Here is a 144179-nt window from a genome sequence, read left to right on the forward strand (position 1 = left end):
CCATGTGGGAAATATCAGATCTTGGATTAAAACTTCATTCATTCATTCATTTATCTTCTGTGTGGAGTCATGTGGTTCAAATGATCAGCCCTATGTACTCTAAGACAGTGCAAGAGTAAAAAAGTTATCCTAGCACTGGCCTGAGTTGAGTTGTCAAGCCAGGCACTAGGGCTGGGGTGAGGAACCCTAGGCCTGAGGGTCAAATGTGACCTTCCAGACCTCTCTATCTACTCCTTGACATTGTCCCTAGGTCACAACACCTCCCCAGCCACATCTATCACTGGCCTTACTTCACACCTTCCTGGAGTGTTTTTCCTGGCTGGAATTGTATCCTTGAACTCCTTGTAACATGTCGCTGAAGCTCAGTTCGTTAGAGCATGGTGAGGACAACACCAAGGTTGCAGGTTCAATCCCCATATGCGACAGTTGCACATTCCTGCATTGCAGAGGGTTGGACTAGATGATCCTCAGGGCCCCTTTCAGTTCTACAATTATATGATTCTATGATGATTCTTGTTTGCCTGGGTGGAGAATAGAGGTGCATGTGTATAAACAAGCCTACTGTACCAAGGTAAAATTTACATTTGTTGCCCCACCCACCTTTGCCTTTGGCCCCACCTGCCACTGTCGTGTGCTTGCCTTGAAGAGAATGTCACTCGAGATAAAAAGGTCTTGCACTAACCTGTGTTGCTCCCGACTCTGTAATGAAGCAATAGAATGCCATTTCCCCACCATTTTCTATGGTGGGACAGTAAACTATATCCCCAGATTGTTTGGAAGGGGGAGGCAGAGCTTTTCCCAACTATCAAATAATGGATGGCAATTTCACAGCAGTTTGCATCAAAATGAGCAAATCTATTCCACAGGACTGAGCTATTAAGATTAAGGCACAGGTTGGCTATGTAGAACTGGAGAAGCTGAGACCAGTCTTTTTACTGCTAAAGCAGAGAAGTATAGTTCTAATAATGAACATGAATTTTACAAAGCCACTTTATTTTGCATTACAGTGAGAGTAGCAACTTTATGATAAACTTGACAGAAGTCTGACCAAATTGTTTTGGAAAATATATTCTATATTAGATTTATTTTGGAAGATATATTACATTGTGAATATACTGTGTATAAAATTATTTTAAAACATTTGATAATTTATATAAACACAAATATATATACCATTTACAATGTTTGGAAAATGTAAACAAATGAAATTAACATTTCTCTTCATAATCTTTAATATTTGATTGGTAAAATTCCTTCACTTAAGAGCTAAATATCATTTATCATATCTTTATGAGATCAGTTATTGGAGAATTAGACACACAGGCTGGATTTATTTGATTATACAACTTCCTACCCTGTTTTTATTACAGTGAATCTGTTACACTGCTCTAGTCTTGCTGAATTAGTCTAGTTGACTTCACTAAGTGCATTGCCTTCTTAATCATTAATTCGGGAAGGCAGAGCCTTTTGGACAATTGCACTGAAAACAGTTTCTACAAAGCCACAGAACAGAAAATGTTCCAACAGTACAATTTAGGTCTGTCCAAGGGCTCTTGGATATTGATAACCGTAAACAAGTTTAAAAAATCTTTTTCTTCTCATTCAAATGAGGCATAGTAGTTGCCCCATATCCAAGGTACAGAGTTAGTATTAAGATAATTTAGCCTAGTCTAGATGGTACATGAAGTTCTGACTGCCTACAGGGAGAGATCAGATCTCCTGTTTAAATTAACAGGAGTTAGGATTTTGGTGTGTGTGGTTGATACTTCAAGTGTTTGAATGTAGGGTGCTAAATATACTACAACTTCATCACTGCCTGCAATAAACTTTTTGTATAGCACAACAGAAGGTGAACCAAGTCTTAAATCTTGGTATTACTGCTCCAATCATCATCAGCCCAAATTTAACAAGGTTTGATTTATGAAGCGTATCTGTTCATTACCAACTGAAAGCTCAATCCTTCATTTTTTCTTTTCTATCAAAGCTATGAAAATGACTTTTAAAGAAGTCAAAATATGAAGTGTTGTTGTAAGGCAAATAGTTGATAATAAATTAGTGATCTGAATAGTGTAAAAGTGTCTATAACATTTTTACAGAAATGTTAAGCCTGCATAATCCTGAGCAATGTACTTCATATCTAAAGTATTGTACTTTAACAGTGATGAAAATGTCCTTAAAATAAATAGTATTCATTTGAAAAAACTTTCTATAGTACACTTAGAATTATTTGACTTGGCTTTTTTAGATGTCGACTGGGGAACCACTGTTCCAGACCTAAAATGAAAGAAAAACACATACCATTAAATACATACCATTAAATTAATTAAAGTCTCACCATGCTCCCCCTTTAAACCTCTGAGTTCAGGAGTTTAAAGGGAGAGATTGGGGAGACTTGCAAAGTTGTGCAAGAGTTTTTGACAACCCACCAGTCAAGCATGCGACACCATGGAGATGTAATGCAACTGGCAGGTAAACATCTCAGCTCACCTGCCAAATTTGGTCTCTGAAGCCAAACCTGATAAGGATTTGGTCAGCGGCATCAAAAAGGGTCCCCACCCCTGTTCTAAATACTTTAAGAAATGTTTACACAGAGCTTACCGTTTTTTTCCTACTGTGAAATTTGTACTATTCTGTCCTCTGTCCAAGATTCCTGAAGGAAAATGAGGAACATTCACAATGTTTTAATTGAAAACAATAATAGATTCTGCAGGAGGTTTGTATGATAAGTGGGAACCCGGAGTTTGGGGACGGGAACTACCATACTAGGTAGTTAAGGGTTATTCATAATGAATGGGAAGCAAACTTCCCATTCTAGGTGGTCCTCACCCTAGGTAGGATTGATGTATCACATAACTTCCAGAGAACATGGGCAAATCAATAACCTGGCATAATTTATTTTATATCTTTATATATCCTAAGTTCATCAGAGTTCATAAAGCAGCTTTTATTTTTTCTGATGAAAAATAAGCCTGTTTCTTCATAAAACAGGTTATGGCCAACTCCTTTGCAAACACCAATGTGAATTAATTTGCTGCACCATATTTATGGTACTAATGTGTTCAAAATATATTTTGCATTTAAAAAAATGAGTGATAAACAGAATACTCACCGAGGCTTTTTGACTCTTCTGTCAGCTGCTTGATAATTCCTTTGTTCAAACAAACATCCACATGCCTGTTAAAGAGAGCAAGGTCTGCTGTTTTTTGTTCTAAATTGCAGACTGGGCAAACTAAAACCTTGTTTTCAGTAGCATCAGGAAAAGATGGCAACTTAATTTCCGAAGAACTGGGCTCTTCAAAATGTTCTTCTTTTTCCACAGATAAGACATTAGAGGAAAAATCCTTTTTTGCACCTGTATCAAATCCAAAGTTACTAGAATGGCTACACTCACTCTCCCTACTGTGTTCATCATCTTGCAGCTTAGGGAAAATGTCTGTGCTTCTGTTTGTAGCATTATCAACTATATCTGCTGACTGTACTTCAATCTGTGGCTTACTTGTTTTATCTTTCTGACATTCTTTCTTTTCCCTGTTTACAGACAACTCAGTTGTATTCTCCCATGATTTGCTGTTATCTGTAATATCTTCTTCCAACGTTCCACTAAGGCACCTGTCAATATGCCTGTTAAATGCCTCTAACGTGCTATCTTGATGTTCTTCAAAGCAAACAGGACAAATGAAGATCTGATGTTCACCATTATTCTCTGCTGGTTCAACTGACATCACTAATGACTTCATATCTTGCAGGTTCTGCTTGTTTGGAGACATGTTTAAAGAAGCTGCTTGATTAGTTTGCTGTCTTGTAGCTCGCTTTTTATTGAAAAAACTCTCCTTCTCAGAAGCATTTGGGAAAATTTCCTCTTCCGATTTCCTAGGAAAGAGCCTGGTAGTACTGATATGTTTTCCAGGCTCTAGGAAATTAACAATGCTCTTTTGTTGATATTTCTTTTCTTCTTCATTTAGAAAACCCGATACCCGTATACCTGAATATGATAAATATGCAGCATATAGTTTAATGGCAACAAAGTTTAAAATCTCATCAAAATGAATAGAACTTAAGTACAGTGGTACCTTGGTTTACAAACTTAATCTGTTCTGGAAGTTCGTTCTTAAACCAAAGCGTGCTTTCCCATAGCAGCGGAGGACTCAATTTACAAATGGAGCACACTCAACAGGAAGTGGAACATGTTCTGCTTCCAAGGCAAAGTTCACAAACCAAAATACCTACTTCCGGGTTTGCAGCGTTCTTAATCCAAGTTGTTAATAAACTAAGCTGTTCTTAAACCAAGGTACCACTGTATATGCAATTTGGACCAGAATTACAGTCTTGATACGCTATATAAATTGGAAAAAACTATTGCAAATAGATCATTTTAATAACCCTCACCATGAAAGCCTAAAATCTACATGCTATTCAAAATCATGGATTTTAGAGTTTTTGAAACATTGCTGCACTTCAACATATATGATGCCAAAGGAACATTTCTTATAAAGTAAGAAGGTTCTCTTGGTATCTTTGATTTTTATATATTAATATTTACGAAAGAAAGATTAAAACTCAAAGTGTTCCTGGTGCTCACAATTAGGAAAGTCTTATGCAGCAAAAATTAATAGAGTCTGGTAAGTTAGCATGCCTTATTTGGAAATCCAGTATTTGCATTTATGTGTTATTGGGAAATTTTGGCAAGTAACAGCAGAACAAGTTACATGGTAAAAGGAAGAAGAAAAGTATTATAACAAAGGCCATGAACAATAGACACGAACCTATACAATTTCCTGATCTCTTGAATTCTGTAGCCTTTTTCTGACACTGCCTGAAGGTTTTCAGTGGCATCTCCTTAAACATGATGGTATACTTTCTATTTTTTTTAAGTGAAAGCTGAGGTTCAGGGAAATCAAATTCTGCATAAAAATTCCCTTGCATACATTGGTAGATTCAGTTCATACACATTGTAGCACCACACTTCTCCTTTTTAGAAAACCAAGTAAATCTGTTGCCAATGTTGTTTGAAAGGAAGATGATGTATATTTTAAGAAAATATGCAATGTTATATTTTAAGAAAACATTCTAACAATTCATTTTACTACAATATCAATACTTGATGTTTTCCAACAACATTAAGAAGAGAGGTGCAATAAGCAGCACAGCCTTTTCCATCCAATACCTGTGTTGCACATAGAATTCTAACCATCAGTAAAAAAATTAAAATGATACTTACCCATCAGTCGCAGGCGTAAAGGTTGTGGGGCCACAGCCTCCGTTTCTGACCGAAGCAAGTCTTTAGCAACAGCAAATATTTCTTCTTCAGTAGAAACTGCCGACATTACTGTAGTAGCTCTTGTTTTTACTTCAAAGTTTACATTCTTCAACTTTAAAGTTACTGTTCTAGCCTATTAAAACCAACAAGATTTTAGGACTTTTTTTCTGAAATGGACATACCCTGAAATTATAGATCTAGCTTAACAATAAGGCAATCAAAGCCGTTGCACTTTTCACAATTATATATAATTAACTTTACACAGACATTTCTTTTTCATCTTATTTGGGGCTGCCAAGCAACTGATCATTCAACTGTCTTAATTTTGTTCAATCATAGAAATAAAAAGAACTATCTGCATTCCTCTATTTGTCGCATTCTAATATGACCAAGGAATAGAAACGGGAAGGGCTGTACAAACAGGAGTAGGCTCAATTCCTAGTGGGCTCAAGTAGGGTTTTCATTCCTATAAGCATATAGTACCACTACGACAATTCACTTTTACTAGACGCCTCTGAATGTTTCTCCTTGTGGTGCCATAAATGTCAAGATTAGGCAGGGTAACTGAAGTTCATACAGTATACCAGTCTCTTCAACGACAATGTTTGCCTTGGGCGGCATCTATTATGAATTAGATGAGGAGGAATAATGGTATACCCTTCAAATGTTTGAACATTATATGCTTGGCCAGAGCAAAACCACAGGCAATCCATTACTGTTCCTTCTTCTGCTAATTAACAGCTTTTACTATAATATCTGTTCTATGCAAAATTACTTGGTGAATTGATTTTAAGAGACACAAAATTACTTTAGGCTAAACAAATTCTTGCATAAATAATTCATATTACCAGAAAAAGCTAAAACAAAAATACATCCCATGTAAATACTGTAACAAGGGATGCAGAAGATCTGAGTGCTGACATTTTATAGAAATTTACCCACTTTAAGTCCTTCCTTTTTCAAATCCTGAGCAAGGTCACTGCAAAGTTCTTGACACAAGCTGTATTGTTCTTCAGCACTTATTTCATTAAATGTCCTGTGTGCCAAAAGAAAAGTAATCATAATCATAGCAATGACTAGTAATAGTCTATCCCCAAATAGCATAGAGAAACTTGGCCTTTTTTTTACTGATCCATGTAATAAAAATATTAAGGTTTAAGCTAAGCTGCAGAAATTTGCACAAACAAACATATAAACACCTACTAAATAATAAAGGCTTAAGAACGAATGGAGTGTCAGAAATGATGTTGGGTTGGATCCTGACTAAGGGTTGCATCCGGGGACTGCCATACTGCTCATGCAACAGACTTCTGTTTTTTTGCAGTGGAACTTCCCCACTTTTTCTCCCCTGCACCCACAATATCTGCTCCAAAGGTTTGGAGGACCCCCTGGAGCAGATGTTGGCACTGTGCAGGGAAAGGAGAGGAAGGGGTATGCTGTTGTATGAACAGAACATTGCTTCTGCAGCACTGAAGACAACCCTAGGTTGCTCTCAGTCTCCTCTGAAATTAGTGGGAATCAAGTTAATAATGACTAAACAGTTTACAATGATTTCAGTGGGACCCAAGTACAACTCCACTGGCCTGGATCCAACCCATTATGGTAATTTTCTCTTGATTTTTTTTTTAATCTTAGAGATTTTGCACCATTATTCTCACAAGGCCTTATGAATCTTGTTTTACAAATGCTTGAACAGCTTAAGGAAAACTAAACTTCTGAGAGTTTTTTATTATTATTAAAATGTGATTCTAACATAATTGAGCATTTAACTATTGGAGACCTAGGCATTCTTCTGGAAGACTGTTCTTTCTACCAGATTAGAACTGCAAACCAAATGCTCGTTACTGTTTCAATAAAATAGAGGGAAAACAGCTCAATAAGTTTTCTTGGAACAGTAATGAGCATTTTATATGGCATTACTAATCTTCAAAAGAAGATAGCTTTCAGTACAGTTCTCAGATTCCCTAATTGAAAAAGACTTGTTTATGCTAGAATCACATTTTTATCACCAAATAAACCGAAAATTATTTTTCCTCAAGCAGAAGAAGCTCCACATTTTGTGTGGTAAGCATGTTAGTTCTATATACCCTAGTGGGTTTTTAATCCTGCTCTTCCTCCCAAAAGGAGCTTGGCATGGCAAACAACAAAACAGTGAAATCAATACAAAGGTTCTAAAAGCCAATTGAGCACATACCTTTCAGTGCTCATGCTTTTTCTTTCTCCATCCCTTTAAAAAGAAAAAAAGAAGTGTGAGTGTCCAGGTGTGTTTATTTAACATTTATATATAATGATTTATCACCATTATTACAAATACAAATATACAGAACCCCACGTCGCCCCTCCCCCCCCAAATTCTAATCACTATAGCTGGATATGATCCAACAGGAATAAAAACATCTGTAATTTAAGTTTCACCCGTTTTGGTAAGTTGTCAGTTTCATAGTGCTCTTGAAAATGCACTTAGAAGAGCACAATAAAATTGAAAACATACGAAGACTCACCAACTAAGTTTCGTTCATTGAAAGATGCTGGGCAGAATTCAACACTGTGTAAGCAGAAATCACCATCCTCTCCTCTACTCTGCAGCCCCTTGCACATACCCAATATTTGCTCCAGAGCATGAGTAGGCAAACTAAGGCCCGGGGGCCGGACTCCAGTACAATCGCCTTCTAAATCCGGCCCGCAGATGGTCCAGGAATCGGCGTGTTTTTACATGAGTAGAATGTGCCCTTTTATTTAAAATGCATCTCTGGGTTATTTGTGGCGCATAGGAATTCATTCATTTTTTCCCCCAAAGTATAGTCCGGCCCCCCACAAGGTCTGAGGGACAGTGGACCGGCCCCCTGCTGAAAAAGTTTGCTGACCCCTGCTCCACAGGGTCCCCCAACCCTCTGGAGCAGATTTTTGTGGCTGCAGGGGAGCAGGGAGGAGGAGAGGGAGAGTCCCACTGAACAAGTGGAAATCTGTTCTGCTTGTGCATGGACAGCATTGGACACAACCCACTATTTTAAAAAGATATAAATGTATGTTGCTATTTTACAGTTAAGGATCTTAAGCAGGGCTGTGAAAGACTTCAAGCTCAAGAATACTGTGGGAACGGTTAGAGGAAACATATTATTGGCTTTGTTCCTTTTATGTAACAATGTTACAAGCTAACAAAAGATTTAGAAAGCATCTAAAACAAACACAACCCATTCACATAAAGTACCTTTCTAAATGGGTGGAACCCAAACCAAGGGAGATTTCCAAGAAATTACGCCAAGATGTTTCAGAGAAGAGAAGAGAAATTAGTGCCCTCTGCTGGTAAAGTTCTGAACAAGTCACAATGTTCAGAGCTTTAAGCATTTTTTCTGTTACTTTTCCTATGCCAGGCACCTGGAAGAGAGTTAATGCACACTAATAAAACAATGAACTTCCAGGAAAACAATGAAACCATAGTTTACAAACCTTTGCTCTGGAAGTGAGAATATTCATCAGTCATAGTTATTTTCAGTGATTAATAGTGGACAAGGTTCTGAGATTTGGAGCACTTAACATAAATTAGAAAAGGGCAACATGTGCTTAATTCATTAACTTAAAACGTAACATTAAAAAAAAAATAATGAATAATTATATGGCCCTGTTGAGTTCTGTCCATGGGTGGCGAACCTATTACATTCTTCTGCATTGACATTTGGACAATCACCAATATTCAAACAATTAGAAGAGCGGCTACCAACCTTTTCGGATCCATTGGCACATTTTGCATTTTAAGAAGATAGTGTAGGCACCAGTCACAACATGGTTGCCATGGGGTGTGGCACAACATAAAACTAGCAAGCACACTCATTGTTGCTTCATGCCCCCCCCCCGAACAACCGCCTGCACACAGTAAATTTGTTCTGATTACACAATATGGATTACACACACACACACACGTTTTTGCTGCTAACAATATTCCCAAGTACCAGAAAAGATATACAAGGTGGCCACACCAAACTAACTCCCTCTCGCACTGACACACAGACCACAAATACATACATCCGTCTGTCTCTCACACATACATGCAGACACCACTCTCCCTCCCTCCCTCCCTCTTACACTCACAGAGACAACACACACATACAGACTGAACATATATGAACATAGGCATACCTGGGGGGGCTACAGCTCCCCCCCCCAAAATCAAGTAAATAAATAAAAATACTTAACTAAAAGTATTGTTGTTGTTGTTGTTTAGTCGTTTAGTCGTGTCCGACTCTTCGTGACCCCATGGATCAGAGCACGCCAGGCACTTCTGTCTTCGACTGCCTCCCGCAGTTTGGTCAGACTCATGTTTGTAGCTTCGAGAACACTGTCCAACCATCTCGTCCTCTGTCGTTCCCTTCTCCTTGTGCCCTCAATCTTTCCCAACATCAGGGTCTTTTCCAGGGAGTTTTCTCTTCTCATGAGGTAGCCAAAGTACTGGAGCCTCAGCTTCACAATCTGTCCTTCCAGTGAGCACTCAGGGCTGATTTCCTTCAGAATGGATACGTTTGATCTTCTTGCAGTCCATGGGACTCTCAAGAGTCTCCTCCAGCACCATAGTTCAAAAGCATCAATTCTTTGGCGATCAGCCTTCTTTATGGTCCAGCTCTCACTTCCATACATCACTACTGGGAAAACCATGGCTTTAACAATACGGACCTTTGTTGGCAAGGCGATGTCTCTGCTTTTTAAGATGGTGTCTAGGTTTGCCATCGCCTTTCTCCCAAGGAGCAGGCGTCTTTTAATTTCGTGACTGCTGTCGCCATCTGCAGTGATCATGGAGCCCAAGAAAGTAAAATCTCTCACTGCCTCCATTTCTTCCCCTTCTATTTGCCAGGAGGTGATGGGACCAGTGGCCATGATCTTCGTTTTTTTGATGTTGAGCTTCAGACCATATTTTGCGCTCTCCTCTTTCACCCTCATTAAAAGGTTCTTTAATTCCTCCTCACTTTCTGCCATCAAGGTTGTATCATCTGCATATCTGAGGTTGTTGATATTTCTTCCAGCAATCTTAATTCCGGCTTGGGATTCATCCAGCCCAGCCTTTCGCATGATGAATTCTGCATATAAGTTAAATAAGCAGGGGGACAATATACAGCCTTGCCGTACTCCTTTCCCAATTTTGAACCAGTCAGTTGTTCCATATCCAGTTCTAACTGTAGCTTCTTGTCCTACATAGAGGTTTCTCAGGAGACAGATGAGGTGATCAGGCACTCCATTTCTTTAAGAACTTGCCATAGTTTGCTGTGGTCGACACAGTCAAAGGCTTTTACATAGTCAATGAAGCAGAAGTAGATGTCTTTCTGGAACTCTCTAGCTTTCTCCATAATCCAGCGCATGTTTGCAATTTGGTCTCTGGTTCCTCTGCCTCTTCTAAATCCAGCTTGCACTTCTGGGAGTTCTCGGTCCACATACTGCTTAAGCCTTCCTTGTAGAATTTTAAGCATAACCTTGCTAGCGTGTGTAATGAGTGCAATTGTGCGGTAGCTGGAGCATTCTTTGGCACTGCCCTTCTTTGGGATTGGGATGTAGACTGATCTTCTCCAATCCTCTGGCCACTGCTGAGTTTTCCAAATTTGCTGGCATATTGAGTGTAGCACCTTAACAGCATCATCTTTTAAAATTTTAAATAGTTCAGCTGGAATATCATCACTTCCACTGGCCTTGTTATTAGCAGTGCTTTCTAAGGCCCATTTGACTTCACTCTCCAGGATGTCTGGCTCAAGGTCAACAACCATACTACCTGGGGTATATGAGACATCCATTTCTTTCTGGTATAGTTCCTCTGTGTATTCTTGCCACCTCTTCTTGATATCTTCTGCTTCTGTTAGGTCCTTTCCACTTTTGTCTTTTATTATGGTAATCTTTGTACAAAATGTTCCTTTCATATCTCCAATTTTCTTGAACAGATCTCTGGTTTTCCCCATTCTATTGTTTTCCTCTATTTCTTTGCATTGCTCGTTTAAGAAGGCCTTCTTGTCTCTCCTTGCTATTTTTTGGAAATCTGCATTCAATTTCCTGTATCTTTCACTATCTCCCTCGCATTTTGCTTGCCTTCTCTCCCCCGCTATTTGTAATGCCTCGTTGGACAGCCACTTTGCTTTCTTGCATTTCCTTTTCATTGGGATGGTTTTAGTTGCTGCCTCCTGTATAATGTTACGAGCCTCCATCCATAGTTCTTCAGGCACTGTGTCCACCAAATCTAAATCCTTAAACTTGTTCCTCACTTCCACTGTGTATTCATAAGGGATTTGACTTAGATTGTATCTTACCGGCCCAGTGGTTTTTCCTACTTTCTTCAGTTTAAGCTTGAATTTTGCTATAAGAAGCTGATGATCTGAGCCACAGTCAGCTCCAGGTCTTGTTTTTGCTGACTGTATAGAGCTTCTCCATCTTTGGCTGCAGAGAATATAATCAATCTGATTTCGATGCTGCCCATCTGGTGATGTCCATGTGTAGAGTCGTGTCTTGTGTTGTTGGAAAAGAGTGTTTGTGATGACCAGCTTGTTCTCTTGGCAGAACTCTATTAACCTTTGCCCTGCTTCGTTTTGAACTCCAAGGCCAAACTTGCCAGTTGTTCCTTTTATCTCTTGACTCCCTACTTTAGCATTCCAATCCCCTATAATGAGAAGAACATCCTTCTTTGGTGTTGTTTCTATAAGGTGTTGTAAGTCTTCATAGAACTGGTCAATTTCAGTTTCTTCAGCGCCAGTGGTTGGTGCATAAACTTGGATTACTGTAATGTTAAAAGGTCTGCCTTGGATTCGTATCGAGATCATTCTATCATTTTTGAGATTGCATCCCAGTACAGCTTTCGACACTCTTTTGTTGACTATGAGGGCCACTCCATTCCTTTTATGGGATTCTTGCCCACAGTAGTAGATATGATGGTCATCCGAACTGAATTCGCCCATTCCCGTCCATTTTAGTTCACTGATGCCCAGGATGTCAATATTTATTCTTGCCATCTCATTTTTGACCACATCCAACTTACCAAGGTTCATGGTTCTTACATTCCAGGTTCCTATGCAATATTATTCTTTACAGCATTGGACTTTCCTTTCGCTTCCAGGCATATCCGCAACTGAGCGTCCTTTTGGCTTTGGCCCAGCTGCTTCATCAGCTCTGAATCTACTTGTACTTGTCCTCCGCTCTTCCTCAGTAGCATGTTGGACGCCTTCCGACCTGAGGGGCTCATCTTCCAGCGTCATAACTTTTATATGGCTGTTGTCTTTGTCCATGGAGTTTTCTTGGCAGGGATACTGGAGTGGCTTGCCAGTTCCTGCTCCAGGTGGATCACGTTTGGTCAAAACTCTCCACTATGACCTGTCCATCTTGGGTGGCCCTGCACGGCATAGCTCATAGCTTCTCTGAGTTATTCAAGCCCCTTCGCCACGGCAATGCAGTGATCCATGAAGGGGACTAAAAGTATAAAATTGTAGAAAGATTTTGACAGATCTTTCTGAGCACTTGTGGTTAAAAGAAATTAATTTTTAAAAACTGTTGTTGAGACATCTCATTCTGAATCTGCTAGACAGAGCCAGACAGAGGATGATGACGGGTGGGTGTCCTGCCCACCCCATATAACCCATATAAATCCTGGCTACGCCCATGTATATGCAGACCTCATCCCCTTTCTCTCTCTCACACAGAGCACACATCACAAACTTCCTCCTTAGTCTCATACATGTACAGACTACAGATATACACACATGTTATTTACATACTTGCCTTCTCTCTCTCTCTCTCTCTCTCTCTCTCTCACACACACACACACACACACACACACACACACACACACACATTGAGGAATGCCCATCTACTGAGAGGACAGGACAATTTCTATCACTCCTACCCGCCACTTAAATTAAAAATTTTAAGCCACTCTGCAGGGATAAGCAACTGCCTGTTACCAGCTCCATGTGGCTGGTGGGCAATAAATTGCTGGTGAGGAATCCCCGCCATTCCTTTTCTCCCCTCACCCCTTGTTGAAAAACCCTCTGGGGGCTAAGCAACTGCCTGCTCCACTTGGCTGGTGAGATAACATTCCTTGAACAAACAGGGTGATGCTCATTGCTCCTTCTCTCCTCACCCCAAGACTTTGCAGAGGGAATCTCTGTGGGGCTAAAGCAACTGCACACTGCAACCTTGATGTGGCTAGCAGGCAAAAAATCACTGAGCAAATACAGCAATCCCTGTTACTGCTCCCAAACTCTGAGGGGGGGGAAGCTCTCTGCCTGCTCCACAAATGGCCATTGTTTCTTCTGCCACCACTCCCTCCCTCCCTCCCACAATCAATAAAGCCACTCCACAGACTGAAACAAAGAGAAGCAATTTAATTTACAGACACCCCGGGTTGCTTCAGAGACCCTAAAAAGGCCTTCGAATATCCTGCATTGGTGACCCCTGAGCTAGAAGATTCAGCTGAACTGTAAAACATGTGCATTCAGATAGTTAAGAAATTTTATGCTTTATAAAATGCATATATTCTACTGTGTTCCAACTCCAGCATAATTCCAAGAGCAATATTAATATCAGTGCTTAAATTGAAAGGGAAAAAAAGAGGTTTCAGGGCTACAGCTTTCTGGAAGCTGAATATTTTATAGAAGCCCTTGATCTCTGTACCTTTATTGGGGCCAGCTTCTTCAGACTGAACATTAAGCAAAAACAAATGAACAGACAGCTTGGGGGAGACATACACACAATGCTGTTGAGCTTAATGATAATAGCCCAAACTTCAGATTTTAGTAGACTATGCTAGTACAGTGGTACCTTGGTTCTCAAACGCCTTGGTACTCAAAACCATGGTTCTCAAATGGCAAAAACCCAGAAGTGTTCCGGTTTTCGAACGTTTTTCAGAAGCCAAACGTCCAATGAGGCTGTCGGCTGTTGTTTCCGGGGCACCTGCACCAATCAGAAGCTGCGCCTTGGTTTTTGAACATTTCAGAAGTTAAACAGATTTCTGGAATGGATTAAGTTTGGTGCTTTTGTTTTTCCATTTTATTTTGCGTTTTTGTCAGTTAATTTGTTTTTGTGACTGTGTGGAACCCAGTTCAGCTACTGATTGATTGATTGATTGATTGATTATGTGACTGTGGAAATGGATAAAAGCCCCCCATCGAAACAATGACTATCTTCAGTGCAGGTAAAAAATAATAATAATTTTAATTTTTATCATCTACGATACTGTCTTATTTATTTTATAGTGCAGTATATTGATTATTGCTTTCATTTTATGGATCAATGGTCACATTAGATAGTAAAATTAATGTTAAATTGCTGTTTTAGGGGTTGTTTTTAAAAGTCTGGAATGTATTAATCCGTTTTGCATTACTTTCTTTGGGAATGTGTGCCTTGGTTTCGGAGCGCTTTGGTTTTGGAATGGACTTCCGGAACAGATTAAGTTTGAGAACCAAGGTACTACTGTACATATATCTGATGACGGCACCCAGCATGGTCATGCAAATTGTAGGGCCCACCAAGCCCACTGACATCACTTTTTCTTTTTTTCAGGGATGTTATAGGGAAGATTATGATGGGTGGCTGAGGGCTCAGCCAGTGCTTTGCAGCACACTTCCACATAAAGAATAAGGAAAAGGGACTTGCCCACTGCTGTTGGGGAGGGGGTAGGCACGAGGGAGTCCACAACTCAGTCTGCCTAGAGCCCTCTCCAACCTGTTAGCATACCCTCCAACATTGCAGATGAAAACAGACACATTCCACATGCAAGGTTTATTTTGCAAGCTGCATCCCTCTGCTATGAGCACATTGCAGAAGGCTCTTAAATGCTTGCAGTGTTCATTTGCTCTGTACAGTTTTATCCTCCACTGAAGACAAGAGGATGATTGTTACTTTGGTTACAGTTGTACTAGGAAAACATAATGGGTTGGAAACAGAGAAACACATTTGGAAGGAGGAGAGCAGGTGATTTTCCTGTCCTTCCTCTCAAGCAGTCCTCCAAAGCCTTGCAGCACATTCACTAAATATTTGTTCACCTCATTTTTCAGTGATTCCCCCAGGCCACTTGTGTTACAGCCCTTGAAAACAGCTTTTCAGGGGTGTTGGAACAGGGTGGTGGTGGCTGGAACAGAAAGAGGTGCAGAAAAAGACATGGGCATTTATTTCCCTGGAGCCAACCTAATACATTAGCAAAAGCACTGCACTGCATAGTGTTTTAGTATTCCATGTGTATGCTTTTTGCGCCCTTAAAAATATCTATTTCCCATTTTGGGGATTTAACTTCTAGAGACTTGGGGGAGGGAGCTAAACCCTGAAGAATGACAACACGAGTACCTCCCACTCACATTTTAACATTTTTGCATATGTGCCAAATGCAGAAAAGGATCTGAGGTTACATCAAAACTACTGGGGCAAAAAAGAACAACAATGCAGCTCTCTCTTTGGCAGCAGTTACTCTAAAACTAATCGGAACACAAAAGTCCTTTGTAAGGTAGAGAGCAAAGGCAAAGAAAAAGTGGTAATCTTTATATTAGCAAAATCAGAGTTTAATATAGCACATTGGGATAGAATAAACAGAAGCCAAACTAGATAGTATTACATGCTGGCAGAAAGCATATTTAATAAATTTCACCTATATGCAAAGTTATTTCACAGCTTGATCACTTTGTAACTTTTTGGCTGATCACATAAAAGGTATTATAACTAGTCATACCTGATTCTTGTTGTTTTGAGCTACCCTAAATGTTTGTCTTATTTCATATTTCTCAGATTTTTATAGCACTTCTTAGCAAAGTACTCAATGCAGTTTTTGAAAAGTCTGAGTTCATAAACAACAGCACCATCATGAAACAACAAAAAATGAAAATATTAACAGCTCTGATTTTCTTGGTTCATGCTCTGGATAGAGAAAAGAATATAACCTACGGATCAAATTATTAAATTAAAAAAGGGTCCTCAAAATCACAGGTCACCATCACAGCAAGTAAAAGGAATCTTACTCTTTGGAAGATATAAGAGTATTAGTCACATTGTGATGTCATAGCACAGCATTTTCAGTGTCCAAGTGTAAATTATTATTTAAATGACAGACACAGTATACCGTGTTCCTCATCTCCAGTGATGTTATAAGGGCCAAGAGTTTCCCAAGGCATTTACTATATTGCTTACCAAATAGTAACAGAAAACACCACAGGTGTTGGTCACATTTTCCCAGCAAGATCCACACAGGTATCTTTAGTATATTCCTGATGTGGGAAGTCCTCAACCAAAAAAGATCTAACAAGAAGCCATGGATGGCACACATGCCCCTTAGAAACTGAGAAGTTTTGAATGTTCACTCAAACTTTGGCCTAAACCTTCACTTGCTCAAGTCCAATACAACAAACGGAAAGGGATACAAAAATTAAATGTTATCAGTGTATTTTGGGAGCATCCATTCCCTACTCCCAGAAAGCATTCAATTTTACAACAAAATGCACACAATCTTATATGGGAGTTCATACTTCATTAAAGTATAAAATAGTAAAGGGTTAAATTTAGATGCAAAGAGAGTTTAAGACAGTAAACAAGTCTACCAGCAGTAATAAGGATGACAACACTGGATAATAAATAAATCAGCTCACCTTTCTAATGGCTAAATCTTTGATGAAGTTCATCACAGCTTCTCTTTCTGGGGGGATTCTATATTGACCATTCGGTTTATTTTTATCACTGCACATTTTTGCTAACATCGTATTTGGAGCAATGCCTAAGCAAGCAAGCAAACCAACAAACAAACGTGAAACAAATACAAAACGCCAGCCTGCTACTTCTGCTGCTAATGATTTTAGAAATAGTTATGATGAGGTTTGTGTAGTAAACAATAATCATTTTGTTTTTGGTTGAATTTGTTTTTAAATATATATGCAGATCCTAACAAGTTTGACTGTAACAGGTCCTATGGAATTAAGTATGTATGCCGCCATTCATCCAAAGTCTATTGAGCAGTTCACACGTAAGAAAACAGCTGCATTTTTTTCTGCTGTCATTGTAAAGTTTCTGGACTAAAACCTTCCTACCCACACCCAGCAACACACAAGAATGTGAAAGGAACAGGAAGAAGAACATTAATATATGGCTCCGAACCACCTTAATCTGGCCTTGAACAGTGTTAATAGGTTGTTGAAGTGTGTATGCCCAGAGGTGCAGCGTATGCTACCGCCACTCGGGGCAGGCGCACAGTGCATGCCTCTGAGATCAACAGGGTGGAGAGGGAGCCTGCTGTGGCTCACCTTGCAAAGGGGCGCAGAGGGTGCACTTGCACGTTGTAGCCCAGCCAGGGGAGGACGGGGGGGGGGGGGCAAAGCTGCCACCAATTCTCATCTTCTTCACTCCTGGGTCCAGCCTGACCTGGGAATGGAGCTGCGGCTGGCTGGCAGCGTTGGGTCATTACGCGAGGAAGCAGTCTCTACAACTTCCCTGCGTGTCGGAGTCAGGCTCTGATGCACAAACCTGTCATGGTTGTGCCTGGTCATGACCCCTCAAAAAAATGTGCCTGGGGCCGCAGCCTCCTCACTCACCTCACTATACCACTTTGTATGCCATTACAAAGTAGACCAAGTTTAATAGCAAGGCTTCTATGTTGTTGGTTAAAGCCTGAAGAGTTCAGGACTTTCATTTATTGAGGTTGAGCACATGACTCTGATACAGCAGTTTTAGCAAGTCATTATGTTTATGTCAGTTATTTTTTTCTGTAAACAGAACCTGTGCATTTCTTCACATAACAAAGGTCTTATGAATCTACTTTTAAACTCTTGAGATGTACTAGAGAAGTATTATGGAACTTTAAAATATTTCTAATAATATAAATATAAATTTGCTTACCAGCACTGGCAGTAAGTCTTGTTTTTTGTTCAATCCTAAAGCGAATTTCCTCCACCACTTCCTCAGCTGATGCTCCAAAGACAACTGGCTTTATCTGAGTTGTTGACTGTTGGTGTTGTTGTTCTAGGTGCAGCACAGAAAGTTGAACAATCTGCTTATACATCAGAGTATCAACATCAAACAAGACTGATGAACAGTCATGTGTATCTTCACTCCAATTTGATTAATCACGTGTTGCTATATTCTGCTTGCCTCAGAATAAAAAGGGTCAGAAGCTATCAGAATTCTATAAGCAAAACTAATCTCATTTGCTAGTTCCCTTACACAAAAAGTAAATGTCACCTTCCTTTTCCCTCCATTTTCCAAGCTCTTGTAAATATTTTTTACAAACAGCACAAAAAATTCTCATTGTTATTACTGTACTGCCAATTACCCCAAGGCTGGAAAAACTAAGTCCTGCCCCAACAAAGGAGTACAGTATGTTTACTGCATTTAGATGAGCAACATAAAAAAATTGCATGGATTAAAACTGTGTACATTTACATAGATAATACTTCTTTAGATTAAAAAAAACACACCCTTTCAGCATTTACTTCTTATGTGGTATTAGTTACTTTCAGTTCAGGTTCACAATGGGATTCACTCTAAGCCCACATATCAAAAAGCATCATCATGCATCTGTATGGTGCTTTCTCTAGGAAAACCATGCTCAAAGTGGCTCACAAAAACACTGGAATAGTTTACCTAATAACATGCTTCTCAACTGTTTTGACCAGTGTACCTGTTGTAAGAAAACTTTGTAAAGAATTGATTGAGTACCTGCTCATCAGTTATAACTGAAGCTGTTGGGCAACATGATACATTGTGTACAGTTGGAGTGTCACCCTGGTAATTATTAAACACTTGGTCAATGCTCATCAGCTGCTTAGCATAAGCAAGAATACAGTGAGGAAATAACCTATTCTGAATGAATTATGCCACCAACTGAACTGAAATGGGGAATCTCGTGCAGAATAGCCTCAAGAATTCACTTGGAATTCCAGACTGTGACATCAGACTATTGATCCATAGCTTACTACTTGTCTCAACTTTGATAAGAAGTTCATAGGGCAATGTGGGGCCTGACAGCTGCAGCACTGTGAAGAGAAGCATGTGAGCAACTTGTGCCAATCAAATCCAGCGCCAGGTTTACCTCTCCCAGACTCTGCTCCTTCGCTGAGGAATGTAATATCTTGAAGGAGGAAACCTTTGGCCTGGAGCCTAATATTTCCCATTCTCTCAGCCAATTCCCTACAGGTTCAATGACTGTGTTGACAGGTCAAAATGGGGATGTGCAAAGTCCCTAGTGCGGAGATGGATGTTTCCTAAGGAACAAAACTTCAAGGGTACAGACTCTGGAAATTCCATTTCAAAGGGCTGTGACTCAAAGTATTACAGTCCAATACTCCTAGGTCTGGTCATGGTGCTGGGGCCTGTATCAGTTTCCAGCATCTCCTCCTGCTGCTGCCACTGGTCTTATTAATCTGGCCAGGCCTTCCTCGTCTGAACTGAAGTCAGAGCCCAGGCAGCTGCTCTGGATGGGGGTTGTGACATTTGCTTCTATGCAGTGTTCACTTGGGTGCCAACACTGCTTTGAAAAAGTGATACCCTGAAAATTAGCACCATGAGACTTGTCGGCAAACTATTGCTCTTTTAACGATGGCTGCAACTCCCCACTTCTGAAAACATTAATTCCACTAAGTTTAATTACAATTGCAAAATTAAAAAGGAAACTTCACTAGTGATTTCCTAAAGTGTTTCAACTAAATTGCTTCAAGATTAGCATTACATGCAAGCAGCTAATAATGACTACTAATATTTAGCCACATGATTTCCTGACTTAGCAAGTCATAATATATATAAGCAAGGTAAAATGTTCTTTTGGTCTGGCAGTTCCAGATAATTGCTTACCATTTAGAGCAGAGTTGTATGTTTTGATGAAATGCTGCCTTTTGTCTTCAGGCCAGTTCTTTCTTTCTTCTAAGTACTCTGTTATGTTCAAGTAGGCTTCATCAAGCCCCATGGGCATAAAGTGGGAATCATATTCAGCAAGTATTTCCCTAACCTTGGTAAATATAATTTTAAAAAATGTAAAGTTGTGCTGCTATAGCAAAAAACAATTTTTTAAAACATCATTTGAAGTACCATGCATTCAGTCAATACCAACACTGTATCATTCATTCTTTTAAAATTCCATTATGATTGATCAATACTAGAAGAATTTTAAATCATAAATAATTTATTGACTTTCCAAATTTGTACTGCATATGGTTCACAGTTAGAGCAACCTCGCTAGAAATAAATGTAAAGTTATTTACTCAGATGTGTGAATGTAATTATTTTACTGTGTGTGAACCTCTTTTTAAGATGAGATTTATACACCAAAGATAAAGTGACAGATACTGGTTGATCTTTGCTACTTGCAAAATCAAAACAAATTTTCTTCAAATTTAAAGGAAGAAAATGGTTTCCTCACATTTAAAAAGAGAATAGGGGTATGTTAAGTAAGCATCAATTTCTTCTCAGAGTTTATATAGGTTGACAGAAAAGAATGCTAATCTCAAATGTGAATGCTATTCAATACAACATTATTAGGAGGTGCTAATTGAGGAAATAAATTTCCTTATCTTAAGGCTAGGTCTGTTAGGAGGAATTCATCCAATGATGAGGAGGGAAGAAGTACCTTTCCCTCCTCCTTCCCACCAAACTATAAGGTAAAGGGTAGGTAAAGGACCCCTGGACGGTTAAGTCCAGTCAACGGAGACTATGAGGTGTGGTGCTCATCTCACTTCAGGTCAAGGGAGCTGGTGTTTGTCCACAGACAGCTTTCCAGGTCATGTGGCCAGCATGACAAAACTGCTTCTGGTGCAATGGGACACAATGATGAGTGTCAAAGAGCACAGAAACGTCATTTATCTTCCTGCCGCAGTAGTACCTATTTATCTACTTGCACTGGTATGCTTTCAAACTGCTAGAATGGTAGAAGTTGGGACGGAGCAACGGGAGCTCACCACCATCATGTGGATTTGAATCTCCAACCTTCCGACTGGCAAGCCCAAGAGGCTCAGTGGTTTAGACCACAGCGCCACCCGCATGTGCCCCACCAAACTATTATGTTTATCAAACTATAACGGCATTTTTAACACTTTACTTTTCCAGAACAAACTTAATTAATTAAAACATGAAGCTTAACAATCACCATTTGCAGTTCAAGGAACACGTGTAACAAAATAAAATCAGCAAGGCTGATATCATAACTATGTCTACTCAGAAGCAAGTCCCACTGAATTGAATGGGACTTACTCCTGGGTAAGTGGGGTTAGGATTGCACTCTAAATCTATGTGCATTCTGCTGTGGAAAGAAATTACGTACCTCTTTGCTTACTTCTTCATATTTCTTAAAGTTTAATGGCACTATAGTAAGATGTGGGCAGAGTTTCTTGGCAATAAACCCAGGCATGGCTGCACGTACCCCAAATCTTCTGGCATGATAATTTGAAGTGGACTTAAAAAGACAAGACATACTTTAAAATCATGCACTGAAGCCATTTTAAATGGCTTGTACATTGCGGTCAGAATACAGTAACTCATTAGGTATGCTGGGTGGAATCTACACATATATTTAAAAAACGCTGTGAAAATGCTTTTTTAAAAAACTTTTTGAAAAATTCATTTATTTTTGCATAGCTCACTTTCGCCATCTAGTGTCACATTAATATACTGCACTTTACCACACATTTAAAACGTCTTATTTGCAGCTGTATAGCTGAGTCCCTGGGCAAATGTAGAATCACCAAAATCAGGGCAAAAGAAAAAAGATGGCCAGTTGCAGCTGACCTGGAGATCTAACTAAGCATTTTTAGAAATATTCTGTTAGTATCTTAGGATCTGGCCTAAGTAAGTTCAACTCCATAAATGCAACAGTTCCAACCAGTAGTGCAATATAAGCTCAAAGGGGGCGAGTGTACCTACATATACCAATATATTGAGCCAGTATGGGAAACCTAATTCCTGAGTGCCAAATGTGGTCCTCCATGCCGCTCTGTTTGGCTCTCAGACTACTCCCCAGGCCACACTCCTCACAGAATCTATTTTGCACCTTTACTATTTTGGCCTGGATGAAATGTGCCCTTGAACGTGCCTCTTGCTTGTTCAGCTGGAGGACTAACAGGGGCATGTGGCTTTGTATAGAAACAAGCCCACCATCTAAAGGTAAAAGTGACATTTGTTGCTCTGCCCACTTTTGCCACTGCCCCCCCCACAAATGTCTTGTGGCCTTTGGAAGGTTACCCAGAAAGATTTGTAGTACTTAGGCTGAAAAAGGGTTCCCCTGATGCAGTTAGACTGTTTGACTATGGCCGTATACACACTCTTGTTTATTATGCATTCAGTGTACTTCCACCACCGATTTGGTAAGTGGTATACACATGACATCTGCCAAAATCCACACCTATCCTGTATCTGTCTTTTCGTTCCTTAGGAAACACTGTGTTTTGATGTGGTTTTTTTCCCCAAACCAGCAGCAGTCCAAATTGAGAAAAAGAGTGACTTACCTAGCTATGTTTTAAGCCAGTATTATGTACATTGATCCCCACCCGCCATGAATCTCACTGGGTGTCCTTAGGCCAGTCACTATCTCTTGCCTAACTTACTCTACTGGGTTTTCATGAAAATAAATGGTGGTGAGAGAACCATGCATACTGCCTTAAACTTGCTGAGGGAAAATGTGAGATTAAAATGTAATAAACAAACGAACATGGTTTTCTGAACTAACTGTTCAGCTTGAATATTTCTTTACCACAAGTTTAGAAACAAGCTACTTGGAAAAATTGGGAGGTGGGGGGAGAGAATTGTAGCAAATGTTACCGTATATTCCACCTTACCAGCATACTTATTGACCCCACTGCTATGGGCTTGTCCCTCAATTCAGGATTGTCTCTCAGTTCAACAGCTGCATAAAAGGCATCCATGTCAATGTGTACAATGGTACAGCTAAGATCACGGCTCTGATCTAACTTCATTGCAAGCTTATCCATCTGAACATAAGTAAATATATACAATTAGATAGAATTAGACAAATTTTCTTGCGGCATACAATGATTCTTATCAATATAACACTCTAAAGGAAAGTAATATAATATACAGAGACAAATGGAAAAGATATTTTGGTAATCTTGCTGTGCGGGAAAACAGTATCTGATTTGGCCAAGACTATAAGAATAGCTTTGGCACTTTAGACATTAACTATTTTAGGACTGCTTTACAGCTTTACACATAAAGATAAACAATGTAAAGACATAATGGGCCTTGATTCATGACCTCCCCATGCCATTACAAATCATTCAGTTTGCAATGATGTGGAATAAATGACATTACAGCTTCTAATCAATGTTCCAAGTCACTGAGGTTTGTCTTACGAAGCAACCACCACGTGACTTCTATGCTACTTTTAGCTTGTTTATCGTGGCATGGGAAAATGGTGCACATGCATATGGTAATTATGGTACCAATCTTGCACTCTGTGTATGGGGAAAAGAAGGGCTCAGAGTAACTCATATGAAGCTCTAATATAAACTTAGTATGGCTATTTTATTTTATTTAAGCAATTTATGTAACACTTAGCTACAATAGTCTCTAAGCAGTGTACAAGAAATACAGTATTGAACGTGGGGGGGAGGGATGGTTAAAGCTTCATCTAAAATGCCTGCAGAAACAAAGAAGCCTGCAGTAGGTGGCAGAACTTCAACAGGAAGAGGACCTGTCTGACCTGAACAGGAAGGGAGGTCCACAACCTTGGGCCCACAATACTACATGGATGGCACTCTGTGAATATAAGCCATGCATCTGAATTAGGCCTTGGCGGTGTATTGATACATCATCCAGGACCAGTATGAGGGGCAGACCATGATGGCAGCTTCACCTGGCGGTATATTGTGGGTGAAACCGACGCCGCTTCTGAGTCCCTCTGCTACCAGTGCCGCTTTCAACATTGGGCCACTGGTAGCAGAGGGACTCAGGAGCAGTGGTGGTTTCACCCGCAATCTTTAAACAGCTCCCACCCACCCAGCTGAGTCAGCCCCAATGCCTCAAGCGCAAGCTGGAGAGGTATGGGGCTCGCTCAGCTGGGGGGTGGGAGCCTTCCTGCCCCCCAGAAGAACCTTACAAAGAAGCCCCAAGGTCCCGCGGGTGAGGAGCAAGGACCTCGGGGCTTGCTCAGCTGAGGGGAGGGGAACCCTCCTTTTCCTATCATGGACTTTGGGTGATTGGAAAATTTATACATAAATCTACTTGTTGATAATATATAACATATTTAAAAACCAACAATATGAATTTGAGCATAAGATCTTGAATATAATCACAGATACGTAGTAGCTTTTGAAGTAAGGAGGAACAATAATATAAATTTCTCCCACAGTTTTTCTATTCTGTTTTCCTTTTGAATTACCAAATCATTTTATTAAATCCAATTCCAAAGTGCTCCCAGCACTGCATAATAAATAAAATTAAAGAACCTAAATTTTTCTTTTTCTGTATCTAAACCACTGGTATTTACAGATTTTTTCCCCTCAGTCATAATGGTCAAGATTGCTGGGAAGGTATGCACTGACCTCACTCCTCACTCCCACCATGACAAGAATAGAAATTCAACAATAGCTTCTGAGAGCATTAAAGCTGAAGGTTAGCAGACTTGAAAGACGAGTTGAGGCACTTCAGAAGTATGCACACTAAGTTTGGTCAAGAGATTGCTTCACATATCATTCAGGTTTATCAAACAAGCTTTTATTTATTTAAGTGGTAATGCTTTGTCAAAAGTAATCTTAACTTCATGTTTATATAAGAGGCTAATACCATGGGTTGCCTAAAAATACTTTCCTCTCTTAAATGAATCAAGTTTATACATATTACCTTTATCTGTGCTTTCATAAGCTGTTGGTCGGTTACTTTACTTTTTAATTTCAGGATTTTTTCAATTCGCTCATTAACTTGTTGATCCTTCTTCAGCTCATTTTCATAAAATTTAGAACCCTGCAAAATAGATTTAAATTATTTAATATCCATCATTAGCCTTATCTAGTCTAGTGCAGTTTGATATAATTCTTACATAATTATTTTTAAGTTATAGAGAACATTAAAAACACATTTTAAAAATTTAGTCAGCCCCAGTATTTGTTACACCAGCTTTCAGGATGCCAGACATCACAGCAGTTAGCAGCAAATTAAGGTGAAAGTGGAGTCACTCAATAAAAATTATATGAAGATACTCAGAGCACCAGCAAAAGACACTGCCTGAATATTAATTTGCACACACATTTTGTTTGTGTGATGATGCGTTATTTTTGATAAGCCACTGAGCAACATGGTAAAATGTTATAAATATTGCACTAGGCTAGCATAATGTTACCAAACACAACATTTCATAGGCATTGCAACATTACATCTGTGTTACATGCACAATATTCAAAATTTGCACAGAAGACAGCAATTTTAAAAAGCAATCAATTATTTGGCATGTCACACTGATTAGAAATAATAATTCAGCTTCATTTTAATTTACAGTGTGCCTAAAATTTGATAAGCACTGCACAGAGATTAAAGATGAGTCAGTACTTGCCTGCAGACATATTCTCTTAACACAGATCACATCCCCCCAAAAAATGGATGTGGAGGATACCTTGCCTTCTTCACTAAACAATAAAGCATGCTAGTAAAAACCCTACAGTTTTTATTGAATGTAATCAATACCTGTGAATAGCTAAAGCATTTGTGAGAGTTTATACAAACAAACCTTGGAAGCTTCCATTATGATTTTGTTGATCTTCTCCTTATCCAGCCCCTGCATTCCAGCTTTGTTATCATTGAGGCCCAGTCTAAGCAGAAGTCCCTCTCTGGAAGAATCATTGCCTTTATCTGCATTTTCCATTGCACAACCAAGTGAACAGATTCTCAGTTCTTGCCCTGAAAAAAATAAACTGCATAATTTTGCTAGATGTACTACAGTGGTACCTCAGGTTACATACACTTCAGGTTACATACGCTTCAGGTTACAGACTCTAACCCAGAAATACTACCTCGGGTTAAGAACTTTGCTTGAGGATGAGAACAGAAAACGTGCAGCGGCGGCACAGCGGCAGCAGGAGTGGTGCTTCAGATTAAGAACAGTTTCAGGTTAAGAACGGACCTCCGGAACGAATTAAGTACTTAACCTGAGGTACCACTGTACTGACATTATCACATCATAATGCTACAGTACAAGAGAGGAGAACCTTTTTATGTGGCCCGTGGATGCCCTCCCTGTTGGCTGTGGCAACTCCTCTGCTACTGTGGCAGTCTCAGCAGAGCTATCAGTGCTCTGAAGTCTGGCCCTTTCTTCCCTACTATTCAGCTGTGGTGAGCAGTTATTAACATCAGGAGACAACAACCTCGCTACAAAGAATTGTGAGTGTGAAATAGTGGCTGCTGCTGCTCTATGGATGTTCAAAAGTGTATTCAGTGCTGTAATGATTCGGTTCTACAGCACACATTAGGAGCTGGACTCCCGCTCACTCCATTTGCCAGCCCCCTGCTATTCCCCTTGAGTTTCCCCTTCCCACCCCATGCAACTACCAGGTTTGCTTTTCAACTTCCCAATCCCATATCTGAAGCCACTTATCTTCTATTCTGCAGCCCTGCTTTCCACCCCATTTCACCTTCAGCCCCCATCTTCATGCTTCCCCACTCCTTTTGTGCAATCCCCTGCACACAAACCACCCCGTGGTAACCTCCCACAACATCCTCCTGTCACACAATGCAACTACTAAGCACCCTTTTCACCTTCTACCCAATTATGAAGCAGAAGAAGCGTCTCGTATCTCAGGGTGCTGCCAAGATTTCCCTTTACAGTATATAATGTAAATAACTGTACTTCATATTATTATAGATTTATTTTACTTTTTGAATGGATTGTACACACCTTTAGAACCATAGCCCAAAAGATAAAAATAAAAATAGGAAAAATAAGTCAACTGCATTGGAAGATTTTCAGTACATGAATTTCGATCTGCTAAATTTCTATGGTAACAACACAGAGCACAGGCATATTTTCTATACTACCAAAGTTGGTATAGTTCAGTTACGATTACGTTATTTAAGAATGTTTATACTAAATGTCTATCCTTTCAAATTCTTCATTCTACTGAATTCAAATTCTTTGACTTTTCTTCAAGTGGAGTACTAATCTTTATTTTATAAAGAGGCATCCTTAAAGCAGATTTTAGCTAACTATTAAAGTGAAACTCAATTCAGCAAAAGGCATTCACCAAAGCTTAAGGATCATCAAACCACCTCCACCCATATCTGGGCTCCTAAATACAAGAATCCTAGAGAGGCACTGTTTGTATCCACTCATAAAATCCTCTGGAACAATCAGGAGCATTCTTTCCACTTAACAGAGCTTTTGCAATTTTTAAGAGCCCTGGTGGAACACAAGATTCTTGTCAGTTTCAAGAATAGTAATAATGTCAAGGAGAAAGTGTGATTAGCTTGCATGTGCTCAGGAACTTAGGATGTTTGGTTTGCCTTAGGCTCTTTCAGATGAATGGCTAGCCTTCATTTAGCAATGAGAGCAAGCATAAGCATCTTAAGCACAGCTTGTAATGCACAATATATTATAGTGTACAACTGAATATTTTTAATCATAGACTAGTAAAACTGTAATTCTAGGCATAATTTCCTTCAAATGGTTATAGTTCAGAGTGATCTTTTGATAACATTAATCTAGGCTAGCATTTTTCAATTATGACAGGTTATTCAGATTATTTTGGTTCCATCAGAGCTGACAAGAACTTGAATACAAATCCTTTAGGCTTCCCCCGTTCCCACACAAAAAGCAGGCTAACGTACCATTTGGCATATACAAATGTGGATGGAGAAAATCTTAGCTTGAAGCTATAGGGAAAGCAAGGCTTAAAATGCTTTAGAAATAAGATTATGTTGAAGCATCAACAAATAGGGCAACTGTAATTTATGAGACAAAGAAACATGCCGAAATGTAATATAGGTTTTTCATTTGTTTTCTAAATGGTAGTAACATCCACAGACAATGGCCTGTATACCTCCTCTTCTCCTTAAGCTATAAAAGTATCCAAAGTATCTACGTAGTTTGAATTTGTGAAGTCGTGGAGCTGAAAGCCCTTTGCCACTGAGCTACTGCAGCCCAGCCAGTAGCTTTGTGCCACAGAAGTTAATGGAGAGTTTATTTTACACCAATCAATTTAATGGGGACTATTCATTCTTACTGTAAAAACAAAATACTGTAGACCTGATGTGAGGCACATTGGAAAGGAAAGAAACTGAAAGAGGGAGGAATGTAAGAGATACACTACCCCTTTCCCAGCAGCCCCTCCAATATACTTGCTCTTCCTGGCTGTCATAATTTCAGACTACTCAGTACCATGTATAGGATGTGGAGGGAACAGAGAAAGTGCACACCTTCAAGATAAGCAATTATGTAATTTGCTCAGTTAATTGTCAAGGGTAAAATTGTAAAACCAACCTGTAATTAGCTATATACCCAGGACAGTGTTGCAAATTACTATTACTGTGGGAAACACACCTTTGTTTTCAGCAGCAAAGATGCCAAATGCTTGAACTAGATGGCCCCTGTAGTCTCTTTCCAACTCAACAATTCTATTATTTCCATCTACATTTGCCTATAAATGGTCATGTATGTATTTCTGGAAATCTGGAAATCAAAATCAAACTGTGCAAGGCTTTTTATTTATCTATCTAATTTATCTTATTTATTTATCTTATTTATCTTATTTATTTATTTATAGAGATTAATTTGCCTAGAAACAGTCAGAAACTGTTGGGTATCAGGCCTAGGCTACCACCTATACACGGAAAGCTTCTACAGTTAGAAGCAGAGGGTGAACAGTAGTCCTCCCACAACTACAAATCTCTTGCTCATCACCCATTACAGTTATCAAGCTGGATGTGTGTGGTACCTTGGTTTACAAACTTAATCCGTTCCAGAAGTCCGTTCTTAAACCAAAGCGTTCTTAAACCAAGGCGTGCTTTCCCACAACAGCAGGGGACTCCATTTACAAATGGAACACACTCAACATGTTCTGCTTCCAAGGCAAAGTTCACAAACCAAAACACCTACTTCCAGGTTTGTAGCGTTCTTAATCCAAGTTGTTCATAAACTAAACTGTTCTTAAACCAAGGTACCACTGTACTGCTAAAGGGAAATTATCCCCACAGCTCTTCATCTGTAAGCAGCCAAGGTAAAGGTAAAGGGACCCCTGACCGTTAGGTCCAGTCGCGGACGACTCTGGTGTTGCGGCGCTCATCTCGCTTTATTGGCCGAGGTAGCCGGCATACAGCTTCCGGGTCATGTGGCCAGCATGACTAAGCTGCTTCTGGCAAACCAGAGCAGCGCACGGAAATGCCGTTTACCTTCCTGCCAGAGCGGTACTTATTTATCTACTTGCACTTTGACGTGCTTTCGAACTGCTAGGTGGGCAGGAGCAGGGACTGAGCAACAGGAGCTCACCCCGTCGCGGGGATTCGAACCGCCAACCTTCTGATCAGCAAGCCCTAGGCTCTGTGGTTTAGATCACGGCGCCACCTGCGTCCCATAAGCAACCAAAGGTTTGTTTAAAAATAAATAGCAAATTAATTTACATTGGGAATTCAAGTGTCAGGTTACATACTGCAACAGGAAACATATTCCCTAAAAGATGCTTTTCCAAACTCTCCAAAGTAGAAATTTAGCAACATTTCTTGGCAGAACGTTATTCTTGGTTTGTTGGCTTTGCACTGGAAATTATCCTAAGACTTCTAACAAGGCAAAGGGCAGCAAAAGGGAGAACAATTGTTCTTCACTTCCTTATGGCAACCTTTCTAAAATACCTTGTCATTAATACTATTTTCACAAGGCAGACAATTCTTCCTTTCCTATTTCTTATAGCCAATTTCTCACATTCTTATCTATTTCTACTCTCCTCTGAACTGTCGCCAGTTTGTCTGCATCCTCCTTAGGTGTGGCTATCAACACAAGACAAAATCGTTCCAGCAAAAGCATGATCAAAGCCAAGCAGAAGACAGTTACTCCCTAAGTGGTGGGTGCTGTGTTTCTATTAATGCAACTCAAAACAGTATTTTATGTCTAAAACAATAGATCGGGCTATTAGTTTGCTATGATTTTTTTTACTGTCATTTAAAAATAGGCTTGATATAATATCAAATCTTCATCTACCCTAGATCAAGCTTAATAAATAATTCCCAAAATTCCTACTTTCTGCAACAAGATCCCTGCCACCAGATCTTCCTGTTTCTTTGAGTAATACTGTTTCCTCTTCTACAAAGACTTGTTCTAATGCAATCTTGCAAAGAAGCCCACAAAAGGTGTTAACCTACAAACATATTTACCAGCCCTCTTATCCACAGGATAGTTAAAAATAAAATAAAAAGAACTTCTATCAGAGAGCTCTTGCACCAGCCTATTTAGTTCTCGTGCTAGATGTGCATAAAGGGGCTTTCCTGCTCCATGGCTAGTATGGAGACCAAATAAATATATCACGATTCTACCAGGTCACTCACTCATCTGCATGGAATTCCTGAAGCAGATTCTTGGCAAGGCTATTCATTATCTTTAATACCAGAGGTAGTTTGTCTCTGAATACCAGTTGTTTGGGACCATAAATAGGGGAGAACTGTAACATTTATCTGCAATAGTGGGCTTCCTACAGGCATCTGGTTGGCCACTGTGAGAACAAAATGCTGAGCTAGATAGGCTATTGATTTGACACAGCAGCTACCTGGCTGAGTTGTTGGAAACAATATATTCTAAATGATTGGGATTTTTAAAGCAAAATACTTCATCCATCAAAATTCAAAATATTTTAACAATTCATATTCAGTGACACTGAAAATGCTCCAATTAAATTTTGATGAAAAGGTTGGTATTGTGAAAAGAGACATTATGAAGTTTTCATCTTGCATAATCTTAAATGCATGCTTAACTAAACTGTGTACTGCTAACCCAGCATCACTGATCTAAATGGTATTCTGCTGTTGACTTTTTTTGCTCTCCTAGCCTACAACTACTGCAACGATGTTACATGATGAATGTTGGGGAAATTAGGGGACAGAACCCCAACAGCTCCTAAAATTGTAATCTAGCACATCAAGTGTGTGAACTCCCCAACCCCTCTGGCTAACTCCCTGAAACAGTAGTAATGAACATCTAAAACAACAACAACAAAGCAATCCTACCATATCTACAGAGAAATAATTTATACTGAATTCAGTGACTTACTCCCAGGTAAGCAGAGTTTGGAATCTAGCCTAATTTACATAAGGAATGCAGATTCTGAAGAAGCGTGTCATAATAGGAAGAAATCAGGAGTAGCAAAGTGGTAGAATGTTGCAAGGGGGCAGGAAATATGGAAGATGGTTACAGATGGAGCAAAAGTATCAAAGAGAGCTACTGTCCAATATCCTGTGAAGGGGCCATCACACATTATTTGATTTGTTTGCAGACTCTTTTTCTGTGCAAGTCAATGAGATGTTTATATTTGCTCCTTTGACATGTACCTTGAAAATGTAAGAACTGCATTCCTGGCTGATATCAAAGCCTACATGTTGCCCAATAATTCAACCTTCAGTTGTAGCCAGCCAGATCATCATGACCATGCCTGTTTGCTAAAAGAACCACTGGCTGAGTACAACTGTGCCCACATAAAAGTATCAGTTTGAAAATGGGACTCCCAAGTAGGTGTCTATGGGCATGATGGAACTCCTGCCCTTCCCTTCTTAAAAAAAAAAACTTATTTATTTCAACAATTTACATACCGTTTAAGACCAAGTTTCAAAGTGGTGTACCATTAGATTACAAAAACAAAAAATGAAGTTTTTAGGAGGTGTTATTTGTTTGGCAGGGGGTGGCCTACTTTTTTGTCTGTTTTATTTGAGTTGTGCATAATAAATTTGCCTCTTGTTCGACAGGAGTCGGTGGGTCTCAGCATAAAAAAAAAATTGTGAAATGGGTATTTTGTGATGGCCACAATTTTTTAGATTTCTAAATGTGCTCTCAGGTCTCAAAAGTTGGGGACCTGTTGTAGAACCAAGTTGGCAACTACATACCCATGAACTGCATAGGTAAAGGTAAAGGTACCCCTGCCCGTACGGGCCAGTCTTGACAGACTCTAGGGTTGTGCGCTCATCTCACTCTATAGGCCGGGAGCCAGCGCTGTCCGAAGACACTTCCGGGTCACGTGGCCAGCGTGACAAAGCTGCATCTGGCGAGCCAGCGCAGCACACGGAACGCCGTTTACCTTCCCGCTAGTAAGCGGTCCCTATTTATCTACTTGCACCCGGGGGTGCTTTCAAACTGCTAGGTTGGCAGGCGCTGGGACCGAGCGACGGGAGCGCACCCCGCCGTGTGGATTCAAACCGCCGACCTTTCGATCGGCAAGTCCTAGGTGCTGAGGCTTTTACCCACAGTGCCACCTGCGTCCCCAAAATGAACTGCATACAGATCCCCAAATCAATTATATTTGCTCCCTGGCATATTTTAAATGCAAGGTATGGTGGAGTGTTTGATCAGATTCCGTAAGTAAAGTGGTCTCTTTGTGGGAGATTTTACTGTATATGGAATGCCTGAAGTACTGCTATAGTCAGATACATAGGTTCTGCTGCTATATCCTTAACTAGTGAACCTTGGGGCTACCACAGAGTCTTTTTGGAAGTAGCATCTGAGTCGCAAAACAACCTCTCCAAAGATGCCTCTCCAGTCCCTTCTTTACAGCCTTTTTGGCAACAGGGGAAGATTTTCTGAGGTTTTTAAGCAGTTTTTAAACACCAGACTGCAAACTATTTTATGCTTTTTCTAGGAAGTTATTTTATTGTTTTGTTTTTTAAATGTATTTATTAAATTTTCAGATATACATTGTCCATCATTAAATACACAACAGTACATCCAATGACTTCCCTTCTTCTCCTTCCATGGTTCCTTGTACAGTGGTACCTCTGGTTACAAACTTAATTCGTTCTGGAGGTCCGTTCTTAAACTGAAACTGCTCTTATCCTGAGGCGTACTTTCGCTAATGGAGCCTCCTGCTGCACGTGCACCTCCGGCACGTGATTTCCATTTGCAGCCTGGGGCAAAGTTCGCAACCAGGAGCAGCTACTTCCGGGTTAGTGGCACTCGTAACCTGAAGCGTTCGTAACCAGAGGTACCACTATACTTCCAAAAGTAACTGCAAAGTCTATTTCCTCCATCTAGTTCCCTCCTTCAGCGGTGGTGGAACCCTTGGGCACCTGGGGCAGAGCGCCCAGGGGCAGGGCGAACCGCCCATAGGGGCGGAGGGTGCAGCACCCATAGGGACGGGGGGGCATGCTACTCTTAAAGAGGGACAGGACGGGGCATGCCACAGGGCCTCAGCCGCCCTACAGCTGGGGGGGGGAGGCAGTGGGTGGACAGCGTGGAGCCTATGGGCGCCGGAGATGTGTGGCTCTAGCGCGCTGCAGGCTCCGTAGTGAGTGCCGCCTGCCATTTTGTCACCCCCCTCAGTAGGGACACCCAGGGCAGATCACACCTACCGCACCCCCCTTGCTACACCCCTGCCCTCCTTTCCTTTATATCTTAAACTACATTATACTGTTGAATGTAGATTAAGATATAATGGAAAACGGGAAACTAGCTGGATTATATCAAATATGCAGGTAGTTATTTTGGAGCAGGGGGTTGCTGCCTTTTATTGTTGATTGCTAAGCTTTAATTATTACTGCATATGGTCTTGTGATTCTAGTATGTTTGCTGTCAGCCACCCCAAGCGTGTTTATCGATAGGTGGCTATAATAAGTCTAATAAACAACTGTGTGTCATTGGCTACCTGTGAAGAGGGCAGCGTATACTGCAAGATGCATTTTAGTTCCTTAAGGCTGGATGATTTTGCATGCTCCCCACAAAATGAGAAATTGCTTTTCCTTGCTCTAGCCTAGTCCAAAACCAAGCACGTTTCTCATCCCACCACAATTAGCAGCACCACAAAATGCTATGGTAAAATAAATAAAAATCTGAAATCGGCTTCTGTCACTTGGGAACGAACCATGGCAACAGAGGCGTCGCTGCCTGTCTCTTACCGAGCGAGCCTGCTGTGCATGTTTCCTCAGAAGTAACTATTGCAAAGGACTGCAGTTTCCCCTTCCTTCGGTTTAAGCGTTGGTTATGCACACACTATATGCACGGCTGCCCGGAGCCACTAAAAACCCTCTATATGTTTTTATCTGCCTATATGTAACTACACAGGCAGCTGCCCCATTGCTGAGAAGGAACTCCTTCGCTTCCCTTCCCATAGCTGTTCCTAAACGAGGTGGGGAGAGAAAAGTTCTCTTTCAGGGGAGGCGAGAAGAGCAATATATCAGGCGGAGGGAAAGCAAAGCTCAGGTAGACACACCTCAGTCTCTCACCAGCCCCCGCTTCCGCAACAATTAAGCCGCGCCAAGATGGCGACCACCCGAGGCTTTAGAAAAGAGAACGGATGACGGCCGGCGTCTTGAGAATCCCGCGCCCAAGAACTACAGCACCCAAGAAGCCCCGAGGAACGCGGCGACTCGCTGGTTCCATCGACCCCGCCCCGTTTCCCAGAGGGCAGCGCGCCGCCAGAAACCAACCCCCTCAGCGGACTACACCTCCCAGCATGCCGTTGACCCAAAAGCCAGGGCGGGTAGGGCTTGGAGAATTATAGTGGCTGAGAGAGAGTTTCTCGAATAAGATGGCGGCGGGAGCGGTGGCGGCGGCAGCAGCGTCGATTTGAGGAAAGAGGCGAGAGAGAGGCGAGCGCTTGCTCCGCGGCGTGGCTGCCTCAGATGGTCGGCACTATTATCTACCAGCGTGCGCTGAGCGGGGTTGGGGGTTAAGTCGGGCGCTGCGGTCCCGGCGGTGGCCAGAAGGGGACAAGCAGAAGGGCTGGGGCGGCGTCGGCGACAGCAGCAGCGAGAGCGAGAGCAGCGGCAGGAGCAAGAGCGGAGCCTCGCGGAGAGAGGCGCCAGGCAGGTAGAGCGAGCTCCCGCGGCGGCCTCGTCGCTTCGCTGCCCGCTGAAAACGGCTGTGAGGGAGGCGCCTCCATGTCGGACAACCAAAGCTGGAATTCCTCGGGCTCCGAAGAGGATCCCGAGACCGAATCCGGGCCGCCTGTTGAGCTCTGCGGAGTCCTCAGCAAGGTAAGGAGGTTCCTTCCTCTCGCCGCCACGGAGCGGTCGTGCTAGGCTTGGCTTTTCACCTGAGCTCCTGAGCCTCCCCCCCCTTCGTCTCCTTCGTGGTCGACGGGGGACATGCGGGGGGCGCCCCCTGCGGTAGGGGAGCCTGGCGCCGAGTCCCCCCTCTCCCCGCAATAACTGGCCACCTCGCCTGGTAGGGTGGCGGCCTAGGAGCCTCCTGCCCTCTTCCCCAGCTTAGAGGGAGGTCTCCGCACATCTCCTTCCCCGCCTCCCACTGGGTGTTGTGGCTTCTGTTTTTGTTATTATTCCGGTTTGGTAGTGGTGTGTTAAAAAAGGCTTTACCTCCGCAGTCTTGGAAACCTTTTATCCGGGTTGGGGGGCGGATTGCTTAGTTTCAGAGAGAAGCCTTCGCCCTTTCTAGGTGGAAAATGTCTGTGAATGTCACTTTCTCTATTCCCCAGGAGCCCACCCGCCGCTGCCACCTTTCCTTGATGATCAAAGTATGAGTCTTGGTTTGAGGAAGGGTGACTTGGTAAAATAAGATTCGTGCTCATTGGAGTGGGACTTTTTATTATTTAATTTCTGTGTGTGTGTGTGTGTGTGTGTGCACATGTGATGCAACGGAGACGGGGAAAAGATCAATCCGCTCCATCAGGTTCTTCTCAAGAGCCTGGTAATCCTGACTAGATTTCACTTGTAGCCACAGCTTGGCTGAGTAATGCTGCCGAGGCAGTCTGTATGGGGAATCGCTCAGGGCGCTTCCACTCGTTGATTCTGCAGGACTGGAAAAGCTAACTTCTTGGGCCTGCAAATCAAAACCTTACACTGTTTTCTCCCTCTTTTAAAAAAATGAAGGAAACAAAATCATGTGATATGCATGAACACATAACGCACAATTGTACCATAGAGAAGAGTGGTGTGACCTTTGCTCTAAACAGTGCAGTAAAATAGACTGACTGGAGGGACAGTATAGGGAGAAAGTACAGGAGAAAGCAGCTGTATACGCAACTGGAGGACTTTAAGGCTTCAGTCCCTGTATTATTTCTAATTTTTAGCGTGAATCCTTTGCACTTTTGCTATTTAGAAACTTGCAAAGGAGTCATTATTCAGACAGAAAGCTAAGTTTTTAAGCAAGACATCAAGTTTTAGCAATATGATTAAGTCCTTCAGAAACTAAATGGTAATTTTGCTTTTTGAAGCAGTTTCACTTGCACTATGTTTTTGACCCTGTTTTGTGTACTGAAGCAAGCAGTGAAAGCACAAGCTGTGAGATGCTCAAGTTGGAAAACGTTATTGCTGAAAAAGCTTTTGCAGTCCAGTTAGTTTTCACGTATTTATAGGGAAACTTAACCTAAATTCCCAAGTATTGTCATTTCTGAATTAGAAGGTAGATAAAGGTAGAGGGTAAAGGGACCCCTGACCATTAGGTCCATCCGTGACCGACTCAGGGGTTGTGGCGCTCATCTCTCTTTATTGGCCAAGGGAGCTGGCGTACAGCTTCCGGGTCATGTGGCCAGCAGGACTAAGCCGCTTCTGGCGAACCAGAGCAGCGCACAGAAACGCTGTTTACCTTCCCGCCAGAGCGGTACCTATTTATCTACTTGCACTTTGACGTGCTTTCAAACTGCTAGGTTGCCAAGAGCAGGGACCGAGCAACGGGAGCTCACACCGTTGTGGGGATTCGAACCACCGACCTTCTGATTGGCAAGTCCTAGGCTCTGTGGTTTAACCCACAGCGCCACCCGCGTCCCGGTAGAAGGTAAACAAAGTGCTGCAAATGGGGACTCTGGATCAGGTAACAAGAATATGACACATGGCATGCTGTCCAGATCTCAGAGATTGGAAACTCATGCAGCCCTTTAGCCCAGTATGACTTTAGATGATAGTTAGCTGCCAGAAGGAATTTAGGCATCTTTGTTACAGCAAAGATATGAAGCAGCTCTCTGCCATTTTTCAGTAGGAATGGAGACTCCTGGGGTTGAGTCTAGTGCAGCTTTCTTCAAAACTGACTATTCCTGCTGGCTTTAGCTAAATGGCCTGATTTTTGCTCTAAAGCATAAGCACAGAATGCTCACCTGCACTCATCTTTGAACAGAATTGTAATGCTCACAACCAGTGTGGATTTAGACTGTTGCCAGGTGCAGGTACTGACGGTTGTGTACAGTATGTAATGTGGTAATTATTCAACATCCTTGACAACTTTCTTTTCTTGTCAACTGTTTAGTTTTAGTTTTTGTTTTAAACTCAATCTGCAACTTGATGCAACTTTTATTATTAGCCAATGTACAATTTATACCAACATTATTTCAGCTCCTTGTCATCATGTGACTTCCAAATGTTAAATCTCAAGGTTGAAATGTATGTTGCTTTTACAGGCTGCCCACCCCTGATGTTAGCCAGGATGCCTTTCCTGTTCTCATCTATACAGGAATAAATGAAAGGAAATCTAAATTGCAAAATGTCTCTAACCTGTTGCATATTAAAAAGCTGAGCTACATTATTGCATAGTTTTTAGAACTTTCTTTGTGATTTGTGTCTTCATTAATTAAATGAAATAAATTGAAATTAGTAGATTTTCAAGGATTTAAGAAGCAAGAATACAGTCTTCTGCTAAATATAAGGTACAGGAACAAAAAAACCACCATTTGTTTTCTTATAGAATGCCCACTTGAATGGCAACTTATGCAAGTGCATATTATGCATGCACATATATTATCGCTGTAGAATTCTATACAAAGAATAATTTTCTGTATGTTAGCTTGTCAAACTGCTAAGCTTGCTTCTATCTTTAGTACAATCTTTTTCTCTTTATACAATTCTAATTTAAGACTTTCTATATATTTTAACTTATAGAATGAAACTCATTGTTGTGGAGTGGCTTTTGATCTAAGAGATGTCCATTAACATAAGGGAATGGGAGATTGTTTTTGCCAATCCCTCCTCCTGCTGCAGCCCCTGAACCTCGCAAAAATGAGTTCAAGAAGTTTGGAGGACCCTTCAGAACAGTGGCGTAGCGTGGGTTGTCAGCACCCGGGGCAAAGCAAGTAATTTGCGCCCCCTAACCCGTGGATTTTAGCAGGGGGCAGAGAGCTGCGAGTGCGAGCGCCCCCCAGATGTTGTGCCCGGTGCGGCTGGCCCCCCCTGCACCCCCCAAGCTATGCCACTGTTTCAGAAGAATGTGGAAGATGACATGAAAAGTTCAGGGGACTGCAGCTGGAAGAACTTGCAAAAATTTATTTCACTCTTGATCAAATGCCGCTCTACAAGGTTATTGCCCATTGCATATATATTTTAAGATATGGATTATATTATTAAGATACAAGTAGCATTAAAAGTGAAATCCTCAGTTCAGTAATTCTACTGAACATTAATTAAAACTAGATTGTTTGATGATCCATTGAGGAAGGGTTAACCAGTGACTGTTCTATTATGATCTTACTTATCAGTGGTGGAAACTTTATTGCTATTTAAGTTACTTTTATTTAATATTTTAATATTATGTTTACTTAGTTACCTGAAGTAACTTGAAGTAACTAATTCTCTTTGGGTTAGTCCTAGTATTTTGTTACAAGTTAAGAATAATTTGAAGAGTTCCAGTTCAGTTGGTAGAGCATGAGAGACTTAATCTCAGGGTCATGGGTTCAAGTCCCAAGGGCAAAAGATCCCTGCATCGCAGGGGTTTGGACTAGGTGACCCTCGTGGGCCTTCCAACTCAACAATTCTGTGATTCTAACCAGGGCATCTTTACATTTTGATGAATTTAATCTGGGACAGTGGTATGGATTTTCTGGAAAAGTTTGAGTGGAAATATTGTTTACCCTATATCAGCTTGTTAGCATGCTAATTTAGCATGCTTAGATTGTATAGTTGGTTCAGTGTCTAGGGGATAGTAGTCTGAAAAGGTTAGTTGCAACTTTGAAATTGCCTGTTTTGATACTGTATCCATTCATGATGTTGCAAATAAAATTTAGGTAACAATGTACTTTTAAAACAAAATTAACTGCAGAAAAGGGTGATACCAAACAGTAGGCATACTACAAGTAGACCTACTGAAAACAATGAAAACATTTATCTCAGTTAGTCAACTCTGACTTGAATGCCACCAATTGTAGTGGCAAATCTGCTGTCTCACTCACATCATTACTATCTGCAAACATCTGTCTATATAAAAAGTGTAATTCATGTTATGCTGCAGTAAATTCACTGATCAATTACTTTATTTTTCCGTGTATAAGACTAGGTTTTTCCCCTAAAAAATAATGTCAAAAATTAGGGAACACGTTTTACACGGATACATCTCCCCCTACTTTCTCAAATCTGAATCCCCTGAAATAGGGGGCGTCTTATAGACGGAAAAATATGGTAAATAACTTTTCATCTTAGTTTCAAGACTCCTCATACTGGTAGGGAATGAGTTCATTTATTTGGGAAAGAGTAAGTTATTTTCTTTTCACTTTTGCCATGCAAATGTATAGGATGATATCTGGTCATACTTGGAATAGACGCATCAAAATCAATGGACTTGGGTAATTTAAATTGATTGGTTTCAATGAGTCTATTCATGAGTATGACTAACACTGGCTATTACCTATAATCTTGGGTCCATCACATGACCTGTGAAAATTGTGGTGGTGATGTCTGTTTTCAGCAGTAAGTAGCCATGGTTCATTAGAAAATCTCCAAAATTCCTAAATTGACTCTTAAGCTGACACCACCTTCCTCTGTAACGACTGTACACCCACATAATCTATTCCAGATGATTGGGAGAGGAAATTTATTCCACCATCAGTGTCCATTCTGCCAGTAGATGAATACCATTGAATTTTATTCATAATAAATTGGTGACTTATTAGGGCTATCTCAGATGTCACAAAGTAATGAAAAATCAAAACTCTCCTCAATACTTTGTGACACTTTAGATGATTCTAATAATTGCATTGGCCCACTGATAGGGGTTCCTTGCAAATATGCCTAAATCTTGGTTGCTCTTTGTACCTGTTCTTGCTTGACTGCAGATGGCAAGAATTGAACTCTGTATTCCAAGAACTGCACTATGGCTTTGTCCATTCATGTTGTTTTCTATGCTGTGATGAATAGTTCTGTTTGCCTTTTGAGCAGTGAAATGTGTGGAACTGATTATTGTATTATTGGAAATAAATCCTGGTGGCTTTTCTCAATTATAATGTTTACTTAAGTTAAAAGAAATGAAAACTTTTTTTTAACTAAGAAATGAATACTTTTTTATTTCGAGTGTATGTATAAAACTTTGTGTTTGTTTCTAATGATTAATGTATTGTACTTGCCAATTTGAATTGTTTAAAAATGCAACTATACAGGCACAAAGGCATGCTTCTGTAATTACCATTTTCATTCACTATGACAATCCTATGAGAACACAATGGCCTGGTTCAGAAATCATGGTAAGACAAACTATGACTTAATCAGGATTGTGTGGGATTCCAAAGAGAAACTTGTGGTCACATTGCTCCTTTCCTGGCTTTATTCCAATGCTAGGTCAAGGTTTTACTTCAAAATGATTTCTGAAACTCCGCCTTTTTATAAAACAAAAGAAGAACCCTTGTTAGCTGGAAAAACTCAAGGCATTGAGTGTTGCCCAGGCCCTTAAAACTGACTGCTAGTGGTCCCTAAGAATTCTGACAGTACCCCATACCTAAATAGGACTGCCTATTGTTGATCTAAAATATTTTCCTCAGCTTGCTGTCAATTAACTTGAACTCAATTAACTTGCAGTCCTCTGGTACTTAAGTTAAATTAGCTGTTGAATTCTCAGAGTTCTGCTGTCTCATTTGGGTGTCTGCTTAGAATGCACAAAACTGGTTGCTTACTTCAGTTCAGTCTCTTTGGTTCAAAAATTGAAGTGCTAACCCATGAAGCTTATATGTGACTATTTGTGCTTGATTATTCTTCATTAATTTAACATAAAAGTTGGAGTTCATTGTTTGACCTCTGAAAAGGACCTCTAAGGTTCAGTGTTGAACCAGTGAAATAGTTTATAGAACTTTATATTTATTTTGGCAGGCATTAATCTGGTTAGTTTTTATGTACATTTTATCTACTGCTGTGTTTATGTTTTAGTATTCAATTGGCTTTTAACATTATGTTTCTTAAATTGTGCTTAGTTTAATTGTTAGCTGCCTTTGGCATCTGTTGGACAGAAAATAAAATATTTCATATAGAACTAAAACCTAGGGATATCAAGCACATAGAAACGAATTGGCAGTTTTAAAAGCCAGGAAGATTTTTGGTCAGCTTTTCCCCATACCCCACTACTGTATGCCAGGTATTTTAGAACTCAAGCAGCTAGTATCTGTAGATTCCTATTTTGATACAAGTATTATCTGCAGCAAAATGTTGCAGTTTACTCAGCTCCTGTTCTTTTTAGTCTTCTTTAGGCAGGGTTCAGAAGGATGGGAAAGAATGAACCCTCTTCCTTTCTAATCCATCTTTGAGGCAGTATCTACTGTACTAAAGAATTGGGTGGCAGGTAGTAGAAAAAGAGAAATAAAAGCATTTATTTCATTCCATTTATGAATTGCTTCCTGTGAAACAGCTCAAAGCAATCTAACATTAAAAAACACAGGCATTTTTTAGCTATTAAGCTTGGATGAGAATTCTGGAGAGTAGTAAATGGAAAAATCAACTTTATTCATTTTCTTTTCACCTCAAACATCACTGTGTAGTCTAGGGAATAAAGGGCTTTTTATTTTTTTGAAAAACACATCACAACACCTGCTTCCAGAATGCTTTTTCTAAGCTGATAGGTGTTTGAGCTGGCTAATTACCTCCCCACCCCCATTGTAAATACACCCCATGCCAAACTAGCACCTCAACAGCATTCTGTCTGGAAGCTAACAGATGCTTGTCAGGTTTTGGATGTGAAAAAAAACTTAACTTACAGATGAATATATTTATATACATGCAGGGAGCCCCCAAGAAAACGTAGACAGCTCTGTCTTATTTTGAGGTAGTGCTATTCCACCTCGCCTGGTTCCCAGTGGAAGCCAGTGCTGGCAGTTTCACCAGCAATATCCCTTCCCTAAGTCATTTCAGGAAACCATTAGTACTCATCATTCTGTGGGCCATACTCAGATTTGGTACTCTACCCTTGCAGAGGTTACGGATCGCCTGAAGCTAAAATCTGATAAAGTCTGATGAAGCTAGTGAATCCTTCTGTACTTACGACTGATTGTATGAATCTGTTTTCATAGATGTTAATGCAGTATTACCAGTAGTATTTATTTTAGGAACCCAAAATCCATTGCACAATGCTAACGGGGTGTTAATGCCAAATATTAAATGTATATTCAAATGTCATTTTATATACTTTAGTTTATTGTGGAGCTTTGTATTTATTAAATGTTCCTTTCAAGCACATGGAGATCACATAGTGATCTACTCATTGAGCTTTCCGCCCAGGTGAAACACGATAGCTCTTCTGAATAAACTATGTGCATCAGTGTACATTTTAGTTATATGTACTGTTTTATTGTGCTACTCTCATTTCACAGTGATGACTGTTTTGACAAAGAGATGAGAGAGGAAGGAGTTTAATATATGTGTGGGAAAAAATAGTTAAATGTAGGCTAGCGAATATAAACATTTAAAATCTGTGTCCAATTTTTGTTTTTGTTTCTGAGCCTGCAACATATTTATTCTGAACAATCAGTTTCTTCATGATGAGGACTGTAGACTAGCCTCTTCTTAAAAGGCAGCCCAGATTTACAGGAATACAAACCATGTATTTCAGTCTAGAGTTTATAGTTGGTGATAGGACATAACCACCTAATGTTTATTGTGAATTGTGGCAGATCTGCCACTTCTTAAATGGTATTGGTATGATTGTCCCTACTACATCTGATCTTGTTTATTTTGAACACTTATTTTCTAAGGAATTGGCATTTCATTTTCAGATTGTCTGCATCAGAACCATTTTTTTACTCTGTGTTGTAACTTTTGATTAAAGCACTATACATTAGCATATAAATTGTAACAGTTCGTTTGTTTTTATGGGAAAAAATTTAAAACAAGATTTGGAAAAACTATGGGTGGTGTTTGATGTTAGTCATACTTAGAGTATGTATAGCTATTGAAGTAAATGAATTTAAGTAACTTTGATTTCGCTGGGTCTATTTTCTGAGTACGACTTGGTTGGGTTTCACTCGTAAGAAAATTATGCACAAATGGTATGGAGCTTTGTTTGATCAAAAAATGTATGTGTTTGTTTTCTTTAGTGGACCAACTACATCCATGGGTGGCAGGACCGGTGGGTGGTCTTGAAGAACAATACTCTAAGTTACTACAAGTCTGAAGATGAAACTGAGTATGGCTGCAGAGGCTCAATCTGTTTGAGTAAGGCTGTCATTACAGTAAGTGTTGTTTTAAAGTTTCTTTGTGCCCATGCTTTATGTACATTTCCAGACAATAATAAATACAAGCGAATATGGTAAAAAAAGAATAATTTTTAGTGTAATCTTCTGTCAGAGCAATATGGTTTAGAAATACTTGCATAAGAGCTGTCAATATTTTTTAGTTAGCTATAGGAAGGATAGAAAATCTTTGCAAGAATTTATTTTACAGTATAAAATTCTGAGATGCACAGCAATCAAGCGTGTGCCTTGGATTCAGGTGAATCCCAATTCTAAGTGGGGTGCCTCATAGGGTTTTTGGGATCTGTTAGAATTGAAATGGGAAGTATATGAGGAAGCAAGAGACAAAAGCAGGGACACTGAAGCACTTTACGGTGCCTCAGCAATCCAGACATCAGAACAATTTCTGCTTACCTGTATCTGTCAAAAATTAAAGTAGCATCTTTAAGCTTACCATACAAGGAATAATACTGGGGTGGTTGATGAAGAAGAGAGAGCAGACACCACTGACAGTTCAAGCTTACAATCAGTGGGAATGATATTACCCCCAAAATAAATCCATTTTAGTTATTTGTGACTCCCAAATCAAATTTAAATATGCCTAGCACAAAAGCCCCTGGATCTATTTGCCTATTATTTGGCAAGCTTTATCCATTCTGGCGGGGCTAGTATGCTTTCAGAATTCATCCATTTATCTTGGAGGGGGAAATGCTAAACTACACACACACACACACACACACACACACACACACACACACAAACACTTCCAATAGTGAAGGGTGTGGAGGACAAAGTAGACCTGGTTGGACTGTAAAGTGAGTTAGGCAATAAAGTGCCTTGGACGCTAATGTACTGTTTTCTAGAGCACCAGATTATGGTCTGAACTGAATCTTGTGACCAGTGTACACACGTAAGAGCAATATTGCAATAATTCTGAAACCATCTTAAGACCAGCATATCAAGTGACCACATGATTGTTTCCTGATTCATCAGCAGATCTGTATGGAAGCACCCATGCTGTAGCAGCTCTCGTGCTCTTGGTATTAATGTGTGATTCAGGCTTCAGGTGGCTTCATCACATGTTTCTTAAAGTGTATCATGGGGCTAAAAAAAAAAAAAGAAGGCTTGTCCAGGCCAGGCTCAAGAGACCTGAATCGCATGTGTAAGAACCACATGTACAGCTGGAGCTTGTTTGTTTTTTAATGCAGTGTTTCTGCTGCCAAGGAGACAAGCCACTTTTGAAACAGCAGCTTGCCTCTTTTAAAAGTGGGAAAGGTATGTTTTCTAAGAAGATTTTGCCATTCATTAATTTGTAAATATTTGTGTTAACAAAAATACTTTAAAATGTCTTGTTGCCCCATTTATTGGGGTCTTCTTGTACATCAGGGGTGGGGAACATTTTTAAACTCCACAGACCAGATCCTTACTGTGACCAGCCTAAATTGGCAGGTGGGTGGCCATGAAACAACATAATTATGATTTCGCATGGTTGACAGATGGGCAATGTCTCAAAATTGGTTAGTATTGAACCGTAGTCACTTGATGATATAACAGTGTTTGCTGTTGTGGTTTCATTAACTACACACTACCAAATTTTATGATTTTGCAAAAACAGTCATGGAGTTTGCGTCCTAAAATATATTCGCTAGGTAGTGTAAAGTTGCAGCAACAGCTACCTGTAGCATGGCAGTAATTTAAAGCAGTTTAATAGTAACCCTCTTCTTTCCTGAATAATCCCTGGGAACTTGTGAGGGGGCAAGAGAACTCTAACATAATTCTGTGCATCCTTACCAGACTAGCACTCCTAATTTTGAGGGAAGGCATGAATGTGACCAAGTTAAAAAGCAGGACTAAAAAGTTTAGTTAATTTTAAAAAGGGATGGGAATCCAACCCAGTCTTGGCCTGCCAAGGGGTTCAGTTTGGCCTGAAAGGCCATTTTCTCCAAACCATGCCCATTAGATGATATAACTGGTGACTTCAGCTGATGGGCAGGAGGGCAGGGTTCAATCCTGCATTGGTTATGCACCCTGTTCCCACATATTGTTTAGGACAAAAACCCAATAAAGAGGCTCCTGTCAGTTTATCTCTTTGGTTTCTATGTCTTTGAAAGCAGGCGGATCCCATATTTGATTATATGCACTGCTAGTTAATAATTAGCTTCAGCTGTTCCTCCATTAGTACCATAACAACTTTATATGATACCAATCTGTACTGTTCAGATTTGTCATTTAGAATGTTAAGTGAGAAAATTATTGTAGCATAGGATTTAGAAAACCATATTGCTGCAGATTCACTGTCCAGACATGAAGAAAATGTTTTAAGTTAAAATTACATTTTAAAGACCTCAGATTGATATGCTAGAGTTACACCATCCCTCTTCCTGATACTGAAAGAATTTTTTTCACAGATCTTTATCTGCTGTTTATAATAAAATGTAATATTTGTGTCATAAATTGGTTAGTGTTGAGCCATAGTCACATATAGCAGTGTTTGCTGTTGTATTTTCGTTAAGAACACACTACAAAATTTTATGATTTTGCCAGAACATATAATCTGGTAACATTGCAACTACATCTTTTAAAAATCAGAAGCCCTGTGTTGCATCTTCTTAGACTATTACTTAAAAACGCTCCAATCCCTGTAACTTTGAAGCAACTTGTGAAACTACCTCACTGGTGGAACATGCCCTTCACAACAATTGTACACAATTGTGAACAGATGTACAGTTTCTGATTCTCTTTCCTTGACCTGATTGTTTTCTGATTATTTAGAGAAGGCTTGGCAACTATTGTTTAGGAACTGCTGTGGAACCTGAGAGGAAGTGTAGTGGAAGCAGTAAATCTTCTGTATAAACACAGTAGATGTTGCACTGCACATTTATTTACAGCAGAGGCACAGGTTTGCTTCCTTTATAGGCTGGGGAAATAGCTATGAAGCAATTGCTTTGAAAGTTTTTAAAGGAAAAATGTAATTTATAATTTCAAACTCACCTCCCCCCTCCCCCGAAAAAAGAAAAATACCCTTTTAAATTGCATCTGTTCTACTAAGATGTAGATGCCAAATGCAAACCAATTTTGTGTGGCAACTGAATCTCTGAAGATAACCTGTTGGCAGTGATATGCCCTCTAACATTTCAAATGTGAAAATAGGGACCCTCCCGCTCATGAGTGAATGGTACAAAGCAGAGTGTAACAGCCCAATTAAGATTGTCCCCAGCTTGTGAAAGGCAGGACACCTATTTATTACTGATTCCTCCTACTCAATGCAGCCCCTGAAAAGCTTATCTTGAGTATTGGGAGGATATTGGGCTATACCATAGATTGCTATAGTTTGCAGTGCCTCTAGTTGCCCTGTAAATGAAGATTTGAAGGGAAAAAAAGTTTATTTAAAAGGGGAGAAGGGTCAGGTGACCCACACCTTGGAGCATGAATCTAGTGCCTCCCCACCCCCCACAAATAACATTCCTCCCTGTCTGGCTGTTGCATTTACAGACACCTTAGTCAAGAAGCATCCAATCTCCCATTCCTTATTTTGTGCAGCAGTTGCCAATCAGGCTACTGCTTGGTCATGATACTCCAGTCACCTTAACTGAGAGGCACCAAGGAGACTCTCCCTCTCTGTTTCCCTTTCATCTCTGGAAATCTTTTCAGTTGGTTAGGCCTTCATGGTCAAGGCATTCTGATTATAGTAGACAAATCACCTCCATCCTTCCTCCCCACTTTAGAGCCAGGGAGGGGCAGGGATCATTGCACAATTGTCAGGGTGGTTTCCACCCTCTCTGTCATTTCCAGATTGAGTACAAGGCTCACTCTCCGTGGCATGCAACACTGTGGAAACCTGACTTTGAAACTCCTGATACAAGCATAATGTTACAGCTGCATTTGGCCGTAAAAGCACTGTGGTGTTTTTACAAAAATTTGCTTGGGTTGAGTGAACATGGTTGCTGGGTTGTAAAATAGAAGGGTGGGGGGAGTTGTTGGTCTGTTTGCCCTTGCAATACAGCCAAAAAATGTTTTCCTCCAGTAGTTTTTTTTATATATATATATATAAAATAACATATTGATAGAAAGCATTGAAAAATAAATCCATGGTTGCAAAATGTTGCCTCGCTGAGTATTTGTTGTTTAATGTTAAAACTGTTTTTAAGTCATGTGTGCAGAATGAGAATGGGAAGGTGCATGGTTCAGTATTTAAGGCTTATTGGAATAAGAAAAATAACATACTTCAAAACAACTATGATAATACTTACCGTATTTTTCGCCCTATAGGACGCACCGGCCCATAGGACGCACTTATTTTGGGGGGGGGGGAATAAAGAAAAAAAAATTGTTTCCCCCCCGAGCCCCAAAGAGCAAAGAAGCCATAACAGTGAGCGGGATGGATCCCGCTCGCTGTCCTGGCTTCGTTTTTAGCTTCGGGGCTGGGGGTCCAGGAGCGAAGGCGAGGTTGCGCAACCTCGCCATCGCTCCCGGAGCTTGCTTGCGGGGCGGGGGAAACCCGAGCTTCCCCCAGCCCCCAGAATGGGTCCGGGAGCGATGGCGAGGTTTTGCAACCTCGCCATCGCTCCCGGAGCTTGCTTGCGTCACTGGAAGCTGGGGGCGGGGGAAGCCGGAGCTTCCCCCGTCTCCAGCCCCCAGAACAGGCTGTTGCCCGCAAGCCTTGCACGCCTGGGGGGAACTCCCCCCGGGCGTGCAAGGCTTGCGGACACCTGCGCGAAGCACGGGGCGTCCTCCGGAGGGCGCCCCATGCTTTGAGCTGCAGGCTGCCGCCCGCAAGCCTTGCGAGCCCGCGGTAACTCCCCCCGGGCGCGCAAGGCTTGCGGACACCTGCACGAAGCACGGGGCATCCTCCGGAGGGCACCCCGTGCTTCGGGCTGCAGGCTGCTGCCCGCAAGCCTTGCGAGCCCGCTGGAACTCCCGCTGGGCTTGCAAGGCTTGTGGATAGCTTCCTGAAGCCTGGAGAGGGAGAGGGGTCGGTTCGCACCGACGCCTCTCGCTCTCCAGGCTTCAGTGAAAGCCTGCATTCGCCCCATAGGACGCACACACATTTCCCCTTCATTTTTGAAGGGGAAAAAGTGTGTCCTATAGGGCGAAAAATACGGTAACAATTGTATAATGCCTTTGAGTGCTCAAAATGTCTCACATATGTTATGTAGCTGCAGTCCTTACAACAGTGCTGTGAGGCAGTGGTAGGGAACCTCTGGCCCATGGGCCAATCTTGGTTTGCCGTGGGTTCTAGTTTTGTCCTTGAGGCTGGTTTCTTTTTTTTAAGCACACCCACTTGTCCATCAGCTGACAGCACTCCAATTAGCCGGGGTGGGAGTTTCAATTCCTCATGGAACTGGCATATGTAGTCATGGCAGCAGGATTTAATCTCTCGCTCATCAGCTGTTGAGAGGAGACTTAAATTCTGCTCAGTTCGGCAGGATTCAGTACAAGCCCCTTCTTGATGACAGGGGTTTGCATTGAAACCTATACTAAAATGGAGGGGCAACCCTTCGTTTTAGCTAGGTGTTTAGTACACACTGCTTGTCATCAGGAAGGGGTTTGCCTTTAACTGCCTACTTAAGTTGAGCTTTCATCTTCTGTTTTAGCAAAGAGCTTTGAAGTGCTGCCATAGTGACCTCAGGTGATTGATAAGTGGATAGCCCTACCCACCTGTCAAATTTTGTCTAAACCTAATAAGAACCTGGTCCATGGAGCCAAATGTTTCCCCACCCCTTCTGTAAGCCAGGTCATATTTAAGTCGTATTGCAGATGGCAGTGTCTGAGGTTGGGGGAGGGGGAGCTTTAGTAAGGTTCACCTAGAAGTTCATGGTAGAGACAAGATTTGAACCAGGTACCTTCTGATGCAAAGTTCAGTCTTTTGACCATTCCATGATACAAAGAAGACAGTCTATGTCTTCTTTGTCTGCACCAGGACTTTACAGCCAGTCGCTTCCTGCCCATACATCTCACAAAAGCTGCCCTTACAACTTAGGGGACCCTCCAGAGCAATATTGCACCTAGGGGCTGCTGTTGGAAAGGGAAATTGACTGAATCAGCAACAAACACTGAGTTTGTAATAAGTTATTTGTACAGAAACCTCTCTGGATCTCTGACCAATGTTTTGAATGAAGAAGGGATTCCAATAAGCAAGCTGAAAACTTTATTGGAAGAATGACAACATTTTGGCCAATGCACTCGACTTTAGTGCAAGATTATCTGATCATTAAGTAGACTGGAAAGCTATCTAAAACTTGCTACAAGTGTCACACACAACAAAATGTTGTGGTGTGGAATGCTGTTGTTCAAGCTAGGATTCATGCACACTGAGCATTCTTAGTGGGCTGTTTGAGTCCCCCTACTGATATCTCCCTCTTGTGCATGGATGGGTCTGCTTTTGCTACGCAAGGACTGCCACTCAGAATTGAGATCTTTGTTTGTATATCTGATAAAGAAAGCAATGTTGTGAAGAATGCATCTTTTAAAAGTTAATCTCAGTATTGCATACACCTATGTGGTTATAAGTGGGCCAGAATTATGGTATCAGTGCAAAATACTCAGCAGTATTTTCTGTAGCTAACTAGGTTTGCATCTTATCAGTGCTTGGATGGGACACCTCGGAACCTCAATGTATGTCACTTTACGCTGTGTTTAAGAAATGTTGCATGTAAATGTGACCAATAGTTGCAGTGGTAGACATTGTAATGAACTGAAAATAATAGCAATGAAATGACATCCCGTGTCACCCGAATGAGCTGTATGTACCTCGTGAAAGCCGTGATTGTGATGTTAATAAGGTTCTTAGTTCATAATTAATTTTTATCCTTTGAATTTCTTTGTTCCTGTACTGTGTTTGACCTGATTAATAGAGCTAATAAGAGTATTAGCAAAAATTGAACTTTTATAACCTGTGGTGTGCTTTGTGCATCCATTAAAGATTTAAATACTAAAAGAAGAGGAAATTAGGTGCAGTTCATTAGGTACTTTAGTTTAGGTCCAATTACAAAAGGTGGGGTGTTTATGAATTGGTTATATTGGTAGTAAGCTTTAATAACTATTCAAAGGAACTAATATTGAAAACAACCCTAAATCTCTACTAGTGACAAAAGAACAACAACCTAGGGAGCACATTAAATACCAAGCAGTGTTGCCAGCTAAAATAGTTCTTGATATGGAAATTCAGGAAACAAAAGTAACACGTTAATTTCAATCCAAGACTTGGTAGTGCCTTCTTGAGTTTGCTCAAGTGCCAGAGCTCTATGGAAGGGAAAGAGAAAGAAAGAAAAAGAACACTAACATGAGGAAAATATGTGCTTCCTAAACAGCAGAGGCCAACTGGTCACTGAGCAGAGGTGCAAAAGGGCCAATTTCTCTGGAGCAGATTAAGCTTGAGGAGAGGAGGAAAGAGGAAGGAATAAAAGGTTCTGCATTCATCCATTTTTCTACACACTCCGCTAGGTCAGATGCTCAGAAGAACTAATTTCTGAGCATGACTAACATTGGATACAACTCCATGCAACTTCTTAACAAATTGAATCACACACCTTTGTCTTTTATAAAATGGCTCTGCATGACATGTGAATGCAGCCAAAGTCTAAAATCCAGTTGTAAAATATTAGTTTTAGCAATATCTTTTGTGTTCCTAGACCTGACTAACTTTGTATCATCTATTTTTAATATTTAATTTAGATGGAGCTGTGTTTTATAGACTCTTAAATATTCTGTCACCTATAGGGTTTCCAGACTCTGAAACAGACCTTTTTAAAAGATAGAAAGAAGAAAGGATATTCTTTGGGGACCATTTTTCAGACAGAAAAGTAAAGTTGAACAACTCAGCTATGTGCAGGGGCCTGTAAAATAAGCTCTGAAGAGCAGCAGTAATTGTGTTTGAATATGAAGTAAAATTCTGACAGTATGCCTGCTGTGTTTATTGCTGGTTGAACAGGAAATCAGTGATTAATCTGCCTGGCAGAATCATTTCCCAACAGCATTGGTAATCCACCATACAAAGCTACTAGCTTCCAAAGAATACAGTATCGGAAGTGGCAGGACTGCTAGACAAAAAGTGATGGAATTATATATCCCTTGGGTAGAACATGGTCTCAGAGCCTTCAACTGGTAGGAAGTTTGAGCAATAACACTCCACTGGGCAATAGGCCTGGGCAGTATATCAATATATCACCCAGGACCGGTATGAAGAGCAGGCCATGATGTCAGCTTCACTCAGTGGTATATTGCTGGGGAAACCGCCACTGCTCCTGAGTCCCTATGCCAGTGGCAGGGTGGGGGCTCAGTGAAACTGCTCAGCTGAGGGGATCGTGGTTGCTGCTCCCCGCAACAAATAGTTAGCACTGAGGCTGTCTCAGCTGGGGAAGGGGAATGTTCCTGATCCCCAGCTGAGCAGTGCAAACAAGCTTCATTGTCCCAGCCCACAAGTGCCTGAGTGAAACCACCAGAGCTGGGGCAGTTTCACCCAGTGTCTTGTGGGCAGAGACCAATGCATTTTGGTTTTTTCAACACTGTGATATATCGCCAAACCGCAATGTTTGGCTAGTGATACACTGCGATGTTGAAAAGCTGGTATCGCCCAGCCCTACTGGGGACATGAGCTGGGTGTTTCTTGTAGCCTTAGTCATGATTCTGCAGTAACTGACAGTGGTGTCATAAACATACTTTAACTTCTGGAAAAGGAGGAAGAAAGGCTGTATGAATTAGCAAGTTCACTGGCCCTTCAAATAGGGCTGATGCTAAATGGTAAATTACAAGTAGCATGTAATGGTAGGCTTTATTGCACGTTGAGCTTGTAAAAAAGAATGCCATGTGGTGCACTGAGATTTTGTTTTCTGCTTGGCTTTGATAGTCACTCACAGGCAGTTTCAAATTATTTGTTGATCTAAATGCTCCCTCTCCTGTGTTGGTCTAGATTAAGATTTACAAAGATGCATCCTGCTTTTACAAACTAGCAACTCGTCCTTTAGAGAGGCATCCTGGAAGGCCTAGAGCAGTCTACAGATAGACAAGTCTTTGCAGCCAAAGATTTGGGTAAAGATAGTCATACAGCACAATCCTAACCATCCCTAGTTGGAAGCAATCACCAACCTTGTTCCATTGTGAAAGTTCCATTGTAAAAGTTACGTTAATAAATCATATTAATGATTCACTTCCATTCTCCTTCAGTTGAGGGAAGGCAGAATCTTCAACTCTGAGGCTGTTCCTCATTCTGTTACCTGACCTGTGGCAAATGTCTATTGTGATGTTGAAATTCTAAATAAGCAGTGCTCATTGTTATGAACCTGTCAAAGAAGCAACTGCATTACTAGTTCCATGAGGTTTGAATGAGACTTAGTTCCAATAATGATTTGTAAGTGAACTGGTGCAAAAAATGCTTTCAGATTTTCTTTTCATGGAAGGGGAATTGGAATATCGCTCGGCTTCTGGCTTCCATATTATGGTGCTCAGGCAAGTAGACAGTTTGCACAAGTAGTTGGGATGGCATTTCATCTCTGAGAAACTTACAAGAGATTTTGTAGTGCTGAGGCCTCATCTTTCAAAATAAGTATTGGCCAATTGTATGGAAATGCGAACTATGACACGTGAGTGTCATCTTCCAAGCAGCCACATTTAAGCTTGCATGAAACTCTGCGTCTAAGAACCTCTCCTGGCTTACAACACTTCCTGGGGTTTTCATGAATCAGAAGCAATCTGTGCTGCTACTATTCAGTCTTCTGAGATCTGGTGTCTTCTGTACTTCTCTTACCACAGTGCTACTGTATCTAATTATACTGGGTTGTTCCCCCTCCTCACAAGTTGCTGTGTTTTTTTATAGAAACCTTCACTGGTGAGTCTTGAATAATCATGGACTTCAGGGCACATATAAGTAAAAGCTCTTAAGGAAGTAGTAGGTTAGGTGAAATATGGGAAATAAACTTATAGAGAAACTACCATTGAGGAGGACATTCTGTCCTGGTCCACAAACAGATCACTGACATGTGATGCAATTAAGTAAAAGGAGGTGGGAGGGGGCTATTGCACCCTTGGCTCTTACATGAAACAGACTACAATCTTTTGTATTGTATGGCATGCCAATTTGTATAATACGATAGCTATAATTAATCATTCTACTGCTGCTTACTCTTCAGGGTCTTGACCCTGAGTGAGAACCTGGAGGCTGAGAGGTAGGGTGTGTCAGAAGGAAAAATCAATTAATACTGATTTATATGTAGTTTATATATAGTAGTAACTTTGTGTTAATGTAACATTTTTATATGTTTTTTATGTTTTTTATATGTTTTGTTTAAGATATTTGTTGTTGCTTCAGTTAAGATATATTGTTAATGTATTAAACAGTATAGAAATTAAATAATCATCAGAACAAACATCACTGCAAGGCATAATTATTATGTTCCTGCTCACTCTAGTGCAGCCTTCCCATAGCCTGGTCCTCTCCATATGTTTCATATAGCAACTCAAATCATCCCTGGCACTGGCTATGCTGGCTGGGGCTGATGGGAATTGGAGTTCAAAACATCTGGAGAACACAAGGTTCTGCTCTAATGAAAAGTTGCATACCACTGATTTAATACTTCCCTTCCCATGATGGTCTGAAGGGATCATTTTAAGCTTTGGGGCTGGAGTATTCCGCGTGAATCTGCTGTATGCTGAAGTTCATCTGCTTTCATCATAATCAAGAAATACTATTTTAAAGGGAAACCTCTAATGTAATTGCTTTCTGCTGCTTTCATTGGTTTGGTGTTGTATGTTTCTATGCACTGGTTTTTAATTGTATTCTGGTTTTTATTGAATTGTTGCTGCCTTGGAGATTGGTGTCTCGGTCAAAAATACAGGATATTAAATGTGTCAATAAATTTTACTGCATTCTCAGTAGTAATTCTACTCATGCAGTTAACTTATTTTGTAGATCTTCATTAATGTTCAGAGTTTGCTTCATTAACCTTTCTATTTCATAAAGGTACTATATTCTGATTTTTCTTGGTTGAATCCTGACAGTGCAACATTAATAATCATGATTATCTCAGTTTGGCTGAATATAGCAACTAATATGAAACATAATGATTAACTTTTATTGGGTCTTTTAATGTGAATTGTCATCTGCTGTGGTATCGATGATAAAGGCTGGATATAAATATGAATAAATGAAAATACCTGTGTGGTGTGTGGTGTTGTTTTTTAAGATTAAAGTAGCAAATTATGGAAAAGGCTTTATCTGAGATTTTAGAGAGCCACTGCATGTCACAGTAGTCCGTACAGGGGTACATAAACTGATGGTCTAATTTGGTATATGGTAGCTTGTTAAAGGACTGCTAAGACTGTCACAGAAAATGAAGCTGGTGAAATCAGGTTTAACATGATTTGGGCCCGGTGAATGGTCTGGGAGTATCTGGAGCGGCAGCATTGCCAAAACTAAGCAGGTATGAACTTGGTTGGGAAACAATGAGGTCCGTCCCCCCGAAACATGGCAAACGGCAAGGTGCCACGTGTTATCTCCTTTATGTATAATTCTTATTGTTATAATGACCTTCCATTTTTCCTTCCACAGCCCCATGATTTTGATGAGTGCAGATTTGATATTAGCGTGAATGATAGCGTTTGGTATCTACGGGCTCAAGATCCAGATCATAGACAACAATGGATAGATGCAATTGAACAGCACAAGGTATGGTTTCTGTTCCTTAGCAATTAATAATGGTGTGTGGTTATGGATGAGCCTCCAGGGGCTTTGCTTAAACACTTCAGTGACATTTCTATGCCAAAACAGATGCAGATGTCCTCAAGAATTGAAAATCGTATTTAAGTATTGTAACCTGTGATATAAGAATGGGTATAATGAGTGAAATGACAATTATGTAAGACTTTGCACTTGACAAATGTAGCAGTAATGAAAGGCTTGGTGATACTTGGAATCAATGCGTGGCAATACAGAAAATAAGCAACATCAATTATATCCAGCAAATAAGAGTTTAAACCATTTTGAGCAAGCTATCATATGCTAATGGTAAAGTTTAAAAATAGATTGTTACAAGGATTAAAGTAAGAAGAACTTGTAGTGGTTGTTAAAAATACAATGCTAAAAGATGCTGTTGAATTGATCTTGAAGATAATGACTGGATGTGATGTTAGTTTTCAAAGGTTTTTGAAACTAAAACTGAACTATGATTTGGTTTTTTGTGTTCTTGTATAGTGGTTAGGCATAAAGATAATGTTCCTAATCAGATTAAAGTCATATGGTTAAACATTTAATATTCTGATTTGGGTCTGAATGATGGATCTGGTGCTCGTGTGGCAGTATAAGCAACCAGCTGTTGATTTTTCAAAGGGTATTATGAAGTTACAGAAGGAGTGAACTTTCCATTAAACATCTTTCCTGGAAAATCAAATGTGCTTTTCTTTATTCAGAACATTTATAGGATGCATATTTTGCACGCAAGCCAGTATTAAATAATATACAATAGAATGAAAACACTAAAAATATTCTTTCAAAAGGCTATAAAGTCAACAAAGCCAAAAACACACATAGCAACCTCTAAAAGAACCTCAGCAACTGAACTTGGAGAAATGGGGGGGGGGGATGCATGTGACCAGGCTGCCTGTGTGGTTGGGATATGCCTGTGGCCCTTCAGATGATGGACTTCAACTCCCATCAACCTCAGTCAACATGATTAATGGTGTTGGATGCTTAAAATCATAGTGTTTTTGGTATCTGATGAAAACAAAGAAAGTAATACAATAATCCAGAACTGTGTGTGAAAAAATAATAGAAACAATAATACAATGAGTCTAATCAGAAGTCAAATGTGTTTATTTTGTTTCTCTCTTTTTAAACTCTTAACCCTTTTTTCTTTTTCTTTTTTTCTTTTACCCCTTTCCTTTTCTTTTTCTTTTTCTTTTAAATATGAAAATTTGAGTAAGTTAAAGTGATGTTCTATAACTTGTCAATTATTGTTAAGTATGGGCAATTGTAATGAACTGATGTGGTTTTTCTTGTTATCGTTGAATCTTAAATAAACTATATGAAATTCAATAAAATAAAATAAAATGTTGAACAAAATCAGGGTGCAGGGCCAGGAAAATGCAGCAGAGGAGAAAACTCAAAACTGGTCAAGCATTATATCAAAGAATTAAGCATATATGAATATATGTAGCGAGCCAAAAAAACACTACCAAAATAGCTCACACAGCACTAAAATGGCTCCAGTTAAATTAAGGTGGTGAGTTGTTGTAGTTTTTTGGCACTGTACTTTGCAGTGTGCCCAACTATCCTGTAAGCAAAGCTTAAAACAAGTTTTCAGTTATGTTTAAAATAGGGAAAGGATATCCAGTGCCCAAACACCAGAGATGGGCACCTCCAGCAAGCACACCTGCATTTTCCTGAGGGGGCAAACTACATATCATATGCAAGAATCTCATTGCACTTTTAAAAATAAAAATTAAGTTGCTTTGGAAGTGGGAATATAACACAAGGAAGCAACATAATACAGAGAAAGTGGCCATCCTTCTCCCCATTCTAAACTGCTTCTCTATTCCATGGGCTTTCAAATGAGTATCTGTTCTCTCAAATGGGTGTTTTGAACTCCACATACATTCAATCAAAAATTGAATGTATTAGCTTAACTATCCCATGAGGTTACAGCCCAAAGACTTCTGCCCTGTTTGGTAACTAGTGGGCAAGCGACATTAACCCTGTATTATGTGATTGAAGAACTACTTTTCTCTACTGGTCCAGTAGAGAAATTCCTAACTGATGTTGAAATAAATGTGTTTTTATTGCAATTGAGCCCTGTAACATGGGCTGAAAACTTAGCCATGTTGAAGGAGTCAGTCCAGTGAGATACTATCTTTGTCTCTCCTTGGACTTTGAGTTGAGGCAGATAACTTTCTAGAAATACTGTATTCAGGACTTTGTGTACTGTACTTTGCTCTCTCATATCATTTTTTAAAAAAGTAAATCCACAAAGCAGCACTTAGAAAATCAAGCACTTTATTTTATTTTATTGGCTGCTTTTCTACTAAGATTCCCCCAAAAGGTTTCAAGTAAAATGTGTGTAGACAATGGAGATAGAAAACACAAAGGGCTAATTTCAAACCTATCTGATGTGACTACCCAAAATTACATTGTTTTGCAAAAATAAATATAATATATGATATCCTTCATGATTAATCAGATTATACCTTTAGAGCCTTTGACAATACTGCTAGATTGTGTGGATGGCAATTAGAGTTAATACGGAATCTTCCAAGTGTATCTAGAATTCTAGCAACTCAGAAATGGAGGTGAGCTTCACCACCACAGCTTGGCAATAGCTAGCTAGAATTTGGGATATAGCAGAGCTTCTGAAAGAATACGTACTTTGGAGAGATAGAAGACAGAGAAAAAATTGAATTAAACATTGATTCCCATTTAGTACCTGTATAAAATCCTGATGCAGCCTGGAAAAATTGATCAATGTAGAAATTTCTTCCTGCTGTAAAACATATCAATTTATACATAATTATATTTAAGTTACGTATACCTTTTCTACTTTCACATTTATATATTGATTTAAGGTGATTGTTCTATGTCTGCTTAAAGATAGTCTGTTCTATTTCTTTATACACTATTCTATTCAAGTTTTTGAGATACTGTATCTGAAAATGTATGGCTAGAGAGCTATATATGCAACTCTTGTTAAAAAACAAGTAAGCAAGCAAACTTATTTTCATATGCCTATTTCAGTACAGAGCTTAGTAGTAGAGCACATGTTTTGATTGCAAAACAAAAGGTGCCAGTTTTGCTCCCTGTCTGAAATGCTGGAGAAGCATTTCCAGTCTATCTGGCCCCAATAGTCTCACTTGGTGTAAGCAGCTGTCTATATTCCTATTACCTATGCATAATCCTATACCTATACATAATTATATTTAAGTTACGTATACCTTTTCTACTTTCACATTTATATATTGATTTAAGGTGATTGTTCTATGTCTGCTTAAAGATAGTCTGTTCTATTTCTTTATACACTATTCTATTCAAGTTTTTGAGATACTGTATCTGAAAATGTATGGCTAGAGAGCTATATATGCAACTCTTGTTAAAAAACAAGTAAGCAAGCAAACTTATTTTCATATGCCTATTTCAGTACAGAGCTTAGTAGTAGAGCACATGTTTTGATTGCAAAACAAAAGGTGCCAGTTTTGATCCCTGTCTGAAATGCTGGAGAAGCATTTCCAGTCTATCTGGCCCCAATAGTCTCACTTGGTGTAAGCAGCTGTCTATATTCCTATTACCTATGCTTGTATGGGGCAAAGTGCCACGGAAGGTATAGAAGCCCATTTGCTTCTGACTCTGGGATCTGATACTTTGCTAGGCAGTACAACTTTCAAGACTAAATCTGGGGTAGGCAACTGGTGCCTTCAAAGTTGTTGGAATACAGTTTCCATCAGCCACTGTTTTGGGGCTTTCCATAGGCAGCTGGCTACTGTCCGAAAGGGGATGCTGGACTTGATGGACTTTTGGTTTGATCCAGCAGGGCTCCTCTTACTATTTAATCCATAGCAATTTTTAAAAGCAAACTTTTATGCAAGCTTTGTTTATATGTAGAGCAAGCTGAGATTTAGGATGCAGAATTCTGTGCCTGGTGAAAAACTGTATGGTGCAGTTGTCACAACACAAATAATGAGGGTGCCCTTAATATATTCCATAAAGAGATGCAATAAATTCAATAGCGAGTGTTTCAGAACAATAGAATTGGCAGGAGGGGGTTAAGCATTATCTTTTACAATGTGTCCAGAACCCTGAGGTCTGCCTTGTATTCAGGTTTTACTATAAAGTAGCTAGGTCTGAACACTCTACAAAAATAAAATCTAACCTTGATTTTAATTTAAGAAACCTGAAGCTGTACAGGCTTTTTCAGCTAAAGCCAGACATGTATGAACCTTTAATCATTTAAAATTAGGCTGTTTTGAAAACATTTTTAAATGCAGAGTAACCTGAATGTAATAAAAGCATGATAAAGGTTACTGTTGGACTTTGACCAATAGTAACCTTAAGCAAAGTCTTCATCTTCTTTTTATTGCTTCCATCTAGTGGCCACTATTGTTCATGACATGTTATTCTTAGTCATTATTTTCTTCCCAAGATTTTAGTTTGCAATCTGGTGTAGTCACTTCATCTAAATGGAATAGTTATGATTTTCTGTTTCAATATGAGGAAAGAAAATAATAACAGTAATTTTATTATTTATACTCTGCCCATCTGGCTGGGTTGCCCTGGCCACATGAAATTCAGAAGTCTCATGTGATTCATGTGGGTATGTGCTCACATGTAGATATGCATAGTTAGATCATGTGTAGGTGAATTGCTTTCCTGAAGCCAGTATCTTATCATTAAACCTAAAGACATTTTCCTGATCTATCCATCCAGTTTGCTTAAGAAACTGTTTCTAATCTGGTCTCATAAAGTATTCCTGCAGCCTTGGTATTTGATGATTGTACCAGCCGTATGTCAAAACTCTATCTGAATGTGGTCATATGTGAACATCAAAATACATTTATTTCAAAGCATTCCCCATGCCTCTTTTGAGAAAGCAGGTGCCCAGTTTTTGTGGTTATGAAATGAATTTTTTCTTTACAATTCTTTGAACAGTTTCCATTTACTACCAGCTTCCTCACCCATATGTGTCTCCTCAACATCCCATTGAGATCTGTTTGTGGATTTGTTCTAAGGAGTATGGCTGCTCTTCAGTGCCATCAGTCCCTTCTCAGCCAAGACACCCTTCTTGAGCAGTGCCAAAGGATGTCCTCTGTTTGATTCCTGTCTCTGCCATTTTGGGTGGAACAGTTCCCCCTAGTGAACTACCCCTTTATGTTGTCTAACATTTTGCCCAATTCCTCTTCACCCTCTTGTTCTGAGTTCCATCAGATTCTAGGTGGATGAAATACTATTGGTGAACTTGTGTTTTAAAGCACCTCTCCTTTAAATCATTCAGCAGTGTCTTTGGGGATATGTGTGTGCATTCTGTGAGAATATTCGTTGCATAACAGCTTTCACCAGTCTTATTTTCCTATGCCTGCCTGTTTTTATTCTGTTTTCATTCACATATATCTTCCTCTTACCTACTTCAATATATTATTTCACTTTGATGCTGCTTAACTTTCTATCTCCTTTTATAACTTGATTAATAAAGTACAGGTCAAGCAAAGTGGTATTTCACATGTAAAGAGTGTTGCATAGAATTAGTGTCAAGCATCTGTAGTGTTTTATCCTGCTACTTCCCAGTTCCTAGGTGTGGGTTTCTAATTGGAGAGGAATAGCTATTTGTGTGTAGTTGTTATGCAATATGTAGGCCAGGCTAAAAAGAAGTCAGTGGGTGAATACATTAAGCTTCATGAGGGGTTAAAGTAAATTTATCTAAATATGGGAAATCAGGGCGTGGGACCAGTGATGCTTCCTATGAGTCTGTGCTTTTTCTCTCTGAAGCATTACTGACCCACTTAAGGAAATCCCTATCGGACGATTGAGTCAGCAGTGAAGGTCTGATGTGATTGAATACTTAAGCTATTGTGTTGCTGGATGCTGTTTCACTGATGGTGTGCTTTGCTGCTACTGCCTGCACCAACAGAATATTACACAAGGCTTTAGGATCATGTGGCTTTCCCCTCCTCGACTGTCAACCTATGAAAGAGCTTTCTGAAAGGAATAATGGAGTCTATTCAGAGATGCAAAAAGCTGGTGAAGATGTTGCAGTGTGCTTTGTTAGTTCTGAGTATAGCTTTGAGGCTACACCCATGCATGGATATTTGACAAAATGGCTTCTGGATGTTCAGCATGGTAATTGGCGTTAGGATTTAATATTGTGCATTGATTGCTACAATAAGAATGAGCAATTCCTTTAATTTCAAGGTAGTGACTGTCAGCTTTTCTGTTGAGTAGACTTTGGCTGCCTCTGTTTTAGCAACGTGGATTATTCATACTTAGGGTGGAAGACGCCTTTATCAACATTTTTCATCTTGATTATAACGGAGTTATTCCTACAGTGAATTACTAATGATCTGCTCTGCAAGACATAAAAAGTTCGGCATTGAACTGCTCCGCCTTAGATGCTGCAGTCATAGAATGGTGGGGCTTTGCATGATGCTTGCTTTGTTTTTCTTCTTATGCTTTTTGCATGTGCCACTAACTTCTACACATATATCTCTATGCACTATTAATATTCCTTCCTTTTCTGAAGCCACACTGCAATTTCCCCCCATATTTAGATTTATCATCCCCCTACCCCACCATGGTAACTAAAAATAATTGTTTTTGTAATTGTCATTAATAGTCTCAAAATATGCAGATGTTGACACTGCACATTACTCTCTTGTCCGTAGTTGTTGTAGCAGATAAAATTGTACAAGGAGTGCACATATTGTAAGTCTTAAGTACAATTAGCAAAACCTGACTCCAATGACACACACCTCAGTTGCACATCAAGAATGAATTACTGCAGTGCACTCTGCACTGGGTTATCGCTGAAAAGTTTTGGGAAGCTGCATTTGGTTCATAATGCAGCAGCAAGGGTGTTATTGGGCACACACCCATGGGATCATGTTACTCTTATCCTACAGTGTCTGCATTAACTTCTAATTTGCTTCTGGACACAAATCAAAGTCAAGGGTGGGAGCATGATTGATGTCCACAAGAGTTAAGGCCTTCTCAGTGACTGTAGCAATACTCTGCCCTGTCTTTGTAAAGCAAATAATCCCTTCTCTGGCTGTCTCTCATGCTGACAAAGACATTTTCATTCTGGCAGGTTCTTCCCTGCTAAACTTCATCTGTTGTAGGCATTTTTATCTGTGAACTCTTGTTTCTTTAATATGTATTTTAATGTATTTTACTATTTGTGTATTGAGTATTTTACTGTTTTGGAAGGTCAGGGAGGGTTAATACATGTATGCATACTCTTGACTTCTGGCAAACTCTTAATGACAGTGACTAGTTAAAATCCTGGGGATCCACAAGATACAGGTAGGGAACAGAAGACTTCTTAATAGGCTGCTCCAATGAAATACGCTTACTCTTGTGTTGAATTTACATGAGGTCTTGGCACATCATATTGATACATATACTGGATCACCTCCAATCTTCCGTCCTCTTCGGCTCTCCTTTTTCTACTACACCAAATCAAGTCTTGCATGCTTGAAGTTGAAGTAATATATATTAACTTGGCTGCATTTCTCTAAGCACTATCCTGTTTAAAGAATATCATTTTTGAAAAATCTCTTTGATGGGGATTTGCCTCTTTACATTTCATAATTAATGTATGTGTTCCTCTTTCTTCAGACTGAATCTGGCTATGGATCAGAGACGAGCTTACGGCGCCATGGCTCTATGGTATCCCTTGTGTCTGGAGCGAGTGGGTATTCGGCAACATCGACCTCCTCATTCAAGGTTAGTGACAAAGAACGCAAAGGTCTTACAAATGATTCCTCATCCATACCCCAAGTTGCATGCATCTCCTGTGATAACCTCATAATGATGTATTTTTGTCTACTTAACTTTTTATTGATTTTTTTTGTTGTTACATTATTGCCTTGTGAACTGCCTTGGTATTTCTTTTGATATAGAAAGTAATATAGTAAATAAAAATAAATAACAGCTGAATGGTTTTAACTTCTGGGTTTTCAGAAGGGCCACAGTTTGCGTGAGAAGCTTGCTGAAATGGAAACCTTCAGAGACATATTGTGTAGACAGGTTGATACGCTACAGAAATACTTTGATGCCTGTGCTGACGCTGTCTCCAAGGATGAACTTCAGAGAGATAAAGGTATTCAGCTTAAGTTAGTTATTTAAACAAAAGACATCACATTCTAGGGTCTGATAGGAAAGTAACAAGCGTTACAAACTGTCATATTTGTAACTTTTGTTTAAAAAAATTGACAAGTCTTTCAGCTGTCTAGCACAGCACTGCCCAACCTCCTTCATTAGAGATAATTGTATACTTGCTTCCCATACACTTCCTTCTGCTCTCTTCAGATCCCCATCTTCTCTTCCTCTTCCCACTAATGCTGTTGATATGTGTGTTTTTAATAATTGCTCTTTCACTTTACCAGTCGTACATGGGATGCATAGGGTTACCGCAGAGTCATTTGTAGATGAGCATTTATGCTAAGTGCACATACACAATGGACTTGGGTTACTGGTGCAGGATGTAAGGCCTTCCTACACTGATGTAATACAAGTTCCCTGTGACTATTCACATTCCATCATAATAGGGTTACATTCAGAAGTAACCCTGCAGTAAAATGCTAATACAGTCATATTCACGAAAGCAGAAACTTGTGCATTGCTGCTCTGAAGTGAGACCCTTTGTCGGGCAGGCTTGCTCCAAAGTGGTAGTAGTAGTAGTAATAATAATAATTTATTGTTTATACCCCGCCCATCTGGCTGAGTTTCCCCAGCCACTCTGGGTGGCTTCCAACAAAATATTAAAATACAATAGTCTGTTAAACATGAAAAGCTTCCCTAAACAGGGCTGCCAGTAAGTGTGGATTAGATGCCGCTTTAGTGAAAGCAGTGCTAAAATGTCTCAAGTTGGAAGGAAATGTCACTACTTGCTTTGATGCACATTTTGCTGTACCTGGCCAAATGTTCACTCTGTGTTTTCATATTTCACAGGAAAATTTAATAGAAATGTAGCAGCGAGGGTAGCCAAGGGTTCTTTTGTTTCCATCAAGAATCCAAAGCTACAAAGTTACTTTGAGTGATGTCACAGAGCACATGATGAAATATCACCTCAATTGTTTTGCTGAACAGATGTGTCAGAATAGCCCTCAGCGTGGCTGAACCACCACTACCCCCAGCATTTGGATCCCTGCTAGCCTTAACTTCCTGTTGCTTGTACATGATAAAAAAATAATAATTTATGACCATGTTGCAGTGTACACTGAAATTATACACTGAAATTACACACACGTAAGAGTAGTAGTAGAGTATGTCTTGTTGACTCTCCAGATACGACTGCACTGGCAAATTATTTTTCTACTGCTCTTTCAGTTTCCTCCAAGGCCCAGTAGTAATCAATGCTTCTCTTTGTTGTAGTGGTAGAAGATGATGAAGATGATTTCCCTACAACACGCTCTGATGGGGATTTTTTGCACAATAGTAATGGAAGTAAGGAAAAATGTGAGTACGCTTAAATGTATGGTTGTCAAAATGTTCTAAAGATGTAAGAACAGTGATCCTGAAGCTAATTAGCCACAAAATAACTGTTCTTCAGAGACTTACAATGGAAACCTATGCATGTCTTCTTAGAAGTAAATCTTAGTAAGTTCACTGGCACTTACACCCAGGTAAGTTGGCATATATTGCCGCTACAGAGTTCAAAAATTCTTCAGGGTTTCAATAAATGTGCTCTGGTAATAAAGTATGTGTTTCACTAATAAATTATATGTACTGATTTGTAGTTTAACCAACCTTCAGCCTCTGAGAATTATTGCATCTCCTAGGTTAGCCTTCTACAGAACTGCGGGAAAAGGATCTTCTCTATAAAACTAGTTAACAATCACAAAGTTTTATTTCTAACTTGAAATACCTCCCCATTGGCTGAATCTCTTTAATTTGAAAATAGATAGTGACTAATTCCCATGTGATCAGATTTAAATAAAAGCTGCCTCATCCCAGTTGATTGTGCACAATTATGTTTAGGTGGGCATCTTCAGCTGTCACTTTGAACTCTCCTTTTTTCTTTTCATTAGCATTGTAAACTACATGTACATCTTGTCATGAAATATGACACAGGTATTTTAAACCACTCAGCCACGTGTTTGGGGGGGGGGGTTAGTTTGCTTTCTTTCTGACTATTGATCTTGTACTTGGTTGTGTTTCCTTGCCTGAAAAGACATAGAAACCTTTATCTTACTACTTCCACCGCAAGATGATGAGAATTTATGCAAACATGTATAGAATCCTATAATTGTAGGGTTGGAAGGGACCCTGAGGATCCAACCCCCCTGTAATGCAGAAACATGCAGCTGTCCCATGCGGGAATCAAACCCACAACCTTGGCATTATCAGCACCATGCTCTAACCAACTGAGCTACTGTGTTCTGTTCTAAAAGAGGGGCAAGAGCTAGGCTGCTCACGGAATTGTACAGTAGAGGGAAGTGTGGCCCTTCAGATGCTGATGGGCTTTAATTTCCATCAGACCAAGCCAGCATTCCAGTAGTCTGTGATTATGGGATTGGAGGCCAACCAGGTGTTGGGCTGTAGGTTTTCACTGGAGCCAAGCTGAAAACAGGTTTTCTAAATTTATACCTGGAGAGCAATTTCAATTCAATTCAATTCAAAATCCTTTATTAGGCATATCACACCTCACATTAACAAACAAACATCATATACAGACTGTATAAAATATGGGATCAGCGAACACAATTTATCCCAGTCCTATTCTTAACTCCAAAAAATAAATCAATGTACATAAATAATATGATACAACACAGCAACATCACCTACCATTAAAACCACTAAGTCTCTGCTGGCAGACAGCGATGATCAAATTACTTTAATAGCGGCTGAATTTTTAAGTGCTGTCTATGAAGAAAGAATGGGCCATGATAAAGAGAGCAATTTCTCTGGAGTCCCTCTTCATCAGGCATAGGCAAACTCAGCCCTCCAAATGTTTTGGGACTACAACTCCCATCATCCTGGTCCTGTTAGCTAGGGATGATGGGAGTTGTAGTCCCAAAACATGCCTGCCCTTCATGGATCTTCATATGAAGACTTTGATGCAGAATGTTACCATAGAGCTGCCACTTTGCCATGGCTTCCCTGTTCAGTGGTTTTTCAGAGGCAACTTCACATAGAATCCCAGAACTGTAGAGTTGGAAGGGGACCAGAGGGTCATCTAGTCCAATCCCCTGCAATACAGGAATCCCAGCTAAACAGGAGATATACCAAAGGGCAGGGAACCCATTCTGTATGTGGGCACAAAGGGATCTTGTGACCCAGGACAAAGTTTACCAGCATATGGTCACAGAAAAAACTAATATTACTTCTGTGTACACATAATTAAATAGATAAATAAAAAAACAGAGTAATGACTAATTTTTAATCTCTTTCCCATTTTAAAAAAATATATCCAGAGCTGTAGAAGTGTACTTGACTAGTGGGGGAGGGGGGGTTGGAATGATGAGGTTTGTGAACTGCTATCCTTCACTCTAGCTTTGGAAGATTGAGTGATTATGAAGACACGACCATTCTGTGCCTAGTCGTCTTGATTCTTCTTGTGTGGCACTTTCTATAGCTTTATTATTATTATTATTATTATTATTATTATTATTATTATTATTTTATTTATTTATTTATTTATTTATTTATTTATTTTCTGGTTGCTAATACTTATTTAAGCCTCTTGTATAACGCAAAAACTTTCAGTAATGTGTCTGAAAAAATATAAGCTGCAAGAGGACTTGAAGCAGCATCCTCTGAAAGATTATGCTTTTTTTGTATCTCTTTTCATTTTTAAAATGGTTTTGATTACTTAAGATGACTCCAAAAGCGACAGTAGGGGAGCGGACATTTTGGCTGTTTCATGTACATTCCTTGAATAGAACAGACTGAGCTGAAATTGTCAATGCCACCACTTCTCTTTGTCAAGTAATGGCAAGTCTGGAATGTTACCTTGATCCCTGGGCAGGGGAAAGGCTTAATGCGTCAGCTTTTATCGGAGCAGATTCTTTTGACCCAAGGTCTATCCACTAAATTTCATAAGCTGCCATTAGCAGTCCACCCTATGATAGCTCTTAGAGCATGGGCTGGAAAAATCTCTGCTCCAGACCTTGTCTCAGCCATAAACTTGCTAGATGACCTTATCTTTCAGCCTCCACTCCCCGCCTCCCCACTGTTTCTGATAATGCTGGCAACAAGCAAGTAGCTCTGGTAATCACTGCAAATGTATGTGAAGCCTTTGGCGCAACTCTTTTAAATGCTGAACTCCAGCCCTGAAAGGGGCTAGTTTCAGTTACCAGTTAGATTACTGATTTAGATTGTACATCTGATTTGGATGTGGTAGATGCTCTATGCCATATATTGGACCATGCCATTCCTAAATGCAGGCTCCTAGCAAGCAGCCAGCTCCAGTCTTAGTGTGTCAACACATGATTGAACAATATGTTTTGCCGCTGTTAATATATGTTGATGTATTTTTATAACATTCTCTCTTGTATACTTTTAAATAGATCACTTTTTTTTATTTAAACAAGCTTAGCAACAGATGGCTGATGCGGTATTCGAAATCACTGTAACTAAGGAGAATTCATTTGTTGAGGTATATTCAGAAAGTGTCCTTCCACTTCAGAGGACATCATTAGAAACCTGAACACTTTTTCTGAGGGCATTTTTCACAGTTCACGACAAGATTCGAGCGCACGTTAATTATTGGTTTTTAAATGCTACATCTGCTAGGCTTTAAGGTAGTTCTGTTTTAATCGAGCTGTCAAATTGGTGGTATTGTTACAAGAGTATTACCACTTCTGCCACCCACATGGCTTTTTTCCCTTTCAATGCTGCTATACGGCACAGAAGAACTGAGAGAATACAGTACACTAAAGATGTAGCTGAAGAAGGACATTTCTCCTGTTGAGTTTCCTCTGTGCTTTCCAAATAGGTGAACTCTAATGGTTTAAACTGCGCACAAGCCAAGCATGCAGTAAATGCTTTATGAGGTAACATGCATTTGAGCAAAGCACGGTTTGTACTGATAAATCTCTAATCTGTTTGTTTTAGTGTTTCCACATGTAACGCCCAAAGGAATAAATGGCATTGACTTTAAAGGGGAAGCTATAACTTTCAAGGCAACGACTGCTGGAATCCTTGCTACGCTTTCCCATTGCATTGAGCTAATGGTAAAACGTGAAGAAAGCTGGCAGAAAAGATTGGATAAGGTAAGATTTCACTGCCTTTTGGAGGGTTAAATGGCGTGGCTTTGGCTTCAGGTAAATTAAGGGTGGTAACTTGTGTTTACATGCAGTTATGTACCTTAAGGTTGTTTTCGACAAAATGGTTTAAAATGCCAGCACTTGCATCTGTTGTAGCCATGTTATTTAGCAAATATCACATGTTGCTTGTTGCTTCTCCATCCGCAGACCTGATTGCAATCTGTTAGTGTTGTATGTTTGAAGTGTGCTTCTTACAATTTGGTGTTTAAGAAGCTTTAAACAGGATTAAGCTTTTACATATATATATATATATATATATATGTGCTAATTTTCCTCATGCCCTGTGTTAGCCATATTGCTTGTTTGTGAGTAGTGCTACATAATTCCGCAGTATGTTTTAACTCTGTGTCCTGGGGTGAGAATCTTCTTCTTTGGCGATTACTCGTAGCCAAGTAAGATTGTCTTCCATAAACACAGTTATTAATGAGTCTGTAAGTGTCTGTGGAGGCCAATTCTGGATCCACACATCCTTCCACAGTGGAGACATAGGTTTCCGGGTGGAAGTTGATCAAGCTGAACGTAGCCTCTCAAAATCTGTTTTGTTTTCAATTGCTATATTTTAGTTAAAGGCTAAAATTCCAGTTGCTCCAATAGCTTTCATCTTGAGAACTTTTTTTGTTGTCTCCTCCTCTTATCATTTGCAATAACCCAACAGTTTGTTATCCCTCTGCAGCTTGTGATGCAATATAGCAATTTTGTGAAGATGCTATCACAGTGTTCAATTCTTGTTCCAATATGAGATTAGAAATAAACTTTTGCCCTTGTGTGTATTCTTACAGGAAATTGAAAAAAGGAGGAGAATAGAAGAAGCCTACAAAAATGCTATGACAGAACTTAAAAAAAAGTCTCATTTCGGTGGGCCAGATTATGAGGTAGGAACTGGTGTTACGCTGTAGCTCTGTCCCTTGGTCATAAGCATAAGGTAGTCCTGAGGGAAATCTTAAGAGTACCAGGCAATGAAGTTCAAATTTATTTTTTTCAATATTTACCCTGGACCATGAATACCTGGAAGCAAGGTTTCAGTGCAGACTTCCTGCACATCAAGAAAGGGTTGTGTCTTAGTAGATTTGAAAGCACAGTAGCTTAAATACACTTCTTGCTAAAACCTTTCCCTTACTTTTTAATCGGTGAATAATCATAAAGGGCGTATCCCCAATGCAATCCATTGTTCTATTTCTCATGCTAAGTCTCATTAAATATAAGGAGACTGAAACATTTGTAGCTTTTCCAGATTATGGACCCAGTTTGAAAGAATGTGGAATGCAAAAGACCCCACCTGTCCATTTTATCAGACTTTACAGTCAGCATGTATATGCTATAAAGCTTGTTTGAAAGAAGTGGCAGTGGTTGAAAGCATTGTAATTATTCATTTATACTATGCAGATGAACCAAGTACTTCCCAGTCATGTGGTGATAACAAATACGACTAAGAAGTCGACTCCAGAGAGTTTGAAGAACCTTTGTTATAGTGTGAAGGTTTTTACAACTAAAATCTTGCATATAAACCCTTAGCTAGAATAGTAAGAGAGCTTAGGATTGTCCATCTTAAATCAGGATTCTGTTCTCATTACTTAGGAAATGTACTCTTATGAACAGCCCAACTTTCCATTAAGCATTATTCACATTTGCTCTTGGTACTGCAACTCCTTCAGTTCCTTATGCTGCTGTGTAAGAAAGACGACTGAGAAATGTGTGTGTCAAACTCCAGAGTGTGGGTAATGCCAGACATATATTGTATAAAAATGCATGGGGAGTAAGAGATGCAAAACTAGCCCAACTGCTACATGCTGCTTATGAACTTTGTTCTCCAGCAGTTATGTGAATAAAGATGGTAGCAGAGACTGCAGCAGATACAGACACTCCAAACCTTTGTAGGAGTAGGACATTGCTCAGAAATGAGATATGGCCCCTCAAAGTGCCCTTGGTGCAATGCAGTCAAGGTTGAGCTCTTTAAGAACCATTTATTTCAGTAGTGGAGATTTTAGCATTAACTTCTGTGACACTTGTCAGTACAAGATGCACAGCGTGAATTGATATCAAATAATACCAGCTGAGAAACAAAAGTTCTGGACTTCAGAATTTCTAACACATTGCCACCAGTTTGCATTTGATATTTGCTTGCTTAGTGGCATCTTCTCCCTTCCAGTATCCTTGATGTTTACTGTTCCTTGTCCTTTACTCTTAGGTCTGTGTCCTCTTAAAATTGTGATTGCCAGTGCTCACCTATATCTAGTCTTGTGATCCCTGTATGGTAGTTCTCTTGCTTAACAAGCAGCTTGAACTACTACCTTAATATGGGAAGACAGTAATAGAATCCCATGTTCTCACCACCTTATTATAAATACGTAAAAGGTCTATACTATATATCATTACCTTATATGCTTAATATTTAAACAGATCTGTAGAAAGTTGACACAATTGTTTTATTTTTATTTTGAATTGTCTAAACAGCTTTTTACATAAGCATTTTTAATGAAATACTTTCCCCTTGATGAAGAACTTGGAGTGCATTTGGTTTATTAAAAAATGTCATTTTGTACCTGCTATCGACCTTTACTCGTGTTTGTTATAGGAAGGTCCCAACAGTCTGATTAATGAAGAAGAATTCTTTGATGCTGTAGAAGCTGCTCTTGATAGGCAAGACAAAATCGAAGAACAGGTAATGGATGTTTATCTAATTAAGTGAAGAGCATGTATGCCACAGTGGAGTTTAATTAAGCCCCTTTAAGATCACATATTAAGCTCTTGTCAGAAGTATAACCTTGTCTGTGGGTTCATGCAGCCAATATAACATTTCAGTTCATTTATTTTAGAACCTCACTTTATTATGTAAAAATATGTGTTCAGTGCAAATATTCAGAGTAGTATTCTGCTGTAGCTTGGCAGAGTGCTATACATGTGAATGTGCTGCAATACTTTTATTATGAGCAGAGTGAACTTAGGTCAGTTTGCTAAGCTCCCTGCATTGTAACTTTTCTGTTTTGTTAATATTACAGACAAGAGACAATTGCTGTCTGTTTGCAGCACGGCCATTCTCTTTAAGGCTTTGCATTCTTAACTTACGGGCTGGAGTGCCATGTCGTGCCTGCCATAGATAGATAATTATTTTTAGCATTTATGTGGTAATTGTTCACGATACGTCCAAAATGACAAACTAATAATTATACCTTGTTATTTTAGTCCCAGAGTGAAAAGGTCAGATTACACTGGCCATCATCATTGCCACCTGGTGATGCATTTTCTGGTGTGGGGACTCACAGATTTGTCCCAAAGGTAAGATGTTTCCTGGGCTCTCCTTGATGGGAAATCATTTTGTTGTATTCCAATGTAACTAGAATTAATGGCTTGTGATGTAATCCATTGCTGTTCCTAATAGGTCCTTGAAATTGCTTTTAACTTTAGGGAAGGAAGCTGGCTTGACCTTGAAACACTTCTGTTAAACTTTTGTGCTTGGAAATTAAGCTTTAAAAATTCACAACTTGGGGAGAAAGTTTCTTTTTTTCAGATTTCCACAAGCCCTTATTTTGCACCCTGTTGATGATGGTGCATTTTGAGCCAGTGAAAATTTATTGTGCATCAAATCTAACCATCATCATTTAGCATCAGGGAGAGAGAATTATGTACAGGGCAGTGTTGGGAGCATAATACATAATAGGTGCATGAAGTCAGCATTTGCTGCTGTACTCCCTGCTTACGATGCTTTTGTTCCTCCTTTTCTTCATTATCCTGTGCTTGGAAGTTGGTACTGAATGCTCTGTTGTGCTTTTGTTCTGATTACTTGGTTTTTTCTTTGTCTGTCCCTGTTAGCCCTATAGTCGCTCTTCCTCCATGTCTTCCATTGATCTAGTCAGTGCCTCTGATGATGTTCACAGATTCAGCTCCCAGGTACTGTATGATTACACAGAGTGGCTTTACATATCTTTATGCTGTATTTCATCTTCTTTATTGCCTCTGTATCCCCTGTTATATTGCCCATTTGTACTTGTTTTAAACAAGTTGCAAATGAACCCATAAAAAGGAAGTGCATATTCCAAAACTTTATATCGTTTCATTGTTTCTACACTTAGCACTCCATGCCAAAATCCTCTTCTGGAAAACGAAGCAGTATTAATTTATGGAACATAAATTAAACATGTTAGCTTTTTCATATCCTGCTTTCTGGATATGAATAACTTACCATAAAAGCAGCAGGACACCTGGTCTGTGTAGGATGCAGAGGAATTTGGTTTCAAAATAGTGGCTGTTGTATATAAACCAAAGATGTTCCCAAATGTATTTAAATTCTCCATTTGCAACAATTCAGTACTTGTAAGTTAAGCAGCACCACTTTTCCCAAGCATCTGTGCTCAGAAAATCCTAATTGTTAAATTTGTAAACTTAGTTAAACTTAAGCCTAAACTGTCCTAATGAAATTTACCATGGGAGGCCTGCAGTTAGTATCATCTCCCTTGTTTGGAAACATCTCAATACTGAATATTTTCAATCTCTTAAGTAGTACCTCATGTTGGAGATATACTAGTGGTCAGTTGATTTTAAAATGGGATATCAACACAAACTATATTTGTAGCAGGCTCAAAGACACTGACTTCCTCTGTCTTGTCCAACCTTGCTTTTTTCCTTGCAAATGAGTTTTCTTTAGGTGCTCCAAATTGCAGAAGACTTCTCCCATCAGTTAGAAAGGAATATGGCTGTAAAATGTTTATTAAATTATATGTAGTGGTTCTAGTAAAAGTCTGAAGATCTTTCACTGTTCTTTTTAGATAGCCTGTTGGTTTGTAGTTAGAATTCAGTTGAGAATTATGCACCTCATGTTCCATATTAGAAACCAAGCCATATGGGAAACCAAACCAAATCTCTGTTAAGTGTTGATGATGTACCTTCTTAGGCCAATGCCTATGCAAAGTATTTTGGGTGTTCTGTGTAGACTAAAATGGTGCTATCCATTGGACTTCTGCTTATACAGCCAGAGGCACTAGACACTGAAACCCATCACAAAGTGGCCCAAACTAGTGTTTGAGAAACACTGATCCAGAATATCTGTTACGTGTGTGAATGGAGGATCACATTGCTTACATACTGTTAAATTGGACTGAAAAAATGCACATACTTCGCTCTGTGAACCTTGTTTTCAGACTTTGTCATTTTGGGAGTTGGCTGCTTTATCTTGTCTGTCATCTTCAGTTTCTAGATGTTAATGCAATGTGTAAGCTACATGGTTATTAGATTAGATCAGGGGTCTGCAACCCGCGGCTCCGGAGCCGGATGTGGCTCTTTTACACCTTTGCCGCGGCTCCGGGGCAGATACTAGCGAGGGGAGGAGGCGCATTGTGCGCCCCGACACTCCCCACTGTGGCGGGCGCTGTACTGGCTGTGATGTCACATGGGGGCGGTGCGTGCATTAGTCATGCACGTCCCGACGTCGCCTTCCCGCCCGCCCGCCTGCCTGCCCACTACATTGTAAGGGGCATGTACGCTGGTCACTGCATTGAAAGGGGGCATGTACACTGGTCACTGTTCTGAAGGGGAGTGAAGAACACACACACACAAAAAGGTAACTTGTTAATTTAACGTTTATTTCTATGAGGAGGAGTAATTCTGAGGGGTCAAACAAATAAATAATTAAAAAAGTGACAAAAAAGTTATTTTTATAATGACGAGTTTTGCGGCTCCCAGTTTTTTTTTCGGAAACGGGTCCAAGTGGCTCTTTTTGTCTTAAAGGTTGCAGACCCCTGGATTAGATTATTTAAATTTTATACTGCTTAATATATTGAAAATATCTCAAAGCGGTGTGATGTAGTGATATCTTCACACAAACATGCACTAGTTTGAGAGGGACATTTGAAGTGTGCAGTGGTAAGGAAAAGTCATTCTGCTTGGTCTGTTGCACATAATAATAAATTGTTGGAATTTGATGGCTGTTTCAATAGGCAGAGCTACCTTTGTTTCTTACTTACTGTGTCTCTAGAATTATTGCTGTCACACTTGACATAACTGGTGAATGTGACCTCTAAATTTCTAGGTAGGTGCTATGCAGCAAAGGATAAAAATTAGAAGTAGACTAGTATCTGCTTTCAAGACTAGATTGACATTCCAGAAAGAGTATCATGGAAGTTTGGTTGTCACTATATAGCTGTCACTATATAGACAAGTAATATACATAAATTTATTGCAGTCATCATGCAGTCACTGGTTGTGATACTTCTCTGTCTGGTGACAAAGGCAGGAGTGAAAAGATCTCTAGGAAGTGGGTGGCCCCCTTCCTTCCTTCCTTCCTTCCTTCCTTCCTTCCTTCCTTCCTTCCTTCCTTCCTTTATTTATTTTACTTCTGCCTGATGAAGCAAACTACATCTTCCCCAAATCAGGCTAAAGATATGTGATGGTTAAGTAATGGAATAAATGGTTTACTGACCAGGGCGCTAAAGAGTTTTGAATGCTGCTATGGACAATGCTGTGTCCTTTTTTGTGATTCTGGATGAGCCCAGAAAAGGCACGTAATTCACAGGAATCTTGGCTGATTGTTTAAAAAAAATGTTTAACCCTTACAGCTACAAGGATATATTTGAAATCATGTGGAAGATGCCTGCAAAGGATCTCACAAACCAGAGTGATGGTATTTGTAGAAAGGGATTTAGTATTCTGCACGACTTCTTGCCCAGCAAAAATAAAAATAAAAAAATTGCAAAATAGTAAACATTGCGAACGAATTATGCATGAAAAAGGAAATCAACTTTCATAATTCATATTTGTTCAACCTGCATAATTTATAGGGGCTTCAAAATTGAGTTTTCATGGTTGTGCCGGAAGTTGGGCACACACCGCACACAAACTGGGCTGGCTGAGAACCTCCCTGACTACGAGTCATTACTACTGACTGGCTTGGTTTGCAAATAATGCTTTGTTTGATCATCCAGACCCAGTGGCTTAGCTTATTTACTGCCAGCTGACTAGAATCTGAAACAATTGTTTGTTGTTGGCTTACAGAATCTAGTTTTCATAAATCTGGGGGACAACAAGTTAGCTTTATGTATGAAACAGGGCACTCTAAAAGAGAGAGCAAGAAGTATGAGATAGAAATTCACTGTGCTCTGTCTGGGGCTGTCTAAGATGCTCCAGGGACTGCGGCTGCACAGGTATTGATGTGGCCTGTGAGCAACAATTCTAAAGCACCTGCATTTGATGCCTTTATCTCACTGAACCCAATTTAAGGTGTTGACTTTGACATATAAAAACCTGGATGCCTTGGGCCCCAACTACCTGAAAGAGTGTCCATCCCAATACTAGTCAGCCTGTTTATTCAAATCTGTCAGGGAAGCCTTATCAGAAGCCCTATCACTGGTGGAGGTCTGGTTGGCTGGTATCTGTAGCAGGGCCTTCTCAGTAGTGACACCCCAGTTCTGGAATGCCCTCCCCTCTGAGATTAGACAGGTATAGACACTGGGAGGTGGTTAATGTGCCTTTCCTTAACAGTGGTGATTTTATACATTTCAGATTAAGGGAGATAGCTGGTAATGGTTTTTTTTTTTAAATTTACATTTGTGTTGCTTGCTTCTGTTCTGTTACTGCATTGTATCTTACCCAAGTGTAACCCACTCTAAGATCATTAGGTGAAACATTGAGATATAAATAAATCTTCATATCTTATTTTTGGAAGGAGATCCACCTTTTTCTGAATCCTTTGTGGCTTGTGCTTGCTTGCTTTCAGAAATTCCTTGGTCCAAATCCATCTCTTTCAGACGTTCAGCTATTGATGCCTCATTGAGTACCCCCCGCAAATCCACACAGTGACTGATATTTTTTCATAAATGTGCTTTTTCTTTTTCTTCTTTTTTTCCGGAAGGTGGAAGAAATGGTGCAGAACCACATGACCTATTCATTACAGGATGTGGGGGGAGATGCTAATTGGCAGCTGGTGGTTGAAGAAGGTGAAATGAAGGTTTGTGGAACATTGCAAAGCTTTATATTTTGGAGATGTAAACTAACATTTGTTTTATTGCACTAGATTGAAATTTTTCTTGTATCAAAGGGCAGTATAGAAAAAAAAATTAAGTAAAGATAACGTTATAAGATGGCTACAGTTGGTACAGTTCCTTAACAGCAAACGGCATGTGAACTGGATATTTCTGCAAATGACAGGTTACAAGTTTTGTTGCTTTTTGAGAAAATTGTCTACTTACCACCATTTCATTCCTCATTTGGATTCCCTCCCCCCATACATGTAATCAAAGTCCTTATTTTCAACTGAATATTCCAAATAATGCCGGATCCCAGTACTCTTGTGTATGTCTTACTGCCTTCCTGTTTGCTAACATGCCTTAGGCTGCCTGCTAATTTGAAAGCAGGGTTTGGATTTGAGCACAGGCATCCTGCTGATTCTTTTTGGTGTTCTGCCTCTCCACAGCTGTGCTGGCTAGGACTGATATAGTCTAAAACATCTGGAGGGTCCCAGGTTAGAAGGCTCCACTGTGTTGTGCTTCAGGTTACTTTTTTTAACATTAATATTTAGAGGCAGCATTACAGGATATTTATATTTAAATAATTCAGACCCTTCCTGGACATAAAATTATTCATATCACTGCCTTTAGTTTCCAGGATGAAACCAAGCAAATGTTCTCAGACATTTTACATTTATTCAAAGGTGTACAGGAGGGAAGTGGAAGAAAATGGCATTGTTCTCGATCCTTTGAAGGCCACACATGCAGTCAAAGGCGTCACAGGGCATGAGGTCTGCCACTACTTCTGGAATGTTGATGTTCGTAATGACTGGGAAAGTAAGTCACCCTGCTAGTTGCGTCTGTTGATCTGGATAGCGTACAGAAATCTTAGCTGTTTGTTTAATTGTTTGTTTTGATTATAATTTTCCTTCCTTTCCAGCAACCATTGAGAATTTCCATGTAGTAGAAACTTTAGCAGATAATGCCATCATAATCTACCAGACGCATAAGGTAAGGCTTAAGTCTTTGCATTTATACACGGTAGCTTTTTCATAGGACTGTACAATACCATGTATGCTATGAAGAATGATGTACGCTATAAAGAAAGGAAACAAGCAGTCTAGCTATTAAAAAAAATAATTCAATCCCTTCTGGTGTGGTTTAGCCTATTGAAGCATTGCCAAACTCTTCATAGCAGGCCGGATCAGACAGCGAAAAATTCTATGTCTGCTGTTGCTCTTTAGTGGCAAGGACATATATTTTTTTATTCCCTTTCTTTGGCCCCCATTTGTCCAGTCACAATGGACACCTTTCAACTTGCAGAACCTGAAGTTGTGGAGAGGTGAGGCCTATCGCATGTGTTTCTGACCCTTGCCTGTCCTGGCTTATAAAAGAAGTTGTGAGGGGGACTGGTGGTGTGGATAAGGGCGGGGAATGAATGCCTGTTTAAATCAAGACAGCGCCCCACCATGCCTGAAAGAGGCATTGGTTAGACCTCTTCTTTTTCAAAAAAATACCAACAACTCTCTCTGAATCCCACGGTATAATTGTCAACCAGTCACCAGTCTTGCATTCCTTGGCAAGGTGTTAGAGCATGTGGCAGCCTCTCAGCTTCTCTAGCTCCATTACAGTCAGGCTTTAGGCCTCATTATAGAAAGGAGACAGCTTTGGTCACTTTGGTGGATGATTTATGCTGGGAACTGGACAGGATGAGTGTGTCCATGTGCCAGCTGTACCCGTTTATTGAAATGTCAGGTCTTGCCACAGTGATGCACGCATGCCTTAGTTACATCCCAGTTGGACCACTGTAACACACTGTACATGTGGCTGCCTTTGAAAAGTGTTTAGAAGCTTCAACTAGTCCAAAATACTCTGGCCAGACTGCTGACTGGGGCCAGTTAACGTATTACTTCCCTGATAAAGCAACTTCACTGGCTACCGGTTCATTTCCAGGCACAATTCTAAGTGATGGTTATGCCCTATACAGCTCTATATTGCTTGGGCCCAGGATACCTGGAAGCTCATATCTCCCAGTGCAAACCTGCTCAGATGTTAAGATCCTTGGCTGAGCAACTTCTCTCAGTCCCTTCAGCATTAGACACAAGAGAGAACCTTTTTTCCAGCAGCTGCTGCCATATTGTGGAATTCCCTCCCAAGAATGGTTAGATTGGCTCCCAGTAGGATAAGCCCTTGGTATTCAGACAGGCCTTTGAAAACTAAGGTGCAAACACTGCTGACCACTGGACTGCTGTCAGGGCAAAGTGTATTTGAATGCTGGAACTAAACATGTTTTGATGTATCTTAACTATTTTTAACTAGCTTGTTTTTATTATTTCACATTTTATAATGATGTTTTTAAATGTTGCGAGCTGCCTTGGGAGAAAGGCAAGATACATTAAATAATAATAATTATAATAACCTTGCTCATAAAACTTTTGGTTTGTTAGGTATTTAAATCTGTTTTCCTTTTGATCTTCAATAATGGTGTGTCATACTTGGGAGAGAGACAATAGTCCAGTGATAGAGCACAAGCTTTGCAAGTCTTCAATTTAACACTTGCTCTGCATGTGTGTGTGTGATCAGTATTATGTGATCTCGATGATCAGGACATAGCTGACCACCACACACTCCCATGGTAGCTATTTTGTGACTGGTGCCCCCAACACTCTCCCAAAGCTCAAAATGTTCCCATCATGTTAAGCCAAGCTATGGCTTAGCTCATTACGATTGCAAAACAGGGAGAAAGAAACAAAGGAGCTTGAACATTTGTCATAACCTAACCCATGATGTGTAAATCAGACCTATCAAAGCTCATGTCATAATAAATAAATGTTAGTTGTGTTTGCTGAAACAGGCTAAGACAGCTTACCGCTCTGAGAATTGTTATAGGGTTGTTGTAAGATTGCAATAAGGTAATGTGTGTGGAGTGATTTAAGTGCTCTGAAGTACTATAAATATGCTTACAATTTTCTTTTCTTCTAGAGAGTGTGGCCTGCTTCTCAACGTGATGTGCTGTATTTGTCTGCTATTAGAAAAATACCAGCTTTCAATGAAAATGACAGTGAAACATGGATTGTCTGCAACTTCTCTGTGGAACATGATAGTGCTCCTGTAAGTGTATATTCCAGTTCTGAGGGTGTTTCTTGCTTTAACCATGTAATCAGACTTCTCTCCAGATTACCATAGAATGCTTTCTTTTTAACAGTGTATGGGCAAAAGGGAGCTAAGAGAAAGGATAATTAAAAATGCAGACTGCATGAATTGTAGTGAAAATGGAGGGACTGTGTTTGTTGTAATATTTCATCCTAATTCGTATTTTAGCAATATAACAGTCTTAAATGTTTGTATTTCTTGACAGTTGAACAATCGATGTGTTCGTGCCAAAATAAATGTTGCTATGATATGTCAGACGCTGGTAAGCCCACCAGAAGGGAACAAGGAGATAAGCAGAGACAACATCCTATGCAAGATTACCTATGTAGCAAATGGTAAGGCATGTCTACACATTTCGTTGCAAACTGAGTTTATGCAAAAGCCCCACTCCTTTTCTTAATAAAGCACCTAGTTGTAGGCACTATATAATAAACTGGGAACTTAAAAATAGGAACGCTATTTCGTTTATATAAATGAGGCAACTTTGAGCCAATCTAGTCAAAGGTTTTTTTTAAGGACTGTTGAAACTAGTCAAAACAAAAAAAAAATTTCCTTCCAGTAGCACTTCTTCAGAAGAAGTGTGCATGCACACGAAAGCTCATACCAAGAACTAACTTAGTTGGTCTTTAAGGTGCTACTGGAAGGAAAAATTTTTTTGTTTTGACTATGGCAGACCAACACGGCTACCTATCTGTACCTGTTGAAACTAGGGTTGAGCGCTTTGGGGGCATGAGCTTTTCTTAGTTTTGCCAAAAGTTGTTGAACAACCATGCCATTTTTGAGCTATTTTTATGGGAAATCGGCAAAAAAGGCACTGCCGTCATGGGCTGCCATCGATCCGGATTTTCCCAGATGTATGGCAACCCTAGTTGAAACTGAAGTTAAATCCAAGTGGTACTGAAATTTTAAATTTCCTTATTTTGAGATAAGGCAGGCAGGCGAGACACTAGAACAGGTATTTTCAACCTTTTCAGACATAGGACTCACATGCATTTGGAGGCCATTAATCTTTTACCTTATATTTGCATGGTGGTAGTGATCCTGTTGCAACCCGCCTTGGATCAGGCCACCATCCACTAGTGGGTTTCAACCCACCCATTGAGGACCAGTAAGTACACTTGACTAAATGCCTTCTGTCCACTTCACATATCAACAAGACTAGGTTTCAGACAATGAACAGTGAAGCCACATTCAGACCTTCTCTCTGATAGGTGTGTATCCGTTCGATGCATTTACACTTCACTTTTTTTGCACTTAATATCTTGGGTGCAATGGATGAAGTAGCTCTTAGGTTTCATAGCCTAGTCGCTACCAAATGTCATACATATATTTAACCTCTTTTCCCTATAAATACTATACTTTAAATTTACAAAAAATGATACATGTATTTCTGTCTAGGTTTTTTTAATTTTTTGCTGCTTTTATATTTGTACATAGTTGCCTTTGCTCCACCATGCAATATTTTGTTCATACATTGATATTGCTTCTTATGCTGCAGCCAGGGATCATGAACCTTTTTGGACCTCCGAACACATGTAATGAATTGTGGTCACCAGTTACACTTCATCTCTTGTTGTTGTTTAGTCGTTTAGTCGTGTCCGACTCTTCGGTTTTTTTTAATATAAAATTTTTATTGATTTTCCAACATATATTATAACACATTACAAATGACAATACAAAAACAAACAAACATATAAACATGTATAATTTCATAACCTTTTTTCCTTATACCCAATTTCGACGACTTCCCCATGCCTCCCTTTTCTGCATCCCTGTTTTAAACTTTTTCAGCAACCCCTGATCTAAATTACTTATAATTCCCTTTCTTTAACCTTTTTCTCTTACCCAATCATTTATCGCTGCAAATCTGCTTTACCTTACCCATGACATTTTAACACTCAATAATTTTACAACAGTTCTTAAGATAGAATTTAAATTTCTTCCAATCTTCTTCCACCATCTCTTTCCCTTGGTCCCGGATTCTGCCCGTCATCTCAGCCAGTCCCATATAGTCAATCACCTTCGTCTGCCACTCTTCCAGCGTGGGTAGTTCTTGTGTCTTCCAATACTTTGCTAGGAGAACTCTTGCTGCTGTTGTAGCATACATAAAAAACATCCTATCTTTCTTTGACACCAGTTGGCCTACCATGCCCAGGAGAAAAGCCTCTGGTTTCTTATAAAAGGTACACTTAAGCACCTTCTTAATTTCATTATAAATCATTTCCCAGAAGACCTTAATCCTTGGGCACGTCCACCAAAGGTGATATTCAGTTGGAAGGCTGGGTGGTACATCGTCATGACCGAGGCATGGACTTCGGAAAAACCAGAGGAGGGGGGCTGTGCGTATATGTGAACAAATGCTGGTCCAATAATTCTAAGACTGTGGGCAGTCACTGTTCACCGGATTTGGAATATGTGGCTGTTAAATGTAGACCAGCCTATCTCCCTAGGGAGTTTACAGCTGTTATGTTAACTGGTGTGTATGTGCCACCAGATGCCAATGCCAACTTGGCTTTGGGATGCCTGCAGAGCCTTATCAGCAGCCAGCAAGACAAGTATCCTGAAGCTGTGCACATCATTGCGGGAGACTTCAACCATGTAGAACTTAAAACAGTGCTCCCAACGCTCTATCAGCATGTGAAATGTCCCACAAGAGGGGACAAGACACTAGATAAAGTTTATTCGAATGTAAATCACGGCTATAGGGCTTTACAGCTGCCACACTTGGGCCAGTCCGACCATATGTCTTTGTTCCTGGTACCAGCATATATCCCACTCAGGAAACGGGCTCCCACAATATTAAAATCTGTTAAAATCTGGCCTGAAGGTGCTATTCACCAGCTGCAGGACTGTTTTGAGAGAACTAATTGGGATATTTTCGATCGTTCAGACCTGGAGGAGCACACGGCGGCAGTTCTGTGCTATATCAATCACTGCACAGACACTGTCACAGTAAACAAATCCATCCGGTTTTATCCCAATCAGAAACCCTGGATGAATAGAGAGGTCCAGGGCCTGTTGCGGGAAAGGAACAGGGCTTTCAGGTCAGGCGAGGTGCAGCTTTACAGTGTGGCAAGAGCAAACTTGAAGAGGGGTATTCGACAGGCAAAACGGGATTATAGGCTGAGGATTGAGGACAATTTAAGGAGCAACAACACAAGACAGATGTGGCAGGGGATTCAGCACATTACCAACTACAAACCTAACCTTGGTGCTGTCGACGGTGACCCTTTGCTGGCGGAGGAGCTTAACCTCTTCTTTGCTCGCTTCGAGAAGGAGCCACCTGAGACGCCGGTATTACAGCCACCAGCCCATAGGGGCCCCTCATTCACGGTAGAGGAGCATGAGGTGAGAAAGGTATTGAGGATGGTGAATCCGAGGAAGGCGGCTGGACCTGATGGCATCACTGGAAAGGTGTTGAAGGGCTGTGCGGATCAGCTGGCGAGGGTCTTTACTAAGATCTTCAACAAGTCCTTACACCAGTCTATTGTCCCACCCTGCCTGAAGTCGTCAACTATTGTCCCTCTGCCTAAAAAATCCACAATCAGTAGTTTGAACGACTACAGACCAGTTGCACTGACTCCAATCATCATGAAGTGTTTTGAGAAACTGATGCGCCGTCATATTATTTCCTGTCTTCCATCAACTTTTGACAACTACCAGTTTGCATACAGGGCAAATAGATCCACAGAGGACGCTATCACCACCACTCTCCATGCTGCTCTGTCCCATCTGGAGCAGCCGGGGAGTTATGTGAGGCTGCTGTTTGTGGACTTTAGCTCAGCTTTTAACACTATCCTCCCCCATAGACTGGTGTCCAAGCTAGAGGCGATTGGACTCTCCAACTCCACCTGTCTCTGGGTTTTGGATTTTTTGTCAGAACGTTCTCAGAGGGTTAGAGTAGGGTCACATATGTCCACAGCCCTTAGCCTTAACACCGGCTCACCACAGGGTTGTGTGTTGAGTCCCCTGCTCTATGCTCTCTATACGTATGACTGTACAGCCACCTATTCCAGCAACAAAATCATCAAGTTTGCTGATGACACTACGGTGGTAGGGCTCATTTCAGGAGGGGATGAGTCCGCCTATCGGGACGAGGTGGAGCGGCTCTGTGTTTGGTGTGGAGAGAACAATCTGGCTCTTAATACGGCTAAGACCAAGGAATTAGTGGTGGATTACAGGAAAAAAAAGGCGGACATTCAGCCCTTGCATATCAATGGGGAACGGGTGGAGAGGGTGGCGGAATTCAGGTTTTTGGGAGTAACTATCGATCAGGGCATGACTTGGAGCGCAAATACCACTGCTCTGGTGAAGAAGGCCCAGCAGAGAATTTATTTCCTCAGACTTTTAAAGAAGAACAATCTGAGTGAGAGACTGCTGGTGTCCTTCTACCGAGGCTCCATAGAGAGCATTCTTACATACTGTATTTGTGCTTGGTTCTCCAGTTGTACAGCTAGGGAGAGGAAGGTGCTCCAGAAGGTCATAACCACAGCACAAAGGATTATTGGTCAACCTCTCCCATCTTTGGAAGAATTGTACGGTTCCCGTTGTCTTAGGAAAGCAAACAACATCCTGCAGGATTCATCTCACCCGGGATACAGTCTGTTTGCACTACTGCCTTCTGGCAGGAGATATAGAAACATCAAGTCAAGGACAAATAGACTGAAAAACAGTTTTTACCCGAGAGCTGTGGCCCTTTTGAATGCTGTAACTCGATAGTGTGACCTGGGAGATTGATGGGTGTGGGTGTGGCTGGAATGTGGTTTGTTGGTTGTTGTTGTTGTTTTGCTTTTGTTGTTTTTAAGGGATGGCATCCAATTTCGTTGCACTTGTGCAATGTTGCACGTGTGTAATGACAATAAAGAATCTATCTATCTATCTATCTATCTATCTATCTATCTATCTATCTATAAAGTACCTTCAGTTTCATTACATTTCCAGCATTTATTATTGGGCAAATGATAGATTTTTGCAAGCTTGACTGGGGTCATGTACCACCTATAAATCATTTTCATAATATTCTCTCTTAAGGCATTACATGCCGTAAACTTTATACCGGTGGTCCATAACTGTTCCCAATCAGCGAACATAATGTCATGACCAATATCTTGTGCCCATTTAATCATAGCTGATTTAACCGTTTCATCCTGTGTATTCCATTTCAACAGCAAGTTGTACATTCTTGACAAGTTCTTAGTATTGGGTTCTAACAATTCTGTTTCTAATTTTGATCTTTCCACCTGGAAGCCAATTTTCCTGTCCTGTTTGAATACTTCATTTATCTGGTAATAGTGAAGCCAATCTCTTACTTTGGTCTTCAATTTCTCGTAACTCTGTAGTTTCACCTTTCCCCCCTCTTGTTCTATAATTTCCCAGTATTTTGGCCATTTGGATTCCATATTAAGTTTTTTCACTTCCTTTGCTTCCATTGGTGACAACCACCTGCGTGTCCGACTCTTCGTGACCCCATGGACCAGAGCACGCCAGGCACTCCTGTCTTCCACTGCCTCCCGCAGTTTGGTCAAACTCATGCTGGTAGCTTCGAGAACACTGCCCAACCATCTTGTCCTCTGTCGTCCTCTTCTTCTTGTGCCCTCCATCTTTCCCAACATCAGGGTCTTTTCCAGGGAGTCTTCTCTTCTCATGAGGTGGCCAAAGTATTGGAGCCTCAGCTTCAGGATCTGTCCTTCCAGTGAGCACTCAGGGCTGATTTCCTTAAGAATGGATAGGTTTGATCTTCTTGCAGTCCATGGGACTCTCAAGAGTCTCCTTCAGCACCATAATTCAAAAGCATCCATTCTTCGGCGATCAGCCTTCTTGATGGTCCAGCTCTCACTTCCACACCTCATCTAGCTGCAAATATATGTCCAGCTCCCTACACAAACCACACATACATACAGGACACATACTCTCACATGAATGTATGCAGCACACACTCACATAATTTCGTGCTATTTCTCTCTCTTTCTCTCTCTCTCTCACTCACTCACACACACACACGTTTTAGCCATTCAAGGGCTCTCTGATCAGGTCTGAAGTGTCCACTGAATCTGAAGTGTGGGAAGATGAGTAATTGCTGGAGGAGGATCCACATCTCAAGACTGACTTTTCTTCTTATAATATTTTCGTGCCCTTTTGGCTAAGGCCACAAAAGCACTTTCTTCTGGTCCTGCACCACCTGAAGGTGAAGCTGCTCAGGCATCAAGGGTAGTTTTTGCTCAAGGACCCCTGAAACCCCACATTGTTGCTTCCTTAGATTCCCCCCGCCCCCCACAGAGTACACAAGACAGAGTGGATCAACCCTATGCAAGGGAAATCTTTGCTTCACATAGCTAATAAACTCTACATTTGGACGCAGTTCTGTGCAATCCCAACCAGGGACTAAGACATCTGCCGCTTTCATCAGGTGTCAGAAGAAAACTTTGCTGGGTTGTTGTTTTTGTTAATTGCTGCTCTCAACCTCTGTGCCTATAAGTTCCAGTGCAGTATTCAGATATGCCCAAAGACTGAGGCAAACTGATGAAAAGCAGGCCTTCTTAATAAAATCATGTGTTCTGCATAAAAACTGGTGTATTGTTCTAGTTGCATTTTAATATATGCGATGTCACTTTTCAGTGTATACATCACTCTCATCTTTATTTGTAGTGAACCCTGGAGGTTGGGCACCAGCTTCTGTGTTACGGGCAGTAGCAAAGCGAGAGTACCCAAAATTCTTGAAGCGGTTCACATCGTATGTGCAAGAGAAAACGTCAGGAAAGCCTATTTTGTTCTAGTGTTAACAGGTAATGCAGTATGTTAAGTCAATATTAACATTTGCTGCAACATTATTGCCATTAGAGACAGCCGTTGCATAATTAAGAGATACTGAGATTCTGGGAATACAATGTTATTTGGAGCTTAATTTTAAAATGGTGCAGTAAGTTTGAAATCTTCCTGTGTTGGGAGGCAAGGAAGATGTTTATTTGTTGCAGGGTAAAATTTGAGAATCAACATTATACTTTGGGGGGATTGTTTTTGTCACTGAGATACTGTGAAAACTGAAATTGCAATGTTGCTGCCTTGAAGCATATCTGAAGTTTGGTATAGTTTGATTCCTTGTGTTTCATATAAAAGAAACATTAGGTGCACATATTTGTTTTTGCCCCTTATAAGGCTGTGCAGTAGGTTTCTTCAGCTGCCTAGAATGATCAGTTAAGAAATCATGTAGCTAGGAAACAGTAGGAATGGGTAACGTAACCTTGCTGGCAATCTGTCTGCTAGTAAATGCCGAAGGAACAATAAATAAAATGGCAGGTGGTGCTTTCATTATTAAGCCCTCAAATTATGGCCCCCCTTCTGTCTTTTCTGTGGGTGTCACTTATTGTTATATAATACTCAACAGACTCTCTTCCTTCTGAACTGTCAAATGAAACCATGAATGGGGAATATATAATAAAGACATTATTGTGCTTTCCATATTTTCATGTTTCATAGCACCGTCTTAGCTTTGTTGGTGGTAATCAGAACTGAAGCTTTCATCCATTCCCCTCCCTCCTCCATCCCCAGTGATTGGAACAAGGCTGTGTGAACATTCCACATGGAGAAATGAACCAAAATGAATGCTCCAAGCTGGAACGTAGGATCTACAGTCTTATGACCCAAGTCCTGGATTCTGTACTCAACTGAAGAAATACTGCAATGCCATGACGCTGATCATTCACTGTCTTTTGCTAGCTCAACTTGCTGAATTGGTGTGTAATTATAAACAAAACACAAAATACATGTGTTGATACATGTATGTGGCTCTACTTTATTTGCTTGCTTTAGAGAAGAAAAATACAACTTTTGGGTCACCAACTTGGTTTATTGCTTTAACTTTTGAATAATTTGAAAAGCTTTTGTTTACTGTGGATCTTCATCATAAGACACTTGCACAGCTTCCATTTTGTGTATGTCTAAAAAAAGCACAAAGGACAAATGCACATATAACATACTGTATGTGCTTTATATACACAAAAACCTGTGTGTTGTAACTTTTTTCCCTTCAGGTTTTCAGTAAACTCTGTGTCTTTCGGGGGGATTTTTTGTTTGCTTTGTATAATCATAGTTCATTGCTGCTGGTTTCTATGATAAATCATATTGTTATGTAAGACATCTCTTAATAATGAGAGGGTTGTCGAGATCCTTATGACTGCCTTTTCTATGGTCTTGCTCCTATGAAGATCTTCAGGGTTCTGATGGAGTAAGTGTGAAAAGCTTTATTTTCCCCTCCCCCAGATATCTTTATATTTCTATTGTATTTTTTAGTTGTGTAAAATGTGCTACAGAAATTTAGTTATTGAACATGATCCAGAATTTCTAAATAGGTAGAGTACGTGAACAAGAAGGTGTGAGCACCCGAAAAAGCTAGAGAAGTGTCTTGCCCAGGTTGTGTGTGATGGCCTTGCTTTCTTGCAATCTGATTTCCTGAAGCTGCAAGAAGTTAACACTGCGTAATATTTATTAAAGTAAATTGGAATACATAATATAACATTCCCAGTCACAAAGAAAGAGCAAATATGCTGTTTTCTGGTCCTGCATGTTTGTTTGTTTTCTGTTCAATAAAGCTGTGTTATGAAGTTCATACATACAACCTTTCACACATGTAATATTTGCCCCCCCATCTGCATTGTAAAATGTAAAAATCTATAAAAGCAAAAAAGCAAAGTTCCCCTTAGTTGCTGTGAGAACTTAACTTTCAAGGATATGCCTGTCTGTGATGCCAACAAATAACATGAAAAGTGTACTGTGACAAAAGACTGGTCGTCCTTTTGAGAAAATGTCTCACTTGGTGGTTGTGCTTTTAAATGGAGATTATTCAGAGGATTTGTTTTGTTTTTTTAGCTGTTAGATCAACTTGTGTATATATAAAGAGAGAGAGACGAGATTTGGATATATTTTTGAAAAGAGAGCAGAAAGTCTTATTTCGTATAGAGTAACTGATGCCTGAAAACAAAGACAGTACTTTTTAATGAAGATACAGCTGATGAAAATCGTTGAGGTTGGAAGCAAGTTTTCTTGGTTATGGCTGGTGTGTCATAGATGTGCTAAGGTAGACACACTATGGTTGATTTATACACATGCACACAGATTCCATGTTTTTTAGTCTCCTTTATTTGCCTTTCTCTAAATAACGTGCATGGAATATGCCTTATTACAGAATAATTCTGATCATGAATTGAAAATGTAGAAGAGAAGTGCCTATGGGGTAATGCCAGTAAGGCAAGTAAGTTGAAAAATTTGATCTGTTTACTATATCACCAGTAAGCATTTTATATACAGTTTCTTATACCTCAGATACGTTTAATCTTTTTACAATCAACTGAAGGATAAAATTGTTTATTCACCATAGCCACTGATGGGAACTTCAACAATGCTTAGCCCCCAAATGCAGATTTAACAATTTGCCATTTCTGGTAATGATCATGGAAGACATGCAAGTAACTCTAATTTAATTGGATAGCTTTATTATACAAAGAGATGGAAAGTTTACAAAGCAGTATATAAATCTTAATATCATTAGTTGCATTTGCACTAAATGTGATGTATTTTGCAATTCTGTAAATAAAAATTACACTAAATATACTATTGGTAAAGAATACATTTTACTTTTAGACAAGCGGAGTCACTTTATTAGAGCTAGCCCTGCCCAGCTGATAACTGGAGGCTTTCTGGGATATATGGCAAGAGATTTTTAAAAAACCCCAATGATGACATGGAAGTTCTCCTAAGAAACTGACAGGCTCAGTCAGCCCATGCAAAGAACCTTTCCCCCAGCAGAGAACTCTTTTCTTCCCCATCTCTGGCCCTTCCAAATGAGTCATTCCATCAAAACTCTCATTCTGCCTATCCATAACCTCCTTTGTCATTGGCAATAGCTGGTGAACACATGCTTCAGTCCCTTTTCCTTGACTTCTGCACGAACTTGACAATACAGTTGCCCTCTATGTATGTGGAGCCGTCCCCAAAGGTGGCTTTGCCTCCTTGGTGCCTGTTTGTTGCATTGAAAGCCTGACTTTGCCACCACATAAATTGATTTCTGTTAAATGATGGACCTCGCTCCATGTACCGTATTTAGCTGTTGAGATGGGTGGGATAGAAGATGGAAAAGAATGTCAGGAAACAAGCACTGCTCATTTCTCCCTGATTTTTAGACCCTTTTAATATTTTCTTTTCCGCTCTGTCTAAATCTTACAAATTTCTTGGGGTGGGGTGTGTGCGTTATTTGACCTTAAAAGAAGTTAACTCTTATCTTATTGGGCTGAGCTGGCTCATAATAAAGTTGTACTGGTTCTCCTTAATCAAATTGTCAAGTCAAACTTTTCACTGATCTTTCTGCCCACTGTTGTATATGAAGCTGTATTTGAGTTGCCACTGTTCATCTACATACTCAAAACATGAATCATTTTAAAGAGTATCTTGAGTGTGTAGAGTGTGACTGTTCTATGATAGCTTTATGATTCTGTTAACCTTAAAAACAAACAAACAGCTAAACTGAGTTGGCTCTTCCATGTTACAATCACAAATTTAAAAACCAGTATTTAAAAGTGAAAAGTATTAAAAGATATTACAAACAAATTTATGTTTTGTAGTTATTTTTAATACTCGGAAGTGCTCAAGTGAAATGGTTTGGTTTTTAAAAATATAATGAATGGATCTAAAAATAGCTTGATATACATCAGTAACTATTTGTCTGTCTGCACTGACGAAGGTGGTATAGAGTTTAGGTTGACAAATAAAGTTAGCAACTTCCATAGAGCTCAGTTGACACTCCACATGCAGTGGCAAACTGAATATGGTGAGATTTTAGTGTGAGTGATCAACGTGTGCATACACAATCCAACCAGATATTGGGTACATGGAGCTTGTGTACAATAACAGTCACATGGTTGGGAGGGGGCATGTGTTGGAATGAACCCTTTTTTGCCTCTTTATAGAGAGAGACTGAAAAGTATCCCTTGATCTGAGATATATTCTGAAGATAAGGCTAAGAACATTTATTTCATGACCACACACTTTGGTACTATTGATTTTGAACCAATTCACACCAATGAGATGGCAGTTTATTGCCACTTCCAGTTTTAGAATGGCTCTGCAAATCCTCTTCCTCTACCACAGAGACATGTTCCATACCTCCTGCCTTCACACAGGTAGTTGGTAGCTGGTTGCTGGTAGTGGGTGGCATTTACAACCTATTAGAAAGAATAAAGTTGAGGGATGGGGAAAGGTCTGTAGCTCAGTCATAGAGCACATGTATGCACAAGGTCCCAGGTTCAGACTAGATTACTAGCTAAATGAATAAATAGTCTGATCTGTGTGTGCTGCTTTGATCTAACATGATAGGAACTGCAAACTTTCAGCTACAGGGTTCTTCCTTAATAAAGAACATTATTCATTTCTTTGAGGTTCTTCAAAAGAGATTTCAAGTGTTCCACATAAAACTGGATGAGATTCAGAGGACCATCTTGGAAGATGAATGAAACATTAACATTTCCTTAAAATATACATTAAAACAACAACAACTCTAGACCAACACCAGCAATTGAAAACTGAGTTTTTTTCAGGCCCATTTAAAAGTGACTAAAGGGAGCCAAATGTATGCCATATAAGAGCAAGTTGCACAGTGACTGGGCCACCACTAAAAAGGCCCTGTCTTGTGACTGTTACGACCTTCGAGCAGGGCCTCTGTAGCCAAGTGGGATTTTTGTATGGGTTCAGGCAGTCAGGTCTCAAACCTTTGGGCCGAGAAATGCATTGATAACCAGTACTACTGATATATTTGACCCACACCAGTAGCTTAGGCAGCTGTTTTCTGCGCCAACTGGAGTTTTGAACCACCTTCAATGGTAGCTGCACTTAGAGTACATTGCAGTAATCTAGCTAAGGTTGCCATATTTCCAAAATAGTTTTTTGGGGGATTGTTATACAATTTAAAAACAAAAACAAAAACCACCACCCCTTGCCATATATCCGGGTTTTCTGGACATTTTGCCAATTTAGCTAAAATCCCCCTGGACACCTTTTCGATGCCCGATTCACGGATGGGTCCGGGAAAACCCAGGCACATGGCAGCCCTAAAGACAAGATATAACTAATGAAGGAGTAACTCTGACAAGGTCTGCTTTATCTACAAAGGAATGCAAATCAGCTAAAGAAAACTGTCTGGGAGGGGGCGGAATCCAGGACTGGTCATTTCCAGGTCTAGCTACTACTTTCAATTTGCCCACAATGGGCCTGAGTTACTCCAGCATATGGTGGGGAAATTTAAATTGCAGCTCCTAGCTGCCCAATGCTCACCAGAGCACACTGCTACTGCTTGCCTTTGCCACCACCATCTAATAAACATGCCAAGGCGCACAGAAATGGGAAGGAAATTGCCAGAGGTCATCTTCAAATCTCTGGTTCCCTCCAACACATTATTTTAATTATTATGTATTACTGTATATACCACTTAATACCAACAGGTGGCACAAAAACCAGACACAAAGATTGAAATGTAAAGAGGACCTTTCGGACTGAAAACCTGTGAGCTTTTGGACTGAAAACCTTTCAGTCCCTCTGAACACAGAGGGATTTACATCTGAGTAAATGTGCTTAGCATTGCACAGCCGTCCAAGTAAAAATTTGTCTTTGTCTTCAAGGAACTCCATCTGAAAGCCTGGGGATGTCTAAAGGGCTCATTTTTAAATTATTGTGCTGTTTTTTTCAAATTGAACTTTTTAGCCTGTCCTGGGATCACTTGTGGTGAAGGACTGCCTGAAAGTATTTTATTTTATTATTTTATTACTTTTTCAAGAAACAGAATATAATCATAAGCACAACATTATCAAAACAATTGGTTTCCCCCCTTCTACCCCTCCCCCAGAAAAGAAAACTAATGTAGCAGATTTCCCATAAATCTGTATGTGTGGGTGCCAGACATCAGGGTGATCATCTGAATACTTTATAAACTGAAACTGAAGCACCACTTTAGCTAATGGGGCCTCCTGCTGCCGCTGTGCCACCGGAGCATGATTTCTGTTCTCATCCTGAAGCAAAGTTCTTAACCTGAAGCACTATTTCTGGGTTAGTGGAGTCTGTAAGCTGAAGCGTATGTAACCTGAGGTACCACTGTACAGTTTGGGACCTTCTCCATAAAAAAAGCGAAACAGGAGAAACGGGTAGCTAGGAATGGAGGAAAATTGCCTCATGCTGCTAAGTCAGCTCAGTATTATCTGCTCTGACCCAGAGCGGCTCTCCAGGATTTTAAACAGGATTCTCCTCCAGCCCAGCTGGAGATGTTGGGGACTGAACCTGGGACTTTCTGTGTGCAAACCTAATGCTCTGCCTCTGAGTTACAGCCCTTCCCCAAGGTAGAATAATACAAAAAAAGCTAGACTATTAAATTCATGGTAACATGATTTTCATGTATTGTGCATATTAATGGTTATTAGGCCCAGATTTCCAAACTAGTTACATTTAAACCTTTGTTTCTACTGAGAGCCTAAGACTTAATTACCAACTGAAACAATTGTGAGCCCCCATCTCTGTCTTAGGAAGAGAACTATAATACCACAAACTTCTATAACAATACGCTCAGGACTGCTGCCTTTTCCTGTTCAGCAAGTTTGCCTTTCAACTCCACTTTTACGTCCGGCAAAAGCAAACGATTGGCTTGCTTTTGTTTTATTACCTACTTTGGATTCTCATTTTACATTTTTCTGTTACGAAGTATACAAATTTAAGAAGTAATAATAACTAACCATAAGCAGCCCCACTACATTCCTAAGTATTCAAAGCTCCAGAAGTGTGCACAAGGGGGCAGGCAAGTCTAAAATGTACTCTCTGGTTGCAGTCCTTTTACACCCTTACCTGAGTAGGCATGCATAGGATTGCACTGCTACTGTGACTTAAGGTGCTTCTACACTTTCTTATCAGAGCCAGCCAAGGAGTCAGCGATTCTTCAGCTGTCTCTCTCATCTGCAGTTCATGGTCTGTAGCAGGGAACTCAATGAGCATTGGCCCTAGAAATCAGTAGCTGCCTGAACATCCAGTGAAGCGGAGCAGTTTGTGCCTGAGCTGGTGTGATGTGATGAAAAGGCAGCTGATTGGCTCTCCTGGCACTGGTGAGACTATGCCATGGTTACTGCAGAGACAGGGGCTTGGGTTGGTCTGAAAATTTCACTGTGCGATAAGATACAGGGTACATTTTGTTAAGCTTTCTTTGCTTCGTGTTTTGTTGCTTTTAAAGCAACTTGTCTTGTTCACATAATATTAAGGTGTGAGTTTCTTTTGCAGTGGATCCAGCTGGAGCATTAGAAAAAATATATAAGCAATAAAGTTTTTTCGTTGGTATGGATGTTCACCTCCCCCCCAAACAAAATCCCATACTGCTGCAGATTTGAGCCAATGCAAATATTCCATCCTTCTCTGCATGGACCAATGTGAGGATTATTTAGACAACTGGCGGGTGAATTTTCTGCCTGAGGTAGAGCAGCAAATGACATGTACACACACACACACACAGCCCACCATTAATTCAGCTTAGACAAGTATTCAAGACTCTTCAAGTTATTTTAGCACCCGTGGCAGAAAATTCCTCACCTCTCCCCTGGCAGTAAAAATGCAAGACCAAATTCAGTAACTCATAATTTGCTGCCATTTCATGATCCCCCAAAACTGTCTCCAACAGATCAAAGGATAACCCCTACCCGCAACAGACTGCCTAAGGAGCAATCGGTCCCTTAGTAGGGATCAAGGGCCTGCTAACCCATGACCACCCCAAACAGGGTCTGCTGCTTTTGTTGTTGTAACAACTCTATCAACACTTTTGTACATTTTACCCCATACTTCCTTCAGGGAGCTTAAGAAAGTGGACCCAGGAAGCTGCCTTCTAGTGAGTTAAACCATTGGCCCATTGATCTCAGAATTGCCTGCACTTCTGGCAGCAGCTTTCCAGGGTTTTGGACAGGGGGCTTTCCTATCCCCACCTGGAGATGCTAGCACTTGGACTTGAGACCTTCTGTATCAGAAGGCAGATGCTCTCTCACTGAGCTGCGGCCTTCCCCTCGGTCTGACCTGTCCGCTAGCCTGCAGACAACTTGAGGCAGCTCCATGGTTGCCATGGAGACCATGAAGTTCTGAGCTGGCCCAGTCAAGGTAGCCTCAGCATGGATAGTGAAATCTCCAAGTACCAGTGTCCTGAGGTTCTTCAACATCACACCCAAACAATATCACCTTTGCCAGCTCAGTCATGTATGCTGTTGGGCAGTAAAGTAAAAAAAAGGTAAAGGACCCCATGACTGTTAAGTCCAGTCAAAGACGACTATTGGGTTGCGGAGCTCATCTCGCTTCAGGCTGAGGGAGCCGGCGTTTGTCCACAGACAGCTTTCTGGGTCATGTGGCCAGCATGACTAAACCGCTTCTGGCGCAACAGAACACCATGACAGAAACCACGGAAATGCCATTTACTATCCCGTCACAGTGGTACCTATTTATCTACTTGCACTGGCATACTTTTGAACTGCTAGGTTGGCAGAAGCTGAGATGGAGCAATGGGAGCTCACCCCGTCACACAGATTCAAACTGCCGACCTTCTGATCAGCAAGCCCAAGAGGCTCAGTGGTTTAGACCACAGCGCCACCCCCATCCCACAAAGATGGGCAGTACACCAACAGCACTCTCAGTCTGCCCACTGGCTCAACACAAGGTACAAGTGCTTAAGGCTCACCCAAGAATAGAGAGATTTCCTGGTGGGCAAGTTGGAATTTTATGGACTACAGTGACTTCCCACCCCTCCAAAGGGAAATTAATGCTGTGCCAGGTACCTGGGTGAGTAAAAGTGAGTCAGATTCACTCAACCCAACTTGCCCAACAGGCCTCATGAATACAGACTACATCCGTTCTCTCACCCTAAATCAACGCTTCTGAATACCAGTTGCTGGAAACCACAGGGAGGGAGGGTGCTATTGTGCTCAAATTCTGCTTGTGGATTTTCCACAGACATCTGACTAGATGGGCCTTTGGCCTGACCCTGCAAGCTCTCCATATGCCCTTATGTTCTTGTCACAGGTGACTGTGGTCTTCTTATGAACTGATCTGCTACCATATGAAACCATCAGCACCATGTCAAAGGCCCTAGGAACCAGACCACAAGCTACTTGTAATGTAGGGTGAATGGAGGAAACATCCTTCAGCCGTCTAAGGCAGCTACAGTGGTACCTTGGGTTACAGACGCTTCAGGTTACAGACTCTGCTAACCTAGAAATAGTACCTCAGGTTAAGAACTTTGCTTCAGGATGAGAACAGAAATCGCGCGGCAGCGGCGTGGCAGCAGCGGGAGGCCCCATTAGCTAAAGTGGTGCTTCAGGTTAAGAACAGTTTCAGGTTAAGAACGGACCTCCGGAACGAATTAAGTTCTTAACCCAAGGTACTACTGTATTGAGTTTTAAAATAAATGATGTATATGCTCCCAGTCAAGGGTGGCCCATCCCATTTTGCCACCTGAGGCTAAATGGGAATGGGCACTTGCCCACTGCCTCCCACACCCCACTTTCATTGCATGAACTCAGCAAAAAGGGCAGCGTTCCACAATGCTTTGGTGCTCACCTCGTCCGCCTCAGCAGAGGGGAAGACAAGTGTCAAAGTGGTGCAACAGAACATGCCCCCTCGCTAAGTTCAGTGAGAGAAGGAGCGTTCTGCAATGTTTTGATGTTTATATCCTCCACACCAGAGGGAAGACAAGCTGCAACGCCACTCACTGGAAAACTCCCAGTCAGAAGGAGCGTTCCACTGATGACATTCTAAACATGAGCCTTCCAAAGAACAACATGATCAAACCCCTCTAAAAGCCTCACTAACAGATGCAAGGAGAATAACCAGGATGGTTCTGCTGGCAAAGGATGGTCATGTCAGGGTGATTATGGGTAGACAACACTAATCCTGATTTTATGAATTTCTCTTACCTGAAAGGGTAAGATCAAAGAATTCTCAAAATTAGAAATAACCTTTACAAACATCAGTACAATTGCCTTAGATGAGAGAGGCTGCTAATCCTTCATGGAAATGGAATTTTTGGGTAGGAAGGGACATGCAGAGAATAAATGAGCTGCCCTTGAGCCTATTTCCAAGTTACGTCAAACTCATTAACCTTATTATATAGCAGAATTGGTTCTGCATATCACACAACCATATTGGACTTTTTCCTTTTTAAAATTATTATTATGTAACCCTCTTGGAAGTCCTAGAACTTTTTTAATGTTGAAGGGAGAGGGGAACGGTTAATCATTAATATTATCTACACATAGTAAATTCCGGCACTCTGCTAGGATGGCTCAAACTCAAAAAATGCAGTTATTTGCAAAGCCTAAATCAGACAGGTCAGGAGACCGTTTCCTGTCTAACCAGCTATCTGAAACTGCTGATGCTAGCTACAGGTCAGAAGGTCGTTTCCTGCCTAGCCAAAAACTGCTGTCAACTAAAAACCACTAGCAAGATGTTTCCTGCTTTACTTCTGCTTTAAGTAATGCAAGATAAGAAGAGATACGAAGGAATGCTTAGCTAGCGAAAGAAAGACACGTGTACAAGAAGGTGGGAGGGGGTGCTTACTGAGCAGAGAAAATGCTTAACCAGCAGAGGAAGTGCTTAGCTAGCAGCCTTAGCCAGCAAATATTGGGGGGGAGGTATGGGAGGAGGGTGAATGCTTTCAGGTATAAAAATGCTTGCTGAACATGGTAACAACACAGTCAGATTTCAGAAACTATATTCTGCTGACTGTCTCTGTGCACAGATTTGCAATAAATCTCTTTTCTCTGACCAAGAAGTCTCTGGAATTGTTTTTCCCCTCTGGCCACGGGGTTGGCGGACCGCTGGACCTCCGGGTACTGCTAATCTAAGGCTTCAGTTTTGGGGGCTCGTCCGGGATGGGTCCCCACCCCACGAAAGGTGGACCGAGGGGCCAGACTCGACCGGGTGAGCAACCAGGACCAGCGCTCGCAATCTCCAGCGCGCACCCTGCCAGTTCGTAGGGGGAGATCGCCACGCTGTGCCTGAGCCGAGACACCCAGTCGGGAGAGAAAAGAGGACGGCCGAAGGAGGGAATCCGCAGCGGAAAACGGTAAGCCCAAGGGAAAGGGCGTGGGCCCCAAGGAAAAGGGGGGCGAGGTCTGATCAAGCCTCACCTGGTTGTGCAGAGGGCCGCCAGGAAGGGAACTGGCCGATTGCAGTAGAGTGCCGCCAGTAAGGTTGGGTAAAAGGGAAACAGAGGGGAAATTGTATTGGTGTGTTTTGTGTGTTGCATGTTGAAATTATAATGGTGTGATTTGTATGTTATATGTTGCATGTCGGATACCCCAGTGACTGAATTGTTGTCAAGTGTGGGTCGGGGCTTAGCGTCCCCTTGGCCGAGCGATTGCAGGGTTGTGCATTTTCTGCCAGGGCGACCTCGGCAGGTCACAATCTGTAGTGCGTGGAGTGTGAAAGAATTTACAGCCCATTAGGTGCGGGGTATCTGAAAAAGAAGAAAAAAAAAATGGGGTCTGGGGCAAGCCAATGTAGTCCTCTGGAATGTTTTTTAAAGAACTGGAAAGCGGCCACAAAGCATGATGATTGGGGGTTCAAATTGAGAAGACAGAGGATGAGGACATTGTGTGAAGTTGATTGGCCCCAACAAACTAACTGGCCCTCGGAGGGGAGATTTAATTTGCAACTAATCAACCCACTATATCAAAATATCTTGAAGGTCCACACAGACCAGATCCCTTATATTTCTACTTGGAAAACCAATGTAGAAAAGAATCCACCGTGGTTGAAAGCCTGCCAAGGCGACGCCCCACAAAATACAATTTGTTCAGTCTGACCGGCAGGGAAGTCAGAAAAGCCTCCGGTGATATCAGAGCCGGAAGGAGAGGAAGGAGAAGAGGGGGAAGTCATTAAACCGCCGCCACCCTATGCTCCACCAACTGCCCCTCTAGCGAATCCCCCAGGCCCAGGGCCCCAGGACTAGGGAGGAGCCGGCCCTCAGCCTGAACCCTCCAAGGTTGATGAATTAGAGAGCAAAGAGGAAGAGGATGATGAGGAGTTTATGAAGGGACTAATTGAGTTAGCAAAGAAAGGAAAAATGTGGACACAGTATCAGACAATTGAGATTGCAACAGTATGTACAACCCTATGTGAAAGAAGTGGATGTTAGTTCCCATTTGTTAGCAGCAACCAGGGTGTCCCTCCATAAGTCCCATAAGGCACAGAAAAAGGGTGGGACTGCAATGATGCCTCTATGCAGAGTGTATGACCCACCAGCCCCCCAGGACAGGGTGGGGAAGCACCACCATGCACTTATACAGTCCAACATGTGCCTTTTTCAAGTGCTGATGTGTGCAATTGGAGAAATTAGAACCCTACCTTTGAGGAGAACCCAGATGATATTGCCAACGCCCCATTATAAAGGCTGCCTTTGTAGCTCAGGCAGCGTCCAATATTCGCCAAAAGAAAAAATCCAAAAGCATGAGGGGTGCATCGATCATGGGCTGGAATAGATGTTGAAGTAGTATCAAACAAGGAAGTTGACGGCATTACAGGCTACCACACCCACCCCTCAGGAAAGAGGAAGTGCCCGGGGAGGAGGGCGAAGCCGTCTTGGAAGGAATCAGTGCGCCATCTGCCGACAGGAAGGGCACTGGAAGAGAGAATGCCCTATTCTATTATTAGGAAGAGATTTGTTGGTAAAGTTGCAAGCCCAAATTACTTTTAAGCCATCGGGAGAAGCCACATTGTCCACTATGTCACTTGGGGAACTGGTTGTGGAGGCACCCCTGAGGGAGTACTGGCACCTCATGATAATAAAAGAAGAGGAGGGACCCATCCCCGCCAGTATTCTGGAACAAGTGAACCCCACGGTATGGGCTGAAGGCAACCCCCCAGGAATGGCAAAGAATATCCCACCAATAATTGTGAAGCCCAAGCCATTTGTCAATCCTGTTGCAGTAAATAAGTATCCCATCCCACGAAGGGCGACTGAAGGAGTGTGGGTGCATCTAGAGCGACTGCTCCAACATAGGATCTTGAGGCAATGCCAATCACAGTGGAACACCCTTTTGTTACCAGTGAAAAAAGGAAGCAGGCTATTATCCTGATACCAGAGCCAAAGAACTGCAGAGAACTCCGTGGCTTTCTGGGGTCTGCAGGATTTTGTAGGATATGGATATTTAATTACAGCATCATTGCCAAGCCTCTACATGAGTCAACCAGAGGAACTGAGAGAGACCCCTTTGTTTGAAGCACAGAACAACAGCAAGCCTTCGTGGATTTGAAGAGGGCACTACAGCAAGCCCCAGCGCTTGGCATCCCAAACCCTGAGAAACCCTTTACTCTATTCGTGGATGAGGACCAAGGGACGGCGAAAGGGGTTTTGTGCCAAAAATTGGGAAGCTGGCAACAGCCAGTGGCATACCTATCTGAGCGCCTGACGCCTACAGAACAAGGCTTACCGCCATGCATGAGAGCAGTTGTGGCAGTAGCCACCCTACTGAAGAATATTTTAGCAGGCCTGACCTCAAAGATGAAGCAAACCCCCACTGGCCTTCATGGTTTGTGGATGGAAGCAGCTTTGTTAAGGCTGGACAGCGGAAGGCAGGCTATGCAGTGGTAGCCTTGGAAGACCAAGTGATCGAAGTGCAGCCACTCCCGCCTGGAACGTCGGCCCGGCTGGCATAAATAACAGCGCTCACCAGAGCCCTGACCCTAGCAAAGGGACAGAAGATAAACATTTATACTCTAAGTATGCCTTTCTGACTTTACATGCCCATGGAGCCTTATGGAAGGAAAGAGGTTTGCTTACCTCCAGAGGAAACCAGGTGGCCCACCCACAAGCCTTATTGAACCTTCTGGATGCTGTATGGGAGCCCGAGGCAGTGGCAGTTATCCATTGCTATGGCCACAAGACTGGACCAGGGGAAGTGGCCAGAGGAAATCGATTGGCAGACAGAGTGGCCAAGGAAGCAGCTCGGGACCTAGCCCCCACCTCGGTTATTGGAGCCCTGGTCCCAGAAGAAATTTTAAGCACCGCTGACAAGCCAGCTTATACCAAGCAGGAAAAGGACACTGCAGACGCCCAGGAACTGACATTAACCAAAGAAGGATGGTACCTTACCCCTGATGACAGGATATGGATTCCAGAGTCTCTTTCGCGGCCAATAATTCAGAGGTACCATGATTCAACCCACATAGGACCCGATGCTACAACCAAGCAGCTGGAAAAATGCTTCTACATAGCCCACCTCTACCAACTGGCAGCCCAGATCTCCAGGAAATGCTTGCTGTGTCAAAAGAATAATCCCAGAACCGGACCACTGGCTCCCCCAGGGATTCAGCACAGTGGAACGGCACCTATGGAACATCTTGTCGTGGACTTTACTGAATTACCCCGTTGTGGACTACACCGCTACCTGCTGGTGGCAGTGTGCACCTACACCGGATGGGTCGAAGCATGGCCCACAAAGACTGAAAAGGCATTTGAAGTAACCAGGTGCCTGCTTAGGGAAATCATCCCTCGCTATGGAGTGCCAAGGTCCATAGGATCTGACAATGGACCAGCATTTGTTCATGCCGTCCTACAGGGACTGGCAAAAGCGCTCCAGATCAACTGGAAGCTGCATACTGCTTATAGACCCCAGAGTTCTGGAAAGGTAGAGAGAATGAACAGGACTCTAAAGAATCAGCTGTCCAAGCTGACACAGGAAACCGGGTCTAATTGGGTGACCATGTTGCCCTTGGCGTTACTCAGGGTCCGCAGTCTCCCGTCAAAGCGAACCCACCTGTCTCCTTTTGAGATTCTGTTTGGAAGACCAGTTCCATATGTTAGAATGTTAACTCCATATGCTAGCCAAGATGTGCAATTGAATAATTATGTACAGTCACTCTCCCAAGTTTTCTCTTATCTCAACAGGTGGACCCAGGCCCACTGCTGTTGAAGTTGCTGACCTCACCCCTTGGGTCCACCACACTTAAGTGAAGAAGGCTATTTTAGATTGGACAGTTACACCAAATCCTGATGATCCTCTGAAGCTAACCATCTCCAGAAGAGCGCCAGACGGCTGGACAAGTGGATGGGAGGGACGCCCGCGGGCAGCGTCCCCAACGTAGAGACTTTTTTCCCCAGCAAAATTTTAAGGCACCGCCAGGACTTTTGATATTGGGGCCAGAACTCTTTGATATGGTCACTCCGTGTGTCAGGCCTCTGCAAGGGTGGATATATATATTCCTGTGGGTATATGTTAATATATGTAGAGGGAGAAGCCCCTTTCGGATACAGTATGTTGGGAGGAAATCATGAGAGTATTAAGCATCCACAAGGACAGGTGGGAAAATTGGTTAAGATAATAAGCTCCTCCTCAGAGAGGTGGGACACAACCTCCCAAAAAGCAAGGCAGCTGATAGAGCACGAGTATCAGTGGGCCCTTCAGCAATAAAATAGATATGTCCTAGATAATATTTCAGTCACCATTGATCACATGGAAACAATGATAGCCAGGAACCCGCTGAAAACTACAGGAGGTGATCTATGGGGTTGGTTGTATTCCTGGCTGCCTGATGGCAGTTGGCTCAGGAATGTTATAGTATTATTGGCAGGACCGCTATTAATCCTTTTGCTTCTTTGCCTCTGTATCCCCTGCTTATTGCAATGCTTGCAGCAAATGATGCAAAGACTCCTGTCACGGAAGCTAGGACCCACAGTCATCGCTGTGATGAGGGAGTATAGGCCCATACCCCAGAACGAACCTAAGTATTAGGTTGTTCAGAAGAAGAGGAGGGAGTGAAGGGAGAGGGGAACGGTTAATCATTAATATTATCTACACATAGTAAATTCCGGCACTCTGCTAGGATGGCTCAAACTCAAAAAATGCAGTTATTTGCAAAGCCTAAATCAGACAGGTCAGGAGACCGTTTCCTGTCTAACCAGCTATCTGAAACTGCTGATGCTAGCTACAGGTCAGAAGGTCGTTTCCTGCCTAGCCAAAAACTGCTGTCAACTAAAAACCACTAGCAAGATGTTTCCTGCTTTACTTCTGCTTTAAGTAATGCAAGATAAGAAGAGATACGAAGGAATGCTTAGCTAGCGAAAGAAAGACACGTGTACAAGAAGGTGGGAGGGGGTGCTTACTGAGCAGAGAAAATGCTTAACCAGCAGAGGAAGTGCTTAGCTAGCAGCCTTAGCCAGCAAATATTGGGGGGGAGGTATGGGAGGAGGGTGAATGCTTTCAGGTATAAAAATGCTTGCTGAACATGGTAACAACACAGTCAGATTTCAGAAACTATATTCTGCTGACTGTCTCTGTGCACAGATTTGCAATAAATCTCTTTTCTCTGACCAAGAAGTCTCTGGAATTGTTTTTCCCCTCTGGCCACGGGGTTGGCGGACCGCTGGACCTCCGGGTACTGCTAATCTAAGGCTTCAATGTGAATTTTTGTTTTGTTTTATTTATGTTGTTCCTCTCACTTTTAAAGACACTCTATTCTCGATGTGAGCATTCCATTGAATATTATGTGGGGGGGCTCTAAAAATCTTACTAAACGGACGCAAGGAGAATAAGGATGGTCGTGCTTAGAAAGGACACTCATGTCAGGGTTACTGTTGACAGGAAAGACAGTGCTCTTATTCTATGGATATCCATTTCACATACTTCCACGAGTAAGGGAAAACAGCTGATGACACGACAAGCGAGTGTGGGGAATTGCTGCACACCTTATTTTGGAAAGCCTGAACCTTAATCTGCTCCTGTTCTAGTCAAGATGAGGCCTGCACCTCTCAAAGTGCCAAGAAAAGTTGTTACTTTTGGGAAAAAAGAATCCTGATGCTTGAATTCCTCTTATTTGAAAGGGTGAAAAGTGGTAAGATGATCAAAGAACTGTCAAAATTAGACATAATCTTTACAAACATCATGATTCATCTTGCTTTGAAGGGAGCAGAGCTGGTACAATTGCCTTAGGCGAGAGGGAGTGCTAATCCTTCATGGAAATTGAATACTTTGCGTAGGAAGGGACACGTACAGCAATTTATCAGAGATTAAGTGAGCTACCCTTGAGCCTAAATTTCCAAATTATGTCAAGCTCCTCAACCTTATTTCTATATAGTACAAGTTGTCCTATATTTATATTACAGACTCATCTTGGGAGTTACCCTGTGTTTTGTATTATGCAACCAACCATGCACTTTCTTCCGCAGCAGAACCAGCCTTTAGTTACTGCTCAGTCCTTTGCTCTTTTTTAAAAAGATATATTTTATTAGATTTCCAAAAAGTTCACATAGGCATTCCAATACATTTCCCCCCCCCTTTTGTTTTGCCAACTTCCCATCCCATTTCCCATGGTGTTTTTTATTCCATCCCTTTGCTGCACCCTACCTTCCCTCTTTTATATCATAATACAATAATCTCTAATTTCTTCTGTTCCTCATAGTTCAAATCCTGATCGCGAATTCATCATACTATAATATTTCTTTAAATAGTCTAAAAAAAGCTTCCATTATTCCCTAAAGCAATAATCATTAAGTTATCTTATTTTAGCTGTTAACTTTGGCATTCAAGACCTTAAGGGGTGAGTCTTCGTTCTGTACCCCATGTGCCATTATGACAACAGTTCTGTCTCAGCAGCACTTGGGGGAGGTAGGAGCAGGGGCGTAGCTAGTTCCTCTGGTACCCGGTGCGGCGGGGGCGGGGAGACCCTCCCATAGGGCTGCCGCCCGTAAGCCTCGTGTGGCCCCCCCCAAACAGACTGACATGTTGAAAATCCGCCGGGGGGTGAGAAGACTGCTCCCTGAGTAGATCTGCCAGAACGATCTGCCCAGGGGGTGGGGCAATCTTGTCACTCTCCTTAGGCATGACACCCGGAGCGGGGTGCCCTTCCACCCCCCCCCATATCCCTGCGCCAGTGGGTAGGAGAAGGCAATTCGGAGGAGACACAGAAACAGGCTAGGGTAGTCAGTTAAGTTAATCTCTACCTGGCATGCTCTGGTCTATGGGGTCACGAAGAGTCGGACACAACTAAACGACTAAACAACAACAACAAATGTTTATATATGGACTACCTAGTTTCTTTTATTCCTGTTCTCCACCTAACAAGGGAACCTGCGCATATCACCTAAGATTGGAGGTAGAACTGAGTAAAAGCTGGTTGTTGTATTTGCAAAGATGGTGGATTAGCCATTATGCGTCTCAGGCCTTCCCAAGAGGCCTGGGTGCAGCCTGAAAACAGCAAAGCACCTTAAAGGGACTCACTGAAATGTCTCAAACTCTAGCTTAAAAATACACCTTGTAGTTTGTGTTTTTCTTTTTAACAATCTAGCCTGATGAAGAGTTCTGGGGGACTTAAAAGCTTGCAGATTGTTTTGTTGCACACAGTAGGAAATATTTTTAAACATTTACTTCAACATCCTTCTCCAAAACCACTGTGACTGGAGCATTCTGAATTCAATGTGATTTAAACCTAGACGGGGTTTCTCACATTTCTTACCCTTAGGCATTGTCTTTTATTTTTTCCACTCTACCCCTACATGCCTCACATAGTGTTTTTATGCACCTCCTGTAATTTCCTCTGGCATTCTCTTTTCACGCTCAGTTTGCACCTTATTCTCGCCATCCCTCAGCTATCAGATGACTTGTTTCTTTTGTTCCTCCTCTGGTCCTTTTGTGTTTGTTTCTTCCTATCTCATCCCCTTCCTTTCTGTTCCAGTTTATTAACCAATAAATAAATAAAAACAGCAATATAATATATATTCACCTTTTATCTCACCTTCCCATTTTCTTCAACACCCCTTTCGGTCCTTCCACCACTTTCCAGCCTTCCTCCCTTTCACCCCAAACCCAAATTTATCTGTCTCCCCAACCCCTCTTACTCAGCAGACAAGGAACTGCTGCTGCTGGCCTTGTCCACTCAAAAGGCTTTGGCAGCTTCAGCAAGGGAAAAGGCACTGGCTGTGGCAGTGAGGCCCAAGGCCCACTACTTGAGAAACACTGAACTGAATTGAAAGATCATGCCCTTCACACTAAAGTTCAAAGGGTTTCCTTGGTCAGCTTCATTTCACTCTAAACGCACACGCACATTTTGAGGGCCCCAAGTCCACAGTGAGGACTTTAGGTAATCTGTAAGGTAAAGGTACCCCTTACCATTAGGTCCAGTCGTGACCAACTCTGGGCTTGCGGCGCTCATCTCGCTTTATTGGCCAAGGGAGCCGGCGTACAGCTTCCGGGTCATGTGGCCAGCATGACTAAGCCGCTTCTGGCAAACCAGAGCAGCGCACGGAAACACTGTTTACCTTCCCGCCGGAGCAGTACCTATTTATCTACTTGCACTTCGTGCTTTCGAACTGCTAGGTTGGCAGGAGCAGGGACCGAGCAACGGGAGCTCACCCCGTCACGGGGATTTGAACCGCTGACCTTCTGATCGGCAAGTCCTAGGCTCTGTGGTTTAACCCACAGTGCCACCCGCATCCCAGGTAATATGTGATTCAACTCAAATCACCTTGTTTGCAGGTCAGAAAACCCAGCCACATGAAAACCTTTCCTGAGGCACTCTTATTCACTTTTTTTAAAAATTATTCATTGCATTATCTCTCCAATGCGTTCAAGGTGGAGTGCCTGGTTTCCTCATCTAATTCCAACAACATTGTGAGGCAGATTAGGCTGAGAGTCCTTAACTGGATTAAGGTCACCCAGCAAGCTTCAAGGCCAAATGGAGATCTGAACCTTGGTCTCCCAAATCTTAGTCTGATTCTGTAGCCATTACATTACACCACACCACACTGGCTTTGTAATTTGGGAAGGACACAGAACCTATACACGCCTATGTGATATACACACTGGTAAGACCAACATGCTGTCTCTTCTTTCTACGTAAAAGAGATAAAGCTTCAGATAAAGTGGTTTAAGTTTATGAAATGCAAAACAGGTTACCTGAGTTTCATCAGAACTCCTGCCTAGACTAAAGCACTAGATTATTGAGATCGTTTTTCTGACGCTGAATATTACATGGCCACCTAGGTAGAAAACCCATTATTTTTTCCTCAAATAAGGATGACTAGATTGTATCCTTGTAAAATATGAGCAATATTGTCAAGGAAATGTGAGAGTCAGGGCTGGGAGGTTATCTATCTATCTGTTCAAAGAAAGGTAAATTCATCAGTAAATCCAATGCTAATGGATCATCTCAGAGAATGATCAATTTTAATGAGTCTGCTCTGCTATCACTGATGCTACCACTGAAGTTACTCGTCAGCTGGAAAAAAAGATTTTATAAACAGAACGTAATGTGATTTTATGGACCATCTCCCTGCCTCCACAGGAAGACTCATTCAGTTTTACACTAGTATTTTTGCAGGGCAGCACACTAATCTGTGGTCAATTAAGCAGTATAACCAAACCCAACTATTATGCAATTCATAATAGTATGTTCCATCTTGTGATGATATGTAACTTTGTAAACAAAGCATTAAATGCCGCCCTGAGCCCGGCTTTGGCTGGGGAGGGCGGGATATAAAGAAAATAAAATAAAAATTTATTATTATTATTATTATTTTTATTTAAATGTTATGATTTCCCACAGTCTAGTTATATATAGCCATATAGTTATATATATAGCTTGTTTGCCCCATGCCTTTTTAATAATAATGATGATGATGATGACGACAACAACAACAACAACAACAACAACAACAACAAACCCTCCAAGTGTCCCTATTTTCCAGGGACAGTCCTGGATTTGCAGAAGCCGTCCCGATTTCTGATTTGATCCCAGAATGTCCTGCTTTTCCTTAGGATGTCCCTATTTTCATCTGAGAAATGTTGGAGGGAATGGAGTTTTGCAACCCCTGAGCCAAGGAAATAAGTAACCATATAAGGCAGCTCTGTATAGGGATGGTTTTTTAATGTTTAACGGGTGGCATATAAATAAATGATGATGATGGTAGTAGTGATGATGATGGTAATGATGATGGAATAGGATGTCCCTATTTTTATTGGAGAAATACTGTTGTATACCGCCCTCAGAAGATCACAGAGAGGTTCACAACATAAAAATACAACTCGAGAACACAAAATACATAGTAAAACAAAAACAAACCAATAACCCTCCTCCCACAAACACATTTAGAAGGCCACAGAATGTTAAGCAGCCAAAGGCCTGGCTATACAAAAACGTTTTCGCCTGGCGCCTAAAGATATGTAATGAAGGTGTCAGGCGAGCCTCCCTGGGAGAGCACTCCACAAATGGGGACCCACTGCCAGTGGTGTTTGGCAAGGAGCTATATTGGCGCCTCTGAAGCCAGGAGAGTCCATGGACCAGAAACTCAAAAAGTTTGCTTTTCATCACTCTGCCAATGACTTCCTGCAGGGCCATTGGGATTGGGGTCATGTCTGCTCTGCTCCGCCTCTCCTCCTCCCATGTCCATCCATTGTTTGCCTGCTTGCTTCCTCCACTAGCTTTCCTTTCTGCTCCCTCCTGTCATGTGACAAAGACACATGAGAGCAGAAGCAGCAAAGAAGGCTGGGAAGTGCTGGGACAGCACAATTATTTGGGCCTACTTAAGTTATTCAGGCCTAACTGCTAACTGTTGAGTTACTCTGACATGTGACTTAGCAGCCAGTTTCACTTTGTGCTCTCTGTAAGATTTCAGTAAGAGTCTGTCTGCCTCAGCTGTGAGCAGAATCAGTCTGTAATCTCAGTCAAACTGTTTGGAACCATGTTGTTTATGAAGAAGTTTATTTTAATTCAGTAAAGTTCTTATTCTTTCAATTAAAAACTCTGCATTATTAATTTATGCTGCATGTCAGGTTATGGGCCCAGTATTTTATGGATGGCGAATGCTAAAGCTGGAAAATCAGGGTGCTGTTGGTGAGGACCTTGAAGGGGCTGAAGGTCCAGTGGTGAGGCCGCGTACCGAAGAAGCAGACCTGTTGCAGCAAGGAGCAGAAGCCATGTCAGCTCAGCAACCTGCGCAGTTTATTAATCTTGGAAACACTGCCCAGGTGGAACGTCTGAATGCTAAGAGCTACCTGGCTTCTCCCTCCCTTTCCCCCCCTCCTGCAGCACTCGCCTGCTCTCTCCATCTTTTTTCTCCTCGGAGCCCTTCTGGATGCTCCACTCACTCTTCCAATAGCACCATCAGCCAACTGGAGGGGGGGGGTTGTGTCGCAGGTCTCTTGTGAAGGCCCATGCCAGTGACCGGATCCTACACCGAGGAGCCCGGAGGGGCTTGCATGCCTCACTTGGCCACCCAGAGCAGGTACGGCACAGGTGGGAGAAAGGCCTTCTAGCTATTCCAAGCCAGAATGGAGAGGCACAATTTTTGCATTCTCTTGGGCCTATGCCCTTTGTGGAGGCCTATCTAATCAACTCCTAGGTACACCCCTAAAGGTAAAGGGACCCCTGACCATTAGGTCCAGTCGTGACCGACTCATCTCGCTTTACTGGCTGAGGGAGCCGGCATACAGCTTCCAGGTCATGTGGCCAGCATGACTAAGCCGCTTCTGGCAAAGCAGAGCAGCGCACGGAAACGCCGTTTACCTTCCTGCTGGAGCGGTACCTATTTATCTACTTGCACTTTCTGCTTTCGAACTGCTAGGTTGGCAGGAGCTGGGACCGAGCAACAGGAGCTCACCCTGTCGCAGGAATTCGAACCGCCAACTTTCTGATCAGGAAGCTCTAGGCTCTGTGATTTAACCCACAGTGCCACTCGCAGGTACGCCCCTAGCCATGGCTGAAAAGGCCCATTCCCATGTTGCCATCCTCTGGACCTCTGAGGGAGGAGCCACACCAAGAAGAGCTATTTAAGGATTTATAGTTCAAAACTAGCACTTAGAATTGGGCCCAGAAATTGGCAGCTAGTGCAATCGATTGGAGCAGTACGCTCAAAATGTTGTGCTCCAGTAAGCCACTGAAGTCTGCCCCAGCTGATAAAATTGAACCATGAGGAACCTCAAATTGAAGGCTCCATGGGGCCGAATAACACTCCCCAAGGATGAAAAACTTCCAAATAGTGGTACCCCATCACTAACTCGGACAGCCACTGTAGAAGCATACCATGGTTATGACAGCTGTGCTCAAGAAGAATTAACAGGACACATTTTCCCTTTCTCCTCACAGATGTCATCATACAGGGAGACCAAAGCAGTTTCTGTGCCTAAACCAGGCACAAACCCCAACTGAAATGGATCTTAAAAACCAGTTTCCTTCAAGAGCACCTGAATCTGATCCACAACCACCCACTCAAGAACCTTGCCCAAGAAGGGGAACTTGGCAACTGACCAGTAGTTTCTTAAGGTTTCCTGAATCCAGGGAGGGTTTCTTGAGGAGTGGTTTTACTGCAGCCTCCTTCAAGCAGGCAGGAATCACCCGCTCTCACAAGAAGGCATTAATCACTTCCCTGGCCCAGCCAGCTGTTCCCTCTGCTAGTTTTCATCAGCCATGAAGGACAAGGGCCCAGAGCACAACTGGTCCCCCTGATGGGAACAATCTGTCAGGGGCTCTCAGCTGGTTGCCCAGGAGATTATAAAGACAAGGAAGAGTTCCTTACAGTCCTTTTTTATTTCAAACTTTACAGAGCGAGGCTATAGAACCCAGCTTCTTGGACAATAGCGTTGTTCTGAGTGAATCCTCACCCCACCTTCTCTTATACTGCCTCATTCGTCAAGATTATAATCTTGGGTGCTGCTAAATGCCCTCAATCTCTTTGCTCTACTACTATTAAGCCTTGCCGGGTTCTGGGAGATTGTGGGTCTGGGATGCTTCCTAGTGACCTGTCAGCCAGCTGCTGCCCAGGCTCTGTCTGCTCCTTCTCTCTCATTATTTCCCATTTCCCCTCATCTGCCTCCCGCAAACCACTGTTGTAAATCTCTATTGTCTTCCTCTTCTTCCTCCCTGGAAAAGTCAGGATGGGGAGGCGGTCTCCACCACTCCTCTTCTGCTCAGCCCCTGACATCAGCCAATTTTTTGAAATTTTAAATGTCATTTGCATTTTTAAAAAAAATGATTGGATTTTTTTTTTTTTTTAGTACTTGGATTATTATTATTCAGCCCAACATGATTAGTGTATTCATAATCAAGTCACGGAACTTAAATCCTTTTGAAAATGTAAATATTTAGAGATGCCATTCTTGAAGTGCTGGTCGTAAGGTTAGCTAAAGGTGGCATGGTTTTTAAAAGGTTGAGAAAAGCTGGTTTAGTGTAAATGAGAAAGTCACTCATTTGTAGATTCCTGCTGGACTCCTGATAGCCTTCCCTTCTGAAGTGATGGAGGAAGCCTCTATACTTCTTCCCACTGGCTGTGCCCTGAATGGTCTTGGGATATAGATGGCTGTGGGCTGCCAGAGAGCTGAGAAACTCCAAAGGACTGTGAGATAACACACTTATTGGCAACTGATCTCCCTTTCTGAATTTTCAACATAAATGCCTCTAGTGGCTTGTGTGTTCAGACTTGTATTTGCAATGTGAAGCTGGCCTCCTCTTCTTTTCCATTTTGTAACATCTCCAGCAACAGAGACAAGAACCTCCCTCTCCAGGAATTCAAGCTTAGCACAAGCTTAGCATACTAGTCAGCTAAATACAAGCGACTCCACATTTGCTTGGGTTCCAGGTCATTGTGTGCGTCAGCAGCCCCATGTAAGCCCATTCCAGCCCCACCTGCTTCTGGGGCTGGAAACACCGCATGTGTTGTTGGCGTGCATCAATTGGACACCGCCTGCATGGGAACATGGGAACAGAGGCATATCTAGGGGTTGGCCAGGTGTGTAGCTTCTGCCGCCGTGTTCAGGTCAGCACCTCTGGAAATTGCAGGTGGCCCTTGGGGTTCTTTACATTGCACTACATGCAATGCAACAAGAGATTTATATACCTTGCCTGAAGCGGTTTCTCAGGACCTGGCAGTGAGGCAGGGGGAAGGGCTTCTAACACCACTGCTCCCCCAATGCCTGGTGCCCTCTGGCACTAGACAGAAGCTACAAACTATTATGAGCTCAAAGAGGAAACTGTGAGCTATGAGGGTTCCAACGCCTGCTGCTTCCACATACGTTCCGGGCCAGGAGATTCAGCTGCCATGGCTATTGGAACATCTGAAAACTGTGTGTGTGTGTGTGTGTGTGCACGTGTATGCACGTGCACACACAAGTGCACTATACGCGCCTTTGTCCCACCCAAGTAATTGCTTAATACTGTCTGTTTTATTTTATTTTAAATATACTGTAAGGCACCTTGAAAACTTCAACAGGTGGGGTATAATACAAAAATAAATATATATTCTCCTGCCACCCCAAATCATGTTGGGAACCAGGGTTCTCTAAAAACCTTGTAGTGCAAAAAACTGGAGTCAACATACTGTGCTACTGACGTCTGCAATTAGATGTTTTTAGAAACACAACTTCCCATAGGTGTTTTTGCATTGTTTTACTGAAACTGAAAAAGTATCTGTACCAAAATGTACACAATTTTGTAATAGTACAAAATGGTTTGTTTTTTAAAAGACAGAACATCAGTTACATTCACCCAAATAAGCACTGAACAAACCATTTATTGCTAGCTCAGTGTCATATTAAATAATCAAAGCAAGGTCAAACTCTGCATAAATAAGAAAAAACAGTAACTTCTGGACAACAATACTGTAAGGATATGGACATTCATGATGCTATTTACAAGTAGCCGTAGCACATACCTAGCAATAGGTGTTGATTTGCATTAGCTCTATAACCTATTAACAAAGTACTACAAACAAGAGTACCACACAAAAAGGGACACTCACAATGAGTTCCAATGAGAAGCTTAAGGACCCCAGCCCTCAAATTGTCCTTTGAGCCAACTTGGAACAGTGAGCCATCATTCCATCTATAGTCTTCCAACAGTTTTCCTGTGTAGCATTGAGTGCACTTCCCTGGTATGCAGCTACCTTGGATGGAATTGCTTTTCTTCTCTCATCTCAAATCCTGTAGTTAGTAGTCTTCAAGAAGTGATAAGCAACTTAACTTGCTAAAAAAAACACATTTAGAACTTGCTTTTAAAAAAAAATCCTTACAATTTCTTCAGGAAAAGAAATATTAAATAAGTAATCAAGTAGTATTAATTTAACCGCTCTCTCATCTTGAGATACACATCTATTCCTGCAGAAGTGCACACCATATTCAAAAGTGATGATTAAGAAATAGTGTAAACATGTTTTTGACTTGCTTGAAACCATTCCTTTTAAACTTTACCAGGGATGCTGTTCACTATGACATTCTCCTGGGGAAAGCACCACTGAACTTAACAGGAACCAGTGTCTAGAGCAGCTGTCCATCATTTCCACAGGGCTAGCCCAAGAGAACTTCCCAGTGGCTTGTTCTGCAGTTTCTCACCCCAGTGCAAGGTAAGAGCCTCTGAACAACATGCCTGTTAACTTCACATGTCTGTATTACAGAAATGTCACATACTTTCATGAACGTTAAAAAACTGTATTATACACAACAGAATGCGAAGGACTCTGAAATCGAGACTTCTGAAAACTATTGTGACTCAGTGAAATTATCCCAACACCCAAATTCTAGGCTTAAAATTTTGAATAAAACTAAGGTAAGGATTTTGTGAGAAGCAATTAGATGAGACCTGAAAGCAGTTACAACATATGAAAACGCCAACAAGCCGTTCTGAAACCCCTCTCCATCCCCCAATTTGCTGAAAAGTGATTAATTTGGTGGAGTTGGCTATTCTCTTGCCCCAAAGGAGTTTTACTGGTGGCTAGTTCTTGCTGCAGATGCATGACACTCCAGGTTAACCTGAAAACAGTGATCACAATGGACACTGCAAAGCAACTAATGGAGTAGACTGGTTTAAAACAAAGTTACTGAACTTATTTCTCAGTAGTACACTAGTCAAAATATGTTCACCTCAAAAATGACAAAGGCAGACACTTTTGAATAACTTGAGTAGACCACAAGGAGCCTCACTCTATAAAGTGTATGACTCTAGCTTATTCATAGTCCCATGTAAGAACTATCTGCAGAATTTCCCACAGAGAAGCATCCTTTTATGGCAGACAAAGGGGCTAAGGATTCGGGAAGCTGTGGGCTGCCTATATGTCCACTGATCCTCTTTCAAGTGTATTTCCAAGAATTCACTGCACTGAAGATTTATCTTCCTTCCAAAATTCACAGATGTGTTATTTCTTTTCACTGGTCAAACAGCCACAGCAATGCTTTGCTCCAAGTTTGCCAATACTCAAACAGCTTTCTTGGTACAAGTTCCTTGGAGATCTTGCAGGTTAATTTTCGACCTATTAAAAACAATAGAAACAAATTCAGGTATGTCCTGATTTCCACATTGTATTTTGTTAGTTGGTGGGGCATAATTTCTTTCTCACCTGTTGTGGATCATGTGGCTTTTGACCAAATGCCCGGCAGCTAAAGCAGCCATTAGAGAGAGTTCTCCTGCCAGTACTGTGCCACACACAATTCTGGCAAGCTGGCGGGCATTTTCTCCAGGGCTCTCTGTACTTGCTCCCTGAACCCCCAGCACCTGTAAGCAAGAGGAGACACTCTACTTTAGAAGCTAGGCAGAAACAGGATATATTCAAGGCATGAACTTCCTAAGGTTCTCTCAAAAACACAGAAAGCATAATGCAGAGTTGACAACTCAGTGGTAGAATACAAGCTTTGCACTCAGCAAGTCCCAGGTTCATCTGCATGGGATCTTGGAGAGCCAATGTTGTCACAGTGGACTGAACAGAGCTTGATGTATCAGTGTCTGACCTGTAGAACCTAAACTGATTTAAAAAAAAAATGGGTGGGAGAGAGGGAAAGAAGAAAACTATGCATGCTTTATGTTACATTTCACAAACTAGTGAAACATTTCATCACTCCCAAAGGTCATGGGCTCTGTGATTACAAGTGTTCTTCTCATACATGCTCTGCTTTAAATTCAGGCACGCGAGTGACAGGCATACATGTTTTTTCCACTGGTACACATGAGAAGTTTATCCTAGCCTTGAAAAGAACAGTAATAATCAGGAAATGGTGGGATAAATGTGGGTTTGCAGGCATAGTACATGGGTTCCAAATTGCAAAACATGAACAAATTTAACTATAGCCTCTGAACAGAGGTGGCAACCTGCAGGCCACATGTGGCTATCAGTTGCTCTTTGTGCAGCCCAATGAACCCAGGAGAGCTGCACTTAGCTGAGAATTGGGGGAAGCTATTAGTTGGCTGGCAGGAAAATTATTCATCCTCCAATGCAGCCAAGATAGTTCTCTTTGATAGCAGCACAAGGACCTTGATTTTTCTTGCCACTCTGGCCACCTGAGCACCAGGAAAGTGTAAGATTGGAGACAAGAGGTGTGGTGTGAATGGGTGTTTGTATTCTTGATACTGACATGAAGGTCCTGAGTGCCCATCCAATGCCAATGCGGCAAAATAGATTTTTCACCCTGCAATTTGTTGTTGTTTCTATTATTATTATTATTATTATTATTATTATTATTATTATTATTATTAATTTTTACATACCGCCCATCTGGCTGAGTTTCCCCAACCACTCTGGGCAGTTCCCAACAGAATATTAAAAGCACGATAAAATAACAAACATTAAAAACTTCCCTAAATAGGGCTATGCAGTTACAATACAGATCTGAGTATGGTTCTGGGTTAGCAGCTTTCTGTCTTTTGCTACTTCATACCTGCAAACAAGCCTGCTGTGGTAAAAGATTGGTTCCTCCACCCACAGTTCCAATTTCGATTGAGGGCATTGTGCAACTGATATATAGATCTTCATTGGTAGGGCCAGTTGATTCCATCAGTGTGATGCAGTTTGAGCTGCTAATATTCTGTGCTGCATCCTACAGTCAGTACAGAAAATTTCTGTTTTAGCATAGGCGTGTTTCAGCTACATAATCTCTCGCATACAATAAGTCAAGGGCTAACATACCTGCCCACATGCAATATATATTGCAGTGACAATGTTTGCTGCATGAGCATTATAGCCACCGATGCTGCCAGCCATTGCGGAACCAACCAAATTCTTGTTTATATTGACTTCAATCATGGCTTCCGTGGTAGATTTCAGTACCTAGAAGAAGCCCACAAAATACTGTTATACTTCTCAGAAGCTGAAGCAGTAATTCTCTGCTACTCAGGGATAAAACTCATTATGTACATGCAATTGCTGTGGGGGAAAACAAACCCTAAATTCTCCACCCCACCTGAAATATCATCATCACAGGGTGCTAAGAATTCCTAAGGAGATCTAATGTGCCTACTACGTTATTACTAATCTTTAAAACTTCTACCCCACCCTTCTTCGTCACATGACACAGACCTATAGCCAGGCAGTCTGGAAAGCTACTCTGAACAGGACAGAAGATTGAAAGTAGTGATAATCTGAAAATGAATTCAACACAAGCCATTTAACAAACATGTTGAATCCAAGAGTGTTGGCTCACAGAGCATGTACTCACCTCTTTTACAACCTTTGCAGGAATGATTGCCTCACAGACCACAGACTTCCCTCTCCCCTCTATCCAGTTTATTGCAGCTGGTTTTTTATCTGTACAGTAATTCCCACTAACAGCTACAATGTGGAGATCAGGAAACTCTTCTTGTAGCCTTCCAAGCGCTTTCTCAGTGCCCTGTTTGGAAAAAGGGAAAGGGAAAGAGAGAGAAAATGTATTTACTGAACACCAGCCATGAAGCACTGTAATTCTCATTGATCTTGTCTCAAAAGAATTGCTGCTGAAACTTGACAGTGGAACTGGGAAAATATACACAGAATTTTTATTAACCATTTAAGTAACATTTGAACTGAACTTGAGAGGCCATGTGCAAGGCACATCATTCCAGAGTCACCAATACTGTCCCCATGGGCATCAGGGCAATGCCTGGGAACCTATCAGGTTATCAGCTTGCTTCCATGGCCAGCTGTGGACCTAAATAGCCTCTGTAGGGAACATCAGATGCCTCCTTAGGCCTAGCTCCTTTCTGACTGTGCTTTTCCCTCTGCACCCATCCCCCTTCCATCCTGATAGCAATTGTGAGTGTTTGAAAGAACAGAAGAGGAGGAGGCAGAGCAAAGTGAGCAATGGAAAATCAGCCACCATAATGAAACAATATCTATACTGATTGCACTCTGGATATCATACATTTCAAGAACAGTTCATTTTGAACTATATAGAACAAGTGTTCAAAGACCACACATTTCATTTGCCCTGTAAGAGAACTGTGACCCCTCTTCATTTTATCAACTAGGAACTGAAGATAATACAAAGCAATTTGTTCCAGATAATCCTTTATGTCCTGAGGGAGATTCTCCGATCAGAGATATTTCATTTAATTGTACTACAATACCATTTTCTATTAGTGTAACACTTTCACACACAAGAAAGATGTGTATGCACACGCATAAGGGACAAGAATCCTGACTCTTTATACAGTATTGATTTTCTCTTATCCCTCACAGTTTCCTAGAAAAGGCTTGAATAATTAGTGAGGTTTGAAATAATTGTTTAAATGCACAGAACAAATTCTAGAGCTTACTTTCGAAATCATGTTCATTCCCATTGCATCACCAGTTCTAGACGAGAAGCGAATATAAAGGTTGCGGCCAGCCAAACCAATTTGAAGCCTTTGCAGACGGGCAAATCTATAAAGAAGAAAGTTTATTAGATTACATCCCATCTCGGAATATATTTTGGGTGCATGACTTTCAACTGTCAACAACAACATTAAGGTTCCCTCCTGCCTCCCTCTTGCTAGCTATAGAAAATGCTAACCTGCTTGTGCTATCAAACGCATCTTTAATTATCTTGAATCCTTCTGGGGTTTCCAGCCAAGCCTTCACTTCGGCAGCCTGGCAGGCAGTAGGCAGCCTTACAACAGGCCCTCGTGTCATTCCATCTGCCAGAATGCGACTACTGGCACCTCCACCAAGCTGAAAGCAAAAAACCGCCAAATGGTAGGGTGAGTGGCTGGTTAATGTGCAGGTTCAACAAACAAGTAACTATTGTTTCATAGTAGCTGCTTAAATAGTGCCCGGCCAACACAGCTTGTGTAATTAATACTTACACATATTGCTCTGCACCCTCTATTTGTGCTTGCCACCAGACAGCCTTCTGTTGTTGCCATTGGAACTTGAAACTCTTTCTTATCCAAAAGAAGGGGGCCTGCCACTCCCACAGGGATTGGCATGTATCCAATCACATTTTCGCAACAGGCACCCAGCACCTTAACAAAAAAGCCAACAATTAAGATGTAACCATCACCACATTTTTCAAAAATTACAAATTTCACAGTTATAAAAAATATTTTTAAAACTCAAACGTTTGATATTTAAAGTAACTTGTTACAAAGAGTAAAACAATTTCCTTCCACTCTCATTCAATGTGACTGTCAAGTAACTTAGGCAGTTTTCCAACATCAGTAACAACACCCACACTCTGCATACTTTCCTCTATCATCTTGGTAATAAGGTGCGGGCAGAACAAGTTGTTCTCTTTTTCTATGACACAAGAAAATTAACAATGTATATGATCACAACTTGTTACAAACAGGGAAGAGGCACTTGTGTAATCCTGAAAAAGGCTGTCCCTCTGTAAGCTGGGAAGGTTACAGAAGCAACAAAAAACCCAAGGAGATGCCACCATCACTGACTTTACAAAACGTCCACCACTAGCTATACCCGATGCTCTCCTTTCTCATTTACCACAGGCTGAGAACTCATAGCTATTACTGATGAAACTCATTATGCCAGACTCCAAATCAAGAAGTTTGGAGCACTGAATTCCTCTGTTAAAAGAAAAAATGTTTATACACAGTTACATTCGCCCACTTGTGCTCACCAAAGAATAATCGTAGTTCTTATAAGGAAGACGCTGTAGGGAGGAAGGTTCAGGAAGCTTCTGGGATAACATTTGTCTGCGAATCGACACACCACGTTCCTGAGTTTCCATCAAAGTTTCCAGCTTATAGGCAGGAATATATTTTGCATTGACTAAACTAACGACCTCAGCATCAGAAAGGAACTTTGCACCCATCTAGAGAAAAGAAATAATTTGGTAACTTTTTTTAAAAAGTATTTACAGGTTGCCTCTTTGCTTGAGGCAACAAAGCATTACATACAGAACTACAATTAAGCAGAGAATTAGTTGAAAGTCCAGCAAAAGAGATTCACTCCTCCAGGAAAATTTGCTCTTGACTTCATCTTTGTTGGTCTTTTGGGACCAGGCAAAGGCAATGTTTCTTCCACAAAACATTTGAGTCTGTAAGTCTATATGTATCAAGCCATGTAACAGCTAGAATTTTAGCTGCTAGTAAAGACTGGGAAAACAAGAACTTTAACTTGTCAGCATGCCATAAATTCCAAAGTGTGGGTGGCACTATAGACTCTTACTTCTTGACCTTTTAAGGAGGGATTTAACTTCTGACATAAGATAGAAACCAGAGCAAAGCCTCTCTTCCAGATTTCAAACAACAAGGAGGAACATATAGAATGGTTTTATCTGCAACACACTCAGCTACAGTCAATCTAATGATCTTAACAGTGGAACCACAATGGAAACTTACACTTTCCAAGGTTCAATATGAACACTTTTATACAGCCAGTAATAATAATAATAATAATTTATTATGTATACCCCGCCCATCTGGCTGGGTTTCCCTAGCCACTCTGGGTAGCTTTCAACAGAATATTAAAATACAATAATCTATTAAACATTAAAAGCTTCCCTAAACAGGGCTGCCTTCAGATGTCTTCTAAAAGTCTGGTAGTCGTTTTTCTCTTTGACATCTGGTGGGAGGGTGTTCCACAGGGCGGGTGCCACTACCGAGAAGGCACCGAGTGTAAGCTTAGAGGCTCTTAACCACTATTTAAAAAGATTGCCATTGATTTGGTGGGGTAGGTCACAGGGGAAGAGATGGACATTTGAAGTGTAACAGCTCAAGTGTAAAATAAATTTGGAAAAATATTATTCTGGGGAGCAGACCATTTGTATTGCTCATACCCAGCCTTTGAAAAATGTTAAGGCAACCCTTTTCCAGCTCAAAGGTTACCTTCTCCCAGAGGCAATGGGGGGGGGGACATGCCAGTGGTAGGTGGGGCCATTGGCTAAAATGAATGGAGCAACAGGTGTGACTCTGAGCTTTGGACACTGGGCTACATTCGAGCCACGCAAATTAGTCAAGATGTTTTTACACACCACCACAAACACATCTCTCCATACTCCACCGAGGCAAGCAACAGGCATGATCATAATGCAGTGCCACATTCCAGCCAGGCAAAAGGGCTTGAGGAAGGCACAGAGCAGAGTCAATGGAGAGCCCTGAGGGCTGGAAGGAGAGACCTGGAAAGCCACATTCTGCACCCAGGCATCAGGTTTCCCACCACTGGTGTAATTTTGGGCGCAAGTTACCAAAACATACCAAAAAAGGGGCAGTTTTCCCCAATTCCCACTATGTCCCCCTAAAAGCTGTTTTGGGGGGGTCAGAAGAGTCCCACGCAACAGCATGGGAAGTGGCAGTGGGGAAGAGGAAATCTGCAAAATTCACCTTCAGCAGGCATTTTCTGCTAGAGCGCCACCCTTCCCTTCGTGATAGAGTAAGACTGGATCCATTCTGAAGCCAATCCAATTTTTTACCCATTCTTGAGAATTTCAGTGACTATAAATCAGCATGAGTAAAAAGAAAAAGCAGAATGTTTCCAAATTTACTCTGCATGTCACGTTCACAAAGTTGACATGTATAAACACAGTGCACTCCACTCAATAGATGTTGTGAATAACCCAATTAATAGTTTTTGCATAAAGATCCTGAACAACTTTAAAGTACTAGATGATTCCATAGTTCTCCTTTCATACCTTGTCATTCTTAAATATACTCAGACATTCTTCAATAGAGCGTATCTCTTTAGGCAATTCAATTCCAGGATATTTGCTGTCACTAACTGGGGAAGTTTCTGAAGAAGTACAATTGCCAACCACAAATGTGGCCTTCGATGGAGATTCTTGTACGGCAGGCATTTTAACTTCATCTGCAGAGAACACCAACATTGGAAATTTGAAGAGTGGGCAGTTTCATCAACAACTTGTTTGTATTGCTAAAAAAAGATAATACTAAAAGGTTACCTTTTCTGTCTTTGGCAAGTGGAAGATTTTCTACTTTTCTGGGACTAGGATTAGATTTTAAAGGCACAGATTGCTTTATGCAGCAGTGTTCAGGATTTTTTTTCTGGATCACTAGTGGGGATGTTATAGGGTTCTTCAATGACAGTGTAGATTCCATCTCTGTTTGCTCAAAGAAGATGTATTTGACAGCAAGGAGGAAAGCTAACCCAAGTGTAATAACTTGCTCAATGTCCATACTGGCCATCCTAGAAAGATTAGAGAAGTTGACTACATTACCTACTTCACTGTTAAGAAGGCATGCATGACAATGCTTTAAGTCAAGGTTACTGTCTATCCTTTCCTGTAGGCATGCAGTAGTGTCATGGGAAGCAAGCATATCAAATCACGTGAACCCTGAGAGCAATTGTCAGCAACATGGGAAACTACCACTCAAGCAGCTATCATGCTGCAATAGTAGCATATATATCAGCCATAGGTAAAGTGTGACACTTATTTGAATAGCATAGCTAGCATATAAATAATTTCAACACTCAGAATTATTCACATTGGGACTACACCCAGGAAAAAATGTAACTGTCCAAATCCTTTAAACTCAACGTGTGTGCCATCCTCCAATGACTCTTACGTGATTAAAAAAAGACCTGCACAGAAATTCAAGCTCTGTGATAGGAGAATTCCACTATTTAAATAATTAAAATGCACTGGTCTATATTACCTGGAAAAGCAACAAACAAACAAACAAACACCTATCTACTAGACGGAATCTAACATTTATGGCAAATGCAATGGAATGCTGATTAGCAACATTATGCGAAAACATACCTGGAAAGATAGAATTGCCATAGAGAAACATTAGGTTCAATTCTCTTTGGTGCACTTTCATCCAGTCCCATAGAAATTTCTGCTGTGCTGTTCTGAGCAGATGGCTCTGCTATCCAACGACTGTGAGCATGAACAAGAACCAAACCTAGAGACTTAAAGTTAAGAAGTCAGTTGTTATTGATTAGCTCACCAAGGGCTTTGCACCAAAGCCAACATTAAACACAAAGATGAGAAAATGGTAGATACCACTTCCAAATAAATATTTATGCATGGTCCTCCTTTATAGTGTATTTGGGGAGGGTGATATCCAATGTTAGTCATCCCCAGGAACCTAAGTCCACTGATTTCAGTGAGTCTACTGAAAGGTGTAGCTTACTGCAAGGCATTTGTGTCCTGTTACTTATTATTATTTCTTTGCTGAAGTTGAAAATTTGTAAGATTAAAAAAATGAAGTCAATAGAAATAATGTTCATTTTAAAAAGCTGTAGTCAGCATGGCTAGTGCCCTCCTAATTAATGCAACACACAGTCTTAATTCTGGTAACACATTCCAAGTGTAGGGAGGAGGAATGGAAATCGCTGGAGTTTGGTCTCCTACCAGGCTTTGAGCCCAAATGGTCATGTTTCTTTTTTCTTTTCAACTTGCATGTCATACTCAGGCTGCTAATAGTCAAATTACATGGCAACTGAATCTGTTACATTTTGGGGAACTCAATGCACTTTAAATACCTCTTAACATTTTATACTCAAGTTTTCCTGGACTCTTTAATTTTGTCTTTATCCAGTTTGGATAAATTCAACTTTATTGAATTTTTATTGTAATCCACTTAATTTATTTATTATATTAAGTGGTAAACACTTTTTAAATTAATAAATCAAACCAAATCTGTTTTACTGACTCAGAGTGCTCAAAATAAGAGTCCATTAAAAGCAACAACCTACCATAATCATTTTGACTCTCTGCGTTACAGGATTAGGTTTGTTTTCTTCTTCTTCAAGAACACGAGCAAAGTGACTAAGCTGCCATATGGGACGTCCTTCACGGCTTTCTCGCGAAAGCTGCAGAAATCAATAGTATATATACAACATAGATTTGAAAAACAAGTTTCCAGAAGTCTTTTGCACAGGACCATATGACAAGGTATACAACTGTGTATATTTCTGTGTGGAACGTAAGATTAACCTTTCAAAATAGAAACAATGGTAAAGATGCTTGTGTAACTGGCTTTTAGCTCTCCTAAATATTATAAAGATTAGCAGTGATGTAGCTAGCCACTCAAGTGCCGGGGCAGCAAGCACGTGCTGCGCAGGAGGGGCAGGGCATGCTGATTGGAGCCTGCACAGAGACCACCCACCGCCTTCCCCTCAGCTGGAGGGCAGCCAGGAGGGAGGCGGCGGCTGGGGTGCCCTGCAGGCCACGCACCACAAGCGTCCTGCTCCGCGTCCCATGCTGGAGGGCACCCTGCAACCCCAGTGCTGCCTGTGGCACCCCGCCCCCGCCCCCTCCACTCCCCCTTCCTCTGCTAGTGAAGATTAGATATGCTTATGGAGGTGAGACCAAAATAAAGAAGCATTTATCCTCTAACTATTTATAACATATGAAATAAGGAAGACAAAACAGAGTTTACATATTGTTTTTCAAAAAAAACAAATCTGTAACAGGGTAACAAAATATTACAGTTGTTGCATTCTAACTATGCTGCAAACATACAGTCTGACAACTGCAATATGAATCATAATTATATCAAATCTAGGAGTTTATTAATGCCTGTGGTTATAACCTTAACTCTTTGCAGATCACAGAGTCTTCAAAATAAATTACAGCATTTTATTAGCCCATATTAGACTGTTTCCTCTGTTAAGTTTTCTTGCACAAGGCTCTTTAAAATAATCAGGAGCAACAGCTACGAAATGCTCTTGTGCAATTTCCATAAATTTCAATTGCTAGGGGAAATCCTTTGACTGGCACATATACAAATGATTTCCCCTTGTTTTTAATAAATGTTCTTGGAACAAAAACCATTTTCAATATAATTTTAATTTTTTAAAAAGTTACTCAACCCCCACCTAAACAATAAAGAGAACAGTATGAGGCATTACCTACATATTTATATATATAATATTATATAGCACAATAATGGAATTGAATAACTTCAATCAGTTATGGGGAGCATTTCACCTAACAGATGTTGCTGAAGTACAATTCCCATCAGCTGGAGGGACAATAGTTCCACAGTCCTGACCTAAATCCTAGAAACTTTTCTGCTAAAACATCATACAGTACATGGAGAGTTATTGTGGGATGGGTGGAATTGGGGCATTTCCAGAAAACATTAATTCTTACTGATCAAAACTGGAGACATATACCATCCTGTCAAAATTTCAGTTCTTTCAATGCCAAATTTAAAGAAAATGTTTTATTTTTATTCCAGTTTTTCCCAGATCCCCATAGGCTTATTTTCTCCAATAGTTTAAGCCCGTTTAATTATAAAGTATTTCATTTTCTGGCTCCCAATTACACTTGAACAATAAGACATCAGTCCTAGAAAGTAGATAGTTATTACTGGTGGTTATATCAGTGATGATTTTGACATACTCTTACCTCCAATACCAGTGACACACATGCAGGAAAGAATGTCATGAAGACAAAATAGTTGGCCAGGACAGACATACAGCCAAAACAGCACATGATTTCAAGCTGTCTTACTCCTGTTAGAGAGACAAATACCAAGCATTAGAATCCCTGTTTCCCCCCCACTGGGTTTTCATATGGATTTTAAAAGGCATACAAGCACATCTCTAGACACTGTGGCACATGCACTCAATACAAAATGGACAGAAGTGAGAAGAACTTCCTTGTAATCCCTCTTCCTACTGGAAATAACACACAGCTTGCTACTCATGACCAGCAATTTCTAAAAGTCTGCTGGCATAAGTAAATGTGAAGCTAGAATAATCCCAAACCACATTTAGTTGTATGTTTATATACACCATATTTGCCTTTGCAGAATTGTACAGTTGCAAGGGACTAGCCAAGGCATGGCCAGACTTGGCCCTCCAGCTGTTTTGGAACTACAACTCCCATCATCCCTAGCTAACAGGACCAGTGGTCAGGAATGATGGGAACTGTAGTCCCAAAACAGCTGGAGGGCCAAGTTTGGCCATGCCTGGACTAGAGGGAGGGGGTCACCTAGTTCAACCCCCCCCCCCCCGCAATGAAGGAATCAAGGCTAAAGAATCCCTGAAAGATGGCCATACAACCTCTGCTTAAAAACCTCCAATGAAGGAGAGCTCACCACCTTCCAAGGCAGTCTGTTCCATTTTGAAATAGTTCTTAGCAGCAGAAAGTTCTACCTAACGTTTAGTTGGAATCTGCTTTCTTGTCATTTCAATCCACTAGTTCAGGTCCTACCCTCTGGAGCAGGAGAAAACAAGCTTGCTCCATCTTCCATGTGACAGGCCTTCAGATATTTGAAGATGGCTGCCATATTAACACTCCATCTTCTATTCTCCATGCTAACCATACCCAACTCCCTGAACTGTTCCTCATAAAGCCTGGTTTCAATCTTTTTTTATCAATCTTTGTCACCTTCTGCACAAATTCCAGCTTTTCAATTTCGTTCTTGAACAGTGGTGCCCAAAACTGGACACAGTACTCTAGTTTGATTCTGACCAAGGCACAATGTTGTTGTTTAGTCGTTTAGTCGTGTCCGACACTTCGTGACCCCATGGACCAGAGCACGCCAGGCACTCCTATCTTCCACTGCCTCCCGCAGTTTGGTCAGACTCATGTTTGTGGCTTTGAGAACACTGTCCAACCATCTCGTCCTCTGTCGTCCCCTTCTCCTTGTGCCCTCAATAAAGTGGTACTATTACTTCCCTTGACCTGGATACTATGCTTCTGTTGATGCAGCCTAGAACTGCATAAGCTTCCTTTTGCTGCTATACCACACTGTTGAATATCTATTGCAAATTGGCATTTTCTGTTCATATTTAGGTTAGGAAGACTGAGGACTTACAAGCTGTACCCTAGAAAGCTGTTGGTCAGCCTTAAAGGCGTTTCAAACAATAGGTTAAATCTGCAGTAAGTTCTGTTCATGAAAGGGGGTCTCCCCCCTCATCCATACAGTAGCTCCCAGCTTTGCCAAAGGGTGATAGGGTGCTATACGGCATGGGAGGGGAGAGCCAAGCTGAAAATCGCACATCTTCTCTAAGCAGAAGTGCCTTTCTGCTCATGCAAGCAGGCTCTTCATTCACCCAAACATATTACAAATTTATGAGCATGAGCTTGGCAGTTAACATGTATAGAAACATGGGCAGCATAAACTAACAAATCCCATCTTATGGGGAACAAAACAAACAAACAAACCAAGAATAATTAGCCTACAGTTACTATGTAAAAAGAAGATCAATTAGTAACTAGTGCATCTACCAATTAATTCTGACTTCTTCAAGACTCTCTTTGTACACTATGGTATAATGACCACAGAGGCAACTCCTGGTTTAGGTGTGTCTGAATGACACGCCATCTCTCACATGTGCACAGTACCGAACCCAGAAATAGACCCCAAAAGGGGTAGGGTCGGCTTACGCACGGGAGTTCAGAACAAAACCCCCAAGCAATCCTCATAAAACGAGGATTGACTGTAGTTATGGATATGGGATGACACTTAAAAACTTTTTTTAAATGTAAAAATATTTATGAACTGCTGTATCATAAATATATCACAGTGGTTTACAACATAAAAACAAAGCCAAACAATATCATAAAAAACTAAAAACAAGCAAAAATAAATTAAGAACAAGCCTCAATAGACCATTGCGGGAGATGTAAATTGCACGGATTGCCTTGGCGGAATAGAAAATATTCAATTATGCAATATTTAATTATTAACTATGCAAAATTCATATGCAACACCTTGGCACATGCAATGGTTACAAAGAACGTGTGCCAAATATTTTCCTTAAGATGATAATAGACTTCGTTACAGCTGTTTAACAGCTGTTAAACAGCTTCGTTGCAGCTGTGACCAGCTGTTTAATTCAGGCCTGGTACCTCCGCGTTAAGGGAAGAGAAAGGAATGAATCAAGAGTGCTTATGTTCTGCACACAATTTCACTTGCCATTCATAACAGATATATGACAGGAGAACAAAAGAAAGCTGCATATCTCATTCCCCCTACCCTCTAGTGTAAAACAGAACTAAAATTATGAATTCCTTTGTGTTCTCAAAGCAGGAACCTTCCAAAGCCACAAAAACAGTAATAATCATAATAAAGACTCCAGTTCAATCAACACAATTAGCACAAGAAGTAGTAAGACACACAGCTGCCTATGAGATGCTAATTTGTTTGTTCCTGAAACTTGTTAAGCTTTTGGTTGCGCTCTTCAAAATTCCTCAGCTTACCAGACATGGTACCAACGCCAATGACAAGACATTCAACAAGAGCGTCAAGTGTAAATGTAGGGCCCAGGATAGCCATGCCACGTGAAATATTTTCTCTTACTTCATCCTATACAAATAGAAAAAATTAAGTTAGTTAATGTACAACAGTGCTGGGTAAACTGTGGTACTACAAATGTTGGACTCAAACTCCCATCAGCCCCAGTAAACATGACCAATCATAAGGGAATATGGGAATTGTAAATCTGATCTGGGGAACCTGCGGACCTCAAGATGTTGCTGGAATACAGGTTGAAAAATTGTGTTTATTAACTGGATTGGTGGATAGTAATTAAGAAGCAAGCAAAATAGAAAGATTGTTTTGTATCCCAAGTTCCCTCAAAACTGAATTTATTTAAGTACCAAGAAAAGGATTAGACCTAAGGGAAAACCCATGCCTTCTCCCTTTCAGACAGTTGCTGCAACAGCATACTTTTACGATAGAGATTAAATATCATATAAACAAAATACCTAATGTAAATTTATACAAGCTCATGTTTAAGCAGAGGTGCGAAGATTTGCTTCCAAATTGTCCCTAAGACTTTGTTCTCAGAATATCATTGTTTGTAAACCCTATTTCAAAATGTTCTTTATCAAATGGATAAGTTGGCTGACCTGCGAGTTGGAACTGAGCGCGAATTTGGCTAATGCGCTGGCCCTGGAGAGGTCAACCAGAAGCAAGAAGAATGGCAGAGCTTCACTGAAAAGATACAAAAATTATTATCGACATGCAAAACAGAAACAAAAAAACCCTCATCTTAAGAAACAATCCCAATTACACAAGCCCAAAACCTATACCAGAATTAGTTATGATTTATTCCTTAAACTTCAAATACCCATTAAACAGTTTTATGTGGCATGTATTTGTTTGGATACACTCAACATACTTGATCTTCCACTTGTCTATATTGGATAGATGAAGAATGGATAATGTAGGCAAAGCTAAGGCTGCCTGGAGATCACAGAGTAACAGCAAGAATACTGAAGAGGGAGAAAAGCTCTCTTTCAGCATTGAAAGTGAAATAAGAGGAAATCTCTGTGGAAGCCTGCCAATCAGATTTTTTGGGCCTAGCATTCAACATTTGAAAGGAAAACACACAGAAGGGGAATTAAATCCCGAAGACCTCTGTTGTATAATTTCACATGAAAGGATGGCCATGCCAGAAGCAGCATAAAAAGATGCATGTACAATTTCTTCCTGTGAATGAGATGAGGCTACCCTGAAGACTTCTGGAGTGCCCTCCTATTTTGTTTCACCTCTCCAATTCTTAATTTCAAGACTAGGGTGGTCAACTGTCAAAAAAACAGCTCCTGAATAGATGATGGTATATTTTCAAAAAAACATAGCAATGAGTAATACGTACTTCAGGCCCGTCAATTCTTTATCAAGGAAATGAATCACTACTGTACTGAAGACAAAACTCGAGAAGATTGTGAAGAGCCCAGCAATACCTACCAAAATGAGAAAGGAAAGGTCTATGTAAAAAGGCATTAAACAAATACAAACACACTTCTTTGCAAAATAATATTTTAAACCTAATCCAAATCCTTCCCTTTGCAGAAAGCATAGATACAATGGATTCTGTTGTGAAACTGCTACACCATTTTGCTTCGTGTTACATTTAGGACAGATATGGGCAAATAGATCATGTTCTATTTATCCATGTGTTTCTGTCATTCTGGTCTTATATTAGTAATTCTAAGGAAGAATCCAGAGTATAGAATACTTTATCTCTGTTTCCTTAATTTCAAATAAAATATATTTGGGGCAAACTGTCTAGTCAATGACAGAGCTGTGAAGGAGGACATAGCACTGAATTTGCCTTGTGGCCAGTAGGAACTGCCCATATGCATTGTGCTCTTGGAAATTTAGGCCAGTCTCTTTAGATTATAAGATTGAGTTCCTGACCTGTTGGGGGTCAAATCTGGTACAAGGATATTATCCTGCTGACTAAAACGCTGGGACATTAAGATGCATTTTTATCCTTGTTCAGCTAGAACTGCCAAACCACCAGTGGTCCTCTGCCATCTGTCCCTTACATTTTCTCATTTACAAGTAGATGGTGGGTTCCCTTTCCATTGCAAATGGGTCATGTTGGCTAGATCAGTAGTATTATGGAAAGTACAGTTAATCAGTAGAACATTTACATGCACCTTCCACAGCTCTCAGCAATGCTAAATTGCACTTGCACGATTTTTCCAGTTGGCAGGAATGGAAGTCCTCAGGTTCTCCTCAGTTATTTCAACATTTATTATCTTGAATAGCTGCTGTAAAATATAACTGAATGGATCCAGTTTCCCATCTGGGAACAAGGTTCCTTCAATTTACAGAAGACACAAAGAGCCTATGGAGGCCCCCTGCTGGAGAATGGGGCTCAAGCAGTTTTCACCAATAACCTCTGCACTGCTTCTCATGCTGTTTTGAAGAGTCCTCCAACCCTATGACATATTTTCAAGGAGCTGCAAAGGGAAGGAACAATCTGCAAAAATTGCCTCCCATAACCCCCTTCCTCCTGCATGAGTGAAAGTTGGCTAAAAGCAAATATGAATTCAACCCAGTTGAGAAATATTTTGTGTGCTGTATGCTGCACGTTTCTCCATTAGATTGGTGCTGAGCCCCAGACAGGACCTGCCCCAGGTGATAAACAAGAAAGAAGTCCTTCTAGCACTGGCAATTTTCTTGTTCCACTGTGTGTTCATGGCCCAAATGTTACTTATGTTGGCACCAATTTGGGAACTCCCCATACACAAACTTGTTTTTATGCGTTGTTCACAATTGACAGATCAGGGCACATATGTTTGGGAGTAAGTTATTATCCTTCATTTACTTGGGTGCTTGTTTGTTTGTTTTTACTGACATACATTAATAATTATATAGATCAATGTATCTTACCTAAAATATATTTTGAACCAAGCTGCCTCAGATTCTGAAACTGGAAGTATATATAAAGGATTGCTATACAGCGTGTGATTGTCAGGATTATGATATCACTGCTCAAAACGTCCTGAAAGAAAGAAATATAATCTAAATGCATTTTTAATATAAAAAAATTGTGAGTAAACTGCATTTCTTGAGCAGTTTCAGAGAACTCATATCAGTATTTTAGGTTTATCTGAGAAGTTAGTATACTGCATTTCACTAATCGCTACAACTTACAACTTACTACATTAAAAACTGCAGTCTAAAGGTAAAAAAGGTAAAGGACCCCTGGGCAGTTAAATCCAGTCAAAGGCGACTATGGGGTGCGGTGTTCATCTCGCTTCAGGCCAAGAGAGCCAGCATTTATCCACAGACAGCTTTCTGTATCATGTGGCCAGAATGACTAAATCGCTTCTGGTATAACGGGACACCACGACAAGTACGGTAGCGAACGGAAATGCTGTTTACCTTCCTGCCGCTGTGGTACCTATGTATCTACTCACACTGGTATGCTTTCAAACTGCTAGGTTTGCAGGTACTGGGACAGAGCAATGGGAGCTCACCCCGTCGCATGGATTCAAACCACTGACCTTCTGATCAGCAAGCCTTAGAGGCTCAGAGGCTTGGATCACAGCGCCACCTGCTCCCTATACTGCAATCTACTGATATATTTAGACCTCTGAAACAGAAGAGAATGCAATCTATGTAAATTAGTCAATGGATAGCTTCAGTGAAGCAACATTTAATTATGAATTTCAAATAAGATGATTATACGGACAAGTAGTATTTAAAAGAATAAATTTAACTTCTTACTTCTTCAAATTTGGGGCATTCATAATTCCAGCCACAGATCTTGTCGTTACCAGTGAACATCTTCATGGACATCATACAGATGGTAAGAGTTACAGTTCCCACTATGACCTCCCATGGGTGTGAGGCCACAAAAAGGCCGTGCATTCGAAAGAGTCTGGACAGCATTTTCAAAAGTTCTTTTTCCAAATCTAAGACAAAATGCAAGGAAATAAAAATACCGTATAGTAAATTTTTTGCTCAGGTAAAAGTCAAAATTTTAAGGAATTCCGCAATGGCTCAGCCATCATACCCATCATATTTAAAGCATTAATCCATGAAAAATAGCTCCATGAAAAATAACTACAGAAACGTCTGCCTTCTAAAAGACTTGAGAACACTTTCCCTTCAAGAAGCTTTAAGCAGCATCCTGCTAGGTCACACGGAGGCTCTTCCTCCACCCAGCAAGTGCAATTGATGCAATAGTGGGCAAAACTCCTCAGCCTTACATAGTCTCTTCATCAAATGAGGGAAAGAGTCTAGGGTTTCAGCCTGGTTTGCTAGTTCACCTGTAATATATGTGGGAGGCCAGCACACAGTCTTGCTAAATGTACCCTTCAAGTGGTGCCAAGACACTCTTTTGTTCTTTTATAAGGAACAAGACACAAAGCTTTCACAAAGCACAGCAGGGTATTGCACTATTAATTCAGTTGAAATACCTCTGTGAAATCTTAGTTGTACACAACTGCATGGCTAGTACGTACTGTTTCTCCTTTTACACCCCCAATTTTAATGCCACCTAGAGGATAAACTACTGAGCAGGCCACACTAACTGACTACACTAGTTTTCTGATAACCGCTTGCATGCATTTACTTTATACTGCCTTCCTAGACTCAATGTCCATTTTCCCTATTAGAGGTGGCTGCAATTACAGCAAACAACCAGTAAAAGGTAAGTAAAGACATACAGCACCTAACAGCATCCAGGGCTCCAGCTAAGGAGCACGGCAAAAACTCTCTGGAGAGTTGGGCAGGGCGTACTCTTAAAGCAGGACTGAGTGCATACCATGACTACTTGAAGTTGTTATCAGATGTAATCACCATTCAATACAAAAGGTAGACTGCCACTTAATCATATCGTAAGGAACTCCATTATGTATTGATCACACTCAAGTAATATGCAGTCAACAGCATCCAGCTGCTAATCTACTTTCACTGCATCCTCATAAAGAAATAAAAATATGAACCAGTCATTCAACTGGCTACCTGAAGCAAATTAAACTCTTCAGGAGGTCAATATAAAGCAGTTGTTATTTTCTTTAAGCCACATATGACTGACAGAGATGTGTGGGTGGATGGGCCAACAAATTCATTTACAAGGATGAATTATTATGCAGAGTTTTCAAATGATGCTGGGTTTTAAAACTATTTTCATAAAGTTTACAGGTTAACTTATATAAAACACAATGCTGTGTCTATTTCAACGTTAGGCTTTATAGGCAAAATTAAAATACAAGTTCCCACTGAATCTTAAATATGATCTTTTCCCTCATAAAAACAAACCTAATTTCTGTAAATATTAGTGTGTTGGCCCTGTCAAATATACTGTTAACAGATCTACAGATTCGCTACAGATAAAGCTACATGTAAATAGGTTGCTGTACATATCAAGTGCACTTAAATATGAAACATATAGAACTTTTTCATTACTTTGTTTCAGTCCTTATTAAGTTTACTTTGAAATCTATTTTAAGCCAACATACACAAAATATTTCAAGACAAAGTGGGAGTTCTGCTCTATTATCGTAATGCCACAACAAATAATTTAGAAGCAATCTGGGTTTATTTTCCATCAACCAGACTAGCCGCTATAAACTTTTCTCAAAAATATGAATCACCAATCGCATAACATCTTCATTAATCTTTCAGAAAGGTGGTACAAAATTGGACATTTTCATTATAACTGCCTAAAGTCTCCTGTGAAGTATGAATGCTTAACAAGTCACACTCTAAGATATGATTACAGTGGATGCTCGGGTTGCGAACGTGATCCAAACGTGATTTAGCGCTTCTGCGCATGCGCAACTGCTGAAACCCGGAAGTAACCAATTCCCGTACTTCTGGGTTTCGGCAGTCCACAACCCAAAAAAACGCAACCTGAAGCTGACACAACATGAGGCATAACTGTAGTTTGAAGTAGCGTTTGAAATAGTGGTCAGTTGATGAGTCAGAAAGGTTTTATTTTAGTGCACACAGTCTCCCACTCAGACTATTAAACAGGATCTTCATCTCCCTTAAGCAATTATCGTTGGACCCTTTATGAGAGGTTCTGCTACTGAACATAATTTTGCAAAGATTGCACTTCATAATCACAAAGATAAATATATCCTCTCTTCAATAAATACAAAGTCTCCAAATAAAGAATGTGTTATGTTGTGGGACAAAAGCTTCAAGCCTTCTAGAAGGCTTTAACTTTAAGAAACCAGGAACGTGACTGGTTTATTCATTGAATTTGTATAATACCCTGAATATGACTAAGCATTTTAGATTTCACTTAGCTTTATAAATCCACATGCAGATATTACACTTTACAAAGTAACGTCCCTTGAGTACCATTTATTGAGCACTTTTACCTTTCAGTAAGTCACTTAAACCAACTTATTCTGACCAAGCAGTTTGTATAGAAATTCATAGATACCGGTACATTTTAGTATCTCCCGGCAGCCATTCCCGTCTCCTACTTTCCTTAAGCACAAGAAACTCAGTATGATTATGGAAAAATGGAAATTCCAAAATAATAGTCACTTATGAAGTTGGCCAAAGTTATGATTGCATTGGAATTATCACCACTTGTTCCTAAATTAAAACAATACAGTGCTTGGAAACCTGCTAGGAAGTAGTGAATTATTTAATTATCAAGGAAATCCAACCAACCACAGTGGTACCTCGGGTTAAGTACTTAATTTGTTCCGGAGGTCCGTTCTTAACCTGAAACTGTAGTTAACCTGAAGCACCACTTTAGCTAATGGGGCCTCCTCCTGCTGCTGCTGTGCCGCCGGAGCACGATTTCTGTTCTCATCCTGAAGCAAAGTTCTTAACCCGAGGTAACATTTGTGGGTTAGCAGAGTCTGTAACCTGAAGTGTCTGTAACCTGAAGCGTATGTAAACCGAGGTACCACTGTACATAGTATTCATTATCAAGGAAATTCAACCAAGCCAGTCCTTGATGGAAAGAACCTGGTCATTTTAAATGTGATGCAATAATAATCAGTGAAAAATAACTAAATTCTTAAAAGTGATAATCGGATAACCATGAGCACGACTGCTCTGCAAATATGCTGCCACCAACCACACCCCAAAGGCATCCTTCCTTACGCAAAAATGCAAGCTGAATATAGAGAGGGTGGGGAAGCGATCAGCAATGATCTGAACCATAGTTGCTAATGGGGGTCTTCATATTAACTCTGCAGCTGATTTGTACCGCCCCCCCCCAAACAGCTACGCTCTACCCCATCCTCCTGAGCAAAGATCACAGTTTCAGGATGCTCCTCGTATCTCTTGGGGGAGGTTTCGGCTTGTTATCGTAATCTCTCCTCAGCCTGAATGCGTAACGCTGGACCGAATGCCGCTCCGCGATGCTACTTGCCGTAGCCGAGGAACCAGCCTCCTTCCCAGGGCCACCGTCAAGAGATGCTGACGGCTGCCCACAAGGAACCGAAGGACGGGGCAGGGAGGCCGGCGGAAACACCGGCGAGCACCTGCGCGGAGTCCAAGGCCGGGGTGGGGTCGGTTAGTCGTGTCGTGTCCTTTTGTTCCCCGTTCCCCCGCCCAGGGAGCCCCTTGAGGAAACCGCCAAATCCCAGCCTTGGACCGGTGGGCAACCGTCGGCGGCGCCAACACCCTCGGCTTCCCCTCCCCCCCCCCGCGCGCCCTGCCATCGTTCGGCCGACGGTACCCCGAGAGACGGCGGGCACCTCAGCCGGTTTCGGAGGCCTCGGCGTCCCCTCATGAAGGAGGAAAGGAGGCGGACAAGGTCCCCTCCGCGCGGAAGGAGAGGCTGCCCGCGGCGCGCCTGTCTAGAATTCTGCCCGCGGCGCGGCGACGCTCCCCCGTGTAGCGGCCAAGTACCTCCTTCAGGCAACGGCTGGGGTTGGCAAGACCGGCAGCCTCCTCTCTCCGTCGTCGGCCTAGTCAGCACCTCTTCCTCTCCCTTGCTCCTTTGCCGCAGACTGAAGCGCCCGCTCTCCCCGCTACGCAAGGACACCCGGCTCGCGACACCCCGGCCAGCGGCCATCGCCCGATCGCGTAGCCAATCGCGAGCGCTCGCCACGCCCAGCCCAAGTGCACGTCACCCCGCTCCGTCGTCTTGGCAACCGGCGAAAGGGAAGCGGCGCAGCGCCCGACTGATCAGGAGGGGGCCACGCGCCATCTCGCCACGGGGACAGCGGCCAATGAGGCGCCGCCCAAATCTCCTCGCCGCCTCCTGAGTGGCTCGCGGCCGCTGGCCTTCTTTCGTATTTGGGCTTCCGCGAGCCAATTGGCTTTGCGCTGGTCAGCGGGAGAGAAGAAAGCTCGCAGGGCTCTGCACATATTTCCGACCCGCCTTCGCTGGTGTTCTGAGCGCTTATCCCATTGGTGGCGCTGTGTTGTAAAGCACTGAGCCTCTTGGGCTTGCCGATCGGATGGTCGGCGGTTTGAATCCGCGCAATGGGGCGAGCTCCCGTTGTTCTGTCCCAGCTCCTGCTAACCTAGCAGTTCGAAAGCATGCCAGTGCAAGTAGATAAATAGGTGCTGCTGCAACGGGAAAGTAAATAGCGTTTCTGTGAGCTCTGGTTTCCCTTGTGTAAGGGAGTCATTGGAGCACCCCACAATTGCCTAACCTTGGCTCTGATAGGTTCAGATGGGGGCCTGGCAAGCAAGAGACTTCAGCCAGGAGATAGAAGCAAAACAGTGGCCTGTAGGCCTGATCTTCATTGTTGCAACAAGACTTCCCACTACCACAAAGAGGAAGCAGCCAGAAGCCCCGAACAATGGTTACACCATTATTTTAAAGTTTCCCATAATACATCTCATGATGCATCATCAAGACATCATAGATACTTCACAGAAAAGGTGTGGTCTTAGGTAGAACCTGAGATTCAGGCATGTCCCTGTCAAATCAAATACAGTTGTACCTTGGAAGTCGAACGGAATCTGTTCTGGAAGTCCATTCAACTTCCAAAACGTTCGGAAACCAAAGCGCAGGTTCTGATTGGCTGCAGGAAGCTCCTGCAGCCAATCAGAAGCCGAGGAAGCCCCATCAGACGTTCGGCTTCCATAAATGGTTTGCAAACTGGAACAGTCACTTCCTGGTTTGCAGTGTTCGGGAGCCAAAATGTTTGAGAACTAAGCAGTTCAAAAACCAAGGTACGACTGTATAGGCTTTCACATGTACTCCTTCGCAGTACAGTGGTACCTCAGGTTAAGAACTTAATTCGTTCTGGAGGTCCGTTCTTAACCTGAAACTGTTCTTGGGGACTTCCACTTCAGGTTCCACGGAAGATGGCCGACAATACCATCTCTCCAGCTCCCACGAGGCAATTTAGAGGCTGAGATGGGAGTAATCAGCCTCCCAAATTCTTCCCGGTGTAAGGGAAGATGCAGTCTCATCCGCGGATGCCCAATAAACCACCCCCAAGTTCGTAAAGAAGGAGGGGGGGCACTGGATGGAAAGCCCCCAAGGGAGTTCAGATCTTCTGGACGCTGTCCCCGCGAGCGCACCAAGTTCCATTTTTTAAGATGAAAAATTGGATATAAGTTTTGGACGTGCTTCAAGCGAAGAGGGGAAAATTAATCTGCCAATTAAGCCAGCCACTGAGGTGCCAAGAGTGACGGAGAGGAAGAAAGAATAACATCTAAGAATAACATCTAAGCCGGTACGTTGGAACGGAATGGAAAAGGAGGGGGGTAAAGGGTTTTTTTTTAACCACGATTTATTACAATACTTGACAACCTCCCCCCCCCCCGAAGAACCGTTTACATTATTTATAGCAAGTGAGATGGGAAAAAATAAACTGTGAAAATAACAATACTATATAACCAAGGCTTTTGTTTTTTGAAACGCTTGGAAAAAGATAAAAGACTCTCAAAATATGGATATTAGAAAGGAGCCGGATCTCGCTAGCCGCTGGAAGGACTTCAAAAAACTTTGGAAAGACCGGGCTGCAGAGATAAATAGTCATAGGGGGAGGTGAGCTCTTAATTTGTTAATATATCTGCATTTCAAGTCTGACTTGGCAAATCTCCCCTGGAAAGGCTAATGTTTGATGCAATTGGTCTGTGAGAGAAGATGGCAAAATGGACTTTTGGATTGATTTGGCATAAACACCAGCATGTGAGGATATACTGCAAACTATTGCTTACCAGCTGCAATAGTGGGAGAGTCAAGCATACTAATTTCACACAGAAGCATATCATTGTTTACTTCAACTCGCCTGTGGAAACAACTCAGAGGGCATGAAAGAAGGGAGGGAGGGTAACAACAGGAAGATTTAAAGGAACTATTGGAAACTCAAGGCAGTAGAGATATAAGATGATCAGAGCCCCACTGAACTTGAAGCATGGGAAGTCCCAATAAAAATTTATAATTTGGCGGAATATTTGGACTATATAATATGTATTTGTATAATTTGGAATATTTAATGTGATTTGATTGGATTGTTAAAATGGAAAATTTAATAAAAATTATTTTTAAAAAAGAAAAAAAAACTGTTCTTAACCTGAAGCACCACTTTAGCTAATGGGGCCTCCCACTGCTGCTGCACCACCGGACAATTTCTGTTCTCATCCTGAAGCAAAGGTCTTAACCTGAGGTACTATTTCTGGGTTAGCAGAGTCTGTAACCTGAAGTGTCTGTAACTCGAGGTACCACTGTACAAAGGAAAGCATTTACAGTTCCCTGGTCCCTGAGTCAAGTCACCACTTTGTCTTGTCTGGGTTTCATCCCACTATGGGGCAGGTAGGCATTGTGATTGAGATGGTTATTGTCGTGAGACTCTTGGAGGATATCACCGGTCATGAATCTTTGGGAAGGTCCTGCGGACGCAGGGCTGTACATCTATCTCGGGGATTAAGGTGGACTCACTAACCTCTCCTCTTAAACATCACTTCCCTGGGTCCTAAATGCCATTAGAACTGAGAAGACTGATACAACAATGTGATTTCTTATGAATTTCTAAAGTTATTACATTGAGCCAGTACATTGATACGTTTATCAGTGAATTGCTAGATTTGATAATGTGCAGGAGAGGCTCTTTGTCTTTCCTTGTGGTGTGGAGAGGCAGGGCTGGGCAAGGGAGGTCTCTCACCCCCCCTTCCAATTTCCCAGTAACACCATCACGGTCTTCCGTTGTGCCAGAAGTGGTTTTGTCATGCTGGCCACATGACCGGGAAAGCTGTCTGTGGACAGATGCTGGCTCCCTTGGCCTAAAAGCGAGATGAGTGCCGCACCCCCATAGTTGCCTTTGACTGGACTTAACTGTCCAGGGGTCCTTTATCTTTACCGACTGAATGCTTAAGAAGAAGCAGCAGCAACAACCCTATAATTTGCAGAAGATAAATATATGTTGTAATCAACACACCCAACTGTACCAAAGGTGTCCACTGTTGCTTGCCATTGATCTCTTGATTACCTGCTATTACTGTCTCCTTTGTTCCCGGTATTCAGTCATGCCCCATATCCTCTTTACACATTGCAAAACATGTTGCCCATTGGCTCGCTGATGATCTCTTGCCAAGATAACTGCAATCTTCCCTCAGGCCACCCATTCTGACTCCTTCCCTCATGTCTACCCATTTCTAGAAGGGTAGTTTATCAGTCCGTTGCAGTAAAAAAACAAAAGCCTTGTGGCACTTTAAAAACCAGCTCATTTTATTATAGCATAAGGCTTGGTGTACTAGAGCCCAATTTGTCAAACACATGATTGTAAGTAGTGGAGAGGCATTTGTAAGCAGTGGACTTTGTGGGGAATAAATGCAAGTACCAGGATACACCAGGGCAAAATTAAACTTCCTCATTTTCTGTATTAGTTGAGTTGAGTTCCAGGTATAGTCACTGAACAAAGTATGCCTGTCATCCACATGAATTCCCTTAAACATCAGTTGCAGCAGGAAGTAAGTTGGAGTTAAGCAACGCTTGTGTGGTGGCAATAATGGAGGAGCATTGCTAAGCAATTTCTGAAGTGAGAGGAGGTCTACTACAACATACTTTAATTACATCCATGCCTTATTGCTGCATACCCCTACAATAATAATAATTGTTGCTGGTGCCCTGTGGCCAGTTCTTTCTGAGGTTAATGCTATTTTTCTCGGTTTCTTTACATCAAGCACCTGATGTTGGACTCACCTTGCAATGCTATCCTACAGTTACACCTGGTGGACAAAGACCAAATCACCACTAAATCTCTTTGCACTGATGGAACACAAAGGCTCTTGGTGTGGTAAATTCAGGCTGCACAATTAAAGCTGACTTGGAGCTCTTGCAGAACACACCTGTCCCATCTCCACCCATCAGACCTTTTGCAATAAGGAAAGTGGTGGAGGAAATGCACTGGAAAGTGTGGGAGAACATTTGCTTCACACAAAGACATCTAATCTTCACAATATTAAATAAAAAATGCTAATTAAAGAGTCAGTACCATCTAATCGCTCCAATGAATGCTTGTTAAACAGGCCATCTGGAAGTTATATTGGTGTGACACCACTGGTGTGAACATGCAAAAATCCTGTCTGCTCAGAAGGGCCTCCTACCCCCAAAATTGCCATAATGTTACGTTAGCAAGAAGTTGTTTGCATTTTAAAATTCCAGTTGAAGCATCTGACGACTAACCCCATCTTCTTCCTCACTGTCCCCATAGCTTCAAAAGAGAATAACAGGATACTGACTAAAGACCTCTTCAGGTGTTAAATGGGGGGGGGGGCACCGTGATGATGTGAGGCTATGCATGCCAGACTCATCTTATTGGTTTGTGGGGGGGTTTCTTGTTTTCATTATGTATTTTGTGTTTTTATATTCCATTTTTATGCTGTGAACTGCCCTGAGATGTACGGATGAAGGTCAGTATACAAATGTAATATTAAAAATAAGTAGAAAGGTCTGAAGAGGGAGTTGTAGTCTGTTCACCTGAACACGATTACAAGCCTCCCCTGATCAGGAACACAAGGCAATCAAAGTTCCTGCTCAAAGGGAAGCTTGTGAACATGCTTACATGCCCACCTCAGGCTTGGACCTCGGGTCTGGGGGAAGGGAGGGAGACCCGTGGGCTCTGTCCCGCACCACCTACTCATTTTGAATTTCCAAGCCCGCAGGCAGAGGACTCAATGCTACAGCCAATCGTGACAGATAGCCATACAGTTGCCACAGTCTGGAAACACCTATCTCATATCAAGGTGTTCGCATTTCACATTTTATTTCCTTGTGCACTCTAGCTCCATTTTGCTCCCTGTGTTGACCCCTCAGGGCATGGGCCTGACCGCTTGTGTTTAGAAATCACTAGGCACAATGATGTCTCTAGAACAGGGGCCCTCCATGTGTCGATAGACTGCAACTCCATTACCAATGGCCATTGGAAACGGGAGTCCAAAGTTCTCCACTCCTGCCTCTAAAGCAAACAAGGGAGAGCTTGTTGATGGGAACTCTGAGAAAATGGATCTTTACACAAACAGCCATTACTAACAGCAATAAGAGTGCAGATCAATGTCTTTGCAGAACCCCTTACAAATGTCTTTCCTCAGTGCTTGAGTCACAACGGTCCACTTACAAGTTCTGCTGCTGTAACTAGGATGGCAAGGACATGTCAGTCCACACAGATGAGCATTGGAGGCTGGTGGGAACATGCTTTGTAAAAGGGTAAAAGAGTACTGGGAAATAATTGATAATGAACTGGGGGAAAATGTTTAAAAGCACTTTTTCAAAAAAACAACAACAAAAAACAGAGTCCTTTTTGTTGGGGATAATTCAGATGGAAATTCCCAGGTGTCAGAAAAGGTTATTTATGTATGCCACTACTGCGGCCTGTGTTTTGTTAGCCCCAAAATGGAAAACGAGCAAGGTCTCAACTAAAGATGAATGGCAACTTAAACTGATGGAATATGCGCAGCTTGCGGACCTAATGTATAAAACAGGAAAACAAGAACAACATACATTTAAAGAAGATTTTAAAATGTTTATTGTATATATGGGGGGAAATTGTGTACACTTGAAAACGTTGGCAGCATTCAGTTAAATTCAACAGTGTAAGTAAGTTTTGATGGATGTAATAATGGAATACGGAGTGGTTTAGTTTATATAAAATATGCAGGGATTTACCGTATTTTTTGCTCTATAAGACTCACTTTTCCCCTCCTAAAAGGTAAGGGGAAATGTGTGTGCGTCTTATGGAGCAAATGCAGGCTGCACAGCTATCCCAGAAGCCAGAACAGCAAGAGGGATTGCTGTTTTCACTGCGCAGCGATCCCTCTTGCTGTTCTGGCTTCTGAGATTCAGAATATTTTTTTTCTTGTTTTCCTCCTCCGAAAACTAGGTGCGTCTTGTGGTCTGGTGCATCTTATAGAGCGAAAAATACGGTAGCTATGCAAACTGAACCATGGAAAGAGAAGGGAAGTCATTGATATTTTAAGGCTGTTTAAATGAACACACACACACATACTGCTTTTTTCCCCCAGGGGGGACGCAAGGGTACGCATACCCTTAAACATTTTGTGAATCTAAGTTTGGCCTCATTGAGGGGCAGTATTTCAATGTGAGTAGGAAAATGAGAGTACCCTTAAACATTTTTTTAGAAAAAAGCACTCTCTGTGTGTGTGTACACACATACACACACGAGCATGCTTTGTAGTTCTACAACTCCACCTTCCACATATCTTTCAAGACTTGCTTAAGTTTGTCACTGCATAGCTTTAAAAATTAAATAACCTGCACAGAAGAGCCCATGCCACATTAGGATTAACCCATGTCAAATCAGGTGTGTAACCCTGCCCTTGTCCTAACTGAAATTTGATCCCAAGCACACTTGCTAAGGGAAGAAAGCATTGGCTGGGTTGATGTTTTGCTCTTTAAATCTAGCTAAATTGGGATGTATCCAATGCTTGGGTGTGTATACACTGTGTGATCATTTGCATTCAGTGCTGGATACAAACACTTTTGTGGGTGCTGTACACATGACATCATTCCTATGTCATCCAAAGTGCATTCTGCAGGGGCTGTTTTAATCCATTTTGTGCTGAGAGTGCACTTCTCAAGGGTTTGCTGTTGCCACAGAGAGTGTCCTATAGGTCACCAAGTGATGCTGCAGAGCTGTACCATTCCTCATCTCCTACCAGACTGCCACTATATTCCTACCAGACTTCCAGTATATTAAAAAAAAAAGTGTGAAAAAATACTTTTTAAAAGCGAGGAACTGTGCGCGCGCGCATGTGTGTTTCCGCCAGTGCTTAGGGGGCATGGACACACTAATTAATGGTCTAATTAATAGACTGCACAGATAGGGAACTCTTACTTCAGTCAACATTATCATATGAAGGTATGTACATTTGCGAAGCACCATGTACCAAAGCAGCCTGTGGGAAAATGAGTCCTGTGTGTTTCAAATTCTAGTGCATACGTGTCTTGCCCTTCCTCCCAAGGGAGCCCAGGGTGACAACATACTCTTAGTCCTTCTCAGAATACGCCCATTAATAAAAATAATAATGGAAATGACTAACTTACATCTGTTCTAATTCTGTTGGATACTATCTTTCAAGCAGGAGCATAGGGAGCTGCCTTATACTGAATCAGACCATTGGGTCCGTCTTGCTCAGTATCGTCTAGACTCTATACTAACTGGCAGCAATGGCTCTCCAAGCTTTCATGCAGGGACTCTCTTCCCCAGCCCCCACCTGGAGATGCTGTCAGGAATTGAACCCGGGGCTTTCTGCAGGCAAAGCAAATGCTCTACCCACTGAACTACAGCCCTTCTCTCGGCCAATCACTTTCAAGCATACTTCTCTAGTTACACACAACAGATCTGATCATTATTGAAAACAGATGTGAAAGACAGAGGGGCATTTGCTATTAAGGACCACAAATATTAGTTGGGGACATGGGAAGTGGACCTAATTTCACTTGTAATACAGTGGTACCTCTGGTTAAGAACTTACTTTGTTTCAGAGCTCCGTTCTTAACCTGAAACTGTTCTTAACCACTTTAGCCTCCCACTGCCACACAATTTCTGTTCTCATCCTGAAGTAAAGTTCTTAACCCGAGGTACTACTACTGGGTTAGCGGAGTCTGTAACCTGAAGCATTTGTAACCCGAAGCATTTGTAACCCGAGGTACCACTGTACTTGTGTAGCTAGCCACTTGGGCACCTGGGGCGCAGGGTGTGCATGGGGGTGGGGCAGGGCGCCCGTGGGGGTGGGGCGAGGCGCCGCAGGGTGAGGTGCCCACAGGGCGGGGCAGGGCATGCTAGAATCCCAGTGTCCGAGCCACGTTCCTCTCTGGCACCCTGCAGGTCCACGTTGCTTTTTCGAGCAGCATACAGCCTTCAGGAAGTCTATTGCCACCTCCGCATCAGCTGTAGGGCGGCTGAGAGGGAGGCAACTGGTGGATGCAAACCCCGCACTGCCCTTTCGAACAGTGCAGACTCAGAGCCTGTAGATGCCTGAGCCACCACCTCATGGCTTGGGCGCTCTGTAGGCCCCTTGTTAAGTGCCGCCCCCCACTATGCCTCTGATATAGCTGCCCTCTATGTCAGTTGTTTGCTTTATTATTTACAGCTTGAAGTTTTTATATAGCAGTGCAGTGGAGCAGGGATGAAGCACTGACACTGATTTACTGGGGTGCTTTGTGCCAATATTTTGCATGTCAAATAAGCAAGTTTTTCTCAGAGAGAAACCCACCAAATACCTGTAAGCTAAGCAGAAAAAGGTGCTGCTACTTTTATTTTGAGAAATTCCAAAATGCCTTCATTCTGATCAAAATGTTACACAATATTAAGCAACCTTTTGCATGCAGTCTTAGGCTGGGGGTCAGGGGAGAGAAAAGGTGGCTTAGTATTGAAACCATAGTCTACATTGGTCAAAACTTCATTTTTGTTATGTAGACTCAGAAGGATGTGGCTATGAGGATTGTCATTTCAGAACATGCCACTATAGTATACTACTTAGTGAGGGGGTCAATGCCTCCCTAATATTTTTCAGCAAGCCATTCTGTAGTACACACATACTGCAAATTATTCACACATCTGCTGTGTCACTATTGTGACATATAAATATAATAATAAAATGGTAATGAAATAGAATTGCAATCAAATAGCAATTATTATA

General features: G+C 41.3%; 3 protein-coding genes across 9 annotated transcripts; 1 reads left to right on the forward strand and 2 right to left on the reverse strand.

The window, feature by feature from the left end:
* Positions 1 to 976: 976 nt before the first annotated feature.
* Positions 977 to 34790, reverse strand: POLK (DNA polymerase kappa). 3 transcript variants are annotated; one of them, XM_053409272.1, is made up of 15 exons: positions 34570 to 34790; positions 25911 to 26080; positions 25031 to 25150; positions 23008 to 23160; positions 21510 to 21629; positions 20036 to 20189; positions 18086 to 18208; positions 16846 to 16970; positions 8466 to 8632; positions 7452 to 7484; positions 6200 to 6293; positions 5219 to 5390; positions 3110 to 3982; positions 2599 to 2650; positions 977 to 2274 (listed from the first exon to the last, which is right to left on the reverse strand). In XM_053409272.1, exons 2-15 carry the CDS (start codon positions 26043 to 26045, stop codon positions 2190 to 2192), a joined length of 2406 nt encoding a protein of 801 aa, XP_053265247.1. In that variant the 5' UTR covers positions 26046 to 26080; positions 34570 to 34790; the 3' UTR covers positions 977 to 2189. The 3 variants fall into 3 exon arrangements, with proteins under 3 accessions (XP_053265247.1, XP_053265245.1, XP_053265246.1); XM_053409270.1 differs by having other exon boundaries at positions 21498 to 21629; XM_053409271.1 differs by lacking the exon at positions 34570 to 34790 and adding an exon at positions 31385 to 31905 and having other exon boundaries at positions 21498 to 21629.
* A 243-nt stretch (positions 34791 to 35033) lies between these two features.
* Positions 35034 to 89468, forward strand: CERT1 (ceramide transporter 1). 2 transcript variants are annotated; one of them, XM_053409274.1, is made up of 18 exons: positions 35034 to 35335; positions 43585 to 43719; positions 55262 to 55378; positions 63020 to 63127; positions 63365 to 63503; positions 64778 to 64861; positions 68462 to 68619; positions 69453 to 69545; positions 71246 to 71332; positions 71854 to 71946; positions 72481 to 72558; positions 76511 to 76606; positions 77309 to 77441; positions 77545 to 77615; positions 79587 to 79715; positions 79963 to 80092; positions 86403 to 86539; positions 87303 to 89468. In XM_053409274.1, exons 1-17 carry the CDS (start codon positions 35240 to 35242, stop codon positions 86528 to 86530), a joined length of 1875 nt encoding a protein of 624 aa, XP_053265249.1. In that variant the 5' UTR covers positions 35034 to 35239; the 3' UTR covers positions 86531 to 86539; positions 87303 to 89468. The 2 variants fall into 2 exon arrangements, with proteins under 2 accessions (XP_053265249.1, XP_053265248.1); XM_053409273.1 differs by having other exon boundaries at positions 35129 to 35335; positions 87231 to 89468.
* A 22695-nt stretch (positions 89469 to 112163) lies between these two features.
* Positions 112164 to 135151, reverse strand: HMGCR (3-hydroxy-3-methylglutaryl-CoA reductase). Of its 4 annotated transcripts, none has more exons than XM_053408743.1 (20): positions 134967 to 135151; positions 130863 to 131050; positions 130023 to 130134; positions 128494 to 128581; positions 127745 to 127829; positions 127094 to 127199; positions 124289 to 124395; positions 122629 to 122745; positions 121688 to 121839; positions 120866 to 121110; positions 120599 to 120771; positions 118586 to 118780; positions 117813 to 117971; positions 117521 to 117678; positions 117285 to 117390; positions 116210 to 116380; positions 115681 to 115821; positions 115433 to 115591; positions 114121 to 114275; positions 112164 to 114033 (listed from the first exon to the last, which is right to left on the reverse strand). In XM_053408743.1, the coding sequence occupies exons 1-20, from the start codon at positions 135130 to 135132 to the stop codon at positions 113979 to 113981; spliced, it is 2838 nt and encodes a 945-aa protein (XP_053264718.1). In that variant the 5' UTR covers positions 135133 to 135151; the 3' UTR covers positions 112164 to 113978. The 4 variants fall into 4 exon arrangements, with proteins under 4 accessions (XP_053264718.1, XP_053264720.1, XP_053264719.1 ...); XM_053408745.1 differs by lacking the exon at positions 134967 to 135151 and adding an exon at positions 134813 to 134930; XM_053408744.1 differs by lacking the exon at positions 134967 to 135151 and adding an exon at positions 134794 to 134928.
* Positions 135152 to 144179: the final 9028 nt, after the last annotated feature.

The sequence above is a fragment of the Podarcis raffonei genome, chromosome 11, assembly GCF_027172205.1.
Source record: "Podarcis raffonei isolate rPodRaf1 chromosome 11, rPodRaf1.pri, whole genome shotgun sequence".
NCBI lineage: Eukaryota > Metazoa > Chordata > Lepidosauria > Squamata > Lacertidae > Podarcis > Podarcis raffonei.

Bases quoted from the DNA above. Each gene is read 5' to 3' on its own strand.
- CERT1 (XM_053409274.1), top strand. From the start codon at position 35,240: ATGTCGGACAACCAAAGCTGGAATTCCTCGGGCTCCGAAGAGGATCCC. The intron at 55,379-63,019 runs GTATGGTTTCTG...CTCTTTCTTCAG, and splicing joins ATGCAATTGAACAGCACAAG to ACTGAATCTGGCTATGGATC. The intron at 76,607-77,308 runs GTTTGTGGAACA...ATTTATTCAAAG, and splicing joins TTGAAGAAGGTGAAATGAAG to GTGTACAGGAGGGAAGTGGA.
- HMGCR (XM_053408743.1), bottom strand. From the start codon at position 135,132: ATGGCCGCTGGCCGGGGTGTCGCGAGCCGGGTGTCCTTGCGTAGCGGG. The intron at 131,051-134,966 runs GTACTTGGCCGC...ATTTTGTCTTAG, and splicing joins CCAGCCGTTGCCTGAAGGAG to ATTTGGAAAAAGAACTTTTG. The intron at 115,822-116,209 runs GTGAGTACATGC...GGCTTCTTCTAG, and splicing joins CTGCAAAGGTTGTAAAAGAG to GTACTGAAATCTACCACGGA.
- POLK (XM_053409270.1), bottom strand. From the start codon at position 26,045: ATGGAAAATGCAGATAAAGGCAATGATTCTTCCAGAGAGGGACTTCTG. The intron at 18,209-20,035 runs GTAAGCAATTAT...TGCTGCACCTAG, and splicing joins ATACAACTCTGCTCTAAATG to AACAACAACACCAACAGTCA. The intron at 8,633-16,845 runs GTGAGCTGATTT...ACTCTCTTCCAG, and splicing joins AAGATTTAGCCATTAGAAAG to GTGCCTGGCATAGGAAAAGT.